Raw genomic sequence first — 144179 nt, 5'->3', positions numbered from 1 at the left:
TGTATTTTGCTCTTTCTGTCATTGCATCCCGATATATGAAACAACAAGTAACATCGTACCTAGAACAAGGCAGTACTATTGGCTTTGTCAATGGTTGTTATGCATAAGATAAATAAGCAACAACTATGGCTTGTACATGATATTGAAAAAGCTTCCAATTGAAGCCCTGGTGACGCCACGACAATGTTACTGCTCCTGAGTTTCAAACAGAGAAGAGAAATCCAGAGAGAAAATGACTCTCTTTAAAGGGTTTCCCTTCCCTTACAATGCTCACCTCAGAATGTACCCCTTCAGTCTGCTTACTAGGTATCACTAGAACACTTCCACCACCACTCCGCACATTAGTAGCAGCGGCATTGCTAATGGCAAAACGTAGAGTGTCAATATGCTGGGGCGGGAGGAAGTTACCACGTCACTCGCACTAGATGCAAAGCTCAATTGGACACAGAGGCGCAACTAGAGCCAAATTTCGGGGGGGGAGGGGCAGGAAACTACCGATAAAGCGGCGATAATGGGCTTGATAATATGCTCTATGAATTCCAATCGAAGCCCATGTTAGATGTCTTCACATATAACATGGGCTTCGATTGGAATTCATAGAGCATATATCAAGCCCATTATCGCCGCTTTATCGGCAGTTTCCTGCCGATAAAAGCGGAGTTAATGTAACGCCCTTACTTGATAATATGCCCCCATGTCCATTGGCGCGGAGGCGCGTCGCATGCAGAATACAAATGCTCCGAGGAACAGCCAAATGACATTGAGTGGGCCACGCTCTCCCCGTTAACCAACAGGGGCAGCAAGGTTTGCGCCGGCAGCTATTTTATGTCCTGTGGACCTGATGGCAACGCATTTTGTAAAACCGTCTCATCCCCCAGATGCATCAAGCACCCATTTTGGGATTCCTTATTAGCGAAAAATAAGGATTCGCTAATAAGGAATAGCAAAATGCTATGCATGAAGATCTCGCTTAAAAAAATAGCGATTTCTTAAAATTCCTTAATTGAGACTTGCATTGCGAGTCGCAATTAAGGAATACCTCCCCATTCATTCCTATGGGCCTGGAGGCCCATAGGAATGAATGGGAAGACAATCTCAATTTGCGATTCTCAATTAGAGAATCGCAAATTGAGATTGCAATTTGAAGGGTGCCAGGGTGTCAAAAGGACACCCTGTTGCACCCCTGAAATTTGTATATGGGTACATCTTGCACACACACATGCCCTAAGGGCATGTTTGTGTGTAAAATTGAACTTTGAAAAATGCACTTTAGTGCATTTTCAAAGTTTTTGCAAATTACCATGAAGTTCAACTACATGGTAATTTGCGCCCCCTATTAGCGAAATCGCTAATTTTTTAACTTTTATGCATTGCATTTAAGGAATCTCAATTTGAGATTCCTTAAATGCAATAGCAATTTAAGTAATCGCAATATTGCGATTTCTTAAATTGCGATTTTTGCATTTAGGATGATGCATCCCAAATGCAAAAATACAGGTCGCAAAGGGGCAGATTCTGAGAATCTGCCCCTTTGCGAGCGGTTTTTAGCTTGATGCATCTGGGCCATAATCCCTTATATTCTTTCGCAAATTCGAAATTCGTACATATTGTCCTGAAAATTGGTATGGAGGACATTTTTCTTAGGTAGATTTGCCATCCTGTCCATGGCAACAGGCAAAATGCACTTACTGATAACCCCAAGTAAATCAAAAACATTAGGACTAATAACAAGGTGAAATTCCATCGATGCTGAGATAAGGACAAAGCAGAAAATGACACCAATGCTACGTATCAAAGAAACATATAGGAATAACCTATTACAATCCAGTAGTTTGCACCAACAGAGTTTATAGAGCCTTCTTCCGCAATCGTTGTTAAATGAGAATAAGAGGAATTGTTCCAGGAGACAGATCATTGAAAGAAGACAGGCACAAGATGTGTGCAAAACAGCACGCAACAAGATTTTATAAGTTTGGTGCACCTACAGCAAGCTAAAAAAGAACAGGATGCATAACGGGGTGAATGGAAGACAGTATCAAAAGACAAACGTTAGTGTAACAATATTCGTAACAATCAAAAGATATATACAAAATATCATAATCAAACAGTGGAACACTGTGTACAACCACAGAGTAATAAATAATTAGTTCAGGAAAAAAAAACTATTTGCCTTTACGCGGTCGGGTCATTTTTTAGCATCTTTTTACACTTACAGCCATCACCACAGAAAGTGGAAACATGTTTATGAAAGTGAACAACCCTTCCAAGGCTTTGTCCATCATAACTAGGCATGGGCAAGGGTATACATTTTAATGAAAGCAGTGCTTACCATGGTGATGGTTTCACTTCACTGGTGGTATGGGTCACATCTTGTTTGAGGTTTCTCAATCATATCGAACTTGGGTTTCTGAGTCCCTTCAATCCCAAGAACCAGATAGCTTAACTCTCACCATCGGGTATAATCCAGGAAGCACTTTGAGGCATATTTACATGAAAATGTTGGAGCCATTTTGTTGCACCGTGCTGCATACATTTTCAAAAAGCAGGGATGAGCTGTATTAACAAGAATAGAGTGCAACCCTGTGCTCACCCCTGCACCCGCACCAAATAAGCTGCCTAGCGCCAACGCAGGGTGCTTGCATTGCAGGGATGATTACGTTTGTGCAGGAAGGGACACCTTCCTACACAGAACAGATATTTATGGCGTTTTGCTCCTTCTATGTGTGCTGCAGAGTGCAGCACACATAGAAAGAGCAAACAACGAAGAGAAATGCAAGTATTTCTTCTTGTTGCGCCAAAATAACGTCTTTTTTTGAAAGGCATTAGTTTTTGGTGCAGCCTCAGATTTAAAGATCCTTGTAAATCTGGAGCAGTGTCACAAAGACATGCATGTTGCGGGGGACGCCTACAGCAACATTTATTGCATGCCCGTTTGCTGTCGAAAACTGTGTTCCAGAGCGCCATATTTACAAGGTGTGTTAAGCCACGCAAAAGTGGCTTGGTGAGGCTTTGTAAATATGGGCTAGCATAGAGCTCCACCAGAGTGTCAAAAAAAGGGATGCTTTGGTGGCCCTAGGGGTTTGTAAATGTGCTCCTTTGTCTCTTGCTGTGGAATGAGCCCCATACCCTCATATTTATAAAACTAAAACAATGACTTGAAGCTGGCTTATAGGAGACAAGCACAGATGTTGAAAATGTATTTTTCTAAGCAACTTTTTTATTGGATTTTCAATGTTCACTATATGAACACATTCATTTGGATATTTTGAGCTTTGCCCTTTTGCCATCTTCCCTCGCTTCCCTTTGCTGCCTAAGGCCGAAGGGTAGTTGTTATATACATCACCCTTTACCGTAAAGGAATATTGTTAATCAAGAGTAAGACGGTGTATGGCCGACAGCATCCAAGCCCAGTATAACCAAATATCTTCATGGGGGAATACAGATTCCCCAGATAGTGGCAGAAGGTAATTGGCCACCAATGGGAGCTGGGTGACCCTGAGGTTTTTGTGTGGTATTGATGGGAATGGGCGTTGTACTATGGCTTCCATCCTAGTATATTGTGTTGATGGCGTGTGTATAAAAGTACACTCTGCCAATAGATAGCCTTATAGTGGTCTAAACAGTCTGCGGTGGCTTCAGCACATGGTCCTGGTATTTCCATCACAGACCAGAGTCTGAGCCATCTATGAAGATATCTTTTAGCTCTTGTTTTCTGGTTTTTCCCTCATTAGGTGGCAGTCTTATGCTCAGTTATATGTTGTGCATGTGTATAGCACACTATCACCCACAACGGGTATCCTGGAGCTGAGAGGGTGTGTGTGCCTAGTCCTGCCTAGGGTAGGTTGGTTGATTGAAAAGCCAGTCTTCAGATTCTTGAGGAATTCACGAAGAGAGGAGGAGGAGGCTCTGATGTGGAGTGGGATGCTAAGCCACGATTGGGAGTAATATAAAAGAACTCCGTCCTCTTGATCTGGTTTTGTGTATGAGTGGGATGTATGTGAATAGGAGTCCTGGGGAGCGTAAGTGGCCAGATGGTCCTTGGAACAAGATGGCACTGTTCAGGTAGATGCCACTGTTTAGACAGTAGGGCCCTAAGTTGTGTAGTGCCTTGAATGTGTGTCTGAGAATTTTGGAATGATCATGTTAGTCTCCTGGAAGCCAGTGGAGCTCTCTAAGGTGTGGTGTGATTTGAGTTCTGTGTGGGAGGTTGAGGATGACTCTGGCTGCTGAGTTTGGGGTGGGTTTGTTTGTAGTCTTATGTTGAGTTGCTTGGTGCACCCAGCATTGACGGTATTCACGTAGTTCAGAATTCTGGTGACTAGGGCATGAGTGACGTTAATTCTAGTCTTGCTTGGGAGTCATTTGGATATCTTCTTCAGCATCTTCAGAGTATGGAAGCAGGATGCAGTGATGCTGTCGACTTCTGTGATCATGTCAAGTTTGATGTTGATGATGATTCTGAGGGTCCTGCTCCAGTACTAGCAGTTCAGCCCAACCTGCCAAGCCAGGTCTAATCTGATCTGGAACAGAAGCAACGCAAGACTTGTTTTGGCCTCATTGGGCTTCATCAGTCGAGTGCAGTCGGATTTGGGCTAATAGATACTGTGGTACTGTGGTGGTATGGTGACTCAGGGCCAGATGTAGGTAGGCAAATACCGGTCAGTAACGGCCGAAAATACCGAATTTCAGCCGTTACCGACCGGTATTTGGATTTTGAGATGTAGGGGCCAAAAAAACTACCGATTCGGTAAATTACTGATTAGATACATTTACTGATTCGGTAAATTTACCGAATTAGTAAATTTACCGATTTGATAAATTTACAGAATCGGTAAAGGCAGAGGATCACGCTATTTCAACTAACTGACGCAGAGATCCTGCAAAGGTACAGGCTACACCCCCACACCATCCTGGACTTGATCAGGGACCTCCACCCACTTTTGGAGCACCCAACCCCAAGGGCGCATGCCATCCCACCCCATGTGCAGGTGCTGTGTAGCCTACACCTGCTTGCCTCTGGGAGCTACCAGAGTGTGATTGCTGCAATAGGTGGGGTGTCCCAGAGCTGCCTGTCCCGTTTCTTCAGGAAGTTCCTAGAGGCCATGATGCAGAGAATGCATCATTACATCAGCTTCCCTGTAGCTCATGCGGAACTGCTCAAGACCAAGGCTGACTTTTATCAAATTGCCCATTTCCCACACGTCATCGGCTGTATTGATGGCACCCACATCCCAATATGCCCACCTGCTGCCACAGAGTACATTTACAGCAACAGGAAGTCAACCCACACAATCAATGTACAGGTAATCTGTGATGCAAACGACATTATCACGGACATAGTGGCCAAGTTCCCAGGGAGTACACACGACTCCTACATCTTTCAGAACAGTGGGTATTACACACGCCTGACAGCGGGGGAATTTGGTGAAGGATACCTGCTAGGAAAACACTGTGTGACACTCCCTTGATAGATATTGCAGATGTATGTGTATGTATGCATGTGAGTAATGTCTTTCTCATTTTCAAATAGGGGATAGTGCATATGCAGTCCGCTCTTTCATCCTGACACCCTACCTCAACCTTTCAACCCCCAGCCAGAGGCGATACAACAAGGCACACAAATCTACTAGGAACATGTGGAGCGCACCTTTGGGCTGTTAAAAAGCAGGTTCCGCTGCCTACACAAAAGTGGAGGGGCACGCCAGTATACACCAATCACCTGCTGTAAGATGATTGCAACTTGTGCAATGTTGCACAACCTTGCCACTAAGAAGGGCACCGAGGTGGAATTGAGCGACTGTGAGGACCATGATGATGAACATGCACAGCCTGAACCCAACACAGTAGGAGTTGCGACACCAACAGATGGCAGACACAGACGGGCAGAGATCACACGCAACTACTTTTAAGTAAGTAAAGAGACACAGACAGGTGGAGTATGCACCCAAAGTAGTTTAATATTTGGCACTACGCAGGTATTCAAAAGCACAAATGTGCAATACAAATGTCATCCATTTAATAATGGTAGTCCGGGGTCACTTCCCCATTTAATGAACAAGTCATTTACGCCCACGCCTACCAGTGCCAGATGTAAGTGGCTGGCTCTCTTCACTGTGTGTTTGGGCTGTTGCCTCACCATGGCGCCTGCTGCTCCTCCGTGTCTCAACAACAAGGGGGCTTGTCATGCTGCTCCTACTGGTGCTACCCTCACTTTCTGGTACATCCACAGCAGCAGTTTGTGCTGTCTGTGCATTTATCAGTACCTCTACAGCACTGGTCATCATAGAAATGCCCCTAGACACCTCATTGCTGTTGTGTGTGAGGCCCTCTTGCATGTTAATGCATCGTCTGCATAGCAGGGAAGTGGCTGTGGCCAGGCGGTTTATTGCTTTACTTTGGTGCTGCGCACGCTGCCTCCCCTTGCGCCTTGCTAACATGTCCTGGTCCAGTTTGCTGCACAGAAGCTGCACCGATAGTGTCATGTCCCGCATCCCTGCAGCCATCTCCTTGTTCACATCAACCAGTTCTCTGATGCCCTTCCCTATATCTTCCATATTTGTGTTTAGGTTACTCATCTAGCATTGCACAGACTGGATGGCCTTCCCCTGCATCCTTTGGATTTTCACCATGCTACCCTCAAGCCCACGGAAGACACTGGGACCCTCCACATGTGCTGCTACAATGTTTTCTCTGTGCCTGCGTCGTCTGGTACCTGTACGGCCAACCTCTGCACTGGACTGCTGTGTGGCAGGGCTACCTTCCACAGCCAAGGTTTGTGTGTCATCCCCCTCCATGTCACTTGCTGACTCCATTTGGACTAGTGGGGCAACTACATGCCTCCTGCTCTTTTGTGATGCAGGTGTTGTTAGAGGCAGTGATGCAGGCAGTTCAGGTGAGGACAGTAGCAGAGGGGATGCTGATTGTTCTGGGGACGCCTGCAGATGTGGAGACATTTCTGGGTCTTGGGATGGTGGCTGTGTATTTGGTGCACCTGTGTCCTCTGTGACATTCTATGCACTTGGGCCTGGCTCCTGGCTGTCATCCCTCTCTGATGCCGTGCCTTCCGTCTCACTGGTACGCCTGCGAGATGTCTCGCCTGTGGACATATAAGCATACATTAGCTCGGTGCTACTGCCTCACAGCCACTACAATTAAATAATTCTCACTTGAACACTGTACATGTTGCCTGCGCTTGATTATGTCTGAAATGATTTGCCTAACTTGTTGCTTGCTGTGCTGTATGACATGGTCTTTCATTTACTGACTACATGTCCCATAATGCATTGCTCCTGTATAGTGCTACCTCTACTGGACTGGGGTTAAATTTGCCACATAGGGAAAAGGGAAGGCTGATGGGGGTGATTGCTGTGCATGCGTGTTACCTTTTCTGGTGGCAGCTCTGGCTGAGCTGTCTGCATCTCCCAGTCCACAGATGCTCTCTGGTTCAATGGTGGACCCCACCAGCTCCTCCAGGTCAGTTAGGGGAGGTACACGGTTCTTCCCTCCTCCAGTTTTGTTTGCCTGTTTGTGGAGCTCAGCAATTTGTTTCTTGGTATGGCTCCGGAGGTCATACCACCTCTTTTTCAGGTTGTCTATGTCCCTTGGAGTCACTCCTACAGCATTCATCTTTGCTTGAATGTCCAGCCAAATCTTCCTTTAAGAAGATTCAGCCACAGTCAGGGACAGCTTGCCAAACAATTTCTGGTGTTCCTTCACCACCTCCTCCACAAGGACCTGCAGCTCCATGGTGCTAAATGTTATTTTTCTCTTCCTCTCTGGCTGTTCCTTTTCACTGCTGCTTGCCATTTTTCACAGTTTAAAAGCGCAAAACTTTTTCTGTAGCTCAGGGACTCAGCTCAGGCCAACTGCCTCTCCAGAAGCTTCTAATTACTTGCAGCTGCCTGTGTAGCCACCTCCTGGTAGGGAGGGGGAGGTTGGTAGCACCTGATTGGCTGCCTGATTCAGTTTCACTTTTATTTGCTTTCCGATTCGGTATTTACCGATTCGGTATTTGCCATTCATTCCTATGGGCCAAAAGGCCCATAGGAATGAAAGAGAAATACCGATTCAGTAATTACCGATTCGGAAAATTCCGAATGGCAGATTCCGAATTTTTCCGAATTGGTAAAAAATACAGATTTTTTTACCTACATTGCATTTACCGATTCTAAAATACCGAATTGGTAAAATTCGGTAGTTTAGAGTCGGTAAATTTCAATTACCTACATCTAGCCCTCAGTCCCTTCTTGCTGATGTTCTATGGCTCCAAGTATAGTGCTGTTCCAGAGCAGAATCTCTGCAACAAACTGAGTTCAGGGAATCCAGAAGAAGGTATGGCTAGAAAAATGTATTTCCTCTGCAATCGTTGTGAATTATTTTTCAAAACCTTTGCAGCGATGCAACCTCTGTGAAGGGCACAAACTTTAAATAGAAAGTAAAAAATCTGGGCAAGTAAAAAAAACTTCCCTTTAAGTTAAAGATTCTTTCTACAAGGGTGTTTTTTTGGTACTTGCAAGATATTTCACTAGCAAGTGAAATGCTGCGAACTTTACAAAATGTTACGACTTTCATGAACTGCAAAATATATAACCATTCCAGATGATTCCAGAAATTTCGGCTACTTATGACATATACCAGGTTAGGTCTTTTATCTGTACTAGTAAAGGGATAGGTCTATCCCTGCAAGGAACATTTGCCAAGATGAGAGCATTCCCTGAACAGTTAGATGCCCATGCTGCCTCACGGCCCTTTAGGCGCTTTCCTATCATCTGAAACATATCATAATTTCTATGTGAGGAACTGCATGACACTGGGATTGTATTATGGTGAAATGCAGGTATTTACCACACGCAGTAAATACAAATTCTCCTGGTTTCAGTATGTTTCGGGTACAGAGGGTACATAGTTAATTATGAGTTTGTCAAGGTAAAATGAAAAATTACATGCAGTTCCACTTGCTATGTATCATTTGTTTCCAACACATTTCTCCCAATACATGTCAGCAGGTTTGACCTGACAGAATTTGTCAGAGGAAACATGCAGGGGAAAGAGTTTGTGGTTTTCATCCAGGAATAGAAATTCATCAAACCACTCGGAATCAGGGCCTTTGTGGTAGCGGCTATGAATTGTGTGTTCCTATCTTTTAGTGCACAGGGAAATACTCATCCCATTTGTGACCTCCCATACCTATATACTTTACTTCCAATACCAACTTCCACAGCTCTGGAATTAAACGCTGATTTTTTTAGACGGCAGGGAACTGAAATATCAGCACAGCCCTGTCTGCAGTTCTGCTTGCAGACGTCTAGGAAGTAATTCTGCACGGTTCTGCATTTCCTAGATCTTCTATATCCTTGTGTTGCTAGCAGAGTAAATACGATTGATCTAGATAATCTTCTAAGAATGGTCCCAGCTCTTCCCCCAGAGGGTCCATGGGACAAACGGGTCACAGCAGAGTAAACAGATTGGTAGGATCTTCACATTGACTGTAGGCGTCTTCCAGGACCCAGTTTAGGGGTGAGAGCGCCACATTCTATGATCACATTCCATCTTCTGATACTCCATCCAACTCATCCCATACAAGATTCATTAAGTATCAGATCACCTCCCTAGTGCATCGAAGGTACCAGGATTTGCGTCAATCTCAGTTAAATTGAGGGTAACAGAATCCATTTCAAGACTGATTGATTCCTATGATGTAGGAAATTCAACCAACTCAACAAAGTGTCTGCTTGTTCAGTATATTTGCCCAGAATGAGGAGTTTCCAATAGTCCTCTGCATCCTGGCAGTACGGAGGCTTAATCTTCAGCTCCATCGACACAGATACCAGCAGATTCTGCACATGCGCAAAGGTGAGAGAAACCCTTCTCATTGCCAGCTGCCTGGGTGGCTCTAACCATAGAGTTTGTGGGTTCAAAGAAGACATGTGTGAGTATTAGTCCAAGAATTTAAGCGCTACTCAAGTATTTCACCAAAGTTTAACACAGAGAACAGGGCTTGGAAGTGTCTTTGCAAGAATCTTGTGACCCTTAGCTAAGCAACCCTTCTTTAACATATATCCAAGGGTAGTATTTTGTACTAGCATTCTCAGGGGCTGCACCGAGAATTTGGAACGCCCTCCCCCTGGACTTGAAAAGAATTCCAACCATCGCAAAATTTAAAAAGGAAGCAAAATCGTTTAACATGAGGAAATATCTCCCTTAAATCCTTAAAACTGTACTTCATGTATTTCATTCTGCCTGGCTGGTAGAATTTTCACGCAAGCAGCTCACTGTACTAGGTTGGAATGTTATACTAGTTTTTATCTCATTTAAGTTCTAAAGACTTTATGGAAATCTATCTGTGAACTTTTTGGTTGTGTTAGCCCTTAGGGAATTGCTAATACCGCAATCACCAATGCCTAGTAATATGTAAAGGTAAAAATTTTGTTTATATGCTATTGTAAAGCGCTCTGATACCCTGTGCAGGGTCATGTTCGCGCTATAGAAAACACTAAAAATAAATAAATAAATAAATAAATAGTAGGGGATACTTCCTGTTTAAAATCTACGCTAGACATCAAACACACATCCTTGCACTGCAGTACCACCTTTTTAATTTTTAACCCCTTGTACGCTCATGACGGCTGGGAGCCATCACGAGCCATCTGAATCCCGCCCACTAATGAAAACTCCCGCACAGCGCGAAAATCTCGCTCGCACAGAAGGGGTTAAGCCAATCGGGAAACCTGTTGTCAAAATTATAACATTGCTTAAATATCTAATCAGCTGTGTGCATTAAAAAAACAAGAAGAAAAGGACGATCTTTGCAGACAATGTTTGGTAGTAATGTTGTTTTTTACCATCACTAGTATAGACCATACTTTACCATATGGAAAAAGTATGGGAAAAGAGAGAGAAAGGAGAAGAACATTTTTTCAGTGGATGACAGACAGCACTTACATCAGTTTGTTTTTTTGCACATCTGGTGAAACATTGTAGTTCAAAGGTCAAATTAACCCACGTTGAAGATTACAATTTCGTCGTTAGTCAGTGAAAGCAATTGGAGGGTGGGCCACTAACTGACAAATGAGCTGCCCCTCCCTGAAAGGTAAGAGTGCGGTGCAGCACCCTGATGCGCACACATTTTTCTTTTGCAGCCACCTCTCAGCGGCCCCAGGCCCGTGCATTGATGGTTGAGTGATGCGCGCTTATCTCATATCCTTGTACTCTATGCATTCGGTATTCAAGGTCAAACCTGTATCTTCTTGGCAGGCGTGCTCCATCTGAAAACATTAGATAGGGAGAAGACATAGATCAACATCAACACGGCAAACAATACGACAGTCGCTAGCTTTGCTGCAGCAAATCTAAACAACTCATTAGGACACAGACTCGCCACGTCACATGTGTGGCTTGTACTGAAATTCATGAATGCCAGCCTTTTATAGAATAAGAAAGTATATGCAATGACAAACAACAGACATCTTGAGGCATATTTACAAGGGCAGTGCACCACTGGAGCGTCACTTTTTCCGATGCTACAATGGCACAATACCCTGCTCCATATTTACAAGGCAACGCTAAGCCACTTTGCATGGCTTAAGGCTGCCTTGTAAATATGGGCCACCTCGTCACAGTTTTCTGCAGCAAAGAAAAATGCATTGGATGTAGCTTGGGATGTCCCCATGCAACATCCATTGCTTTTTGACTTTGCCCCGATTTACAAGGGTCTGTAAATTTGTAAAATTTGGGGTAGTGGAAAAAACTAACGCCTTTGAAAAGGAGGCGTTACAGTGGCACAACAAGGAGAAATACTTTTATTTTTCCTTATTTTTTGCTCTTTCCATGTGTAGAATGAGCAAAGCGCCATTAATGATTGTTTTTGTGCAGGTAGGTGTCCCTCCCTGCACTAACATAATCATCCCTGCAAAGCAGGCACCCTTGCAACATTGTGCATGGGTGCCTGCGCTGGCACTAGGGACCTTTTTTAGCACTGGAGCAAGGGAAAACACAGGGTTGCACTGTATCCTATTCAATACGGTGCATCCATGCATTTTTTTAAAACAGAGGTCCAACTAAGAAGCATTTTATGTAGGATGGGCTTTGGTAAATGCCAGCTGGCCATTTGGACTTTATTGTTACTGTTGGTTTATCATGTGTAATGTAATTCACACTTTTTGCCATTTCTGTATGTAATCAATGCCATGTTAAAACAAGTATTTACAATGCAATGGTCTCGTCTTTGTTAAAGTTAGAGCTATTGGCATTGCAAATGTCTTTTTTTTCATTTATTGTTTTTTTTTAAAACCAATAAATATATGGTATTGTCATTTACAATGGCAATAGGTAAGCATTAGAGAGTAGTACAGAGTATTAGCAGTGATTAATAGTTAGTAGAGAGTGACTAATTGATTAATAGAGAGTATACTTGTGTAGAGTAGGACAACGCCACATGTCCCAGTTCTTCCACACTGCCTCGGGTCATATGGGCGCATCCACCTCGCATATCACAATGCGCAATAAAAAAAAATGATCCATGAGGTGTACACCATCCTGGCAATAAATACTGGTTCTAAATTGTGAACCCTACTGACCGTCGTGTTTAAAAAGGTATCAATGAGGTGTACACCATCCTGCAATCAACACTGCAACTGAATTGTGAACACTGCTGCCCGTAGTGTTTGCACACTCAACAATGACAGCAGGTGAGCAGTGGGGTATGGGTGCACAGCAGCTCCAATTGAGAGCGGTGCTGCGGGAGGTGGGGGCTGCATCAACCTGAGTGCGCAGATGCGAACAAGCGAAGTTGCCCTGCATAATGATGTGATCTCTGACCTCATTCAGTCACATCTCTGTCTCATTTTAAAGACCTGCTAGACCGTACTGATGGCCTGAGCCAGCGGGCAGCGCTGCCCTACAGACACATGTTGAGCAAAGTGCTGGGTGAGGTGCATCAGCCTGAGTGCGCAGGTGCGAACAAGCGATGTTGCCGTGCGTAATGATGCGATCTCTGACCTCATTCAGTCACATGTCTGTCTCATTTTAAGGACCTGCTGGACCGTACTGTAGGCCTCAACCAGCGGGCAGCGCTGCCCTACAGACACGTGTTGTTGAGCGCAGTGCTGCGGGAGGGTTGGGGTGCATCAGCCTGGGTGCGCAGGTGCGAACAAGCGATGTTGCCGTGCGTAATGATATGATCTCTGACCTCATTCAGTCACATGTCTGTCTCATTTTAAGGACCTGCTGGACCCTACAGTAGGCCTGAGCCAGCCGGCAGCGCTGCCCTACAGACACGTGGCGTTGGCTTTTAGGGCACTGTAGTGAACTCATTACTAAGTGTACATGCACACATGCTTCTGCCACTGCATTACACGCGCACATTATGCTTCTAGCATGCGCTCTGTTCCTTTGTATGTGAACGTTGGTATAACATACTATCATTTAACCTTGTGTATTCTCGTGCACTCCAACTCCTCTTTGAACCACGATTACCACTAACAGTTGGTAGATCGTACTTCGAAAACGAAGGATGCACTTCAACTGGTGTTTTCTATTAAGCTTGAAATAAACCTTCATTTGCCTTCAGACGTTTCCACCATTAAATTATTCCTCCCTTTTCAGACACTGAATTGATTGAGCCAAATTGGGCACAGTGGGTGCTCACCCTGTGATAATGCCCCGGACTCGGAGCTTGCATCAACACGTCGTTGGACACACCGATGGTGTCAGGTGAGCAGTGAAGCCTCGGTGCGCAGGACCTACTATTGAGCACAGTGCGGGGGAAGGTGCTGGGGTGCAACACCCTGGGTGCACAGGTGCAGGCAAGTGATGTTCCTGTAGCTAATACTGTAATCTCAGGCCTCATTCATATGTTTCATTTTAAGGACTTGCTCTACCATACTCTTTTTCGCGGACCCCAGCGTCCTAGACAAACGGGTGACGGGAGGTAAACACTGAGGGCTGGGTGCAGTAGGCCGACACTGTCTCCTCCTCCCTATGTTCTTTTGACTCTCCCTCCCCTTCTCCCTTCCACCCACTCCCCCTCCCTCCCATTCTCACTATCTTCCTTTCATTCGGAATACCTTTCTTTTCCTCTTCCACATGGCCCACATACTTATGTTTAATTTTTGTCTTGCAGGTTTTGTACGCTGCTTCCAGAGGAGCCCCACCCACGTATCTCATGTTATACAGTTGTTTGTTCAAATAAAGTTGTGTTTCCATTTATTTGTGTTGTTTTAATAAAGGTCATTTTTTTCCAATAAATAAGTGAGTGTATAGGTCTTCTTTTTCTGACAACACTTGTCTGTAGTTTATTGTGAAAATTGTCTGTTTGTAGGAGGGAAAACATTTGTAATTTTGCGGTGCACCTACGAAATATAAACCAACAGACTATTACACAAATGAACCCTGGCTAATTCTACAACTGCAAGGGTTCTATGAGTGTATCACTTTATAACACCATGAGTACTGCCCCTGTGATTACAGAACCAATAAGGCACTGCCTAGGACCACCGAGGCTTCAGGGACTGCTGAGGCCCACCCTGCATATGTAAGTGACAATACCTGGGAAGGTGGCGATCTCCTAGGCTGCGAAACATCTCTGTGCCCCCCAGCGCCTAATTTACATGTGACATTAAGATCCCCAGTCCTACAGATACCCCGCAATATAATAATTGGATTGGCCACAAAACATTACCCACCACGGGCCTCATTTAAATGAACTGGTGAGACCCCGCTTCGTCTTCTTTTTCTTTTTTCCTCCATTTTTACCATCCGGATCCGCTCTATTAAAGCGATACGAGGTCTTCCTCCTTTCGCTTCAACTAGTCAAACAAGGATTTGCTATCACAGGGTGGAAGCCATGCACCCTCCCTTTAATAGCAAACATAAATGTCCCACGGACATTGTATGAGCTGCGCCTGGGAGGTCGCGCTCTCTAGGACCATGATGCATTGTTTAGTATAATCGCATACTAACACTACTTACACACGTGTAGAACAGAGGCAGAGGAAGCGCAAAATTAAAAAAAAATATATAAAAATATAAATCCTACCAGAGGTCAGATGACATAGTTCAATGAGCCGACGACCCTGGGATGAGTAGAAACAGCTACATGAAGAAAACAGGTCTTCAGCACAACGCAAGCAACTTTTAATTATTGGTGAGTGCTGCCTTCTTTTTACCTTCTCCTGCTTATCGCCAAATGTATGTAGTGAAGAGGCAGACAGCAGTGGATCCAGTAAGTAGATTTATTGCAGGAAAACAAGACACCTTAAACACCCACTAACAGGAGCAGACAGCAATGCAACCGTCTTCTCCAGCACTGTGTACAAACTCCCCAAAGTTCCCGTTCATGACAGCCTACATTCACAACATTACATACTTATATTCTAGTAGAATTTACATAGTAACATTCTACTTTGACAACAATTAGCTCATGGTTTCATCCAGGAGTCTTGAGACTGGTAGGGGTGAGTAGTTTGCTTCCCACTCCCTGTATTATATAAACGCAAAGTAACACTACTTCCACAGGTATATTACAGCGCCCAGAGCACATCACTTTACAGCAATGAGCTCACGATTTAGGCTCACGGTTTAGTCCCCGAGTTTCCAGACCAGTAGTAGGAAGTAGTTCGCTACCCACTCTCTATATACTATAATCCTTTACTAAACTACTTACACTATTATACTATAGCGACTAGTACCCTACAGGGTCAGAGCCCATCACTTTACAGCAATCAGCTCGGTTTCATCCCTGAGTCTTCACACCGTTATGAGTGAGTACTGCGCTTCCCGCTTCCGGTATAGTATAAACACACGGTATCAGTCAGTAGTTTGCTTCCCACTCCCTGTATGGTATAAATGCCTACTAACACTACTTGCACACGTATGCCAGAGCACATCACTTTACAGCAATGAGCTCACGGTTTAGGCTCTCGGTTTCATACCCAAGTGTAGCAGCATATCATCTCAGCACCATGTCACTCTGAGCAACACCGCACTTTCAGAGTTCAGAGTGACTACCGCACTTCGCACTCCCCCACAGAGGTTACAGTGCTCCTACCCTCTTTTCCTACTTTTATCGCCCTTTTTTTCCCTTACTCGATTCAACAGAATCACAAAATGGCGGCCAGCAATTCCTAGTTGCAACCGCTCACAGCGCTCGCAATCAATAAGCAGTAAGCTCGTGCTCGTAACGCCTCGGCCAATCAGATGGCAGAATTCCCAAATATCGATATCTGTAAATTTTGATATTTCTTCAAAACTACTGAAAGGATTTACACCAAATAAACAAAAGTGTGCTTCTCCCTGCCAAATTTGCGGTAATTCCGTTCACCCGTTCGACTTGTAGCCTTGTCTAAAGTTTCCTATGGAAATTAACATGGAGAAAAACGTTTTGCGACCCCCCCTTTATCTCAGCCGCCCGTAAACAATCACCCCCAAACTTTTAACATAGGGGCTGATATGAACAAAGAATTAGTTTTGAATATTTCATGAAGAGTCATCAAACATCGCCATAATTATAAGCGAAACAAAAAATGCTCTTCCTATGGAAACTTGGTCCTAACTATAACTACCTACTGGCGACCGCCAGTAGGTAATATATATAGAGAGAGAGATAGATAGATATATATCTATATAAATATATATAGATAGATATATATCTATATAACACCACGTTATATATAAATATATATAAACGCTGAATACTTACCTAAAACTTACATTAAAAATGCATATGCCTTTACAATGAAATTGTTGTAAAGGCATGCGTGGTAAATTCATATGCATTGTAAAATAATGGTAATGCGTGGTAATGGCACTCACATTGTAATGGCCGCATCGTAAAGGTAATGTGTGGTAACAGCCACGTTGTAATGGCTGTTTCCCCCTCCAAGTAGGCTATACCAGGTATGTGTCCCAGCTTTATGAGCCCTTTAAGGCACTGGCCGGCTCAGACAACTCCTGATTCACAATAGACCAGATCAATCACATTCCTGGAAGGGCTATCTTGAGTGTTGCAGCATGGATAAATGCAAAATACAGTCCAAACATTAAGAGAAACAACAGAGAGTTAGAAAATTAAAACCTTAGGACATAGTCATGGACTCGCTCATTGGACTGATCTAGAACCTCAGAGCGTGTGCCGCGTCTAGACTGTGAGGGGTTGCTGGGTCCACCTACAATAAAGTCTGGAATAGAGGACTGGGACAAGAATCTCCTGGGTCATGTGGCAATCACAAACAGCTCTTGGGAAAGATAGGGGAGGTGCACCTGAACTCAAACATGCCTTAAAAACCCACTATGTTCTGAAGATACAATTAACTTCAAATCTTTTAAATCCATGGATTCAAACTAGGGGTATAACAAGAAGGCCAACATAATATTCGCTATCAACCTGATAAGTGCTCCTTTTTTGGAGGAGTGCATCAAAATCCATTTTCCTGACTGAATAGTAAAAATGATACAGTGCCCTCTATAGTCCTTTGTTAATTGACAACAGTGGTCAAGTTAGAATGAATTAGATTATTTTTTAACCACAAACAGCTGCCCCAAAAGGTGTCCTGGCACAGGCCTTCAATTATGGATATCCTGACTAACACCCAGAACATCCAACATCTAGAAGACTACAATCTGCTGGACTCCTCCCAATCCAGATCGAGCCAACAACAGCACAGAGACAGCCCTGATCGCAGCCACCAATGACATTAGGTCTCTCTTGGATAGCCTAGAAATGGCAGCCCTCATCCTCCTTGAACTCAACACTGTCTCCCATCACATCCTGATTAACAGACTCCACCACATCAGGATCCAGGGAGATGCCCTCAAATGGATCACATCATAACTCTCCGGCGGAGCCCAGAGGACCCGTCTCCCTCCGTTCACCTCAGAGCCCAAGAAGATAATCTGCGGAGTGCCCCAAGGGTCATCCCTCTGCCCCACTCTCTTCAACACCTACATGACCCACCTGGCTAACAACGTCAGATCACACAGACTCAACATTATCTCCTACGCCGACAACACCCAGCTCATCCTCTCACTGTCCGAAGACACCTCCACCACCAGTGCCAAATACCACAGATGCATGGTGAATGTCGCTGACTGTATGGAGAACAACTGTCTCAAACGCAACACGGACAAGACGAAAGTCCTTATCCTTAGGCATAACACCTCGCCATGGAATGATGCATGGTAGCCTGAGGAACTATGCCCAGTCCCCACCCCAGAAGACCATGCACGCAACCACTGCATCATCCTGGACAACAACCTATCTACAAAGAAACAAGTCAACGCAGTTTTATCAGCCAGCTTCCACACCCTTTGCATGCTCCGCAAGATCTTCAAGTGGCTCCCAGTCAACACCAGAAGGACTGTCACAGAGGCCCTTTTCACCAGCCAACTGGACTACGGAAACACACTCTACGTAGGAACTACAGCATGCCTCCTGAAGGAACTCCAGACAATAAAAAATTCAGCAGCAGGACTCGTCCTCGACCTCCACAGGTGAACCCACATCACACCTCACCTCGAAAAACGTCAGTGAGTCCCAATCCAGAAGAGATGCCAGTTCGAGATGCTGACCCACACTTACAAGGCACTACACAACAAAGAACCAGCAGACAAATAACTGACCTTCCACCAACCAACCAGACACCTTGGATCTGCGTCCCTCGCTGACACCCCTCAGATTCGCCGAACCAATAGCTGAGGACGCTCCTTTGAAGAACCGGGTTATTTAATACCCAGCGGCGCCAGGGGCACGCCCAAAGTCTTTGGGTTCCACCTGTCTTAAAATACAGAGACACAGGACTCTTCTTGGTGGCGTCAAAGATCAAATTTATTGGCTGTAGCCAGTAACAGAAGTCCTAGAAATCATCACGGTATGAGTTCTCAGGAGACTGCTCGATTTTACACAGCAAGTCATCCCTTTTTATGCCAAACATTATTCTTCAGGCAAACATTCCTTGTTTACAGTTTAACCAATCACATGTTTCCACAACTAAAGTATCGCATGACGACAAACCCACTTTTCAGATGCCCAGCCCATGATCAATCATCGGTCAAACCCAACATTCTTCTTTAGACAGGTCAAACGAACCCATAATAAAAAAGGCCACAACCCAATAATAAATAGACCATAAAGAAAGGAGCAGAAACAGGTGAGAGTAGGATAAGGCATAATTGTGTGCAATAAAACTTTTACGATGTCCTGTGCTCTGATCCTTAATCTTGATCAGCTAAAGGGCAAGAACTGGTTTAACAAGGTCAGCTTCAGGCAACAGGGTCAGTTCACTCAGGTCAAACAGGAGTCAGCACGAACTGGAGCTAAGGTGTACATGTACTGAAAAGACTTGTTCAGCCACAGTCATCGGCCTATGTGAGGGCAACCACAAAATGGCTACCATACACAAAATGGAACCCAAGGGTTCAGAACGAAATCCCTAAATACGTAGTGAATCCATCAGTCTAACATGACGAAAACACTCATACTTGCTGCACTAACTAGTTACGGTTCGCTAATATCAAATTCATAACGAAACCATGACCTTTATGGAACGGGTTCAGAATTCACGGAACCTCAGGCCCTCCTTTTGCCCTTACATAGGCAATAACCTAAACTCAAGTCAATCTGAATCCAGGTCCATGTTCATCAGATCATCAAGATGTTGCTGGAGCATAATCCTATTACTTAGTACCTCTCTTGGGACAGGTCTCCTTGCAGACGTAGTAGCACAGAGGCCACATATAGCAGGTGCGCACTGCACACAAAGACAAAGCAGAAAAAGAATCGCTAAAGCCATCCCAATGATCATCAGAATCTTCCATCCCCAGGTCGATAACAGTTCCCAAAACCATCCAATCAACGACCAATCTCCTTTATCCACATTTATAGACTCAGAGATCTTATGTAACTTAGAAATGGCCTGATATACTGTAGGAGCATTGTCTGGTATGAAAACGCAGCAACTCGATTGGATCACTTTACATACCCCACCTCGTTCTGCAAGTATGACGTCTAAAACCATTCGATTCTGTAACGTCATAAGGCGATCCGCTTGAAGCTCAGCGGTCAGATTACTAAGGGCACCGGCAGTTTCATTTATGGTGGATTCAGAGATCACGTGTTGATTACGAAAACCCGCTATCGTCGGGTGTCCTGCACACAGAGACAAAGACAAAGATCGAAGTCAGTCGATGTGAAACTACATAATCTACTGTCACGCATTCAATCACCTCGTTGGAGTATAGAGGAATCAACACGTGATCTCTGAGGACACGGGCATACTGTTTTATTAAAAAGAAGGGGTAGCCGGTATGCGTGAAAGACGCTAACCCCAGGTGATTATGTGCAGTGTTGTCTGGTCTGAGTAACGCAACCTTGTATTACAATTTAAAATCGAATTTATTAGTAAATATGGGAGGGTCTCTAACCCTCGGCTCATTTTTATTTTATTTTACAAATCTGTTGTTTCTACCATCACAGGTGTGTGTTAAAAGACAGTGGCAATAGCAGTGGGTAACCCCCATTTGCCCTGAAGAAGTTGCAGAAAATATGAGCAACGAAACATATTGGCGACTATGACCCACCTGAGACTGTGTATGGTGTGAGTCATTTTTAAGTTAGAAGGATTCACAGCCCAGAATAAACCCAGAGTGGCCAGTGAACTCTTCTATTTTAATTGTGTGTGATTCACGTTTCTTTCTCACTGGGGGTTTCTGTTTTTGTGTTATATGTGCACACAAGTATAGCAAGTACAATACGTGGCTTGCCTTGATAGGAACAGTCAGCAGATTGTGGGGCTGATGTTGAGAAGAAGCACTGTTATACGTTGTTGGTCTTTTTCTGTTTTCATTTTCCACTGTTATGAGAGTGAGTCACCGATGATGATAATTGGGTATACTGGCAATTACTAGTCAGATAACCCGATTGGCGGTTCTTCCGTGAGGGGCTCACTCTCTGCTCCACACTTTTTCCACTAGTACTGTTTGGTGGGTGATGGTATTACGACAGATTGAATGTTTACCGTGTGTGTACCATATTAATGTTTGACACTTGGATGGATGTGAATAGCCAGAGAAAAACTGGCTTGTGGTAATAAAAAGTTGTTTGTACTACTACAATCCATGCCAGATTATAAACTAATTAAGAGTGTCTAGGGTGACAGGCCTGTTGCGGCAATTTATCATAAACCTGTTGATGTAAGACACGCAATTTAGTCGTCAAGTCATACAAGTAGTCCACTAGCATAGGGTATTCGATATCACTAAACTTCGTTGGCCTCGGCACTCCCCAAACGTTTGCCGGACGGCCAAAGACAATCTCATACGGACTAAGGCCTATCCGGGAATGTACTGTAGTTCTAGTCGACAAAAGTGCCAACGGTAAAGCATCAGGCCATTGAAGACCAGTGCTCGCTTGAATCTTAGCCAGTTTTAACTTTAACGTGCCATTATAGCACTCAACTAAACCAGATGATTGGGGATGATTCGCAGCGTGGAATTTCTGGTGAATTCCCAACCCTTCACACACTCTCTTCATCACCTTCCCCACGAATTCACTTCCGTTATCACTCCATACCATCCTTGGCAACCCAAACCTAGGGAAATATTCTTTGACCAGGACTTTAGCAGTGGACGAGGCAGTATTATCTTTTAGGGGGTATGCTTCTACCCATCTAGAAAAGGCGCAAACAACTACAAGGACATACTTTAAATTATTGCACCTTTCCATGTGGATGAAATCCAATTGCAAAACCTCGGATACGTCGGAGGAGCAAAGTGACCAGCTGGAGTTGGGGTTCCCTTGCCAGGATTATACATTAAACTCACCATGCAATTCTTGACCACATTCTCCGCACACTTGGGAATTCCAGCATTCTGCCATACTGGAGCCAACAACTTACAAATCCCTTTCACACTGATGTGAGACAAACCATGTGCCATAGTAACCACTGCAAGCACGTACGCATCTGGCAACATCCATCTTTGGTGTTCTGACAATTCAACCCAACAACCAGTCGAATCCAATCTACCCGTAGTTTCTCTCCAAACATTCTTCTCACTTTCAGTAGCTTCAGCCTGTATCGATTTCACACTCTCAATCGTATCTTCGCACATTCCAACATCACCAATCGTTCTCGCAGCGCCTGCCACATACATTCGACTCATCAGATTTCTTGCTCTATCTTTCGCAACTTCATCCGCAAACGCATTACCACGGCCAACATCATCCGTAACCTTCCGATGAGCACTACACTTCACAATCGCAACTTGCTTCGGCAAAGTAAGTGACTCGAGAAGCTCATTCACCTACTGTCCATGCTGAATCTTAGTCCCATAGGATGTGAGGAATCCCCTTTCTTTCCACAAACGTTCGAAACTATGGGCAACACCAAACGCATACTGACTATCGGTATACACATTCACTCGCTTTCCTTCAGACAAAACACACGCTCTCGTTAATGCAATCAAATTCCGCTGCTTGTGCTGAATCATAGCTCACTCGTGCAGTTTCAACAACTGTACTTAATGTCGTCACGGCATATCCTGCAGTCGTGTCACCATTCGCAAGCTTGTAGCATGAACCATCAACCCATAACGTACCATCAGGATCCAGAAGAGGAGAATCTTTTAAATCGATCCTACCCTTCGTCTCCTCTTCCGTCCTCAGAAAACAATTGTGCTGTTCCTGACCATCTGTATCCACAGACGTCGGCAACAATGTTGCTGGATTTAATACATTGCATCGCTTAATATGCACATGACTAGCCAAAAGTGTCAACTCATAACCCGACAACCTTGCACTAGTAAGGTGTTGAGTTTTTGTCCGATTTAACAAGGTATCCACTGCATGTGGAACCATCACAATCAACGTATTATCCATCACCAGTCCAGCAGACTGTCGAATAGAAACAGCCGCTGCAGCTCTCAAGCAACTCGGCAACGCTCTAGCTACCGGATATAAAGTTGACGAGAAATACGCACATGGACGCTGCTTATCACCGAATTGTTGAGTCAAAACTGACAATGCACAACCCTCTCTCTCGTGGACATAGAGTTTAAAAGGCTTACTGTAGTCGGGAGTACCCAACACAGGAGCAGAACACAATGCATCATGCAACTCAGAAAAACTTTTCTGACAATCGTCAGACCACAGAAGAGGATTCGGTGTATCTTTACAAGTCAAAGCCAACAGAGGTTTCGCTAATAGAGAGAAATTTGGAATCCACTGTCTACAATACGACGTGATACCCAAGAAAGCACGATCTTCTCTCTGTGTGCTTGGTACAGTCATTCGCGCAATCGCTTGAATTCGTTCTGGGGTCAACCTTCTTCCCTCCTTTGACAAGAGATGACCTAAGTAGGTCACTTCTTGGCGACAATACTGCAACTTAGAAGGTGACACTTTATGATGCAAGTCCGAAAGATGTCGCAACAAAGAAAGAGTAGCTTCTTTACAAGTTTTCTCATCATCAGTGGCCACTAACAGATCATCCACATACTGAATCAGAGCAGCACCAGCAGGCAACACAAAAGTATCAAGTTGAGTTTTCAAAACCTGACTATAGATAGAAGGACTTTCACAATAGCCTTGGGGAGGTCTCTTAAACCGGAAGCTTCGGCCTCCTAAAGAGAAGCCAAAAATATCTCTACTTTCCTCGGCAATTGGAATGCTGAAGAAAGCATTCTTCAGATCTATAACCGAAAACCAGGCAGCTGAAGCAGGAATCAAAGTCAACAAAGCAGTAATATCCGGAACAACTCAAAACTGTGGCACGACAATCTTATTAACCTCTCTAAGATCGATCACAAACCTGTAAACAGGTGGCTGAGAAGAGTCAGTGCGTTTGAGGACAGGCAAAACAGGACTGTTACACACATTACCTCTCGTTTCTTCAATCACATCTTTCTCAATCAAATCATAGATGATCGCTAAAAGCGCTCTTTCACCATCGCTAGAAATCCTATATTGGGGGATGCGCGGCAATTTAACATTCGCTTTAAGCGTTACAACATAGGGTGGAATCTCCAAAAGGCCCACATCATTAGAACCAGTAGCCCAAAGAGTATCAGGGAGAGAACGCAATTCCGGTGGAAGCCGATCTTTAGACAAATACATTGGAGATATCACTTTCTTACCCAATGTAAGCTGTACTCCCGCAGGAGAACAACGTAATGTTGCATGCAACCTTTTCAACAAATCCAAACCCAACAAATTCTCACCACAATCTGTCGTTAAAATGAGAGGTGCTTCCAACTCACAGTCGCTAATATCTGGGCCGACGAGGAAACAGCCCAAGAACTCTCAGAATCTTTCAACTTATTGCACAGTTCAGGAAGTAAGTTAAAGACAAACTTATCTACGAACAATCTTTGCCCACCTTCCGTACTCATATCCTGACCACTATGATCTATAAATGTTTCTTCAAATCTAGTGAAGAAATCAGATACACTTTCGTCCTTCTTCTGCTTACATGCTGCTAACTTGTCCCAATTTACTCGTAACGCTGGCATCATCGTCTTCATTAAATTAATAATTCTACCTGGCAATTCCGTAACCAAAGGTTCAGGTTTAGCACCTCCCTGTTGTCTACCATCCGCAGCAATAATATTTGCCCAAGTATCTCCTAATTCTACCGCATGATTCTCATGACGAATCTTTGCCCATAGAGGTTGAGGTACTACATTACCCAACAGCATATCTATGTCTGCCAAATTCATGATGCATGCGTCAACTGTCTGGGACAATTCTTTGTAATAGCCAGCAGGATTCTTACGGGGATCAGGTAAGGTCTGCTTAAGAGCCAAGACCTCTGCTCTCTTCCATGGCACATGTACCCATACTCGCTGAAAATGAGCCGGTGCGGCAACAATACCCTGATTTACATTAGCCTGAACAGCTTCCTTCCATACAGGAGGAACTTCTCTCATGGGATACTGTCTCGCTTTTCTTCTAACAGAGGAATCAGGTTCAAACAGTCGCTGAGAAGGGAAATCGCTCCTTAACGCAAGTACCATCGCAACTGCATTCTCAATTCCGGGACCCACTATCGTCCCTTTCGCAAACTCAGACTGGACATTTAGCAATTCTACAGGGACTGAACCCAAATCATTATCTGCCCATTCCTCACGGAGGAAAGTACACATTACATCAAACACATATCTTTGCTTGGGTGCTTCCCACTGCAGGAAAACATCCATAACTGACTCTAAATTATACCTCGAAACATTCTAAACCCATCTGCGAGCCAAGAGATCTAACACTGCCCGTTCTTCGGGACCAGGTAGCTGACTACGCATTTGTTCACGTGCAGAAACAGGGGTCATACTCAATGACCCAAAGAAAGGAGACAAAAGACCAGTAACAATATCTGTCATTCGTTGTCGAGCAGAAGGAGAAGCTGCCATAAGGACAGGAGACAAAGTATTTTGAGGTGATAGAAGCGTAAGGTTAGTAGCAAGAGAAGTTGAAGGTACAGGAGAATAAGGCAAAGTAGTTCCAGACAAAACCTATAGCAAAGTCGGCGGCCCCAGAGGAGGCCGCGCCGTAGGAGGAAGAACCAGCTGAGGAGGAGCCGGTGGCAGGACAGCAACAGGAGGTTGTGCAACTGGAGGTTGCGGAGGTGCCGTAGAACTCTGTGCATAAGGGGGTGGTAGTCTCAACAAATGTGACATCAAAGGATCCTTCTCAGGGTCCTTCGTTACTTCTACTCACTACTCTATTCACTACTCACTACTCTACTCACTACTCTGCACTCACTACTCTACTCACTACTCTACTCACTACTCTACTACTCTACTCACTACTCTACTCACTACTCTACTCACTACTCACTACTCTACTCACTACTCTACTCACTACTCACTACTCTGCACTCACTACTCTACTCACTACTCTACTCACTACTCTACTCTACTCACTACTCTACTCACTACTCTACTCACTACTCACTACTCTACTCACTACTCTACTCACTACTCACTACTCTGCACTCACTACTCTACTCACTACTCTACTCACTACTCTACTCACTACTCTACTCACTACTCTACTCACTACTCACTACTCTACTCACTACTCTACTCACTACTCACTACTCTACTCACTACTCACTACTCTACTCACTACTCACTACTACACTCACTACTCACTACTACACTCAGTACTCTACTCACTCTACTCACTACTCTACTCACTACTCACTACTCTACTCACTACTCACTACTCTGCACTCTCTACTCACTACTCTACTCACTACTCACTACTCTACTCACTACTCTACTCACTACTCTGCACTCACTACTCACCACTCTACTCACTACTCTACTCACTACTCTACTCACTACTCTGCACTCACTACTCTACTCACTACTCTACTCACTACTCTACTCACTACTCTACTCACTACTCACTACTCACTACTCTACTCACTACTCAATACTCTACTCACTCTACTCACTACTCTGCACTCACTACTCACTACTCTACTCACTACTCTACTCACTACTCACTACTCACTACTAACTACTCTACTCACTACCTTACTCACTACTCTACTCACTACTCTACTCACTACTCTACCCACTACTCACTACTCTACTCACTACTCACTATTACACTCACTACTCACTACTCTACTCACTACTCTACTCACTACTCTACTCACTGCTCACTACTCTACTCACTACTCTACTCACTACTCTGCACTCACTACTCACCACTCTACTCACTACTCTACTCACTACTCACTACTCTACTCACTACTCTACTCACTACTCTACTCACTACTCTACACTCACTACTCACTACTCTACTCACTACTCACTACTCTGCACTCACTACTCTGTCTGGGTTAAGGGAGACCCTCGAGGCCCTGGTGTCACTGCACCTGCTGCACCCCTGGACACCCACAGCCACTGGTAGTAAAATACAGCACTGTCGGGGTTAAGGGAGACCCTTGAGGCCCCGGTGTCACTGCACCTGCTGCACCCCTGGACACCCACAGCCACTGGTAGTAAAATACAGCACTGTCGGAGTTAAGGGAGACGCTTGAGGCCCCGGTGTCACTGCACCTGCTGCACCCTCACAGCCACTGGTAGTAAAATACAGCACTGTCTGGGTTAAGGGAGACCCTCGAGGCCCTGGTGTCACTGCACCTGCTGCACCCTCACAGCCACTGGTAGTAAAATACAGCACTGTCTGGGTTAAAGGAGACCCTCGAGGCCCCGGTGTCACTGCACCTGCTGCACCCTCACAGCCACTGGTAGTAAAATACAGCACTGTCAGGGTTAAGTGAGGCCCTCGAGGCCTCGGTGTCACTGCACCTACTGCACCCTGCTGGACATTTCTGTTAAACTCTAACATATTGAAGGGAGGAGAAAACAGCAACGGAAATCACTCCTCGCAGAGAAGAGGCAAATGCGCACTTTTATTTTAGAAGACACGCGGATTGGCGAGGCAAGGGTGCTTGTCTTAGCTTGAAGAATATGCGAGGTATCTTAAAAAGTACTGTGACTGCCCTTGAAGCTACAGGAAACTTCTTTCAATTATCTCCGCCGTGACTCGGCACTCTGACAGCTCCTAATTAAAATGAATGGACTGCCGTGCGCGAAAGGTACATGTTACACGCGCGCATGATACATGCAATGCAATGGTGAACGCGCTCCCACCATCTGTATTGCATTACACGGGCACTCTGACAGCTCCTAATTAAGATTAATAAGTCTGCCGTGCACGTAACCACACACAATATGCCATGAAACTGAAATAAATGACGGACGAAAAGTAAATATAGCCTATCACGTCAAGGCTACTAAATATACAGCACAGCGAAGACGAATCACTAGGCAGATGCCATAAAAAACGCGGCGCGCACTAAGGAATGTGGCAGCCCGGACCCCTAAAGAATTTTTTTTTTTTCTAATGCATAAGAGCTCGGAAGCTCCGCCCCACTTCGTGGTGACGTAGGCCCGAGCCCTAAAAAGGCCCCAACACAATCATATATAGACCATAAAGAAAGGAGCAGAAACAGGTGAGAGTAGGATAAGGCATATTTGTGTGCAATAAAACTTTTACGATGTCCTGTGCTCTGATCCTTAATCTTGATCAGCTAAAGGGCAAGAACTGGTTTAACAAGGTCAGGGTCAGTTCACTCAGGTCAAACAGGAGTCAGCACGAACTGGAGCTAAGGTGTACATGTACTTAAAAGACTTGTTCAGCCACAGTCATCGGCCTATGTGAGGGCAACCACAAAAGGGCTGCCATACACAAAATGGAACCCAAGGGTAAATCCCTAAATACGTAGTGAATCCATCAGTCTAACATGACGAAAACACTCATACTTGCCGCACTAACTAGTTACGGTTCGCTAATATCAAATTCATAACGAAACCATGACCTTTATGGAACGGGTTCAGAATTCACGGAACCTCCCCTTCTCACACCTGGCAGCCATGTTGATTGATTGATTGATTAAGAAGTGGGGAATAACCAAGGACTTCAGGTATTTCTAAAATGACTCTCATTATTTTGTGGCTCTAAGAGCAAAAAGGAGCTCCTTCCGTGCCTTTGCTGTCAAGTAAGAAAAAGATCTTCCAACCTTTCTGGCCTTCTTGATTTTTGGTAATTTAAAGATCTCAATCAATCAATCAATCATGCCATTTGTATAGCGCACTACTCACCCGGGAGGGTCTCAAGGCGCTTGGGGGAAGGGGTATGCTACTGCTCGAACAGCCAGGTCTTGAGTTGTTTCCTGAAGGCGAGATGGTCCTGGGTCAGCCGAAGGTGGATGGGGAGGGAGTTCCAAGTCTTGGCAGCCAGGTAAGAGAAGGATCTTCCTCCGGCGGTGGCTCTTCGGATGGGTGGTACGGCTGCGAAGGTGAGGCTGGTGGACTGTAGCTGGCGGGTGGGCGTGTAGAAGGTCAGGCGGTCGTTGAGGTACTTGGGGCCCAGGTCGTGGAGAGACTTGTGTGCGTGGGTGAGGAGCCGGAACGTGATCCTCTTGTCTCAAATCCGTAGTAGATTTGTAATGCCGAAATCTTTCCGAAAGATATTCAGGGCCTGTGTCTTGATGTGCTCCATATGCCAGGGTAAGCATCTTAAACTGAATAGGCGAATGTATGACGTTACAACGCATACATTTACAATGCATGCCTTTACAACACAGTTTTTACATCGCAACAACCTTTACAACGCATTCTTTTACATAGTATGCCATTGCATCGAATTTTCAGAAACTACCTTTACAACGCATTCCAACACATCGCATTATACCTTTACAACGCACACCATTACATTGCATTTCAGGTAAGTGTTGGATAGTATAGGGGTAATTATTACTATTCTAACTACAGTGAGTGCAACAGTAGGGTAAGTGTTGGATAGTGTGGGGGTACAAATTACTATTCTAACTTCAGTGAGTGCAACAGTAGGGTAAGTGTCGGATAGTGCAAGGGTACTATGCATTGAAATGGTATGCGTTGTAATGACTTGCGATTTAATGCCCGCGTTGTAGTGACATGCATTGCAATGACATGCGTTGTAGTGACGTGCAATGTAATGGCTGTGTTTATTTATTTATTTATTTTATATTTTATAAAGCGCTTGATTACACCAGCAGGTGTGTCCCCGCGCTAGTGCCTGCTGTTGTTTCCATTAGCGTGTGATTCAAGTTGAGGAGAGAGGAGCCTATTTGGAACATTGAGGTTTGGGGAACAAGGTTGTTTTAAGTTCTTTACGGAATATACGCTCCGAAATTTCCAAGCGCAGCTTTTCTGGCAGCTTGTTCCACAGCCTAGCAGTCAAAGCTCTAAAGGATTTTCCACCCATTCTTGCTCTTTTTACCTTCGGGACCTGCACCACCCCCGTGCCACGTGATCTTAATTGGCGTGTTGGCTCATACCGCTTAAGATAGTATACAGAGGGCCTTAAACGTCACCCGTTCCCTAATAGGGAGCCAGTGAAGCGTTCTCAGAGCTTTTTGTGATGATGCCATTCTGGGTAGTTGAAGGATCAGGCGGGCCGCCGCATTTTGTATACGTTGCAGTCTAGTGACGCATTTTTCACTGGCTCCTAGATATAGTACGTTTCCGTAGTGCAGCCTGGATGTTATCAGTGCATGGACTAGGGTCTGGCGCACCGGTCCAGTGTTTTCCTAAGGACCCGTAGTGTACCAAAACAAGTGCCTGCCACTTGCTTGGTCTGGTGTTCGAAGGATACGTTTTTATCCAGCCAAACTCCTAGGTTTTTCACTAGATTGCTGGGTGTGGGCAGTTCACTCAGCTCGTCCGGCCACCACGCTGAGGTCCACACTGATGGAGATTTGCCTACGATCAGAACCTCTGTCTTGTTTCCGTTAAGACGGAGGCAGTTGTCCGCCATCCACTTGGCCAGTTCCTGCATGCAGCTCTTAAAATTAGCCGCACATTGCTCTTCTGATTGCGTAAGCGTCACAATCAATTGCGTGTCGTCTGCATACGACACTGTCTCAACCCCAAATTTGTCTGTGATTGCTCCAACAGGGGCCACATACAGATTAAATAAGGTGGGGCTGAGACTGGAGCCTTGTGGGACTCCCTGGTTGAGTTTTATTTCATTGGACCTGAACTGTCCTTGTGCGACCTGGAAACTGCGGCCCGTAAGGAATGATTCCAACCACTCCCATGCCTTGCCTCTCACTCCTCCCTCTTTAAGACACTGCAGCAGTGTGTGAGCGCTACAGTGTCGAAAGCGGCACTAAGATCCAAAAGGATCAGTGCCGCTGTCTGGCCTTCACCTGCATCTACGTAAGGCTTCCGTTGAGGCCAGCAGGGCCGACTCCATAGAGTGTAGAGCGCGGAAACCCGACTGAGAGGGGTGGAGCAGTCCGTTGGTCTCAGCGAATGCTGCAAGTTGTTTATTCACTGCTTTCTCTGCGATTTTGGCAAAATAGGGGAGAAGGGAGATAGGTCGCAAGTTTTCCAGATTTGTGAGGCTAATGTTGGGCTTTTTCCTCAAATGGAGAACTATTGCTTTCTTCCATGCAACAGGTACTTGTCCTGATGCAAATGAGAGAGCAAGTAAGTGACTGATGTATGGCTCCAGAGTGGTTAAACTGCCATAAAGTTTTTTTGGGGGACTGGGTCATTTGGTGATCCTGATTTAATACTGCCTGCTATCTGGCGTATTGTTTCCCGTGAGGGCACTAGAAATGCCGAGAGGCAGTTGCTGTTCTTTGTGGTTGGGGGAGTTTCCACTCTCCCATCCCCTACTCTAGCTGCCTCCGGAAACGTCACATAGATTTTGTCTACTTTACTGGCAAAAAACTCTGCTATTTGATTACAGGCTCTGACTGATCCCGCTATCGGGGCTGTCAGTGGGGCGAGATCAGATAGTTATCTATATACTAGGAACATTTCCTTCATGGAGTTGTTTGCATTCTTAATTCTGGTGCAGTAGTAGGTTCTCTTCGCTCTCCGGATCAGGGCATGATAGTCTTTTAAGCCTCTTTTGTATTCGGCTCTGTCTGTCTCCGAATAGAACCTCCGCCATCTCCTCTCTAGATATTTACATGTGGCTTTTTGTCCTCGCAGTTCAGTATCGAACCAGGGGGCAGATTTAGATTTCCTTAGTGGCGCATTCCGAGTCCATGGCGCTGTGTGATCTAGCGCCTTTTGGATTCGTAGGTCTAGTGTTTCTCAGGCAGATTCAATTTCCTCGCCCTCAAGCGGGCCTTGGGATTCTATTATTTTGCTAAATTCCTGTGGGCAAAACTTAGCCCATTTCCTGCGTTTGTTAAAGGTGGTTGTCCCATTCTGAGGTCCACTATCCGGGACCGCTACCCAAAATGAGACAAGGAAATGGTCAGACCAAATGACAGGCGTTGGGGGTGCTACGGTCACAGTATCCCAGTTGGCATAGATAGGGTCCAAAAGATGACCCTGACAGTGAGTGGGCATATCTGATTTTAACCACATCTGTATGCCTTCTAGCTCCTGTCTGATTTCCTGAGCTTCATTGTTCAGGGGGTCATCAAAGTGATAGTTTAAGTCCCCTAGGAGCAGGAGTCTCTCATGAGTGAGAGCAGACAGCGTGAGAGTGTCCATAAGTTGCGTGAGAAAACTGGCTCCAGGTCCCGGTGGGCGATATATTAAAAATCCCTTGAGACAGTATCCAAGGGGTACTGTTAGGGAAAAGAAACCAGTCTCACTCTTTCCAATGTCCCTCACTTCTAAAGTGCATACCAGCTCTTGTTTATGTATCACCGCAATCCCCCCCTTCCCCTTCTTCCTGTCAACTCTTTTAATAGTGTTGTAATGACATGCGATGTAAAGGATGTTGCGATTTAATGACTGCTATGTAAAGGTAGTGCGATGTAAGGACTGCATTGTAAAGGTTGTTTCCCAAATCGGTGTGTGCACTGACAACCAATGAAAATGTGTGAGATGCAGCGAAACAGAGAAGCGACACGGCAATCTCAAGACGAATCATGCAGCTGCATTTTGCTCCACTGCATTAATCATTAACTTGGGGAGACCCAGATAGAGACTATTGACATAGTCAAGTCTGGCGGTCACTAATGTATATATTATAATTTTCTGAGCCTCAAATGGGAGTAAATGGAAGAGTTTTTTTTGTGTCCAGCGAAATAAAAAACAAGTGCCCATAACATTAGGAACCTGGGAATGAAAGGTCAGATCTTCATTGAATTTTTCTCCAGCGTTTCTTACTACCAATGCTGGTGGGGGAGGACTTGGCAATCCGTCAGTCCACATTTCTTTATTGGAGATTCATCGAAGGGTCCAAAAAAAAGGATCTCAGTTTTGTCTGAGTTATATTTAAGTAATTCAACTGCATCCAATCAATAACCTTAGATAACAGGTTTTTTTAAGGAAGCTTCTTGACGGTCTGATTTTTTGTTTATGGGTAAATTAGCTGAGTATTGTCAGCATAAGTGACTACCTTAATCGAAAAAGACTATTAATGTTGCCAAGGAGGGTATGTAAACATTACATACAGTAGAGCTCCAGGAGGGACCTCATTTTAAGCATCTTGCTTCCGGAACGAAGATTGGAAATTGTCACAGGTTGTTGTCTATCACAAAAAAAGACTGGAACCATCTCAATACCTTGCACAGATTCCCATCTCGGACAGAAATTCTAGGATTATGTATTACAGTATTGAACACCGCCTATTGATCAGAAAGTATTAGCACGGCGTTCTTGCCTTTAACCAGCGCTTAATTTGAACTGGTGCGTTCCAGCACTCAGCACCAATTCATCAACACTGGCGCATTTCATGAGAACTAGTTAAGGGCACATTCATTTAAGTGATTTTCCCAGAATCACAGGATGTTGAGCTGACACAAGGCTTGAACCTGGTTCCTCAGCTATGAAGCCAGCAGCTCTGGTCATCACGCCACATCCTCAACCAACTTTCATGCCATGACGGAACCGCTCCGTCACCAGCATAGCCCACCCGAGGGCCATGACGGAGCGGTTCCGTCATAAGCGTGGGAGGGGTTAATATAGTCAAAGGGTTCCAGTAGTGCTGTTTCGGTACTGTGTGTGGCCTAAAACCTGAGTGAGATGGATGTAAAAGATCTGAATGTGCTAAATAACCTGATAATTGAGTATTAACACATTTCTATAACAATTTAGCGAGTGCTGGAAGCAATGAGATGGGTCTGAAATTGAATAAAATATCTGGGTTCACAGATGTTTTTATAAGAAGGGCTTTACCCTTGTTGCTGCCAGGTTGTTGGGCCTGATGCAGTGTGCAAGGAGGTGTTAAACCGAGTGTTGCGAACTGGATTGATTCCTTCCGTTATCCTGTTCTCATATCATACTATCATGATTTCTGTTTTTAAATTCCCTTTTTAGATTTTTTTCTCAAATTCGAGAGTTCTTCTGTTGAAGGCGTAACATCAGAGAAAATGAAAGATTCCCGACAGCATTCTTAGAGGTCCGTATGAAAATGTTTAGGTGATCTTAATTGACTTTTAGTAAGATTTAAGGGAAGATTTGTATTTTTATTTCTTTTCGAATGAATATTGTTTCTGTCATTTTCTTTTCACTTTTTTTTATTGCTAATGTAGGGGAGAAGCAGGTGCTCTGCCTGTGAGAGACGAAGCTTGTAGGTGGGGCTAGTTTCCTCATTACTGAAGTTAACTAGTTGTTTACATAGTCTGTGTCTGTTTCCACATCAACAGTTAGTGTTGACAACAGCTTTGTTAAAGTGTCAACTAAATCTCGCTTTTTAATCTTACCATACTTATGAATTGTCCAATTGGTCTTTCACTCACCCGCCCATAGAATCACTAAAACAGCCACTCATAACATATGTATTTGTAAAGTGCACGCTCGCACGTAGGCATCTTGGAGCTGAATAACAGATGCTTATTGTTACCCAACTCAATGGTACTCATTTTATCAACCTCAAAAGGATGAAAGGTGGAGTGAACCCACCAGGATTTGAACCTGTGACCATGAGATCGAACACAGGCCCCTGCAATGGACGCATTAGTCCACTGAACCACTAGAATCAGCTCACACTCACCAGTGGCGTAACAAAACTTGTGGGGGCCCCCCTGCAAAGCACATGGAGGGGGCCCCCCCGGCGGCCCGGCCCACCCCCTACCACTTTGCCCCACCACCCAAAAATCTGGTATATTTTGATTTGAAACCTCCAACATTTAATGAAATGCTTCTATATTGTCTTGACTCAAAGTTCTACTGAGAAAGTGGGAAAAGTCTTAGCATATATGCTACGCTATTTGTAACAATACTTTCAAGAGCAGATAATTTAACTGAGGCAGTAATCAGAACAATGCCAATGAGTTGTCCTATTGTCTCAGGAACGGCAGCAATCACAACAATGCCAAGGAGCGATCCTATTGTCTCAGGAACTGACTCTGGCTGAAGATCAAAGAACAACTATGAAGGAGCTGAATTAGAATTGACATTGATGGACAATAACTTGAAACTTTGAAAGACAAACCCAAACCTGCAATTCCATAGACTCGACTGACAATATACATGAGAATTACACAAGATATAACTTAGTATCCTGCGAATTCCAGAAGAAATAGACTACAGAATTATCAACAGAGGCCCTGAGCAGGGAGTGTAGGTAGGGGGCCCGAGGCCGCCAAATCCCTGCCACGGGCTGCCACGCAAATATGTATCTAAGGATATATATTGGCGTGGCGGCCCCTGGGGTTTGGCGGCCCTGTGCAGGTGCAAAGCTTGCACATGCCTTAGGCCGGCCCTGTTATCAAAATGCCACACCCTTGTGACTGTCTAGGTCTGTGCATGATAATAACGTGAACTGAGGAAGCAATTTCAATTTCTAGCTTCATGTCTTTATCAGTAAGCAGGACAAAACAGGCAGGCAAACGAGGCTGAGGAGGAAAACAGATTGGATGTGTCAGAACAGTGATGCAGATGTTTGTCTGTTTGAATTTATAATTTCTGTAGTATAAACAATGCTAAATACAAGATTTAAGGCACACATATTACAGACAAGTGCAAGCAACACCATAAACTGGGATTATATATGTGAGCCTGTGTGCCTTCCTTTCAGACAAATGGTTGATAAACAAGGGTAAATCCTTATTGTGACATAATATAGTAATCCAGATATATTTGTGTCAAAAAGATGGTTGTTTTACTTTTAGTTCATTCACCGCTCAATTAGTCCATTTCACTCTTAGTTTGATTATAAATATTTATGAAGAAGAGAAGATACTATGGAGATCAAATGGGTATGGCACTGGGGGTGGCACACCTGTTCCTAATCACGGATTGGTTTTGCCCCTTGCTTCCCCAGTGGTCATCACCGACCTAAGCCTCAGATAACAAATCACGGAAGTAAGAACTAAAATTTCCTCCTTCTCCATGAATTCCCTCACTACCACCAACAATCACACCTCATATCACCATAGCACCTTTCTGACAAACACTTAATTTTTTTATAGCACTACTCACACTCTCTTCTGTGATCTGCATGATACATGTTCTTTGTAGCAGGCTCATTAACCCTCTGCGCTTTGTGGGTGGCAGGAGTGCCTATGTGAGTGCACAGTGAGCGATGCAACAGTGTGAGAGTAGGGTAAGAGGTGTGACTACAGGGGGAGTGAGGTGTCCATATGAATTTGGGTGTGGATGTAAGTGTAGAGTGGGACGAATGAATGTATGATTAGTGATGGGGTTGTTTGAGTGAGATTGCAGTGTGAGCAGTGAGGGGGACAGGTGAGTGAAGGGTGAGTAGTGTGCTTGTGTGACTGCAGGGTGAGGTACCGGGTGAACAGTGCACGTGCATTGTGAGTGCAGAGTGATCACTGTGAGTGCAGGGTGAGTGAGTGAATGGTGAGAGTGCATGGTGATCAGTGTGAGTGCATTGTGATCGCTGTGAGTGCAGGGTGAGCGTAAAAGTGAAGGGCAAGAATGAGGACTGACTCATCTGAATGCAGGGTGCATTCCCAGACACTTGAAGTAACTCGGCATGTTATTGACATCGGTGTAGGGTGTCAGATACAAGTTAAACTATTGCTATTATGACATTAATTGGGATCGAGGCTGTAGGAAATAAATAATGTGTTGATCCTGCAACAAACTTCCAGTATTATGTTTAGGGTTGCCAGCTCATTATTTTGATGTCCCAGAGTGACTTATCTGTGCATACTTCGAACAGCAAATATAAATAGAGAGCACTTTTAATTGTGTTTTAGGGATGCCTGAATGATCCATGACTGATAATTAAAGGGAACAAAGACAGAAAAGTTACATTACAAATGAATACATACTTTTCTATTTATTACTAGGGCGCAAGTCCTAAAAAAAGAAGTGGGGGGGCCTAACCTAGTTAATCAGTATGCAAGTGACATCATGGTGTGTGAGATCAGGGCACGTGACATCACGGTGTGTGACATAACGGCGCGTGACAGCACAGGAAGTGGCATCATAAGAAGTGACATCAGATCTTAAGTCCTCACATATAAGTTGAACATGTCTATCATGAGTACATTAAAGCACATTTCCAGTATGCAGAGAATCACTCCTGATTTAGGCAGAAGATTTTCACTTTTGTAAGCTACACATAAAACAGTGTTGCCTTTTGTCAGCGTAAACGTATACTACCCATAGTGCTTTACAAGAAAAAATTGTGATATTTAAATTATTACAAGGCTTCCTCAGGGGTAGTAAGCGCTATATAAATGCTATTTATTTTATGTAAATAGTGGGAAAGACCAACACATCTGATATTCTTACAGCACATGCATATCTCCTAAACAGAGCCTGAACAAAGTGAAAAGCTGCCTCTTTTAAGTATGTGTGAAGTGCTAAAAAGGTGTGAGCCTTTGTTTCCCCTCTGCTGAACTTGCATCTATGTGTGAGTCTCCTGACTGCTGCCAGCCAGGAGACTCCAACAAAAGGAGGCCTGATAACCCCTCAGATTGGAGCTTTGTTATGGGCCTACCTGGAGTCTGAATTAAGAAAGCCCCAGCACTGCATACTATGAAACCGAGCTCTGCTGTGGTGCCTTTAAGAGGCCAGCATCTATCTACAACGTGATTGGGAGGCAGAAGCCGTATCACAAAGGATGTTTTTTGCTAAACACAATTTCAGAAATGTGTTTTCACCTTTAAAGACGTTAAATAATGCATCATTCTTAGGGAAGGCCATCAAAAGAGGGCCAGGTGGTGCTTGGCTTTGACGGGCCTCTGCCACAGAAGACAACGGCCCACTTAAAGCCAAGCCCATAGAAATCACTGGAGTGAACCTGACCGAAAACCCCGGGTGACAACACTTGGTAAAGAGTTACTATGTCACAACTCCTCACTCTTCTTGCATTTATTGATAAAAACACTTCAGTCTTCAGGTGTGCATAATTGAAAAACATTAAGATTGATATGCCCCACTCCCTCTGGAAACAAGTCTGACTACATCACAGCCTTTAGATTCATTCAGAGGCTGCTTGTGTACTCTGGTGCACCAAGCCAGCAGCAGCGCACGTGTACCCGTGGGTGCAAGACCCCAGCCTCTTTCCTTCTGAATCACCTGCCTGATGGATGCCATCTGTGTACTTTTAGACTCTCCATCCACATAGTAGGCCTTTTTTACCCCAGCCAAAGGAAGCAAATGTCTGTTTTAATGGGGTAGGTTTAGTGCAGACCCTGTGGAACGCCTGCATTCCTTTTGGGAGAAGTAAAGAACCACTTTAATCGGCTGGAAGCAGTGCTTTAAATGGGCAGATACTGTCGGGAACCTCTTTAGTTCGAAATGGAGAGAACCTGCACTTCTCAGTCACTGCTAAAATATATTTAACGGAAACTACTGGCACTCTTCAGGAGCAAACGGGTACTCTTGATAGTGAGCAGTACAAGTACTTCTGCACCTCGTCAGAGGTAGTAAGCGCTAAATAAATGCTTCTATATTTCCATCTAAGGCACTGCTTGAAAGTGGCCTCAAACGAAGATGCGACAAAATATTATGAACTCTGAAGTGCAACTGAGTGAGACACATGGCGCTTCACAGCTGAACTTTCTCGCTCACATACATATCTGGACACAAACATCATTTCAATTTGGGTAAATCACAGTTGGACACGTGTTTGACTAGGCAGTAATCAAGACGCGCCACGAGAGCTACTATGTAGCGCTATAATGCTGTCTTTGGTTCATAAAAGAATGCAGTATTTACTGCCGTTTATTTGGTTATCTAGAAAACACATTTCACACACACCGAAAAACATTACATAATGTATTTGTGAGACAAAAATAACCCCCCACACACACATACATCATGCGTTTTTGCTTTGCGAAAAGTGCACAATCACTGTAACAATTATCAGGATCAAAGGGAAAAGTAGTTTGGAGCTCGCAAGGGCAGCAAGGGAGCATTGAGCCAGTGACAGGCATTCGATAGAAGCCTGGCACCCCGGGTGAGGATTACCTTTAAAAGAGTTGTTGTGGTCCACCAGGAGCACGAGACCGCGTACATCCAAGCGGCCACTCAGGGTCTAGCAATATTCAGATAATGGCCGACCCGGTCCTCTCGAGGATGTCTCACCTCCTTACGCGCTCTTTTAATAGCGCAATGCGCATGACAATGTTTAGCAGTCTCCGCGCAGACGCAGAGACGTGCGCACAGCGCACCATTTAATTGATTAAAAAGAAGCAGCAGCTAAGTGCGCAGCCACGGACGGGCCCCCTGGACCACGGGGCCCCCCCACACTGCATGGGCTGCAGGGGCCTGTGTTACGCCCCCTGACACTCACGCACTCCCCCACCCATATAGCCACTATGGCAACCCCTCAGTCACCAATAAAGCCAATCACACTCAATCACCAATTCAGTCATTCACACATCCATACAGCTACTCACACACCCTTATTTAACTATACATCACCTCACACACACACACTCACACACATACAGCATTCAGACACCAACTCTCACACTAATAAAGACAGTCACCCACCCACTCCTTGCAGCTGCCTTCTGGAACTCTCTCCCCTTTGATCTCAAACTGAATGATAACATCCTCAGTTTTAGACACTCTCTGAAAACCTGGCTCTTCTCGCAGGCGCATTACTGAGTTGTCTCACTTCTACCGGGATTGTTCTGTTACGCTCCTTCCTACAGCGCCATGAAGCCCTTGGGCGTACGAGCGCTTAATAAATTTATTTTAACATTAACATTAACATTAACTCAGATGACATATATTAGAAACAGTATCGCTCATTACAAGTTTAGAAAGAATATTAATTTAACGTATGCAGTAGCTTATTATATATCTTTGCCTCAGAAACATTTCCGAAAGACTTTAACACACTGGATGACGTCTTCAGTGATGTCATGAGTGATGTCACTGACCATGCCATGAGTGATACAATATGTGAGGTCATTAGCTGTGCATTGCGTGGGCGTAAGTTATGGTTAGCTCAGGTAACTATAATTGCTGAATTTCAAAGGATTTGTACACGTGAAATCTGAGCGTAACTATAATGTCTTTATAACCTTTGTTTTTTTCAGTGAATACATATATGTCAATATTTACTTCCGCCTCGCCGACGCCAGCTTACACTGACGAAGGCCAAGGCTGAAACGCGTCTTTCTGTTATTTTTGCGTAATAAACCTGAGGATGGTTTAAATCTAACTTGAGTGCTGGTCCGGGCTTTTGGGACAGTGGAGCGGAATATATATATATATATATATATATATATACACATATATACACATACATATATACACATACAGACATACATTCCTATATATATAGGGATGCAATTCTGAGTCTTAAAAGGGACGACTCGATCGTGATAAAGCCTTCAGATAAAGGCGGAATTGTCGTGATCCAGAGCCGCTAGAACTATTGTAATGAAGCCCTACGCCAGCTACAGGACCGTGAGAACTATCTACCAACAACAGAACAAGAATACCAAGGAAGCATACGCGAGTATCACATCTTAATTGAGCACTGGTATGGAAAAGGAATCCAATCCAGACAAGAGTACATATTTCTGCAGAATAAACAACCAAAATTACCTAGTTTTTATCATCTACCTAAAGTGCATAAGGACTCCACTAAACCACCAGGGAGACCTATCGTATCGTCCATTGGAGGACTGACCGAAAACATGTCTAAACTTATTGATTAGTTTTTGGCCCCATGGGTAACTCAATTGAGTTCATACACCAAAGATACCAAGGACTTCCTTAGACAAATACAGGACGTGGAGTGGGAAAGTGATCTGGTGATGATAACTCTGGACATCTCTAGCCTATATACAAGCATTAGGCATACTGATGGGATGAAAGCGGTGAAGACTTTCCTGGACCTGAGATCTGCCATATATCTGGAACACAGCAGGATGATCATGGAATTTATATCATTCTGCTTGAATAACAACATTTTTATTTTTCAGGACCAGCGATATATGCAGATCAGGGGGACGGCCATGGGCACCTGCTTCGCCGCCAGTTACGTGAATTTATTTGTGGGCTGGTGGGAGAAGCAGGTGGCCTGGGCGGACGACAAGGCAGAATGGGTGAACAGGGTGATCTGCTGGAGGAGGTACAGCGACGATCTCTTCCTTATTTGGAAGGGATCGGAATCCTCGGCAGAGGAATACATAGCAGCCCTAAACATAAATGATCTGAACCTGAAATTCACCCACAATATGAGCAGGAAAGAGGTCAGTTTTCTGGATCTAAGGGTCTTTGTTGACTCAGGCGTGATTCAGATTGCGCTTTACAGAAAGGAGACAGCGGGGAACTCGGTTCTACACGGACGGAGCAGTCACCCAGCAACCCTCGTAAAAAGTATCCCCTACGGGGAATTGTTGCGAATAAAACGCAACAGCTCCCTGGATAATGACTTTGAGGAAGCAGCTGAGAAAAGCATAAAACGCTTTAAATCGCGAGGCTATTCTCAGACGGTACTCCAACAAGCTAAAGGCAAAGCAACAGCTATTGACAGGCAGACACTCTTGACTGAAAGACAGAGTGGAGCAACAAAGGGTGGTAATGGCATAATAAGATTAATCACCAACTATTCGGTGGCAGCGAATAGGGTAAGAGCCGTCATGTCAAGAAATTGGGGTATCCTTAAATCCGATGCCGTTCTTGGCAAGGATTTACCGGATCATCCAATGATCACGTTCAGAAAGACTAGGTCACTGAAGGACAAGTTGGTACAAAGCCACCTGCCCAAAGAAAGATCAAAAGGAGAACTGCACGCCATGCATGGGTCATACCCATGCGGGAAATGCAAGGCCTGCTGTACTAGTCAGAGGGTGCTCTCATATCAGGTACCTCATAAGGAAGCTAGGATCAGAATCCCGAAATTTATAACATGTTCCACCATCTATGTAGTGTACTGCCTGAAGTGTGCCTGCGGACTTCGTTACGTAGGGAGCACCACGAAAGCAGTGAAGCTAAGAATATTAGAACATCAGCGGGCCATCGCTAATAAGGATGAGAACTACCCGGTGTCCCGACACTTTGCCACGCATCATAATAGCGATCGAACTTGGCTTAGCTTCTTTAGCCTAGATTGTATCCCACAGGATTTGAGAGGTGGAGACTACAAGCGTAGGCTAAGACGCTTGGAGTCAAGGTACATTATTGAACTCCAAACAAAGTCACCTGGGGGTTTGAATTCGGGGGAAGAATTGATATCACACCTGTAATTATGATTCAAAGAATGTTGGTGTGAGCTGTGTCAATGCCAGAGTACTTTAACAACATATTAAAGAAACCAGGGTGGTAAGGTGTTAGGGGATTATCGGATACACTTCAAAAAACATACCTCTATTCTAGAATGGTACAGTGAATTAGAAATGAATTATGAAGAACTTAATTCTCACTGTAAGCCCATTCAGGGCCTTATTGTTGTTACGGGTGTCAATACATTTAGATCTTCCCCAAACCAAGTACCACAAGATAAAATGACTTCAGGCGAATTTCGGAAATGTTGGACTTGTTTTAACACTGATTTAAAAGATATGGAATTAATTGTCTTGAACTGATTGCTCATTTAGGGCGGAAGACTAAAAGATAAAGGCATTCCAATTATGTATTGCAATATTTAACATCATATGCAATTTTTCCAACAGTAACCCAAACTGCCTTAATCGTATTGATGTTGTTTGATTTAGTTTAGCCATTACAAGATGGCGCTTATGATTTGGGCATTAGTCCGCTTTTTATTCTTTGTCTATTTGCCTTTATTAGCTTCCGCCTCGCCGTCGCCAGCTGACACTGACGAAGGCAAGTGCTGAAACGCGTTTGTTTAAATTTCTTTTTGTGCAATAAAACCGAAATAGGTTAAACCTACTGGGAGTGCTGGTTTTGTCAATGAATTTGACTGTGGAGCGAAAATATATATATATATATATATATATAATGATAAGTATATATTTCTTATCCTTAATTCAGCATATATGTATCATGATGATGTGTCACAACTTGTGTGGCTTTATTAATACCAAAATAGATTTTGTGTCGGGCTGCGCCAAAAAAGTGATGCAATCATAATGCAAAGTCTTAATAAGTTTTAGCCCTCACTGCTTTCCCCCAACTGCTCCTCTTCTAACTGCACAGCCCCGCTGTCCTCTAGACAGCAACAGTGTTGTTTCCATATTCAGAACCTTTGCATCTAGCAGGTATAGCGTTAGTCCCCTCAGATCCTAAGAATCTGTAGACCCCTAAGGGACCTGGGGCACTACTAAGCTCTTTGGTCTCTAGTTAAATAGCTCAAAATCTAGCCTCATGTTTTCATGAATCCTTTTCCTTCTCCAAGAGGGCATAGGTGATCTTCTTCATGCCTAGTGTGTACTGAAGTCTGTTATAGTAGTCTCTGATAATAGGCAGCAAAAAACAGATTGTTTCGCAGCCAGCTGCATATAGTTCAGATCAGATCTGGTTTCCCTGGGTTGCCCATCTCATATGTAGATACATTAGGAATACCGATTTCCTAATTGTGATCTTCTCCAAATCGCAATTTGGAAATTGGTATTCCTAATATGTGAATTTTTGTATTCCCAAATAGCAATTCCTAGCAGGTCGCAATTCTACCTACCTCATGAATTTTAATGAGGTAGGTCGCAATTTGTAACCCATTAGGGATCACCGCCATTACAGGGATGGTGGCTTGCTGGGGTCAACAGACCACCACGTCTGTGATTGCTTTTTAAAAAACCTTTTTTTTTTAAATGCAGCGCGTTTTCCTTGATGGAAAATGGGATGCATTCAAAAAAAGAAAATGAAAAGTTTATGTTTTTTCTATGTTTGGCTAAGAATGGTACATATTCTCACGTTTGCAGGAATGTGATAGTAAGTAGGTAGCATTGGTACTGGCATTTGGCAGCGCTGGCAGGGAGTGTGGGCGGTGAAAGCTGCAGTGGCCACCTGAGAAATTTCTTGGGCCATGACACAAATATTTTAACAAATTACGAACTGGCTAAAAGTGTCAGGCCATTCATCTTGTGAGAAATCTACTTCAGCTCTCTCTCTCTACCAGCCCACATGAGCCATGTTTTTGGCGCTATCTAACCCCTTCAGCAACAGCTCATATTTCTTGGAAATAAGGTGCATCTTCAGCGACAGTCGCTAACAATTTTCCAGTCTGTGATTGGGTGCATGGCTGCCTCTTTAATCTCTCTCTGTAAAAACGAGTATCTAGACCAGAGGTCTTCAAACATTTTTGCTCTGAGACCCCTTAAGGAAAATGTTTTGATGCCGGGCCCCCCTCCAAAACTTTATGGCAAGATTTGAGCAGGGAGCATGAGATAATTTCAAGGGTACTTTTCTGTAGCTCAAATTGTGCACTAAATATGAGCAGTGTAACAGACCGAAAATGTCACACAAAACAGAATTTGACTAAAAAACTGCCTCACATAATTAGGGTGTTGTGAACCCCTCTTTCTTCTGGACCCCAATGCAGATGTACCTGAGGGACTAATGATAGCTGCACCCCTGAGTAGTGGGATGCCTCTCTGTCTTTCCCTACCATGCCTGGCCATCCTTCCAGCCCTAACACACACTCTCTGATGCTTTCAGACAAAAAAATGAGCCCCCACATGTTTCCCACACTTTGCATTAACAGTTACCTCAGCTCTAATGCTAGCAGGGCCCCATGCCTCTTTAGCAGAATATGACAATCATGATTCTCGTGCAGTGGGTCCCTCAACCCCCTGGCATCCAGTGCCACTTTACCTGCTTCACTAATGATAGCTATGGCCTTGCGAAACAGACAGTCTCATTGGCACCTTGTTAAAAACCTGGGCCCCTATATGGTGTCATGCCTCGTCTGTCATCTCTCTGAGGCCCAAGCTATGCTGTCTCCTCTGCTTCAACATTCAACTTCTTTGGGCAATTGATATGAGGCCAAAAATACTGGCACAGCAAGGGTGCACTGGGGGCCTAATGTTAGTAGGATAGAAGGATAGTAAATCAGTCATTATTGGGGTTTAGTTGGCCTCTCCCCACTGGGCCTCAGTGCCATTGCACCAGCAGCACCAATGATACTTACAGCTCTAGGAAACAGGCTTCGTCCTCATCCAACTACGCAGAGATATTACTCCTAGGCATGAGGCTCAGAGTAGACTGTCTGCCCCTTCGTGTAACTCAAAAAAGGGAACAAAGTCCCACATCTCCCCCACCCAGTGCTGGGGCCCTGTTCCCTTTGCAAGAAGGGTGGGCTTGGCCCTAATACTAGCAAGGAAAATGTACCTCCACTCCTGTCTTTGCTACAGTCTTAATTGGAGTGTAGGAGCCCCCTCATACTCTTGGTCCCGATGCCCCTGCACCTGCAACATTAATGGCAGTGCTGGCCCTTTCATAAAAAAATAGCTGCCCCCGAATGTTTCCCATATGTCTATCCATTTTCAGATGGAAAAATTAGCCCCTACATAGCACCACTCCTATGGGCCTTGTCTTTGATGTTATCCATTGATCTTGCTCTTTTCCTCTTTCTCCTGGGCCATCACTCTGATGCCACAGGGGTCTGGATGATCAGGGATCTGCTTCTGAACGCGACCCTGTAGGCTGCCCTTCAACTTACTAGAAAGGATATCTGTATGTCGAAGTGGGCAGGATTTGTGTGCCTATGTTTTATTTTAATTCACAAAACCAGTCCCCATGCTTTTTGTTAAACAAAAAAGAAAGACATACCCTAAAGGTTATTTTGGAACTTTCAGTGCTTCTGGGTGAAATTGAAAAGGGAGGGCGTGGGGCTCTCAAGTGTTGAGAGGGCGGAACCGAGGTAAAGAATAAATAGACCTCCTCACCAGGGTGCCCACTACCAGAAAGAAATGTAAATTTGTGCAATTGGTTAATCACCAAATGTAAGGGCTGCTTGAGATCCAGTATAAGCTTTAATTGATGGAGTTACTGGACGTTTCCTGACGACATGTGACATAAGAGTGTTGAGTTCTGTAAACTGTCCTTTTAATGGATACTTATAAAAATGCTTGCATTAGGTACAGTCTGATTACCTATTACTAAATATATAAAGTGCTTTTCCCAAATAGTATTACCATGTGAAAAAAGTACAAAATAATTAAAACTGTAAAAAATGACACATTCCACGTATTTTGCCTTTTCTCCTTGCATAATTTTGTCAACCCGAATTCCAGTGGCCCTGACTAAACCATTGTGCAGCAGCCTATCTTATATTGGGTGTATGCAGTTTTAAAATAAGGATATACATATTGACAATCACAGTACTTTCTGTTACAGGCTTGGACCTTATAGATCAATATAGACACAAGCCCCTTTTCCCCACTGTGCCCATCAAAATTAATTTCTGTAACTTTTTGATCTCATACACAAACATTTCCAGTGATTGCATTAACCATTTGAGGATTCATAAGTATTATGTTGAAACTATTTTTCATTTACGTTACCTGCAGGTGAAAAAAATAGAGCATAGTAGTTCCAGAATATTATGCTCCTTTTAATCATGTCTTTGTTCCTGTTATGTCTTCAGCTGTTGCATGTAAATTGAATTTAGAAAAAACAAGGGAACCCGATAAATGGCTAGGGACCGCGGGAAGCAATTCTATTAAAAAGAACAGTGGTCCTTAGCAAACAGAAAATTCAGAAACCAAAATACAATATAGACCACAATGGGTTACTATATGAATCCAATGGCGTATAGTGACTATACGCCATCGCGCTACTGACGAGGTTAGCAGACCGCTGCTGATACCAGCCTTCATTCTAGAAATTTAGCCGGTAATAACAGGCGACCAGAAGGCCCGTCCCCTGGGCACTCATAATTCTTAGAAGAGCACGGGTCATAAAACCCCACGCACCCATCCAATTCCTAAAAACGGCACATGCTGCCAATTAAGTGGATACTTTACAATCAGCGCGGCAACAGTGGTCATCTCGCCCCTAAGCTTCTTGATTGCAGCAATTGCCACTAAGCCACCACTGGCTCATACTGTTTATACCAGGCAAATGTTATGATTTAGTCCTGATGATGATCCCGATAATTAGTGAGCATGGGATCGAAACGTCGACACTTGTAAATAGCGCCACAAATTTCCATTTTGTCTAACTATTGTGGTACCTATTTTTGGTTAAGCTTGCTGCAGAGCACATTATATGTGAGTTACCATAGCTCAGAGTCTTTGCCTGTATTTATGTTACCTTGTTTTGTTTAAACCTTTTGTATTGTTATTCAATTTTTCCACACTACCTTCCCAAAGTAGGGCACAGGCTTGTGCCCTATCACATAATGTGTGTTTCAAAAATTTGTTGACGCTATTCCTAACAATTGATGAATAAAACTCCATGTCTGGCTGGACATTGGATTCATATAGTAACCCATTGTGGTGTATATTGCATGTAAATTGAAGACAGCCTGGAAGCACGTTTTAGAAATAAATTCACGCTTCTAAGCGTTTTCATTTACAAGTTGTCAATGAGGCATTTGCGCCCCCCTGGGAACACGGCCACAGGCCCCCCAGGGGAGAGCCAGACAATTTGAATACCTCTGATCTTGACTGTGTATGTCTGTAACATGAGACCTCTCCTTGGACATAGTATGTCTACAGTTGTTCATTGATTTATATAAATCTGGTAAAACATATCTCCATTTTTATTAATACACTGTGCTGCCCGCCACTGTCTGAACATGAGGTGCAAAATCCAGGTTCCCAAAGAGGGGTGTGAAGGGAGTTTCCTGAGGCCCAGCCGTTCACTGACTGCATCCCAGATTTGAAGGGCGACCCTAGTTATGGGGGAGTGTGTGAGATTTATTGCCTTCTTCTTAAGTCTGTGTCCCTGGGACCTCCTAGAGAAACATCCTCCCACCAAGTGGTGGTCAAAAAAGCACCAGTTGTGGTCAGAATCAGGTTTAGACTATTCCAACACGAATCTCAAATGGGAAGGCTGTCAGTAAGCTGTAAAATTCAGGAGCCCCAGACCAATTTTTGTGATTGGATGATAGGATTGTTTATCAGTTAGTCTGAACTTTTTGCTCTTGCTTTCGAAGTCTAAGCAGGTTTGTTGCAGTTGCTTTAGCATGTAGTGGTTAACATGTATAGGAGGCGCTTGTAAAGAAAACAGATCCCTTGGTAAAGTCAACATTTTTACAGAGGCTATCCATCCATGCTTCGATACAGAGCTATGTCAACATGGGATGTATTGATGAATCTTTTTTCATTGATGGTGTGAAGTTAGCATTGTGGGTGGCTTTCATCATGGGTCCTGGATGGATCCCCAGATATCTAATAGTACCGTTAGTAGACCGAAAATAGCAAATCTTGCTCATTCATTCATGAGGCCTGAACAGATACGTGCAGCTCCTCAAATAAGGGGGAAGGGATGTTCTCATGTTCCACAGGGCTCATTAAAATAGTGGGAGAGTTTGTTTTCATTCCTACCCAGCTTTACCCATTGAGTTAACAGGTTGTTGTGAACCTTTTGGGCAGGTGGACAACAAAGATAAGTGATGAAAGTGGACACATCTGTCTCATCCCACACTCAATCTTAAAATTGAGAAAGACTGGTCCATTAGCATTGACTTGAGCATTTGGTTGTAGTACCCCTCTAGTACTGTTCCAATAAAGTTCTCCTCTGTCCCTCACCTGCTCTTTCAAAAAAGTCCATTCAACCCTGACAATAGCTTATTCTGCATTGATGGACATCAGCTGCACAAAAGCTTTACGTTTATTCGCCGTATCTATTAGGTGCAGCTTGTCTTAGTACTGACACTGACTTTTGTATTTTCTCTTGGGGATGTACCTCACCTGATCAGGATGTTATTAACCTTGTAATAAGTGTTACAATGTGTTACCTATTATTTTTGAAGATTTTTTAAAATCTGGGTTTAGTAGTGATTTTAGTCTGCATGAACTACAATGCTCAGGATCTTTCATTTTTCTTTTGTAGATTGACCGGACTCTAGCCTCATGCATCGCTGTAGTGACCACCCCTCTCACGGCTCTATCATAAAAGTCTTTGGTCATGACTGGACATATCGCCCTACAGAAATCAACGGTGTACCCCCCTGGACCCGGCACCTTGTAGAGCTTAAGGCTTTTTAGGTCTCGTCCTTTACCATTGCGAAGCAATGGGAAATGGGGTAGAATTATAGTGCTTGATCGGCTAGTGAAACCACTGGCGTTTCTTCACAGTGCATGTGAGGTCACGTGGCCACAAAGCGTGTCACGTGACCACACAAGCACGAGCATCTCCCTAATCCGCCTGCCCCCACCAGGCTCGCATTCCCGCCCCCTCACCAGGCCGCACATCTGCCTGCCACACTTCTCCTCCCCTCGCACGCATTCCGCTGCCCCTCCTTTCTCCCCCCGCCAGAAGCCTCGCAAAATCACCCCTCCTGCTCTACCTCCAAATAACGCCTCTCAGTCGTCTTCAGCGTCTTCTCTCTTGCTTCCCTCCCTCTTCCACCCTATCCCATTGCCAGGGCTCCCGCAGTCTTTTTTGTCTCCTCTCTCTCGCTGTATGTCCCCTCTCCCTCTTCTTGCCTTCTTGCCTTGTTTTTTACGCTCTCCTCCTCTCCTGTCGGACCATGCCTCCCTCCTCTCCTTCCTTACCGCAACCTCTCGTCCTTTTCAGCCCCACTCCTCCACTCTGTTTTCCTAAACCTTCCCTGCTCAGCTTTCTTCTCTCTTTCTTCCCGTCTCCGCTTCCCCCACCAGCTTCTCCTGTTCGTAAACAAGCTCGGCACACACAACTCAACTGCCCCGGACTGGCGCGAAGTAACGCACAGCATTGCTTCAAGTTACTTCATTCTCAAACTCCCATGGGCATGATGCGGCTGCCAGGCCGTGTCTCGCATTTATCCCCCTGCTTTCACTTTTTCTTTTTGCTCTCCTCCTCTCCTGTCGGACCATGCCTCCCTCCTCTCCTTCCGTACCGCAACCTCTCATCCTTTTCAGCCCCACTCCTCGACTCTGTTTTCCTAAACCCTCCCTGCTCAGCTTTCTTCTCTCTTTCTCCCCGTCTCCGCTTCCCCCACCAGCTTCTCCTGTTTGTAAACAAGCTCGGCACACACAACTCAGCTGCCCCGGACTGGCGCGAAGTAACGCACAGCATTGCTTCAAGTTACTTCCTTCTCAACCTCCCGTGGGCATGTTGGCAGCCAGGCCGTGTCTCACATTTCTCCCCCTGCTTTCACTTTTTTTTTTCGCTCTCCTCCTCTCCTGTCGGACCATACCTCCCTCCTCTCCTTCCGTACCGCAACCTCTCGTCCTTTTCAGCCCCACTCCTCCACTCTTTTTTCCTAAACCCTCCCTGCTCAGTTTTCTTCTCTCTTTATCCCCTTCTCTGCTTCCCCCACCAGCTTCACCTGTTCGTAAGCAAGCTCGGCACACACAACTCAGCTGCACCGGACTGGAGCGAAGTAACGCACAGCATTGCTTCAAGTTACTTCCTTTTCAAACTCCCGTGGGCATGATGCAAAAGTGCGCAAAGCCACCCAAGCAACCCTTAGCAATAAAACCTACACTGTCTCAGAGTGCTTTGAAGTGGCCATCAGGCACCACAACAGCACTATATACAACGAACAATATTGGCCATTGTCTCTGTCCAACGCTCCCATCATTTTCACTATGTCATTAAGATGCTACTGTACTGTTTTCACTCACGTTGTTATTTTAATACTCTTCGCATGTCTAATTTGATTAAAGATGGGCGCATCATCTCTGAAGTCATTTGCACAATTTGTTTTGCAAACTGCATTTCGTGAATGGGCCGTCTGCACTCCAGCCATCTGGTCTCTCCTTCCCTCCCTCCTTCATGCACTCCTTTTTCAACGAGTGCATGAGGTCTCGTGAACGCGCTTCAATTCGCCCGAGCTGCCTGCCTCCACATCAAAGCCATCTGTTGCTTTGCGCTCGGCCTCAGGCCGGCATTTCTCCTCCCCTAATTATTCAATGCATGGCCGGCCGGCCGGCACATCAAAGGCTGCTGCTCCCCATGCGTCTCGTCAGCCCCCCATTAAACAGCACAAGCGTCAATCCTGGTTTCCTCTATGAAGCGCTTCTTCCCCTCAACATGCCATGTTGACCAGACCACCAAAACCTTTCACCACTGCCTCCTCTCCTTATTTATTTGGGAGTGATGCCACAAATTATATTTTTAGGGCTCGTCCTTTCCTATTAAGCGCAAACTCGACCAACGTAATTGGAGTGCTTTACTTGTCCTAAAATGCCGTGTTGTCTGTCCCTCGAGCTTGCCGTTTTTTTTCTCCGGGTATCCTCCCTTGTTATAGTAGTGTAGCCACGTGTCTCTTCTTTAAGCAACTTCCGGGCCCAGGCTTTACCCCCGTCCCCATGACATGCTGGAATTCAACATGGTGCCACTTACTGGTTCAACTTTATTTATTTTCTCCCCATTTTCCCCCGTTTGTACTCATCTTTTTTGCGATTCCCACTGTCCATTCCAGTTTATCCCTTCTTCTCTGTTCGTCTCACAGTCTTTCTTCCTTTCTGCCTTATCAAGCATGCATCCTGGTTCCCTAACAACCATCAACGGGAGACTCCGTCTTTTTATACTCTTCTCTCTCCGCCGTGGGCTTGGTCTCTCGTCTCTCTGTCCCTCCTTTCATCCTATGCTCTGTCCCCTCATAGTCTTCCTCTGTCCGTGGCGGGCTCGATCTCTCCTCTCCCTGTTTCCTCCCTTCATCACATCCGTTATCTTCTCATACTCTTCCTCTCTCCATAGCGCCCTCTGTCTCTCAGCTTCCTATCCTTCCTTTCATCACATGCTCAACCATCAACGGGAGACTCCGTCTTTTTATACTCTTCTCTCTCCGACATGGGCTTGGTCTCTCGTCTCCCTGTCCCTCCTTTCATCCTATACTCTGTCCCCTCATAGTCTTCCTCTGTCCGTGGCGGGCTCGATCTCTCCTCTCCCTGTTTCCTCCCTTCATCACATGCGCTATCTTCTCGTACTCTTCCTCTCTCCAAAGCGCACTCTGTCTCTCAGCTTCCAATCCCTCCTTTCATCACATGCTCTGTCTCCTTGTACTCTTCCTCTCTCCGTCATGGGATCTGTCTCCTCTCTCCCTGTCTCCTCCTTTCATCACATGCTCTATCTTCTCATACTCTTCCTCTGTCCATAGCGCCCTCTGTCTCTCCTCCCTCATGTTCACGAGCTGTCTGTCGTGTCGCTCTCTGTCCATCCACTCCTCGCAGGATCTGTAATGCCTGGCTGTATAGCGCCTAGATAGCTCGAGCTATATTAGTGGCTCTCCACACCTACACACATTGTAGAAGGGTGAAGTGCGGGGGGTCTGCGGCTCAGTGATGAGCCTAATGCATGTAGCAGACTGCGGGAGGGGTGGGTCACGTGACAGGCAGATAGGGGTTCCAGTGTGTAATTCTGCAAGGTGCTACAGAGCCAGTCCTCATCAGATGTCCAGACTGACTGCTGCGAACCGTCAGTAGGCTGGTGGGGCTTTTGGTATTGTAAATAACAATGCCTTTTCATTTTTGTAAAGTAAACATTGATCAGCGTGAAGGGAACTATCATAGCAATTTATTTTTTGTTGCATTCTATGGGGGATTACAGGAAGTATAGAATCTTTTTGCATTTTTCTACCCGTTCACAACTTATTTTTTTCTTTGGGTTTCCGATTTTCATTAGGATGATTGTGATATATTTGGAGCAGATTACTAACTGCTTTTTGGTGTATTTAATTGTGTACTACAGATCAAAATTGTAATCTTCATGCATGCATCCATACTATCATTTCATCTGACAACACAAGACAACAAGGATGTATACGGTTTATGGGAAGTGTGATGGTATGACTTTGTATGATAAGCTATAAAATACCTTCTGCCATACATTAAAAGGGTATTAAAAGTCACCTCTGAGTTTCATGCTCTTATAAAGGAACTTGGCCTTCCGTATCGCTCATATGCACAGAATATGCCTGAAACAAATGTCTGTATAAAAATTATAAATTATGGACAATACTAATTAGATTTTAGGTAGCTTTTTCAACACACTTCTGCTGTTTCTATGCCTTGTAAGAAAGTTACTACCAAAACCAGTTTAATGGTACTAAACTCACTGACCTCAGAAGGATGAAAGGCTAAATTGGCCTTACCAGGATTCAAAAGTGTAAACTGCTTGCTATCTACAAGTCATGAATGGACATCTAGGGACACACAAGCATACGTTTCATTTTTGCACACCATAATTTCACAAGTTTTTTTGTCCCTATGGTCCAAAGTTGAAAATGCATTAAAAATGCAATAGGTCTCGCTTTTGATTAAGTTAAAGCGATTTGCTTTGCTAATGGTATTGTATAGCAAAGCAAATGGCTTTAACTTAATTAAAGGCGAGACCTATTGCATTTTCAATGCTTGTTATTACTGTTATGATTTCTTCTGCCAGGATGTGTGACTGCAATGTCTCTACTGGTGTTAGATTAATTTACCAAGCTAGCCACCTCGTATGTAGTTCTTTGACAGAGTGGTCATAAATTGACTCTGCCTTATATAAGGCTTGACAGAATTGAGCAAGTGCTTCTTGGTTGTTTCGATCACCCCTGTCTAGGGTGCCATCTAGGCTTTTAATGGTTAATTTAAGGGATAAAGCCTGCATTTAACGGGGAACAGCCGTTACAACGCGGGCATTACCACGCGCTGCCATTACTACGCTGCTTTTACAACGCAGGTCGTTTCAACGACTTGCGCTGGAGGGCGCTGTTGGACAAGGAATAGTTTAATTTTCTATTCCAACACCTTCCCTACTGTAACGTGGGCTGGAGTTTGAATAGAAAATTTAACTATTCCACTATCCAGCGCTTACAGCGCAAATCGTTGTAACGACTTGCGTTGTAAAAACAGCGTTGAAATGGCACACGTGGTAATAGCCCGCGTTGTACTGTCATACAACCCATTTAACTCATACTCACGGCCGAATGTCTGCCTGCTTTCATTCCCCATTCCTAATAATTTTACTGTATTTTCACCAGCGGATACTCTCCCTTATAGAACTCCATTAACCAGGGTTGGCCCTGTGCATGGATTACTTGATGTCATAGCTTTTGACTATGCTTGGTTTATCTGTTTACACTCGGAGGTCAATGACTTTTATTCCAAACCTCATATGATAGCTAAAGTTCACACTGTATGCTACAAGTCGGATCACTTCTGCTTTCATTGCAGTGTTTGCATTAAGGGTATTTGTGGCATAATCTCTTGGCAGTTTATTTGTGCCATACTAGCCTTCGTTACTAATGAACACCCTTTCTTTGTATTTAACCTTTCAGAATATTTAATACATATATCTCTTTATCTGCAGAGGACACCCCTTATCAAGGAGGTGGGGGGTCAATTTGCCATCACTGTCTACTTCTGTGACATTTTTTACCTTGGATTGTTTGAGCTTCCTTCTACTCTAGTGCCTCCTCTAATCAGTGACGCACTCTTTCAGCGCAAGTTACTTACCTCGGACACTGCGGCATGCTTTTACTCATTGTTATTATTGCTTTGCAATTTCCTTCCACTTACCTCCAAATGTTTTACTTTAGATTCATGTACATCTTGACTTATCTTCATATACTTTCCTTGTATTACTGGGACACCCCACTCTCTGGACTGGTCCCACACATCATACCAGCGACTTCACTTTTCAGAGACTTTTATACTATGTATGTAGTTATTTTTTTCATTTTTATTTGAGACACGTACATTTCTCTAGTGGTCGTCCAGTTGCGGGTCCAGATTATGACTTCTAACTCTTTTTTGCTTCTTATCCATTTTTTCGATTTATCATATTTATTTATGGCTCCTACATTGATACATAATCTATAGGTTAGCAAACCTTGTTGCTACACACCACTGGTCAAAACCTTCTTTTATGTTGTTCCTTATGCTTCTTTGCTGTTTCACTTATAGTGTTACTGTTTTTGGCCTATACTATGACCAAAACGACATTCTTGGTACTGTTTTACCTCACAGGAGTATTATACTTTGCACATCATCTCCCGCTCTTGTTCAGCGGCACATATACTGTGTTTTCCCCACGTTCATGACAAAACCAAAAGGAGGGGCCAGTAGGATACACATGATCTATCATCTTTCCTTTTGCTATCAGAACACACTATGGGCCCGATGTAGGTAGCCAAATACCGGTCGGTAATGGCCGATTTCGGCCGTTACCGACCGGTATTTGGCTTTTGAGATGTAGGTGGGTCGTTATTTACAGAATCGGTATATTTACCGATTCGGTAAATTTACCACTTCGGTATTTTACCGAATCGGTAAATATACCGATTCTGTAAATCCATATGTAGCTGACACTCCTAAGAGTGCCACAGGCCCTTAAGAGTCGGTATTTTACCACACAATCCTATTGTGTGGTAAAATACCGAATTCAGGTGTGCATGCACATCTGTGCATGCACACCTGTGCAATGTGACACACAGACATGCCCTTAGGGCATGTATGTGTGCCACATGTCACACAAGCCTGTACTTGGGGTGCTAGAGGGTGTCAAAGTGACACCCCCTGCACCCTTGCAGGATTCGGTATTTACCGATTCTGTAAATACCAAATCTGTATTTCCCATTGATTCCTCTGGGCTTCAAGGCCCATAGGAATCAATGTGAAATACCGATTCGGTATTTACAGAATCGGTAAATACCGAATCTTACCGAATCGGTAATTGGAAAATAAGATTTACCTACATATGCCTCCTTCCTATTTACCTACTCTTAAATAACGAATCGGTATGATTCGGTATTTAAGAGTCGGTAAATAGGATTTACCTTCATCTGGCCCTATATTCTTTTGTGTCTTTTTTTCAAGGGCACAACTTCAATGGTTTAGTTGACTATTTAAGACAAAAAAAAATTCACATGATTATACATTTTGATGTTTTCTATATCCACTGCCCTGAGAAGTATTTTCAGATGGAACACGTGTTGGCTGTGCTGTTCTCATCCAACTTTATTATCTCACACGTGTTGGCTGTGCTGTTCTCATCCAACTTTATTATCTCATCTACACTGATTTCATCTTGTGGATAAATAGCAACCTTGAAGGCCTATGTTCACTATACATTATTAAACCCCAGGCGCAATTGTGACATTGACAGATATCAATCAGTTTTTACTAACACTACAAATAAATGTATTTTGTAAGCTTTACACTATAAATGACTACCTCTCTTTTTACATGTCTCCAGGCATTAGTAATATGTTGTAGAAGTAATTTGCCTTTGCAGTTGACTCATTAGCACCTTTTAGCAGCTCGGGTGCAGTCTGTGGCAGCACTGTTCATACATCTCTTTCTTTACTGACCACAACTATAGGGAGGTTTCCATGCGGTTTTATTCTGTACCACTGCTGCCCTTCTCTGTATTAGCAATAGCTTTTGACGGTGTTTCTTTTGTGTTCTCCTCCCATACTGTGTAATTCTTGCTGAAGGATCTGCATCACCAAGTCTTACCACGTCTAGCTCATCAGCGATACTTGCCTTCCTGAATACCAGCTTCATAGAATCCCACATAATGGCTTGACTACAGTTTTGTATATCGCTATTGTTAGCAATGGGGTTTCTGTTTGGCTAGGGTATGCACCTAGGGCAGGCAGAACCCATCACCCTACTCAAGGTAAGGGAGTTACACACACAAGATAACCCCTGCTCACCCCCTTGGAGGCTTGGCAGAGCAGTCAGGCATATCCCAGAGGCAATGTGTAAAGCATTTGCGCAACACAGACACACACACACCAGTGATACACTAGGCACACCACAAAAAGAGACTCCACACAATGTTATATAAAAATATCCTTTGTATCGTTCACAAAACACATTAGACCACAATCACATAAATCACTGTGCCACTTGGCACTTGTCATGAAGTCACATAGATCATAAATCACTTTGCCAACCAGGCAATTGTAATAACATTACAAGTTAGTGCAATCCAGTAATTACCTATGAGTTGCACACGTCATAAAACATTATCACTGGGCACATTTAGGCCACTTCCCGAAATACTAATCGGTATCCTGATACTGTAAGGCATAAGCAACACATATCACATCAGGCAGGTATATGAACCAGTTAGTGTGAGGCATAACACATAAGCGTTTCTTCCAGTATATCCACCAACAATGCATTACAATAAACAACACCAAGAGCGGCACCTGCACTCTTATTATAGGTTATACAGTAACTCTATTCCCATCCTGGTAGGCTTCTGGGCCACTTGCCCGCCTACAGCAGGGAATGCCCTCATTTTCTGGGGATTCCTTCAAATTTCAGAACCGGGAGCCTCTGTTGAGGTCGCACCCTGTCCGTACTCGCAAACATATGGTGCCACTTCCACCACAGCAAACAAGTACCACCCCCCCCAAGGAATGCACCCACACGAGGGGAGGGGGAAGCACAGTGCCAAATCCTGCGGGAAGACCTCGCTGGGTCCCCCGCCTGTCAGAGAATATAAGGGACGACTGACAGGCTACTTGCCCGCTTGTGCAGTGAGCATGGAGAGGTGGGCAAAAAGTGAAAAGGGGCTGAGTTGTACCTCCGTTGAGGATTCCGACCCACTCAGCTAACTGCACAAAGAAGCACCTAATGATTCACCAGGGTAGAGGGAACAAACAAGACCTCATGCAGTCTCTCTTCATTTCGGGTCGAGACCAACTGGCAACTTGCAGCGTGGGGGACTTCCCTTACGCGGGTCTGCAGCACACTAACCCCGTGCGGCTGTGAGGCTCCAGCTCCCCTATTCATTGAGAGTGTCCCCGCTCTACCTTGCAGTTTGGCCTTCGCTGAAGAGGCCCTGGGACTCTCAATGGGCCGTTTGGCTCGAGGCAGGGCAGCATTGAGTAGTGGTTCCTTTTCTGGTACTTCTCTGACCTTGTCAGCTTGCCAGGCAACGCCTTGTGCTCCAGCGGCACTTGCTTCCTCTTCAACGTGCGCTCCTTACACAGACATGCTGTAGAGATCTGGGACGTCTACAACACCCTCTCGCCAGACGTCACCTTCACGGCAACATGGACCAACCCCACCTCTGCCCCCAGCATCGCCACCGCCATCTCCAACGGATACAAGATCCAGAGGAAGGACAGCCCCAACCGTCCAGGAGGAGGCCTTGCCAACGCACACAAGAGCTCGATCCGACTCACCTCTTCCAGCACGTGACCCCCGTCCACCACCGAACACCCCCATTTCCAAATCTATAGCAGCCCCAGAACGACCCTGTATGGCACCCTCACCAACAGACCCCCCGTACCTCAAACCGCGTTCACCACTACCATCGCTGACCTCACAGTGCCCCACGCCATTGCCTCCATGGACTACATACTCAAGCGGAGACCTTAACTTCCACCTCGTCAACCTCTGCGACCCCAACTCTGCCACCCTCCTGGACAAGCTTGCCAACCTCGGACTGAAACAATTTGTCATCACCCCTACCCACAAGGCAGGACACACCCTCGACCCGATCTTCGTAGGATGCAACAACATCCACTTCAGCCACACCATGCAACCCCCCTGGACGGACCACCACTGCGTACACTTCCATTACGACAAACACACCACCTCCAACCCTGAACAACGCCCTCCGTGAAGGAACTGGAGCAAGGTCACCGAGGAGCACCTCAACTCCACCCTCAACCACAATGCCCCCCCACCTCAACCGATGCCAACTCTGCAGACAAGCTCACCTCCTCCGCAACCCCTACAGACAGCGCCCAGGGAGGCCACCTGGTTCATACAAGAACGTCATGACAGAATACCACCAACTCATCAGATCCACCAAAAGGACCTTCACCCAAAACAAAATCCACGCCAACGCCAGCAACGCCAAGGAACTCTTCAACTTCATTCAGAAATTCATCATACCCCCAGCGAAGCCACACCATCACACCCTCCCTGGACCTCTGCGACAAACTCAACTCCTACTTCCATCTAAAAATTATATTGCTCTATGACAACTTCAACGAACAGACTCAGGACACCCACTCCACTCCTCCCCCCAGGAATGACAACCAGCCCACCATCTCCTCCTGTACCCTGGCCACCACCGAAGACACTGCGTCAACCATGAAAAGCATTCACTCAGGAGCCCCCGCTTGACCCCTGCCCTCTGTACATCTTCAACAGAGCCGCAGCCACCATTGCACCGGAGTTACGATGCACCATCAACAACACCTTCGAAGCCGGCACATTCCCGGACGCCTGTAAACACGCAGAAGTCAAGCCCCTCCTCAAGAAGCCCTTAGCAGATCCGACAGACCTCAAGAACTACCAACCCGTCTCTCTCCTCCCTTTCTCGCCAAAGTCACCAAGAGGATCGGCAATGGCCAACTAACGAAATTCATTGTAGAGAACTCCATCCTCGTCCCCTCCCAGTCCGGATTCCACAACAACCACAGCACCAAGACTGCCCTACTCGCCGTCACAGACGACATCCACAACATCCTCGACCTAGGGCACACTGCGGCCCTGATCCTACTTGACCTCTCTGCAGCCTTCAACACTGTTGCCCACCGCCAAACTCCACGATTCCAGCATACAGGGAACCACCCTCGACTGGCTCTGCTCCTTCCTCACCAGAGGAAGCCAAAGAATCAGACTTCCGCCCTTCCTCTCCGAACCCACAGAGCTCAACTGCAGAGTACCCCAAGGATGATCGGTCAGCCCACACTCTTCAACATCTACATGGTCCCCCTCGCCGCCATCGTCAGACAGCATGGACTCAGCATAGTATCCTATTCCGATGACACCCAGCTCATCCTCTCCCTCACTAAGGACCCCCTCACCACCAAACTCAGCTCCCAGGAAGGAATGAAGGTCATCACATCCTGGATGAGCAGCAGCTGTCTGAAGCTTAACTCGGAGAAGGCAGACGTCCTCATCCTCAGACCCTCCGCCTGTGCATGGGACAACACCTGGTGGCCCACAACCCTTGGCAGCCCTCCCACCTCCACGGACCATGCCCGGAACCTCTGCATCATTCTCGACTCCTCCCTTACCATGACCCGACAGATCAATGCCGTCGCCTGCTTCAACACCCTCGGCATCCTCCGCAAGACCTTCAAATGGATCCCCCCGAATCAAGAAAGACCAACCCCCACACACTCATAACCAGCAGACTAGACTATGGAAACGCCCTCTACGCTGGGATCAACAAATTTCTACTCGCAAGCCCCAGACCATGCAGAACACTGCAGCCAGCCTTGTCTTCGCCATCCCTCGGCACAAACACATCACTCAATACCTGCAAGGCCTCCACTGGCTTCTTGTCAAGGAGAGAGTAACCTTTAATATACTCAACCAAGCCTACAAATGCCTCCCCAACACCACACCCCAATATCTCAACGATAGAATCTCCTTCCAGGTACCCAAGAGAAACCTTCGATCTGCTGACCTAGCACTCGCCAAAACCCTACGCATCCGCAGAGCCAGAACGGGTGGAAGAGCCTTCTCCTACAATGCGGCAAAGACCTGGAACGAGCTCCTGATCAACATCAGATGCACCCCCACTCTTCACATCTTCAGGAAGACCCTCAAGACCTGGCTCTTCAACTGACAGGAGATGCACCCCTCCCCCAGCGCCTTGAGACCCCTACAGGTGAGTAGCACGCTTCACAATTCCCTGATTGATTGATTGCTCAGTAGATGAGCGGCTGCATTTGAATTTGGCAAACCTCTCTGGGTCTAGAAACAAAAGCGCTCACCACACGCCTACTGCCTTGCAAAGGTAACTTACGGGGAAAGCACTCTCCAGTCCCAGAACAACGCTCCACACATGCTTCAAAATAAACAGAGTGAAGAACACAGCGCTACCACGGTCTGTTTCAAATCACACAGGGCAAGCCACAAAGCCCTGGTAGATCACTTGGGCACGAATCAGGAACGGGTGCAGCAGGCCAGCATAGAAAGTCCTGGTAGGGAAGCAGGCAGTCCTTCCTGTAGCTCAGCAGGGCACAGGTCAGCACAACAGACAAGAGAGTTCAATGGCGGTTCGTCCTGACAGCACAACAATTCCTTTTGGCCAGGTGCAGTTTGTAAAGCCAGCAGCGTCTGGTTACCATTTCATGCAGTGTCTACAAATATGGTGTCACAGCCCCTGTACTTATACTGCAAAAGACTTTGTGCTGGGGGCACTTCAAAATTTTTTTAGAAGTGCACAACACCCACAATTAATCCCCAGCCCTGGCTCCAGACACACTACAGGGGGGCAAAGACAGCAGTGTGAAAGTCAGACACAGCCCTATTCAGGTGGATGTGCAGCTCCTACCACCACTCTAAATGCAGCCAAGGTCTATTCAGCCCAGTACTGAGTCACCCAGGAAAGGAAGGACACACCTCAACCCTCCTTGTGACTGTCTATAGTGAAAGAAAATCCCCTTCTCCTGTCAGTCTAAACCAGATGTTGAATACAAAACCAGGCAGGGCACAAAAAAATCATAAGCACACAGAAATGGACACTTCTAAAAGTAGCATTTCTAAAATAGTAATAACAAAGCTGCTACTACTATTCCAAACATACCAAACATGGCCACGCACCCCCTTTTATATCAGAAATTAACACTGAAGTACATATCAGGGAATTCCCAAAGCAAACCTATTTGAGAGCAGCCTCACAGAAGTGAGAAACCAAATATGCTGTTTGTCGCTACCAGGACATGCCACACAGTGAAGGCACATGTCCTACCTTTTACCTATACACCACTCTGTCCACCACTCAACACCTGCAAGGCAGTTTATGAGTAGCCATCTCCCATTCTTATCCCTTATACCTTAGGGGTGACCTATACGTAGTAAAAGGGGAGTTTCAGGCGTGCAAAACACTTTAAGTGCCACATCACTGTGGCAGTAAACTGTGCGCTCAGGTCCTGCAGTGGCAGATGCCTGAGACAGGCTTGAAAGGCTGCTCCGGTAGGTTGTGCAAGCAGCGCTGCAGGCCCACTAGTAGCATTTAATCTACAGGCCCTGGGTATATGGGATACCACTGTACAAGGGACCTACTGGTAAATTAAATATGCCAAACAGGTGAAAACAAATCATACCAAGTTTAAAAGAGAGAGCACATGCACCTTAGGGATGTATGACGTTAAAACGCATACTATTACAACGCATGGTTTTACAACGCATTTTTTACAACGCAAATACTTTTACAACGCATGTTTTTACAACGAATACTATTACAACGCGAGATAGTGGTATTAATAATAATATGCTATTACAACGAATTCATTTACAACGCATACCTTTACAACGCCAAATAACATAATATTTTTTTTTTTTGTAAAATAAAACCTGCCACGGGATGCAGGGAAACTAGGGGTTTTGGGTGGGGAAGTGTCTTAAAATGTAGAGAAAAACTGAACGTTATTTAAAATAAATCCAACTATTTTATTAAAATTATTGCTCGAGTATTAAAATTAATACCCGAGTATTAAAAATGAATACTCATCTAATCGTAACTGTTTAAAATAATTATTCGTACTTTTACAACGCCAAATTTCATATATTTTTTTTTTTGTAAAATAAAATCTGGCACAGGATGCAGGGAAACTAGGGGTTTTGGGTGGGGAAGTGTCTTAAAATGTAGAGAAAAACTGAACATTATTTAAAATAAATCCAACGATTTTATTACAATTATGACTCGAGTATTTAAATTAATACCCGAGTATTAAATATTAATACTAATGTAATCGTAACTGTTTAAAATTTTACAAAATCTACGAAAATAAAATTAATATTAAGTACAAATATATTAGTATGATTTAAAATAATTATTCGTAAACAAAAACATTAAACAAACACATAGTCGCCATTTTAAACTGTGTAGTTCCTAAATATGTCCTACAACTATTTCCATGAAAATAATACCACAACACTACTTCCAAAATGGATGCCAAAACGGAACGAATAAGCGAAAACAACTCTTTATACTAAATTTTAAATTATAACTTTCCACAGAAGTAATTCGTACTTAAAAAAGAATGCCAACGCTGTCTTCCTTCAAAAAAACAATGACACAGTGAAAAACTTATAAATACGAGCCAGACACCATTTTTAAAACAGTTGATTCTCAACTCCCAGAGAGACCAGACGCCAAAAGCTGACCCTCTGACCTGTTTGTGAAGATAATACCCGATTATATATCAGGAGCATTATTTCTCATAAAACAAGTACGTTTCTAACTAATGTCTGCAATGTTTTCGACAAACAATTAAAAGGCTGCCCCTATTAAGTTTCTTTTTCCTATTTAAAGGTAATAATAGAACACCAACATATTACTATAATTATGGATACATATATCCATAAATAAAATACCATACATATAAAAAGCATACTAAAATTTAAATAAAATTGTGTATTATTTAAATATATTTTCAATGAAATATATATATTATTTTCCAAACATCACAAAATGTTAAATTTTTTTTAATAGTCGAACTACTATAATCTACTACGAAAAAGCCCACTGCACAAAAAATTGGGGTTTGCTACAGAAGCAACACTCCGCTTCAAATTATTTTGAAGGTACTTTTGGATTTGTTTAAAAATCACTATTCTAATCAAATGAAACGGAAATACATTTTTAATTCCATATATATCTTGTTTGATTTTCACAGAGAAATTCTATTTCAATAAAATAAACATGTATTCTCTACGTTGAAAATTAAATCGTCAACTTTAAAAGAAGGTAAATATTTTATTATTTACATTACTGATTTTTTTAAATTTAGTCGTAAATAAAGAATAGATACATGGTGTAAGGGGTAATATTTTCAATTCTAACTCCAGGTAAGTGCAGCAGAATGGAAAGTGTGGGATGGTGTAGGGGGTAATATTTTCTAATCTAACTCCAGGTAAGTACAGCAGTAGGGAGATTGTTTAATGCTGTAGGGGAATAAAATAGTATTACAACGTCTGAAAAATGCTATAACCTTGTAAGGTTTGCATAATAAAAATCTCACTGTAAAAATAAATGTAAATTATACCCATTTTATTTGACATTTTTAACTTCAACATAAACATTTTGCTTTTAAATAAGATTTCCTTTTCCTTAATCATTTTTTAGAAACTCACAAAAACTTCTGATCACCAAATATCTCAAAAGGACAACAGCTCAAAAGGCCACCAAGAGAAGAAAATAAATTCAGTAACCACACCACAAAGAAAGAAACCAAACCAAAAGGTATATAAAACACATAATGCAAGGGAAATTGTACTATTGTGTAGAAGTATCAATTAGTAATCTAACTCCAGGTAAATGCAACAGTAGGTAAAGTGTTGGATGTTGTAGGGGTATTAATTACTATTCTAACTCCAGGTAAGTGTTACAGTAGGGAAAGTGTTGGATGGTGTAGGGGTACCAATTACTATTCTAACTCCAGGTAGGTGCAACAGTAGGGAAAGGTGGGGTGGTGTAGGGGTATCAATTACTAATCTAACTCCAGGTAGGTGCAGCATTAGCGAAAGTGTGGGATGGTTTAGGGGTATCAATTACTATTCTAACTCCAGGTAGGTGCAACAGTAGGGAAAATGTGGGATGGTGTAGGGGTATCAATTACTATTCTAACTACAGGTAAGTGCTACAGTAGGGAAAGTGTTGGATGGTGTAGGGGTATCAATTACTAATCTAACTCTAGGTAGGTGCAGCATTAGGGAAAGTGTGGGATGGTGTAGGGGTATTAATTACTATTCTAACTCCAGGTAGATGCAACAGTAGGGAAAGTGTTGGATGGTGTAGGGGTATCAATTACTAATCTAACTCCAGGTAGGTGCAGCATTAGGGAAAGTGTGGGATGGTGTAGGGGTATTAATTAATATTCTAACTCCAGGTAGGTGCAACAGTAGGGAAAGTGTGGGATGGTGTAGGGGTATTAATTACTATTCTAATTCCAAGTAGGTGCAACAGTAGGGAAAGTGTGGGATGGTGTAGGGGTATGAATTACTATTCTAACTCCAGTTGGTGCAACAGTAGGGAAAATGTGGGATGGTGTAGGGGGTAATATTTTCTATTCTAACTCCAGATAAGTGCAGCCGTTGGAAAAGTTTAGGATGTTAAAAGAAGAAATATTTTCTATTCTAACTCAAGGTAAGTACAGCAGTAAGGAAATTGTATAACAGTGTAGGGGAATTAAATACTATTGCAACATCTGAAAAATGCTATAACATTGTAAGGTTTGCATAATAAAAATGTCACTGTAAAAATAAATGTAAATTATACTCAATTTATTTAACTTTTTTAACTTCTTCATAAACATTTTGCTTTCAAATAACATTTCCTTTTCCTTTTTCATTTTTTTAGAATCTCACAAAAACCTCTGATCAGCAAATATCTCAAAAGGACAACAACTCTAAAGGCCACCAAGAGAAGAAAATAAAATCAGAAACCACACCACAAAGAAAGAAACCAAACCAAAAGGTATATAAAATACATAATGCAAGGGAAATTGTACTATGGTGTAGAGGTATCAATTAGTAATCTAACTCCAGGTAAATGCAACAGTAGGTAAAGTGTTGGATGGTGTAGGGGTATTAATTACTATTCTAACTCCAGGTAAGTGCTACAGTAGGGATAGTGTTGGATGGTGTAGGGGTATCAATTACTAATCTAACTCCAGGTAGGTGCAGCATTAGGGAAAGTGTGGGATGGTGAAGGGGTATTAATTAATATTCTAACTCCAGGTAGGTGCAACAGTAGGCAAAGTGCTGGATGGTGTAGGGGTATGAATTACTATTCTAACTCCAGTTGGTGCAACAGTAGGGAAAATGTGGGATGGTGTAGGGGGTAATATTTTCTATTCTAACTCCAGATAAGGGCAGCCGTTGGAAAAGTTTAGGATGTTAAAAGAAGAAATATTTTCTATTCTAACTCAAGGTAAGTACAGCAGTAAGGAAATTGTGTAACAGTGTAGGGGAATTAAATACTATTGCAACATCTGAAAAATGCTATAACATTGTAAGGTTTGCATAATAAAAATGTCACTGTAAAAATAAATGTAAATTATACCCAATTTTTTTGACATTTTTAACTTCTTCATAAACATTTTGCATTTAAATAACATTTCCTTTTCTTTTTTCATTTTTTTAGAAACTCACAAAAACTTCTGATCACCAAATATCTCAAAAGGACAACAACTCAAAAAGCCACCAAGAGAAGAAAATAAAATCAGAAACCACATCACAAAGAAAGAAACCAAACCAAAAGGTATATAAAACACATAATGCAAGGGAAATTGTACTATGGTGTAGAGGTATCAATTAGTAATCTAACTCCAGGTAAATGCAACAGTAGGTAAAGTGTTGGATGGTGTATATTTTTTTCAATCAAAACATATACTTTTTGCGACCCGACATAGGCATACACTAATAATACGATCGTCGACATGTTGTTTTACAAGTTTAACATTAAAATCACAAACGGCAACCTCTCCTTATTCTTTCTTTACAATATATGTATTTATTTTAAGTTAAACATGTATCTTTAAAGTTAGAAATGTTTCCTACCTGGACGTAGATCCGCTTCTAGCTGCTTCCTCCATCGATGCTCTTCAAAATGGCCGCTTTCGATTACGTTTACACGAATACGTCATAAAAAGCTGCAAAGATAGAAAAAAGACTATTTAATACTGTAATTTATAGATTATATTATTTTTTGTTTAAAAATCGTATATGACATGTTTAAAAATTACAAAAATGTTAATAAATCAATCAAAATAAATGCAATTTTACTATATTTTTTTAATAAAAAAATACCAAAAAATAAACCTTGTTATATTTATTTATTAATGTATTTATCTTAGCGTTTTATTTTTTTATTACTTTTATACTCTAAAATTTATGATATTTCATCCTTACCTTCATCCTTATTCCTTTTCTTTTCTACTCATCCCCTTTCTTCTTCTTTCACATCTTTCTTTTCATTTGCACGGAATGAACTGCTTCAACTATGGAAATAAATGATGGACAATTGCTTCCATTAGAATCAATGCAAAATCGTGGGAAAATAATTTCAAAAATGATTATTAAATAATGCAACAACTTAATAAATTAATAAAAAATATACTCTTTTTTTTAACCTATAACAAATTATAATAATATTAAAAATATTTATTAATATTTATATAAAATTTAAATTTTTCTAAATTCCTCAAAATTATAAAATAAATATATAACTTATATTTTTCATATACAATAATAATATTAAATAAATTAAAATGTATGAAATACTTCTTACAATATTTATAAACTTTAATAATTTAAATTAACATTAACATTATCTAATTTAAAAAAAACTACAGTATTAATTACCATTTTTATACTACATATTTAATGTACATTAACATTAACAGTAATTTTTTTTTAAAATACTAGAGTATTAATTACCATTTTCATACAAATTATATAAATTACATTAACATTAACAGTATAATTTGCAAAAATTACTAGAGTATACTTTTTTTATAGTAAATATATAAAATAATATTTAGAAATATTTTTTACTAATAAAAATTATCTGATTAAAAAAACGACAGTATTAATTACCATTTTTATACTACATATTTAATGTACATTAACATTAACAGTATATTTTTTATAAAATACTAGAGTATTAATTACCATTTTTATACTAATTATATAATTTACATTAACATTAACAATATAATGTTCAATAAATACTAGAGTATTAATTAAGTTTGTTATAGTTAATATTTAAAAAAATATTTAGAACTATTTTTAACTTATAAAAATAAATTAAACATAGGTATATTTTTTAAATATTAATACTACAGTATTATTTCTAAATACTCAAATTAATATATTTAATATAAAAATAATATTAATCTTATTACAATAAATAAAAATCATCTACAATATAAAATAATAAATGTAATTAATTTATTTATAAATATCAATAATATATATATAAACATAATAATTACGATGTAAAGGTATTTGCGTTGTAAAGGTACTTGCGTTGTAAAAACATGCGTTGTAATAACATGCGTTGTAAATACAGTTGCGTTGTAAATGTTTCGTTGTAATGGTAGTGCGTTGTAAAAGTTGCGTTGTAAAGGTTGTTTACCGCACCTTAGCAATGATCAGCACTGGTAAGGTGCCAGGAGTCATAAAACCAACAAAAACGGGTCAGACAAAATACAGGAGGAAGGCAAAACTTTGGGTGTGATCCTGCAAAAAGGGCCAGTTTAAACAGGTATGCTGGAGGAACTCTTTCAATAGGATATGGCTCACCTGCAGGCCATCTAGGTGGGCACCTCTGTTCATCATTACCTCATGTCATATTTACTGTGAGCATGGCATTATCAGATAAAGTTATCAAGCCAATATCTGCTCTGTGTGCTTCTCTTGACCTTGCGTAGTCAAATAGCAGGCTGTCTATTCTAGTGTAAAATATATTAAATACAGATTAGTGAGAATACTCTCTTTTACCATCGTAGTGTCTTCTCCAGATGTCTATTAGTCCCACTTTTACTAACCAGTTGATCTCACCCTGTGAAAGAACTACCGCTCACCACCTCTTTATCTACTGAATTATAATTTTCCCCATCTAGCACCATATTACAGTTTCTCTCATTATCAATGACCTATGATTCAGTGATCAATAATTCAGGCCTTAGATCTTGATAGAGAGATATCACCTCCCTCAGAATGCAGTTTATGAGTAGCCATCTCCCATTCTTATCCCTGTGGATACTGCTTATGGAAAAACCCATATGCTGCCTTATCAAGATACCCACTAAAAAGATAGTTTTGTTGGCAGTAGTTGAGCAGTATTGCTGAGGGAAGGCCATGGATCTCAGCTGCTCGGTGTCCATATCAAGAAAATAAATCTCTTGAAGAAAGTTGATATCCCGGAGATATTGCAAGGTGTGTAGAATCATTACCCTTTTGCAGGGGCATACTTGCCCCTGGTGTTGAAAGAGGTTAGCATTAAGTGTGTGCCCATTTTCAATGTATCTGAACCACAATTGACTGACTCCAAGGGTCCTTCTTGGCTCAAAATCAAGGCCCATCTTAATTATCATGTCAAGGATTCTAAGAAACTATGAACATGTCACTGATTGACCAACAATACTGATCCCCTCCATTGCTTTGAACTTCCCCAACATATGTCAGTAAACATGTAACCATACTATCCATTCAAGAGTATTACGATTAAACCCACAGGTACATTTAAAAACTATCTTCCAGTTTTGGGACATACTGAAGTGAAACCTACTAGACATTCACCTCTATAAAGGCTGCCTGGCATACCCTCACCAACAGTTGTTCACTCTTCCCTAGGCCCCCACTGTTGCTGCCACTCTCAAGTTCCCAAAATGTCCTTTATATTCCGCATGTTGGACTGGTTGTGTTGTTAGTCTCCACTATGCCCTGGGCTGTCCCGATCCACCGCCACCTCTGTTTCTTTGTAGTCAAGCAGAGACACTCGATTGTTACTCTCCTTTTTCTCCCGAATGGGGCTTTTAACTTTGTTTCCTTGTCACCATCGTCCATCTTTCCTGATTTGGGTTAGATGGCTACCTTCATGAGAATTCTGGCCTGTGCAGCCTTGCAGGGATTCATTATTCGGTATGCCTCGGATCCAGAATGATTCCTTGTACTTGAAAGAGTAATGTAGTTATGTGATAATGTCCGGTGAGAGGTTGCTCTGAGAAAGGGTTCATCATCCTATGGGTACGATCCAGTTTGATTGGATCATCTTCGGTGCCCACAAGAACAGAGAGCAAGAGTTTTTGCGTCCTCAATGCTAGGAGCGTCAGCCCTTCGTGGTATGCTTCCATCTGGAATCTCTTGTCAATATGATTGAGTTTGTGTTGTAGCATGATGTATTGTTCCCAGGTGTTGATCATTTAACCTATAAAGAATTACATCTCCTCCCTTACGTCTTCCTGGATATCCACCAATTACTGCTTAAGATCATCACTCAAGATATTGAAGTTGTTTTACAGTCCCGGAAAGAGGTCCTCTAAAAAAAATGCCTCGTATCTGAGCCTTCATCTGTCCCACAGTGATGATAAGTAGCCTGTTTGTCATGTCTGTTACCCCTACAGTAGTCCGGATAAGCATGCTCAAGAGGTCCTTCAATGACTGGTCCATTTGGTTTTGGAGGAGGGCATGACTGAGCTATTCTGATTGAGAGGAAGGAGGCTCATATTTAAAAAAATTCAGTAGTTTGGGCAAGAGGTTAGGACACAAGATCTTGTACTTGCTTCAATGCTTTACCTCGGCGCCCCAGGTACAATCGCAGAAGGGCAGGCAGCACTGGAGAACACCACAGTAAGACTTTACTAGTTCTGGAAGTTCTTCTTGTGAGGGTGAGGGGCCGCCTATTACCAAACCACCTGGTTCAGCTCCTTGAGGCACTCTCCCTTCCTGGAAAAACAGTCTTTGCATGTGGCACTAGGCACAGGGAAGGCAGTGTGTCATAGTGAGCTCACCCGGTTGCTCCACCCACGCCTGGCTGGTGAGTCCTGCCACTACTTCTGCAAACACCTGTTAGCCCCTGTTCCTTTCTCTTTTTTGCGTCTGCCAGGTTTCACCTCACATGCTCCCTGATAAGGTGCAACTTACCACCCACATTGCCATTGTGCATAATCCTGACCATAGTGTTACATATTTATCCACAGGAGCCGCTGTTCTTTTCTTAAACTTTATACCCAGGCTCCCAGTGAGTAGGGTTCCCTTGTTCTCCTTTATGACACATTCAGTAGGGTCCGGCCTTCGGTCAATTCATGTTATCCTCTGTTAACTCACAGCTCCATGCATGTCTTAGAGGCTTCTTGATGCATCCTCCATAGTACACCAGTGCTCTATATACTCCAGCTTCGCACTCACCAGAACTGGGCGGTATTGGGGGACACTATTGCATTTTGTTGGTGGATAATTGCTGCTTAGGCTCTGTGGAGAGTGGAATTCTGTGTCTCAATGCTCTGCCATCTTGGCCAATCCCCAACATTTCTTTTATATTGGCGATGGCCCAGCAGCTTCTCCAACAAACTTAAGACAAAACAAGCATTCACAAAGTAAAAAGGCCGTCTGCCAACTCCAGGCCTATTTGCTCTTTTTATATTGCTGATTGAGTAACAGCTCCCCCAACAACAAAGTTCTGCAAAAACTAAGACAAAAGAATACAAGTACTGACAATATAAAAAGGCCGGAAACACCCGTCAGATCTATTGGCTTTACTAGTGCTTGAAAGAAGTTGGCTGTGATATAAAATGGCTTCTGTAGTAACTGTAGTTATGGTACTCGGGGTTCAATCATTGTCTTTTAAAACCAGTTGGGTGACTTCTTACATCTGCAGGACAATGCCGTCTTTCAGACACTCTGATTGGAGAGGACTGGTGCCGGCAACTGTTGGCTCGTGTTTGTATTCAGTGAAGAATGTTATATCTGCCTCAGTGTCTGGATCCGTTGAAACCTAATTGGCTGGGGCTTTAAAGCAACATTTTCATTGGCTCAGAAAAAATATCCAAAATCAGAGGAAAGTTGAAGTCAGAATTTCTGTTTTCTTTAGACTTTGTAACTATGTGAATAGGCTGTCACCTTTAGGCAACGTAACGCTACTGCCGCAGGTGACTTTGTATCGTATTTCGAATTGCTTCACAAGCCCCAACATGTCCCCACTCCCTTTTCACCCACACCGTCGTATCATCACCGAAACGTGTTATAAATAGCACAGCTATGCTTTGGTGCCCGTGATACCAAACCGACATTTGCACAGACTCACAAGTTCAGAGACACTATTGAACCCCCGGAGTGCAAAAACTGCACCCTGCATCTGTCCATCACCTGTGCGAATTATCTCATTCAGTAATTATTGGTGCAAAGCTGCGCCAGAGCGCGGTATGCAATCTGCAATAAAATGAAAATAAATTAAACATGTTTTAAAACACTCACTTGATTTGTAATCAGGCAAGTAGCCATGCTCAAAACAGAGGGTTCTCATTTGGATAAGGGGTGAGTAAGGTGTTTGATGGAAGCTGCAGACTGTTTGGGCTACCCCTTGTTTCAGAACAGTCGCCTAAAATTTTGTTTTTCATCGAAGGACCTCGATGCATAGCTTTTATTTAGGATTTTCTTAACCGAAAATCAATTGACTTTTCACACCGCTTCGAAACCAAGGGGCCCATCACGATGTCGGGTGGATTGCCTCCACCAGGCTGGCGGTAGCCACCGCTGGCCTGGCGGAGGCAATCCCCCCCGACACCGTTCCCCGAATTCCCCCGCGCCATATTAGTATGGCGGGGGGGACCGTGGCGGATGGAAAGACTGTCCGCCGCTTTTCCGCCCCGGTCGCCTTGCATCCAGGGCGGAAAAAGTTTAATATGGTGGCGGTGTCTCATAGACATCGCCAGCCATATTAGTATGGGCTGTCAGTCATGCCTTTCCATGGCGGCAATGCCGCCACGGTAAGGCATGCGGTCTTCACTCTGGGGGCCCCCTGCGGGCTCCCAGATTGAAGGAGGGGTGGGGGCTGCACACGGGGGTACCTGTGGTACCCCCCCCCACATTTGCATAAACAAAGCGGCAGGCACCGCACGGTGCCTACCGCTTTGTTTATGCAATGCTGAAATGCATATCTAGCATTGTGGCGGGGGGTGCTGAGAGCACCGCTCGCCACAATGCTAGAAATGCAGCATTTGCCTGCCACTGTAGCGGGCACATCATAATGCCCCCCACGGGACCCCCACTCTTATTGCTGGCGCTCCCATTCCCCGCTAAGATGACGGGCGGACGATGTCCGCCCGTCATCCTAATGGACCCCATAATGTTTCTAACTAACGAGTTTTTATGCAGCCTCAAAGGCATTTCACGTTCTTCCTTCATAAACATGCTGAGGTTGTTTTAGGACTAGAGCAGTGTTTCCCAAATTATGGGTATCGAGAGTCACAGCAATAAATAAAGAGGCCTCTAGGCTCTATGTTTAGCTTGTCATTTGCTTCAAAGACAGGTCAAAGGTCAGGTTATGTCTCCTGACAAATTGCTGCTTATGTATTTTTAACATGGGGGATTAGTGCTCACAAACTCCTCTCACTTTAGAGTCGATGAAATAAAAACAAAGTAAATATTGAGACAGTGTTGCTGGGGTACAGTGAGCATGAAAGGGACGGATGTACAATGTTATTTTTGCAACACAACAAAGTGTAAATACATGTATATGAACTGTACACATTCAAAAGTCAGGACAGCAAAAATGAAGCAAATTTTTTTTAATTCTTCAGTGTGATGGCAAGAAAGATTTTAGTAGAATCAAACCAGATGTAGACACTTTAGTTGATGATGCACAAATAAATAAATCAACACATCTTTTGTGTCCAAAATAGTTCAATCAGTAAAACTCTGTCCATATTTAGTGTCCATTTCAGTGCAAAATGTGCTATCTGTAAATGACAATGCCTTACCACACGATGCTTTAGTTACAATAATTCATCGCGTGCCTCATGTCCTTTGAAGATAGGTTGGTCGTAAACGTTTGCTGTTTTGAAAATTAGACATTGGTTCTAAAAAGTATGGGAAGCACCCCTCCAGAGTAAAGCCAAATAATGTGTCCATAAAGTCACTATTTTTCAGATTTGATCAAGAAATAATTATTCGAGTTTTACAAATCTAAAAAAGAGATAAAAAACATCTGACTTTTTTACATTATTTGTCAATAATGTTGCTGCACTGTTTTAATTACATTTTCATATATTCCTTCTCTTCTTTCTTAGACATTTTTTTGTTTTCCTTTAAGTGCATTTTGACATTGATCCAATTTGCCCAGGGGGTCCCAAAGCAGAAAAAGAGTCTGATATTCCTTTCTGGCCTCCATGACTGCATTTGCATCCCTTACAAGGAGTGACAAAAGAAATCATGCCTCAGGGAAGGATTTCAGCATCAGCCCCCTTGTGCTGTGCTTACAAGTCCATTTCTCTGAGTTGTAAAGGGGAAACATCCTTTACAACGCAACTTTTACTCCGCACTACCATTACGACGCAGCTATTACAACGCAAGTCGTTACAATGACTTGCGCTGGAGGGCGCTGTAGGATAGGGAATAGTTTAATTTTCTATCCAATATCTTCCCTACTATCCACGGGGACTGGAGTTGGAATAGAAAATTAAACTATTCCACTATCCAGCGCCCCCCAACGCAAGTCGTTGTAACGACTTGAATTGTAAAAACTGCGTTGTAATGGCATGCGGAGTAAAAGCATGCGTTGTGATGACATACATCCGTTGTAAAGGGAAGAGGTGTGGCGCAGCGGCCAGAGCGGCAGATCAGCCCAGCACCATGTGACTCTGGGCAATAACTCACTTAATCTTCCCGACGGCCCCCAGCGCCTTGACACCCTTGGGTTTGCGCTTTACAAATACTGGACATTCACATTAATCAGGCCGGGGAATACATGTACCGGTTTGCCTATAGATTTAAAGTTTTAAATGAATGAATTAATTTTAACTCCTTGCTTCGTTTATTAAAAATGCTAATTATTTAAAAACTATTTTTGAGAAAATGTTATGAGTGTTGGTTGTTTTGTGAAATTGCTAAATATATATTATATTATTTGACGCATTTATTAGTTGTAATTCTATTTTGTGTTCATTATGTCTGATAAGTTATAATTATTTACATTTTTTTACTTTGCTGTATTGCTTGGTTTTGTAGAGAAGTAGGGTGAAAGGGTTTCTAAATATATTTTTACTAATTTTAAATTGTATTTATAATTTACTAAGTATGTAAACGAAGTAGATAATTATTTTTGACTTTATACATTTGTGTTTATATGTGTATAGCCTTTAAATAAGTTCAGTTATGCATTATTATGTTTATTTTTGTTTGTCCATTCATTTTTAAATTATTTTATTGATGTTTTTATTATAACATTTAATGTTATAGTTAAAACGTATGTTATTTACATGTTTTTGTATTTATTTTAATATCATTATGTATTGTGCTTGTTGTATTTCTGCAGCTAATAAGATTTACTTTTTAATAAAATTCAGTTACATATTTCTTTTACTTTTTATGTTATTTAATTTATGTTTTGTATTTTGCAAAGTAAATATGAATGGTAATTTTATTTTAGCTTCAATTTTTTTTATTGCAATCTATTTAAAACCTCCATATTTTGCCATAGAAGCAGTGCAGGTAGATTAATATTAAGTGTATTTCTAAAGAAAAGAATGAGTGCATTTTAGGGATAGGTTAAGGAAAAACAGTGAGTGAATAGGAGAGCCCCACCTCTGTAAAGTAAAACATTTTAAGGGAAAAAGTGGATGTTAAAAAGAAAAGCTACAAATTAAGGAAAGAGATAAATATGGAAAGTCAAATTTGGAGAAAAGAAAGAGCAATCTGAGATTTAACAGACCTAAGTTTAAATATTACTTTGTCACGGAAAAAATATTATTTTTTTTCTCTTACACGTATATCAAACTATGTGCCTTATGACTGTCTACTGGTGACTTCGTTCTCACCTGTCTACACCAACAATCAATCTATTTAATTTGCTATTGAATGGGATCACAGTGGCAACATATTTAGGGGAACAAAGTGAAGACACAAGCAATCACATTCGCTTTTTTTTAACCCCTTCCGTGCGCGCAAAATTTCTGTGCTGTGTGGCAGCTTTCATAAGTGGGCGGGATTCTGACGGCCCGGGGCCGTCTTCCGCACACGCCCACCGTGATGCATGACGGCTCCCAGTCGTCACGAGCATACAAGGGGTGAACGCAAAACACAGAGGACTGCATTTACAAATTGTAGACTGTTTCTACATCTTCCCGATAATTCTGCAAGTCTTGTTTGTGCCACTGGCCTGGCACATACATGCCATATACGAATAAGGCAGGTGTGGTTGCTGCCTAGTCCTGACCGTAGCCAGGTATAGAGACTGGTGCAGGAGTGGTAGTGAGACAGAATATTGTAGAAGGTGGAAGAAGGGGGCCCCATAAAAGGGATGGGAAATGTAGGTGGTGGTGTGGCATAATTTTGCACACAATAGTCGTGTCTCAAGAGACATATCCTATTATGTGCTCCTTTTGGTTCCAATTTGTTATGAGGATTAGTTCCAGTAGAGGTAGTACGGTAAAAGATGAATACATTTATTGTTCTTAGAAGTTAAGAAGGTCTACCAGTAAGGTCTACCAGTAAGTACAGTAAGTACAGTAGTACAGATGTATTCAGCCCCACCAGGAGGAGCCTCCCTGCTGCTCAGTCCATCATCCAGCTAACACTCAACCTCACAGCAATCCACACATTGCAATGCATCACCATCCACACCAACATTCTACCCAACACCTTTACACTGACTGAGCAGCAGAGGCAGAGAAACAGGGAAGATGCATGATTTCAAAACCCAAGATATAACACAATGTTGTGTTTGATGATGTCATTTGTCAGCTGATACTTCTGCACCCAATCCCGGTCAGTGAAGATGGACAGTGTTTTTCTGTTATAGGTCTATCATATTGTTCTTTCCTCCTTATTCTGAATTTCGTGAAGAGGACCTGAGGCTGCTCAGCTCCTTAATCCATATTGCCTTAATCCATATTTTACATTGCTCAGTTTGTACTTGTGCAGGGTGAATTTAAGTGGTTTTTATAATGTTGTTCTTGATTAAATGAGGTAGGTGGTGTTGATGTATGTTCATGCATTTGGTCTGTGGCTTGTTCTATAATATGTGTTTAGGTGTTTTGGCTCTGGAAACATAACTGTTATTTCTTCATTTGACTTTTTATAACAGTTATTGATCTCGTCCGTTGATGTTTGTCCTTCCTTTGTTATCAGTGATATCTTTTTTTCTGTGGTCTTGTGTTTGTTGTCTTGGTGTTTCTTTCACTGTCAGTTGTGTTGCAAGCCAAATTTCTGCACGAATGGGGTATTACTTTTTTTGAGTTCCATGTGTCACTTAGCGATAGCCTAATCGGAATGATATTAATCTTACTTAATTAGCAAAAATTCAGTACCCTCTAATCTTAGGAACTCATCAATTCCGTCCTGAAAGAGGTCAGTGTAGGAAAAAACTTTAATTTGGCTCTCTATCAGCATAACAGACACTTTAGAATGTTCCTTGGTTTCATGATGTCTGTTTGGGTTTGTGACCTTTTGTGACATCATTCATCAGATGGCCCTTTTAAACGAACTGACAGAGGCTGTAAGTCCAAGACTCAAGCACCAAGCACTGGACAATGCAAATGCCAAGTGCGTATGCGCCATCCTGCTCATGAAAATTGAGATAACACATCCGGGAATACCTCCCAGCGTCTCTTTGATAAATGATTGGAATTGAATGAAAGATTATGGATTCATTTTGCAATCAACCTTTTAGCTTAATTAGGTTCCACAAGTCTTTTGTACTGAGCCACAGGCGACTGTTTATCAGTAATGGGAAAGTCATTCGTCATGTTATCAGGCTTAGATCCATTTATTGATGCTATACTTGGAAATGTTTACTTTTCTACAGAAAGTCCAAGGGACCACTGCCTGCGCCTAAAAAATGAAGCTTAAACCTTTATTTTTCTTGTTCGAAATTTATCCCATTTCCTTTAAGGAAAACTGGCTACATTAAAAAAAAAAAAAAATTGTTTTGTTGAAAAGCAATCAAAGACTTGTGGTCGGCTGACCCCAGAAGGCCACCATTCTTCTGATGACCATCATTCCTAATGCAACCTACTTCATTAATATTCAAGAAGTAGGCGGATTTGAGACCCGCTTGGAATTGCTAGTCTCAATCAGTAATTGTGACTTGTCTTACATTAGGAATTTCAATTTGCTAATTGTGACTCAGTAAGAATGTCAATTAGGTAATGGTACTTCTGAAAGTGTTAGTACATCAGGCTCCATAGTCTTTTATCAATTTCCTACGTTGTCAATGAATCAAGAAAAAGGGGGGATATAGAAACAAAATATAGATGACTCCTGAAAGATGATGTTGACGGTATGAGCTACTGCAGCAAATTAGAATCCAGAAACAGTGTTTTAGGGGGTCGTTAATACTCCGATGTTTTATGTCTTTATGCTGTGAATTTGCTATTTTTAGCTACATGATAAGCAATGCCCCTTTTCTATAAAGTGTACAATAACATTATTAGCAAACTCACACTCACACATACAACAGCTATGTAGTGCCATCACACTGAAAACACTACAGATTGTCTACCCCAGGTGTTGAGGTGGCTGCAGACAGGACACCCTAGATGTTGTTACCTGCAGCAGAATAGAGGCAGGATGTGTATTTCACATGCTGCAGAGGGATGCCATGCAGATTGTTTACACACAGGGCTTATGTCAGGATAAGCTCAGTGCCAAATGAGTCTTATTTCCATGAACCTGTGCCTCTGAACAATGTAAGATGAAAACATCTTTAAAGGCCATTAGAATGAGACAGCAGCTCCTGTTTTATCCCAGTGGTAATCAGCACCAGCACGTTGTATGCTTTCAATGGGTAGTAGGGTTCTCACTCTGAACCAGGCATTTTATGGAAGGAAGTCTAGATATGATACAGCTGTGACGTTTAACTCTCTCTTAGGCACATAGAGAAATCAGACACTTGTCTACCATAGAAGAAAATTGCAGCTGTGAGCTTCTTGCACAAATACACAAAATGAGGTGTGAAAATCCACTAGAAACCTTTAATTCTAGGTTATCAAGTCACAAAATAACTCCATCATGACCAGGATGCCTATACATATGGTAGTTTTTACATTTATGTCTGTATTTATAGGTACTTCTTTTGTCTAACCTTATTGCTGATCATCCATATTTTTGTAAGGGGGAACCATTCAGTTTCAAGTAGTATGTTTTCACTTCCCTTTCTGTATGATTTTAGTGTGCTGCGTGCCACGTGAACCAAAACAATACATTCACGTGAACACATAGGTATCGTTGCACTAGCACTCCTGCAATCTGTAACTAGTTAAGCTTCGATGCGAAATCCTTTCTCTTTTTGACTCGCATTGCTGTACAAAGGAAATAAACAGCAGGAAAGAAGGAACTGGAAAACTCAGACACAAGAGTTTAAGTGGTGAAAAGAAGAGAGAGGGGAAAGCAGTCAGGCGAGAGGTGATTAGACTGTCTTTCATCTGTTTAAAGGGAGATAAGGCTTCTAAGCGCTCAGATGAGTGCCACCTCGCGTTTCGAGTTTTGTTCTGAAACGAAACACTGCTTTCCTGGCAGTGGCATCTCGGTTTTCCTAAAGCTGGAGTTGCTCCACAGAAAAACTTAGACAACACTCAGTTAGACTTGAAGCTTTAGGTTTCAAATCGAAACAATTTTTCTTCGGTTGCTTTGGCCCCTCTGTAAATATTTATTAATGAATGGAGATGGGTTGCTAGGGCTTTGAGAGTGAGGCAGGCAAGCTTGTACTTGAATCTACCTTCTGGTACAGTCCACCACACTGTTACCACTTTACACCGCTACATTGCCCTCCACATCACTGCATACCTGGAAAGAAAAACCAAGCAACTCAACTCAACATCACACAAGAACAACAAGCCTAATAGCATGCACACTCTCCAACACTGCCACAGCACGCCTCCTTCATCACAGCACATTCACTAGGATTGGCCGTGAATCACAAGACTAGCCCCCTTGCACAGATTTCCATGACGACATACACAAGCAACCAAGTGACTGGGAGCACAAGAGAGCATGAACACCCACTAAAGAACCTTTGGCAGGAGGTACATGAAACATACCAACAGGGACCTGCACTCTCAGTTCACAACAGTATACCTAGAGATACGAACACACAGAGAGGGGATGAGGCTAAGGTCACAGCCTAATCCTTCATCAGAGTAACCTCTGCCATCACCAAGCTAATTTCATTGAAACTGTGCTATTTTACCATTGAAAATGTCTGACATGTTCGAGCTTGAGCAGCCGCGGTCGGTAGTGGGAGTACCTGCCGGGCGGTGATGTGGGGAGGGGCATGAGCAGGGTGGGGGGGTAGTAATATATGGATTACGGTTAGTCAGAGTCAGTTAACACCAGTACCAGACTAACCAGGCTGGAGTCAGTGCTATGCTGAAAGACACTAAAAATACAATAAAAACACCTGCATACACTAGGGTACACTATGGGTTGGGGTACCCCTGTGATTGCCTTGACCTTCCCTGTACATAATAGAGCAGGGGGATTAAAACTACCTCTAAGTCAGAGGTGCAGAAAGAGGTAAGAGAAGTGCAGAAAGAAGCAACAGAGGTGCTGAAAGAGGCAAGAGTGACGCAGAAAGAAGCAAGTGAAATACAGAAAGAGGCAAGAGAGGTGCACAAAGAGGCAAGAGAGGTACCGAAAGAGGCAGGAGGGGCGAAGAAAGAAGGAAGAGAAGTGCAAAAGAGGCAAGAGAATTGCTGAAGCAACAGAGGTATAGAAAGAAGCAAGAGAAGTGCAGAAAGAGGCAAATGAGATGCAGAAAGCAAGAGCAGTGCAGTGCAGAAAGAACCAACTGAGGTGCAAAAAGAGGTAAGAGGGGTGCAGAAAAAGGTAGGAGTGGTGCAGAAAGAGGGAACAGGGGTGCAGAAAGAGGCAAGAGAGGTACAGTAAGAGGCAGGATGGGTGCAGAAAGAAGGAAGAGAAGTACAAAAAAGCAACAGAGGTGCTGATAGATACGCAAAGGGTATAGAAAGAGCAAAAGAAATGCAGAAAAACTAACAGAGGTACAGAAAGAGGCAAGAGAGGTGCAGAAACAGGCAGGAAGGGTGCTGAATGAGGGAACAGGGGTTCAGAAAGAGGCAAGAGAGGTGCAGAAAGAGAAAAGAGGGGTGCAGAAAGAGGCAAGAGGGTGTCAGCAACAACAATGCACTCTTGCCTGTAGGTTGCTTGCTTTGGAGTTTCGCTTTGGAGTTTCGCAGAGACGCTATGAGCCAACTTCCCAGTACCTTAGCTTATGACCTGTGTGCTAGTATACCCTCTAAGGCTACGCGATAGAGTTCAGGGAGGAGTGCTGGATCCTGGATGCTGACAAGTTCTTGTTGTCGACCTGTGAGGCAACAAGACATGGTTAACTATAGTGTTGTGAATTCAAAGGAGTCATATCAGCTTAACAATCCTATCCCTAAGTTTGTGGATATCTGTCTATTTCGTGAGTTATTCTACCTGCCAACTAGAGGGTTGAGGCGTAGCATCCTAGTTGTCTTGTGATGGCTTCAAGTGGCTTTTTTCAAGGGGCGTGGTTGTTGGTAGACGTGGGTGCTGTAAGGTGTCTTAGCTAGGATATTCAGTAGTCCTCTCTGTGATTAAAGAATACAGAATAAGTTACTAAAATTCCCATAACCATTAATATGTACATTGCATTACCTTATAACACAGTAACACAGTAGTGTTTACTAGATTGACACTCACTTGCAATTTTCCCCATGAATGTGTTCCATCACGACCTGCTGTTAAAACAAGAATAATATACAACAAACTACAATGCAACCACACTCTAATGTCCTTAGAATATCATAATGTTGTTACAATGTGACCAAACTCTAATGTCCTTCAAATATCGTAATTTGTTACAAACTCTCAAAAGTCTTTCAAAGTTCAATGTTTTTCTTTCAGGAGAAATAACTTTCCAAAAATTGTCTTTAACCGTCTGAAATTAACGTAGCAATGTTCGTTGCTTTCTTGCGATGGGCGCCTCTGTTAAAAGGAAAATGTTCACTTAGCTTTCTATTGTTTTCTCTTTCCAGGATCAGCGACTTCCGAAAATCCCACTCCGATGACTGCCAGGAGAACCAGAGCCAACAAGAAGCCAGATGGCGTCGGAGATCAGGTGAGAGTGTTGTCTCCTTGACAACAAACGGAAGGCTAAGCACCTTGTAGAATTTGGGTGTGGCAATATATAGTATTGTCACACCCAAGATGGCCACTGCACGTAGCACTCAACGTAACATACAGCGTCACTCGATTCTCCTACCGTTTTGGCAGTCTAACGGCGATCTCCTGAACACTGCACTTTCCTCACAAACGTGAGACCGTGCATGATTGTTTCTTTCTTCTAGTAGCATTTAAGCACAAAACTAAGCACATTACAAAAGTCTTCTTGTACAACAAACTTAGTTGAATTCAGCGCTCAACTTTGTACATCGCAATACCAATATTACAAAGTAACAACAATCAATAATTAGCACACTGTTTCAGGCTGCATGTGTGCTGGGGCTAACACGGTGGCATGTAACGGTGTCATGACAGTGGGGTGCAGAAAGTAGCAAGTGAGGTGCAGAAAGAGGCAACAGAGGTACAGAAAGATGCAAGAAAGGTAAAAAAACAAGCAAAAGAAGTGCAGAAAGAGGCAAGAAAATTGCTGAAAGAAGCAACAGAGGTGTGGAAAGAAGCAAGAGAAGTACAGAAAGAGGTAAAGGAGGTGCAGAAAGAAGCAAGAGCAGTGCAGAATGAACAAACATGTTCAAAAAGAGGCAAGAGGGGTGCAGAAAAAGGTAGGAGAGGTGCACAAAGAGACAAGAGAGGTGCAGAAAGAGGCAGGAGGGGTGCAGACAGAAGGAAGAGAAGTACAGAAAGAAGCAACAGAGGTGCTGACAGGTTTCCTGCTCTTGCTTTCAAGAAGCAAAGCAGTGTTTGCTAAGGCAGGGTGGGAGCCGTGCTCCTGCCCTGCCATAGCAAACAACAATGTCCCGTGGTGGGCACCCCAGGATATTGCAGGAGCCGGCCCTGGGGGGTGGCGGTCCCCAGGGCCATCTAGGGATCCAGGAGGGGGACTAAGAGCCCGCCCTCCCAACTGTTGTGAAGCCCCGGGGAGGTGGTGCTCCCTGGGGCTTGTGAGGGCCCACAAGGCCCCCTCACCCTAAAATAACAATGCCCCTGGGAGGTGGCTGTCCCTGAGGCTGTGGGGAGGTCACATGCCCCTTGCATATGATTATCTATGCCATGCCCTGGGAGGTGGCGGTCCCTGGGGCTGCGGGCCCCCACTACATATTTGGACATTGCTCCCGGGACCTGGCCCACCCGGGGGCTTATAGAATACATAGCCCGGGATCCCACACATTTTCTTGTTTGCCCAAATTTGCACACCTATCGCAAAATGAGCCGATTTGCTTTTTCTTAATGGTTGTTTTGGCCCTGGGGGTCCTTGTGGGACCCCTGGCAGGCCTGGGGGTGGGGGGGGTCAGGATATTCCTACCCTGCCCCCTTTTCGTGTTTTTATCTTTTTACAACTGTTTTCTTGTGACTCGGTTACTGAGTCACAAAATGGCTGCCAACACTTCCTGGTTTGGAGTGTTGGCAGCCAAGAGATGTGCAGAAAAAGGGAACAGGGGTGCAGAAAGAGGCAAGAGGGGTGCAGAAAGAGGCAAGAGAGGTACAGAAAGAAGAAAGAAGTATACAGAAAGCAGCAAGAGCAGTGCAGAAAGAAGCGACAGATGAGCAGAAATAAGAAACAGAGGTGCAGAAAGAGGCAAGAGGGGTGCAGACAGAGGCAAGAGAAGTGCAGAAAGAAGTAACAGAGGTGCAGGAAGAGGAAAGAAGAGTGCAGAAAGAGGGAAGGATGCAGAAAGAGGCATGAGGGGTACATAAAAAAGCAAGAGAGGTACAGAAAGAAGCAAGAGAAGTTCATAAAGAAGCAACAGAGATGCAGAAAGGGGGAAGAGGGGTAGAGAAAGAGGCAAGGGGGTACAGAAAGAAGCAAGAGAGGTGCAGAAAGAATGAAGGAACAGAGGTGCAAAAAGAGGCAAGTGGAGTACAGAAAGAGGGAAGAGGGGTGCATAAAGAAGCAAGAAAGGTTCAGAAACAAAAGAAGTGCAGAAAGAAGCAACAGAGGTGCAGAAATAGATAAGAGGGGAGCAGAAAGAGGGAAGAGGAGTGCAGAAAGGGGGAAGAGGAGTGCAGAAAGAGGCTCAAGGGTTACAGAAAGAAGGGACAGAGGGGTAGAAAGAGGCAAGAGAAGTGCATAAAGACGCAACAGAGATGCAGAAAGGGGGAGGGAGGGCGGAGAAAGAGGCAAGAGAGGTGCAGAAAGAAAGAAACAAAAGAAGTGCAGAAAGAAGCAACAGAGGTACAGAAAGAGGCAAGAGTGGTACATAAAGAGGGAAGAAAGTTGAACAAAGAGGGAAGATGGGTACAGATAAAGGCAAGTGAGATGCAGAAAGAGGCAAGAGAGGTACAGAAAGAGGAAAGACGAGTACAAAAAGCGACAACAGGGATGCAGAAAGAAGCAAGACAGGTGCAGAAAGAAGCATGGGAAGCGCAGAATGAAGCAACAGGGGTGCAGAAAGAGGCAAGAGAAGTGCAGTAAGAAGCAACAGAGGTTCAGAAGGAGGCAAGGGAACTGCATAAAGAGGCAAGAGAGTTGTAGAAACATGCAAGAGGGGTGCAGAAAAAGGGAACAGGGTTCAGAAAGAGACAAGAGAGGTACAGAATGAAGGAAGAAGGGTGCAGAAAGAGGCACGTGGAGTGCAGAAAGAAGCAACAAAAGAGCAGAAAGAAGCAAGAGAAGTGCACAAAGAAGCAACAGAGGTGCAGAAAGAGGCAAGAGGGGTGCAGAAAGAGGCAAGAGAAGTGCACAAAGGAGTAACAGAGGTGTAGAAATAGGCAAGAGGAGTGCAGAAAGAGGTATGAGGGGTGCAGAAAGAAGCAACAGAGATGCAGAAAGGGGAAAGTGGAGTAGAGAAAGAGCGATACAGAAAGAAACGAGAGGAGCAGAAAGTAACAAAAGAAGTGCAGAAAGAAGCAACAGAGGTACAGAAAGAAGCAAGAGGAGTGCAGAAAGAAGAAAGAGGGGTGCAGAAAGAGGCCTGTGGGGTGCACAAAGAAGCAATATAGGTGCAGAAAGAAGCAACAGAGATGCAGGAAGAGGGGTGGAGAAAGAGAAATACCAGCATGTGTAAAGCACACGTCTACCTCTGGAGAGGTGTCCCGGTGCTGGGGGCCGTCAGGAAGATGAAGTGAGCTTTTCCCAGAGTCACATGGTGCTGGTTTAACCTGCTGCTGGCACCAGGGATCGAACCGTGAACCCCGTGGTCCAGAGTCAGGCACTCTAGCCACTGCGCCATACTTCTTCCACAAGAGAAGAGCAGAAAGAAGCAACAAACATGCAGAAAGGGAGAAGAGGGGTAGAGAAAGAAGCAAGAGGGGTGCAGAAAGAAGCAAGAGAGGTGCAGAAATAAATAAAAGAAGTGCAGAAAGAAGGAACAGAGGTGCAGAAAGAGGAAGGAGGGTGCAGAAAAAGTCAAGAGAGGTGTAGAAAGAGCCAAGAGGGGTGCACACAGAAGTAAGTGAGGTACAGAAAGAGGCAACAGAGGAGCAGAAAGCGTTAAAAGAGGTGCATAAAGTAGAAGAGATGTGCAGAAAGAGGCAAAAGAAGTGCAGAAAAAGAAAGAAAGGTGCAGAAAGAAGGAACAGTAATGCAGAAAGAGGCAAGAGAGGCGCAGAAAGAAGCTAGAGCGGCTTGCACACCATTAGTACCAATTTAACATCCACATTTAGCAGTAAGTAACAGGTGACCATTCTAGGTTTACAAAGAACCTTCCACAATGCTGTAACACTTATTGCTGCATTTTTGGTACTGTTTGAGCCGTTTGAGCTAGAAACAAGGTTTTTTTTGTTCAAATCTGCAGATTAGGCAACAGATGATGAATTATGTGGCTAATGCGGAAAATGTAAAATTGTGCAAAAGTTGGCGCAGCCAATCCGTCGCATAATTCCAGTGGCCCTGCTCATACCTCTGACTAGGTCCAGAAGTGTTCGTTAGTGATTCATTCTTTTTTTTGTCTCATTGAGTTCATAGTTTAGCTTCTATGGAAACGAGGAAGACTAAACCTGAGGTTATCGCTCCACAACACAGACTACCATACCACATAATTACTCTCCATAATACATAATCCCACTCTACTTAATTCCTATAGACTAAATATCACATACTTTCTATCCACATAATTTTACTGCACAACATACCACATAATTCCACTACAGACAACCTAGATCCACTCCACTCTAAGAAACATTAATAAAACACTTTTAGATTTACAACGCTAATAGCTCTAACTCTTGCAAATGCTAGACCTATTACGTTACAAATGCTTCTTTAACTGGTAATCAGGTTTGCAGAGTGATGGAGAAAGGGGGCTGGGCCTCCAACCAGCGCTCAGGAATTCCGCTGCATAGGACTTACAGAAGGTGCCAGGAGGGTGAGTAGGCCGCCAAAGTACCTCAGGAGTAAAGTGGACTTCATCCCCCAACCAGTACTGTGCCAGGAGGCGCATTCGCAGAATGTTGGAGAAAGGTGAGCATGGTCTCCGAAGACCTCTTAATATCCCACAGTGTGGGATTTACTTGAGGTAACACAAGGGGTAGTTAGCCCCTAAGGTTAACCTTGGGGGCCAACTACCCCTCCTATAACCTCCAGTAAGTCCCACACAGCAAGATTGCTAATTTCTCATAGCAGGCCACGCCCCCTTTCCCCATCACTCTGCAATCGCACTTCCTGGTACACTCTTGGATGGGGATTAAAGTCCCCTTTGCTGCTGGGGGTCCTTAGAGGCCAACTACCCTACCTGATACCTCCAGTATGCCCCAGATAGTGGGATAACTGACAGGTGGAGACAGGCCAAGCCCCCTTTCTCCACCACTCTGCAAATAGACCTCCTGGCACGTTCTGAGTTGGGGAATTAAGTCGCCTTGAAACCTGAGGGTCTCTGGGAGCCTCCAGTAAGCCCCACACAGCTGGATTGCTGAGAGTGGTCTGAGGCCACGTCCCCTTTTTACACCACTCTGCAAACGCACCTCCTGCTTCACTGCTGCTCGGGGGATGAAGTCCACTTTAGCAATGAGGTCCTCAGGACACAAGAGGACCTCAGGACACAAGAGGACCTCATGTCTCCACCAGCAATGCGACAAGAGGCGAGTTTGCAGGGTGGTGTAAAAAGGGGTGTGGCCTTGGACCACCTCTCACCAATCCCGCTGTGTGGGGCTTACTGGAGCTACTAGATGCTACTGCTAACATGCAGCTCCCCTTGCCCAAAAGCAATTCTGCTTTGCTTCTTGAAAGCAGAAAGAGGCAAGAGAGGTACAGAAAGAAGAAAGAAGTATACAGAAAGCAGCAAGAGGAGTGCAGAAAGAAGCGAAAGAAGAGCAGAAATAAGAAACAGAGGTGCAGAAAGAGGCAAGAGGGGTGCAGACAGAGGCAAGAGAAGTGCAGAAAGAAGTAACAGAGGTGCAGAAAGAGGAAAGAAGAGTGCAGAAAGAGGGAAGGATGCAGACAGAGGCATGAGGGGTACATAAAAAAGAAAGAGAGGTACAGAAAGAAGCAAGAGAAGTGCATAAAGAAGCAACAGAGATGCAGAAAGGGGGAAGAGGGATAGAGAAAGAGGCAAGGGGGTACAGAAAGAAGCAAGAGAGGTGCAGAAAGAATGAAGGAATAGGTGCAAAAAGAGGCAAGTGGAGTGCAGAAAGAGGGAAGAGGGGTGCAGAAAGAAGCAAGAAAGGTGCAGAAACAAAAGACGTGCAGAAAGAAGCAACAGAGGTGCAGAAATAGATAAGAGGGGAGCAGAAAGAGGGAAGAGGAGTGCAGAAAGGGGGAAGAGGAGTGCAGAAAGAGGCTCAAGGGTTACAGAAAGAAGGGACAGAGGTGTAGAAAGAGGCAAGAGAAGTGCATAAAGACGCAACAGAGATGCAGAAAGGGGGAGGGAGGGCGGGGAAAGAGGCAAGAGAGGTGCAGAAACAAGTAAGAGAGGTATAGAAAGAAACAAAAGAAGTGCAGAAAGAAGCAACAGAGGTACAGAAAGAGGCAAATGTGGTACATAAAGAGGGAAGAAAGTTGAACAAAGAGGGAAGATGGGTGCAGGTAAAGGCAAGTGCGATGCAGAAAGAGGCAAGAGAGGTACAGAAAGAGGAAAGACGAGTACAAAAAGCGACAACAGGGATGCAGAAAGAAGCAAGACAGGTGCAGAAAGAAGCATGGGAAGTGCAGAATGAAGCAACAGGGGTGCAGAAAGAGGCAAGAGAAGTGCAGTAAGAAGCAACAGAAGGAGGCAAGGGAACTGCATAAAGAGGCAAGAGAGTTGCAGAAACATGCAAGAGGGGTGCAGAAAAAGGGAACAGGGTTCAGAAAGAGACAAGAGAGGTACAGAATGAAGGAAGAAGGGTGCAGAAAGAGGCAAGTGGAGTGCAGAAAGAAGCAACAAAAGAGCAGAAAGAAGCAAGAGAAGTGCACAAAGAAGCAACAGAGGTTCAGAAAGAGGCAAGAGGGGTGCAGAAAGAGGCAAGAGAAGTGCACAAAGGAGTAACAGAGGTGTAGAAATAGGCAAGAGGAGTGCGGAAAGAGGCATGAGGGGTGCAGAAAGAAGCAACAGAGATGCAGAAAGGGGAAAGTGGAGTAGAGAAAGAGGGATACAGAAAGAAACGAAACGGTACGGGCCGGCACCACCTCGCCAATGTCAGCACTGTGTCACCTGGAGGATTGGAGGTGACTTGTGCTACTGCAGATTCTACTGCATAGAGGGCCCATGTATATCTAATTATAAATAAATTTAAAAAACGAGAGTAGAAAGCAGAAAGTGAGGGCAGCGGATGGGGATGTATGAAGGAACAAGCGTATGGGCAATTAATAAGAAAAGATATGCACTCCATTGAGTGTTGAAGGAGAAAGAATTATTTTTCCTCACGTCAGCAGTGGAAGGATACAATTAATTGGACCAAACGCACTGCAAAAAATCAATGCTTCAGGGACGGGACAAACAAAAGAATGGGTACGAAAACCATTGAATAAGGAACAGAAGCTGAGAAAGACAAGAGAACCATCCAATCATGAGTAAGGGGCAGACCCAAAACCGTCTGTATGGATTGTATCCCCCAAATGGTCTTTGAAAACAGACAGCTAAAGCTGCCTGTGAGCAATACCTAATCATGTCCTCTCATCTCCAGTTGGCAATACTATGGGACTTTTACCATACTAACTCTTTAGACACTGTCACCATAACCAGATGAATGGACTCAATGGGCTTATATCAAAATACTTTGGTAGCTGTCCGAGCATTCTGTGCATTGAGCACTCTCCCCATCACATTAAACAGACCAAGATTACCTCCACACTATGAGTGTGTCACTTTAAAATTCAACCCTTCCAAAGGGGCATTTAAAAAAAAATCAAACTATTCAATACTTCGATATAGTTCAATTTAAAAAGCACTTAAGAATAAAAAAAATAGTGATCGGAAAATGAAGCAATTACAGGCACGCAACAGACTGCAGAGAAGATGCACTGGGAAGGAAAGAGAGAGAGACATGAGGGTGCAGCAGCAGTCATATGCAAAACCGCCATCTTCGTCCACAAAAGATGAATATGCCCACATGCATACAAAAGCAACTAAGTAGGACATCATGCCACACAATTATTCATGTTTTTATTCATTCATTTATTTATTGTATTTGGTTTAGTGCGTACCTAGCCACATGGCAGCAAAACACTTTACAAGTAACAGTTGACATAGAAAGTTACAAAAGAATTGGAAGGGAATTTGCATTGCATCTGGAGCTCAGAGAATGGCATTCAGCCTGGTGAATAAGGAGTAAAACATAGGGGGCCGATTAGGATGTCGAAATGCTTGGTTTAAACTCCAACCGCCTTGTTACAAAGAAGGCGGTCGGAATTTAAACCAGTTGGTCATTCCGGCTGGCTTCCGACAGGCTCGAAGAGCACGTTGTCCAGTCAGAGCCCGCTCATAATCCCTTTAGGATGGCGTCTACACTGTCAAGATTATGATGTCAGTTTCAGACAGGCCATCCATGTCGGGCTTTCCAACATGGAAAGCCTGTCGGAAAGCAACTTAGGGAGCCCCTAGCTGGGTCACCGTCCCTCAGCGGCCTCCGGTTGTGGGCGTGGGGTGCACCTATGGTGCCCCCTGTAAATCTCTGCACAGCAGTGCCCAGATTCACAGAAACTTCCATAACTCTATGGGAGCTTGTTCTGCGGCCGGTTTCTGACTTCCGCACAAGCCCCCATAGAGAAATGGGAATTAGCGACCGCACCATGTGCAGTCGCATGTAATAGAGGATGTGGAACCGACGACCTATGGTCGGTCGGTTCTCACACCGAGACGGCGTTCTCCCGACATCGTAATAGGCCCCATAGTGTTTTAGAGTAAACCATGAATTATGATATTCCAGAAGAATATTGGGAGGAGCTAGTCTAGCCCTAGGATTATTGCAACTCCCTGTATCTGAGAGCACCGGAGTACATCTTTCAGGGGTTGCAGAGAGTCCAGTCTGCAGCAGCAAAATTGGTGCTAAATAGGCAACCCATATCCTCCACTACCCTGGCTCTGAGAGATCTCCATTGGTTACCTATTAAGGAAAGGGTCCACTTTAAAGCGCTCTGTATGGTGTACAGAGCGGTAAACGACTTGGGCCCAGCCCCATTGCAGGAAAAATTCACCTGGTACCACCCCAAGAGGCAGCTCCGCTCCTCTAGTGCAAGTTTGATGGCGATTCCTAGATTCAAGCGTTCTAGGATGGGGGGAGGGCCTTTAATGTGGCTGCTGTCCATCTTTGGAATGAGCTACCTCAGAGTATCAGGCTAATCAATTCTCTGATTGAGTTCAGAAAGAGTCTGAAAACTTGGCTATTTCCCAAGGACTGATCCCTCTTCTTCCGGATACCTTGGCCCGTTCGCATGCTGGTTGTTTTTTAGTCTAAGCGCCAGGATACCCGCAGGGTGGCAGTTTGCGCTATATAAGAACTTATTACAATTACAAACAAGGAAGTATTGTCTGCAGAAAGGATTTTTAGATTTTTTCAAGAATGTTAGTGTTTTTGTCTTATGTAGTCCGAAATAGAGTTCCACAGTGGAGGAACTAAACATGAGCACGCCTGTTTTTGTAGTTTTGTTTTTCTTGATGTTGGGCATGTCAGGAATTAGATGGCCTTGCCTCTCATAATTCTTTTACTAACTGAGATTTTTTATGTAGGGACACAGAGCAGCGTGGGTGGCTGTATATACAATAGATTCTAACTTGAAGTCAACTCTTGCTTGAAAAGATAATCAGTGAAGGCCTGTGAGATGGGATGATGTAATCAGCCCTAAAACCAGCTGAGCCACTGTGAAAATGATTCCTTGTATGTGAGGGATGGTACATTTTGGAAGGGCTGCTAGAATGGCATTTCTCCCATCCAGATTGGTTTTTTTAACACTTATTTTTATTGACATCTGTCAAATATTCCTAACAATCATTACTTTGAATTACATTGGTGTTTCTCACCCTGCCCACATGGATTGCAGTTTTATTGATTCGTCCCCATACACAGACCCCTGTAGTATTGCTACAGTGTTTGCGGGTATGCCCCAAGTCCTCCCATCAACCGTGGGGCAAGTATGTATGTTCAGCCTGTACAGTAAAGGCCTTCCTCACGCCTACTCTCCAGTTAACTGGATCGTGCTATTTCCCCATGCGCTCAATTCCACTGGGGGGTTGCATCTCCTCACTGTGATTGCACACTGATAAGCCATGCATTGGCAACTAACCAAATCCATAGTTTTCTAAATTCCATCTCGGGACATACGTGTCTCCTATGTTGTTGTTATTGTGGGTCAATGGGCGAGGGGGGCAAGGCCACTCGGGTCTATCCAACTCCACAGTGCCCAGCAACCCGGCATCCAACCCATCGCCAAGTAGGATAGGGCTACCCCCATTTGACATCACCCAACCCCCAGAAGCCGTCGGACCAGGCTTCACATTCCACCAAGTCCATCCAATGAGACATCCTAATCATTCAGTCGGGCAGGGTCATCACTCCCACCCACGTTTTGAGTTCCTTCTGTCCATGTCCCAGCATCCGAGGGCTGCTCCCATTCGTCCGCCACCTTGGACGCTAGGTCTGCTACATGTCTCCTGGTTACAACCCAGGCCTCCTTCCTCTGTAGAGCTCTCTCCTCTGCTCGGGCCCACAGCATCACATCTCTAATCTAGGTCTCCACCTTACACCCCACTATCGACCTCCAAGCTGTAGCTATTCATCTCTTTGGGATGTATGACGTTACAACGCATACTTTACAACGCATACCTTTACAACACATTTTTTACAACGCAACATCCTTTACAGAGCATTCCATTACAACGCATGCCATTACAACTAATTTTTAAAAACTACCTTTACAACGCATTCCATTATAATGCATACTACCTTTACAACGCATACCATTACATTGCATGTATGGTACGTATTGGATAGTGTAGGGGTAAAAATTACTATTCTAACTCCAGGGGTGTGCAAGAGTAGGGTAAGTGTTAGATAGTGTAGGGGTAAAAATTACTATTCTAACTCTAGGGGGTGCAACAGTAGGGTAAGTGTTGGATAGTGTAGGGGTAAAAATAACTATTCTAACTCCAGGGGGTGCAACAGTAGGGTAAGTGTTGGATAGTGTAAGGGTACTATGCGTTGTAATGGTATGCATTGTAATGACTGCGTTGTAATGACATGAGTTGTAATTGTATGCGTTGTAGTGTCATGCATGGTAATGGTTGCGTTGCAATGGCATGCGTTGTAAGGGTTGTTGCATTGTAATGACTGCGTTGTAATGGTAGTGCATTGTAAAAGTTGCATTGTAAAGGTTATTTCCCATCCCTTTGCTAATATTAGTTCGATGTCAAGGAATCTGTTCCTGGCTTTCTTCGGTTTGGGTCTCGGGAAGGCACCTAAAAGGCATACCCCTATGACATTCTCCAGTGTGCAGTTCAGTGGTTTGTTAGGCTTTGAGAGGACCATCCCTCAATATACCTGCTGTTAGGTGCACCACCATGTCATATGCCTGAAGTCCCATTTTTAACATTGCTATGTGCTGCGTGTACAGCAGCTGCATTCATCTGACCCACCCTGACCCAGCCCCATACAGAGAATGGCCGCCTCGAGGAAGCCCCACCGCACAGTGTCAAAGGCCTTCCCTAGGTACACCGACATGATCATGGCTTGGGGGAAGGCTGACAAATTGTGGCTGTGGATGATGTTATACAGCCTCAGCGACTGAGGGAAGTATTGCATGCAGGGATGAACCCATTCTGATCAAAGCTTATCAGCTTTTGTGTATATGGGCAGCCTGGAGGATAGCACCTTACTTAGGACCTTAAAGTCGGAGTTGAGCAAGAATAGGGGTCAGAAGTCCGAGATCCCAGCCTCTGGGGAGCTCTATTTAGGCAACAGGAGTGGTGTGGCTCACTGGTTAGAGGCAGCAGGCCCGGGAGCAGAGGCCGGCCCGGGACCAGGGTTCAATTCCCGACGCGGCAGGGTCGTGGACCAGGGTCAGCAGACTTGACAATTCTCGCCTCAGTGCCTACTCTAACCTGGGGTCCCACTCGGCAACTCTGGGCATTAGCTTGCCTAATCTCCACAACGGCCCCATCAACGTCGGGGATGCCTGGTTCCACCTTGGGGATTCCCAGTAGGGGCCATCCCACAGGGAAAGCCAGGACGGGTTCCACAGCGGTATACAGCGCCGGGACGCCCCTTTGCTGGGGCAGCTGTGCGCTTTACAAGTATACGACATTTAACATTTAACAGTACAACCCCAGTACCTCCTAGGTTGTGTCCGGCAAGGTCCCCGTGCGCAAGCGCCTCCATGTACAGTGATCCCAGTCTCAGAGCCAACACTCCAACATATGTCACATAAAACTCAAAAGGGAGCCTGTTCAGTCCTAGAGACCTACCTCTAGCCATGTTTTTGATGGTGTTTTTTATTTTCCAGATGGCAATGGGCCCCCCAGTTCCTCCGCAGTCTCTGCCCGGAGGCTCCAGAGCTCATGTCAGCCCAGGAGGGTGTCAGGCACCCTCAGTAAGTCAGCTTCCAGTGGCAGATAGAGAGAGACATAATAGTCATGGAACACTGAGTTTATTTCCTCTAGAGAATAGAGAGTGTCTCCCCCTGGGGACAACAATCAGGTGACCGGGGTGCCTCTGCCCTCGGGCGGATTAGCCAGGCCAGGAGTCTGCCTGGCCTCCCCTCCTCTTCATTAACACGGTTAACGAACTCTTTGTATCTATGGCTTCTAAGGCGCTTCAGGGTCATGTTGTATTGCTCCCTGACTTGCAACAAGCAACAGAGAGCATCTGGGCCAGGGCCTAGTTCATTATCCAACCTATGGAGTGTGTCATCAAGGTGTGTGAGCTCAAGGTCTAGTTCTCAGCGGATCCCTACCGTCTGACTTATATATTACCCATACACCACTGCCTTGATGGCCTCCCGTTCCATAAGACCATGCGACGTGGTCCCCGGATTTGTGGTGAAGTATTGCTCTATCTGATCTTGTAGTGTATCCCGAAAGGTGACTTATGTAAGGGCCGCCATATGCAGTCACGATGTTGGGATCATGGGGTGCTCATCTACTGGTTGGATTGACAGTATGAGTCGCTTATGGGCCGAAATCATACAGGCGAGGTACTCAGTTTGTGTCATGTAAAAGCACAGTCCCCTCGAGCAGATGTATCGATCCAGTCTATTTGTGTACCTTATACATGCTAGAGTAGTATAAGTAGTCCCTCTCCTAGTTGTGTGCGTGCGCCAGATATCTTTCATGTACCAGTGCCCCATTCAATCGCTCATGCCCTCGGCTGCCCTATGAGCGGGTGCCCCAGCCAGTTGCGGGATCAATCAGTCCAGTATTATTTCAAGTACACAGTTAAAGTTGCCCCTTAGGAGAGGGGATCCCCGTCAAGTGGCTCAGATACATGGAGAGGGAGCACAAGAAAGGCACGTGATACTGGTTCGGTGCATACACGCTCCCCAAACCCATCTGCTTTCCGCACAACCAGCCCTCGACTAGGACGTACCTACCCTCTTTGTCTAGTTTGACTGTAGAGACCTCATTGGGGACACCTGCCCTCACCCATACAGGTGTCCTTGTGCAAAAGTCAAGTAGGTGCTAGCGGTTCTGCCTCCGCTCTTGTGAGATGTTCCTCTCGTAGCAAGGCTATGTCAACTCCTCGCCTCTTAAGGTAAATGGAGATTTTGTGGCACGTGGCCGCCGCCCCCATCTCTCTACTATTCCATGTCATGAATTTAAAAGTGGTTGGAATGACTGTCATGGTGGCTGTTTTGTCCCATCCCTGGCCATCCCCCCCACAACCCTCCCCCCCCCCCACAGCGACCCCCCCTGAATCCTTGCTGCAAAGACAGTAAACCATAAGAAAAGAAAACATTTAACCCAACTCCCCCGCCCCAGAGCAGCACAGAAACGGCTGGCAACCCAAACAATGTTGATCAAAAGTACATTCAAAACTTTTGTTCTCTATTCCAGCTCCTTTGGAATGGTAGTTAGGGTAGATTCAAAGTCAAACCAAATTCACAACCTCTGACTGCTGCACCGGCCCCCGTGTTTACCTCATTGCAACCACTGGAGCCCCCAATCCACAGAATCAAACCCTCATGACCCCTCCAGCAGGGAGCCCTGCATGTGGTTCCTGGGCTGCGTCTGCAGACCCCCTATATAAGCTAGTCCAATGTCTGATGGGTGACGCGCAGGAGGATATCATCAACTTGTTCCAGGTCATCGGAATCTGAGTCCCCAGTTCGGTGTCCCGAGGTGGAACCTTGCTCCGTATCGGTTGCCCTGGCATCAGTGATCTGTGCTGTCGCCTGCAAGGCCACTGCCTTATTCTTGTATGTTTGCAATCTGGAGGGCTTCACCAGTATCCCTTGATAGGAGGCTCCCAAAAAGTAGCATCTGTGCCTTAACAAAGCTGCTGAGTCCGGTCATGGTGCCAGCACCACTCTCCTACCCAGTGCGCCTCCAGCCATGACCAGGATTCCTCCTTAACCTGGCAAAAGTGGGAGTTGCATCAACAATGTTCTTCAGGCTTTGCTGGGAAAAGGAGGGAGTAACATAGTCCCCCCTCATGTAGCTCCCTTTTGTCCTTCAGGATTGAGGCTCTTTTTGCCATGGACAGCTGCTGTAAAGTCTGGAAACAGGGTTACCTGTCCATTGCCCACCTTAAACGGGCAACCCTCTATTGCACGTTGTAATAGGGTGTCTCTGTATTTATAGTACAACAACTTAGCATCCCCTGGTCTAGGTGGGCACACCTGTGTCAGTGACCGAGCCGTGACTCTGTGTGCCCTTCCGAGCGCAAAGAAGGGTGCCAGCTGATTCAGTTCACCTCCGATCACATGCATGTGTCCAGGTAGGGCACCATATCAAAGCCCTCTGAGCCGTCAGGATGGCCCGGCACCACACGCATTGTTGCACTGACTGCGCCTTCTGTGTCTTTCACTCTGTGCTCCAGTTTGACACCGAGCCATTCTCTCACAGGAGCCTGGTCTTCGTGTCTGCAATAATGTTGAGTATTTTATCCAGGGTAAGTGGAGAGGTTTGGGGCAGTGGGTCCATGACCATCTCCGCCTCTATGGGGCATGTTTGTGCCCCTGTGCTTTGTGGTTGGGCCCCTGAGACCTGGCTCTCAGTTTGGCCAACTCTGCTCCCAGCCACACCTGCAGAGCCAGTGCTGAATTGTCCAGTGAGGCTCCATCAAGGGGGGCTGCCCCAGCTGCTACAGCCTGCTGTTGGCTCACCCAGTGACCCCTGCTTCCAGGAGCTTCCTCCACCGGGCCTGCCCCTTGCTAGTCCTGTTTATGCTGTGGCCAGTGGGGATCTAGCTCTCTCTGGGAATTAGACTGCACTCCGTCCCCGGCATGGTCCTCCAGGGCACCTCTGCCATCCGTCAGCAGTCTTCACTGGGCTCTCATGTCAGCCCCAAGACAGAAAAACTGGCAGTCTCGGTGAGTTACTGCCCTAGTCCTCTGGACTCTTCAGGCAGCTCAAGCAGGGGTCCTAGTCTCTCCTAGCGAGCCTGCCTGGTGTACCCAGGCTGTCCGAATTTCTGCCGGCCCCTAAAGGGAGGGGGATACCACTCCTCACACCTACCAGCTGTCCCCCGTCCCTAAGTCCTAAATGCTATGGTGTGGAGGAAGAAATCACCCTACTTGTTTGCCCCCCCCATCGTACCTCTGGGCCTACTTCTGCATCCTCCCCCACCCCGGCAATTTCCGCTCTTCTCCCACTGCAGAGCGCTGTTCCCAGCACAGGCCTGTAATGTTGTAGACTGTTGGGAGAGACCATACCCTCCTGCTCTGGAGGGAAGACAACTGTTGTGACTCTTTTCGTCCCCCGTGCGTAAGTGTAATGGGCTGGACTGGTATATGCCAGTCCAGTGTGTATTGAGTTAATAAACAGCCCGGGGCTACGGACGTGGTTAGTTCGCTTGCCACCACCATACCACAAGTGTGCGGGCCGACCGACATGTCCCTGCAGGGGACCCTCATAAGAGGGCGGCCCCCTTAGTGCCACAAGATGGCACACGGGGCAGCCCAGTGTTCCGTGACCCCTGTACGGGTCCCGCTCGTCACTTCCGGCTGGGTGGGGGGGGGAGAGGTATAAATTCCTCCCCCGCCCACCTGGCGGCCTCTTTGCACCCTCACACTGTCGCTGTTTGGGTGCCCTCTGGTAGCTCCGTCCAGAGGCCTGGTCTGGCGTCGGTGTGTTGTGTTTTCCGCCGTTCGCCGGCTTGCTTTCTTTTGCGGTGAGTCGGGGTGAATAGGTTGTGTGTCGCCATATTCATGGCGATGGGATAGTGGGGGTGCAGAGGCCTATGCCGTGTCCAGTGCCCGGTCTCGGTATTTTGGGGGGCATGTGTGGTCGCGTGTGTGGGCCAGTGTTTGATTTGCGTGGGCGCTGGGGCGGGATCCCACGGAGAGGCCTTGGATGGCGAGAAGCAGCTTGCCGCCATGCTTGAATGGGAGAGGTTTTCGATTCCTTGTGTAGATGCAGTCAGTGACCTGCACCCCGGGAGGTACACGTGTGCACGGCATCGGCAATGTTCGGGGGCATGTGGGGTCACTTGTGCGGGCCCACGCTTTTGTATTGAGTGTGCTTTTGAGCCTGATTCCACGGTGAGGCCATGTTTGGCGGGAGGCGACGTGCCGCTCATCTTTGAGCGCAGGCATTAAGGGTCGCGTGGGCTTTGATCCTCCCCTCCCCCTTGAGGTCCCTTGGTCAGCGGTCACGGGAGGTTTGTAGGCTTGCCAAACTATTCTTAGCCTCCTGCATAGCTCGGGGAGGGAGTGATCGCGGGACTGCTGCCCTTAACTCCGCTTCACGGATACAGATCGGCTGTTGCAGACTTTTGGTTATGAGCTGTTTGTTACTTTGGCTAGTAAGATCTTGACCGCCGGTAGGAACGCTTCTGAGGGTAAGCCTGCGGTGCCCGACTAGTGCTAGGAGGCAGGGTTTGTCTCAGCCTTGCGGGCAGAGGTGCAGCGTTATCAAGGACTCGACGGTGAGCGGAGCATTGGAGTCTCGGGCCATCAGAGCATCAGCATTTGTCGCACTCTAATTGGGGAATCGACTGAATTGATGGTTTTTACAAATGTGCCTTCTAAAAGGGAGTACTGGCCCCTCACAGGGTGAGGAAGATGTAAAATGGCGTTATGAGGGTGTCCAAGAAACCGATTGTTCGGCCGTGTACATACTCTGTGTGCGGTAAGGTGATTACGCCACAGGGTGACACCGTCCTTCTGTTACGATTGTCGTACCCGCCAAATGTGTCATTCATATTTTATTGGGTTTCTCCAGCATCTCATCATTAGTACGGTATTGAGTAACCGCTCTGAGTAAATCCTGCTTGTAAGGCCTGGCAGAAGAGGTGCTGGTTTAGTCAGACACCTTTACATGTTGTGTTACTCAGGGGAACCATCTCTCGTTTTGTCCTTCGGGTGGTGCGGCTTGTGACGAGTTGGTGTGCTGGTCAGGATGTATTATTGGGACACGAGGAGGAGCACAGTTTAAGGCGGTATGCTCGGATAGTGCAGCGAGGTGCCGGTTATTGTTGGGAGGAAGGGCGAGGGGTGGGAGAAACGTAGACCAGAATTGTTTTGAGTGTGAAAAAGGCCGCTTTATTAGGAAACAGGTGCACATTACAATTATAAACCTTGGCAACGCCTTACAAAACTATCTCTCACTAAATAAATAATTAACTACAAACCCCGCCCCCCACCCCCTCCCCTAAAATTCTTTGACCCCTCCCCCACCCAACAATACAGCATTACAACATTACAACAACATTATAAACATAACATCATCAATAAACATTACGTCATTAATTCAATCATTACGTCATCATTTAACCCCTTCTTCATCAAAACCCCAATCACATATTGAAAGCCAGGCCCTCTTTAACCATAAACCCTGCCTGACCCTTCACTCCTGCCAATACCCCCCAAAACCTGAACGGTCAAACAATGACCAACTTCCCCTGAACCTGTCAATCAAAGAATCAATCCAATACTCATCAAACAATCTACCATAAACAGCACCGGGGCAACCAAAAACCCCACCAGCACCTGTTCCTAGCGACAATACAAATCACAAGAAAAACCCCCTGCACACCTATATCTTAAGAAAACAGCCTTTAAAATCATCAATAAAGGAGAGAAAAAATTCTAACGAAACAAACTTCGGAGGAAGAAAAAACCCAGGAGATGAAAGATAAAAATAAGGAATGGGAGGGAGGGAGGGACAAAAAACGCTAAAAGCCCTCCTAGCCACCAGGTCACCAAACCTAAAATGGTGGCTAGGGGGCGGGGACAGGGAAATTTATAATTGGGCTGGCCGGTCCTACTAGGCCAGCCCAAATCCAGAACATTCTGGCAACTACTATTTGTAGAACCCCTCGTGACCCTCCCAAACAGCCCGGGGGAGGAGACCTCCCTTCGGTCAGCTCCCTCCCCCAAGCCCCCCTTGGGAGGGAGGGCGAGGGGTGGGAGAAACGTAGACCAGAATTGTTTTGAGTGTGAAAAAGGCCGCTTTATTAGGAAACAGGTGCACATTACAATTATAAACCTTGGCAACGCCTTACAAAACTATCTCTCACTAAATAAATAATTAACTACAAACCCCGCCCCCCACCCCCTCCCCTAAAATTCTTTGACCCCTCCCCCACCCAACAATACAGCATTACAACATTACAACAACATTATAAACATAACATCATCAATAAACATTACGTCATTAATTCAATCATTACGTCATCATTTAACCCCTTCTTCATCAAAACCCCAATCACATATTGAAAGCCAGGCCCTCTTTAACCATAAACCCTGCCTGACCCTTCACTCCTGCCAATACCCCCCAAAACCTGAACGGTCAAACAATGACCAACTTCCCCTGAACCTGTCAATCAAAGAATCAATCCAATACTCATCAAACAATCTACCATAAACAGCACCGGGGCAACCAAAAACCCCGCCACCCAGAAAGGTAGGAGGGGGAGAGAAACTACACCACCTCCCTTTCTGCCCCCCCCCACCGGAAAACGAAAAACAGAACCGAACCAACCTTAACGGTGCATAGCTAGCGAACGCGCCAAAACCTCACGCAATTCCAACAAGTATAGGTCCATACCCACTCTGGACAGGTGAACACCATCATCTCTGAAGAATTCCACAGTCTCAAACTTAATTTCCCTATGGGAAATCCTGCTAAAACCAAGACCACGGCAACAGCGCGAAACCTCTGAGTTTACTTTCTTCCTAGCCCTGTCAACCGCCTTGGGGTTGACCGCTCCTCTCCAGATCCTACGCGGTATTAACTCAGTCCAATAGACATGGCACCCAGCCCAAAGCTCTTTGATAAGGCCCAAATCCTTCTTAATCGCTCGAAGTAACACCACACCTTTGGTAGCACACAGATCATTTTCCCCCAGATGGATGACCAGAATATCAGGACACAGCCCACCCACCATATTGTTGTTAAGACAAGGGATTAACTCTCTCCAGAGCATCTCACCTTTCCCCTTCCAAACCACATTGAACATACTAGCATTAAAACCCAGAAGTTCTCCAAAGTAACTCTGTGCTGCCTGGACTCGGGCCCACTTCACAAAGGAATGCCCAACTATCCAGACCGTCACCACCGGAGAACGAGGCCCAGCAACAGAACCTATAAAAGAAAACAGAGTTAGAGCTCATGGGAAGGAAGATGACGCATGCGCCTTCTCCGCTTGACTTCTCACGTAGCGCTGAAAGCAGTTTGAAGACCAACGCCCCAGCCTCATGATATCCCTTTGAGTCCAACCTCTGTTAAAAGCTTCAGTTGCAGCCCCAATCCGGAAGGAATGTGTCCCATATAAGCTCCCATCTAACCCCAGGTGTTCCAAAGCTTTGCGCAGAACCATGCGTAATTGGTATGCTGTAACCAGGGTGCCATCAATATGCTGAAAGACGAAAGCATCATCACCACCCCCGCACAAAGAACGCCAGCGCCGCGCCAGCAGCAAAGGGCAAGTAATCCTAGGAGCACGCGCTTGCAACCACACACCCTTTCCCTTCTTAGTCTGATCAGTTTTAGAGCTGGCTAACCAGATGTGCACCCCCTCATCAGAACAGAAAACATCCCGCCAAAATAGGCCACATTTGCCTTTCGAACCCAACAGCTCAGAAACCCTAAAAGCTCCAAAAAACATGAAGGCCATTAACATGGAAAATAAGCATGACTCAAAGTCATCTGAACAAACCTCAGGGAGAACAGTTATCAATCGAGCCAGGATCTGCCAAGATAAAGGAGCCCGAAGTCTACTGGTGTGCCCCTGTTCTCTGGCCCAACCCTCAAGCATTCTCCTGCCGATCTCCCCTGCCGACGGAGGATAACCCCATAACAACTTGCCCATAAATGCTATCCCTGCTAATTTACCGGCGATAGTCACCTTAGTAAGCCCTTTGTCCATGAGATCCAAAATGAAATTCACAACATCCTCTGAACGACGCGAAACCTCCTCACGCCTACAAGCGCCAGACTCCAGAAATTCCCTCCAGGCCAGAGAATAAGCAGAACGTGTAGACACAGACAGAGAACCTACCACCAGTTGTAAGACCCGACGTTGCCTGCGTGCCACAGATGAATCGGCATCGGGGTCGGTGCTGGGTCTGCCTCCCTCGCCAGTCCACGGAATCTGCCCCACTGTGAACGAGACAGAGCATCCGCAATGTCATTGTCCACCCCAGGAATGTGCAAAGCACGAAAGTGAATGTCGTGTTTCAAACAACCCAGCACAAACACCCTCATGAGCTTCAAGACTTGTTCGTCCCTGGCAGACTGACGATTAACAATTTCCACCACAGCCATGTTGTCCACACGAAAGAGCACTGTCTTATGTGCCAAGACCTCCCCCCACAGTGTCAAAGCCACCAGCAAAGGAAAAAGCTCCAAAAAGGTAATGCTGCGACCACCATTCAACCACTCATCCGGCCAACGTTCCGCACACCATCTTCCATTCCAGTACAGACCAAAACCATCACTGCCAGCTGCATCCGAAAACATTTGCACATCCCATTGGAAGTCAACGTCCCTAAGCAAAGGAACACCATTAAAGGAAGATAGAAAAAATTTCCACATTCTCAAATCCTCCTTGACTCCAGCAGACAATCGAACCCTATGGTGAGGCAAATGTTGACCAGCAAGAGCCCTGCCTAATCTACGACAAAAGGTCCTTCCCGCTCTCACAACCCTACAAGCAAAGTTGAGATGGCCTAGTAACACCTGAACATCTTTCACCAACACTTTCCGTTTTGCTAACATAGTGTCCAGCAAATCCAGCATCTTCACTTTCTTATCCTCAGGCAAGCGAGCCCGCATTGCCACAGAATCAAGTTCAATCCCCAAAAAGGACAAGACTGTGTCAGGACCTATAGTTTTTTCGGGAGCCAAAGGGACTCCCAGATCCTCCATGAGCCCTTGGAAAGTGTCCAGAGCAGACTGGCACTCCGCAGAGCCCGGGGATCCGACAAAGAAAAAGTCATCCAGGTAGTGCGTTACCAGTGAGTGACCAGACTGGTGAGTAAAGTACCATTGTAGAAAAGTACTGAAGCACTCGAAAAGAGAACAAGATATAGAGCAGCCCATCGGCAAAGCCTTGTCCACATACCATCTTCCTGAAAATTGGATACCCAGAAGACACCAGTCTTCCGGATGGACAGGCAGCAGCCGGAAAGCAGACTTTATATCACACTTGGCCATCTCAGCAGCTGCGCCCGCGGTCACAACAAGTGACATGGCCACGTCAACTGAAGAATAAGAGACCGAAACAGCATCTGGGTCAATAAAATCATTGACCAACGAACCTTCCGGCCATGATAAGTGTTGTATAAGCCTGAACTGTCCCGGATCTTTCTTCGGGACCACTCCAATAGGTGATATTATTAAATTAAGGATCGGCCAATCGTGAAAAGGGCCAGCCATCCTCCCCTCCTGCACTTCCTTATTCAACTTGTCTTGTACCACTGTGCCATGCTCAGATGCAGATTTCAGATTAGCAGACCATCTTCTTTGTCTAGGACCCGTGTAACCTAACTTGAAACCAAATTCAAAACCATCCAACAAGGTTTGTTTCGCAGCTGCATTATCATAGTCATGAAGTGCAAGGCGCAATTTCTCCAACCTAACCGGTGTATGAGCCCTTGGACCCAGAACCCCGATTACCTCTGAATCCCCTACCTCCTGCAGAATGTTGGGACGTCCCCGAACCCCCTGCACCTGACTGAGTCCCCTGATGATCCCCTGCTGGCTTGTTCTCCCAGCATCTAGACAAGGGGTGTCGCTTACCACAACCTGAGCACTCGTTCCTGAATTTACAATATTCCCTAGTACAGAATCCTTTATTAAACTCCCAGCACGTGCCGACTGCAGGCTGTGTGGTTGAACTACTGCCCACCCCTCCCCTGGTGGGCTTGCCCTGAAAGGGCCGATATATTATGGGGAGACCACTGGCCGTAAAAATCGTCTTACCCCCCGAAGCCGACCCCATAGTGTGCTGCCATAAATCTGTGTCCAGTTCCCCCCACTTGGCCTCCGGATCCCAAGCCATCCTGGCCCTGAACTCCTCATCATATTGGGACCAAGCAAACCCCCCCCCAGTAAGCTGCGCCTTGCGAATAACATCCATGTATTTAAAAAGGGACACGCTGCGCTCTGGGAATTTCTCACAATACACGCTTGCATATATAAGGAAAGCAGCTGTCCAATTCTCAATGGTCAGGGGAACTCTAGGCCGTTTTGCCAACTCAAATTCTTCCTCCTTGGACCCTTCCTTGGATCGTACTTCTCTGTGTAGTAACTTAAGTATTTCCACATATTCACCCTTCCAAATTCTTTCCTTTGTACTCAACATTAAATGTGCCCCCAAAGGCTTCGTGACTCCCATATAGGGCAATTTTTTGATTTTCAATTCTTTGCTGGCCACAGGCTCTTTAGCAATACCTGAGGCCTCTGTACCAGTACCAGTTTCAACTTTACCTGCAGTGTCCAGCACTTCATCCGTGCCCACAGCAGTGTCTTTCACATAACGTCCCTTTACCAACCGCCCCTCCCCCACCCCAACAGCCTCAGTCCCACCTGTGCCCACAGACACCATAATTGGTTTGGCCTGTGTAGCTATCTGCTCACCTGGCAACAAAGAGACCACTCTCCCCGGCTCCGCCTGTGATGCCGAAACCACTGTGTCACGTCTTGGAGGCGCCCTGACTGACGGGCCGCGTTGTCGTCTCTCCTTGACTTGCGATTGCACCACTGGAGCCTGAAAAACACTTTCAACAACATGAGAGGGCACCCCCCTTTCCACGTCCCTCAACTCTCCCTCTTCGGGACTATCTTCATCGTAATCCAGAACCACTGAATCAGGTTCATCTGGAAACATCACACCACGGGTCTTACCGAACCCAACATCAGCCATATTACATGTTAAATTTTGTGTAGAAATTCCATGAGGAGGAGCAGACTGTACACGCCCGTACCTCCCCTGGCGCTGACTCTGCGGCTCCATAGCCGCCGGTAAGGTAGGACACCTATACCTGCTACTCGATGGGGCCAGCGGGGTCACGCCGGACCCTCGTGTGCTGGCCGCGGCGGGCTCCCTCGGTGGAACAGAGAGGGCCGCGCTAGGCATTCTCCTCGCTTCACCTTGGCGAAAGTGGACTGGACCGCGCCCTGCCAAGTCTGGACCGCCGCACCTATTCCTATCCTGAAAAGAAAAAGTTTGGACTGGTGTACTAGGATCCCTGGCTACAACACCTGATGCAGACCTCACCCCTCGCCTATTAGCACCCACAACCTCACCTTGCAACCTATCCAAAGAACGCCCTCTAATACTCCTCGCAGGCACCTCCCTGACCAGAGAATCGGCTATCACTTCATCATCCTCACTGCAATCTAAATTACCAACCGCCACCGCTGAAGAAGAAACCCGAAGAGGAACTCCCGCAGCCAAACCTTGACCCTCACCCTCCTTCTGTAAAACACGCTGAGCCACAGATACAGTACCAAAATGCTCCCAACCAGGTGAGCCACACATAAAAGAGGGGCCTCCTGCACCCCCCGACCCATATGGAACAGAATCCATATGCCGCCTCACCTGCCCACCACCTACCTGTACCAAGCCCACATCATATTGGGATGTGGAGGTGGGAACCCCAGCCCCCAACATACCCCCTGAACCCCCCCCCCACCCACACCCGCACCCACACCTTGCTCTGCAAAAATCCTGAATTGCCCTGCACCACTATGATAGCCAGGAAAAGCTCCATGACCCACATGTAACACACTCCTCTCATCCCCTTGCAAACGCTCATCCACCGACAAAAAACCCAAAGACCCAGCAGCCTCTGACCGAGACGCATCCAAACCAAAGGCAATTCCAGAACCTGGACCCCCTTCCCCCATTTCAGCCCACTCACCCTCACCCCTGGAACTCCCCACCACAGACAATGCAGCACCCACAGAAGAACCAGGGGTAGAAAATAACAAGGGACTACCAACATTACCCTCCACATCATGATAAACCAAACTTACATTGTCACCAGAAAAAACCTGACCCACTTGAGGTCCCAAACCTCCTTTATTTGTAAAGATATGTGCCGAGAACCTGCCAGTATCCGGTCCTACAACAAATTGAGTCCCTGCTACTGCGTCTCTAGAAGGGGTCATGGAAACTCCAGTGTTTGCTTCCTGTGCAAACTGTGTCTCCGTCACCACGTGCCCCCGAGGGGTTAATAAGGCCTCCCCCGGTTTCCCAGGCGCCTGCCCCACCCCCTGGAAGACATTAAACTGAAGAGAGCCTCTGCGCGCACCTCGCGCTGCTACCGCGCTCCCTGTCTCAGGCCGACGCTCTGACACCGGGTCAGAGGCGGAGCGCTTCTCAGCCGCTCTCCGCCCCCCCCCCCCTTGCCGGCAGCCTTCCCGCGTGATGCCTCACTCGAGGTGAGACCTCGCATAAGAGGTGCCCCGCCAGCCTGCTCTACCGGCGCTCCAGCTAGCGCGCCCCCAGTCACCACCCCAGAAACCGGAGGGACGCGGGACACAGAAACAGCCTCCCCGCCCCCAGACGGCAAACGTGTTGCTACCGAAGGGGCCGGTTTCTTCGTGCGAGACCGGCCCCTTTCACTGTTTCGCAGCTGCATTATCATAGTCATGAAGTGCAAGGCGCAATTTCTCCAACCTAACCGGTGTATGAGCCCTTGGACCCAGAACCCCGATTACCTCTGAATCCCCTACCTCCTGCAGAATGTTGGGACGTCCCCGAAACCCCTGCACCTGACTGAGTCCCCTGATGATCCCCTGCTGGCTTGTTCTCCCAGCATCTAGACAAGGGGTGTCGCTTACCACAACCTGAGCACTCGTTCCTGAATTTACAATATTCCCTAGTACAGAATCCTTTATTAAACTCCCAGCACGTGCCGACTGCAGGCTGTGTGGTTGAACTACTGCCCACCCCTCCCCTGGTGGGCTTGCCCTGAAAGGGCCGATATATTATGGGGAGACCACTGGCCGTAAAAATCGTCTTACCCCCCGAAGCCGACCCCATAGTGTGCTGCCATAAATCTGTGTCCAGTTCCCCCCACTTGGCCTCCGGATCCCAAGCCATCCTGGCCCTGAACTCCTCATCATATTGGGACCAAGCAAACCCCCCCCCCCAGTAAGCTGCGCCTTGCGAATAACATCCATGTATTTAAAAAGGGACACGCTGCGCTCTGGGAATTTCTCACAATACACGCTTGCATATATAAGGAAAGCAGCTGTCCAATTCTCAATGGTCAGGGGAACTCTAGGCCGTTTTGCCAACTCAAATTCTTCCTCCTTGGACCCTTCCTTGGATCGTACTTCTCTGTGTAGTAACTTAAGTATTTCCACATATTCACCCTTCCAAATTCTTTCCTTTGTACTCAACATTAAATGTGCCCCCAAAGGCTTCGTGACTCCCATATAGGGCAATTTTTTGATTTTCAATTCTTTGCTGGCCACAGGCTCTTTAGCAATACCTGAGGCCTCTGTACCAGTACCAGTTTCAACTTTACCTGCAGTGTCCAGCACTTCATCCGTGCCCACAGCAGTGTCTTTCACATAACGTCCCTTTACCAACCGCCCCTCCCCCACCCCAACAGCCTCAGTCCCACCTGTGCCCACAGACACCATAATTGGTTTGGCCTGTGTAGCTATCTGCTCACCTGGCAACAAAGAGACCACTCTCCCCGGCTCCGCCTGTGATGCCGAAACCACTGTGTCACGTCTTGGAGGCGCCCTGACTGACGGGCCGCGTTGTCGTCTCTCCTTGACTTGCGATTGCACCACTGGAGCCTGAAAAACACTTTCAACAACATGAGAGGGCACCCCCCTTTCCACGTCCCTCAACTCTCCCTCTTCGGGACTATCTTCATCGTAATCCAGAACCACTGAATCAGGTTCATCTGGAAACATCACACCACGGGTCTTACCGAACCCAACATCAGCCATATTACATGTTAAATTTTGTGTAGAAATTCCATGAGGAGGAGCAGACTGTACACGCCCGTACCTCCCCTGGCGCTGACTCTGCGGCTCCATAGCCGCCGGTAAGGTAGGACACCTATACCTGCTACTCGATGGGGCCAGCGGGGTCACGCCGGACCCTTGTGTGCTGGCCGCGGCGGGCTCCCTCGGTGGAACAGAGAGGGCCGCGCTAGGCATTCTCCTCGCTTCACCTTGGCGAAAGTGGACTGGACCGCGCCCTGCCAAGTCTGGACCGCCGCACCTATTCCTATCCTGAAAAGAAAAAGTTTGGACTGGTGTACTAGGATCCCTGGCTACAACACCTGATGCAGACCTCACCCCTCGCCTATTAGCACCCACAACCTCACCTTGCAACCTATCCAAAGAACGCCCTCTAATACTCCTCGCAGGCACCTCCCTGACCGGAGAATCGGCTATCACTTCATCATCCTCACTGCAATCTAAATTACCAACCGCCACCGCTGAAGAAGAAACCCGAAGAGGAACTCCCGCAGCCAAACCTTGACCCTCACCCTCCTTCTGTAAAACACGCTGAGCCACAGATACAGTACCAAAATGCTCCCAACCAGGTGAGCCACACATAAAAGAGGGGCCTCCTGCACCCCCCGACCCATATGGAACAGAATCCATATGCCGCCTCACCTGCCCACCACCTACCTGTACCAAGCCCACATCATATTGGGATGTGGAGGCGGGAACCCCAGCCCCCAACATACCCCCTGAACCCCCCCCCACCCACACCCGCACCCACACCTTGCTCTGCAAAAATCCTGAATTGCCCTGCACCACTATGATAGCCAGGAAAAGCTCCATGACCCACATGTAACACACTCCTCTCATCCCCTTGCAAACGCTCATCCACCGACAAAAAACCCAAAGACCCAGCAGCCTCTGACCGAGACGCATCCAAACCAAAGGCAATTCCAGAACCTGGACCCCCTTCCCCCATTTCAGCCCACTCACCCTCACCCCTGGAACTCCCCACCACAGACAATGCAGCACCCACAGAAGAACCAGGGGTAGAAAATAACAAGGGACTACCAACATTACCCTCCACATCATGATAAACCAAACTTACATTGTCACCAGAAAAAACCTGACCCACTTGAGGTCCCAAACCTCCTTTATTTGTAAAGATATGTGCCGAGAACCTGCCAGTATCCGGTCCTACAACAAATTGAGTCCCTGCTACTGCGTCTCTAGAAGGGGTCATGGAAACTCCAGTGTTTGCTTCCTGTGCAAACTGTGTCTCCGTCACCACGTGCCCCCGAGGGGTTAATAAGGCCTCCCCCGGTTTCCCAGGCGCCTGCCCCACCCCCTGGAAGACATTAAACTGAAGAGAGCCTCTGCGCGCACCTCGTGCTGCTACCGCGCTCCCTGTCTCAGGCCGACGCTCTGACACCGGGTCAGAGGCGGAGCGCTTCTCAGCCGCTCTCCGCCCCCCCCCCGCTTGCCGGCAGCCTTCCCGCGTGATGCCTCACTCGAGGTGAGACCTCGCATAAGAGGTGCCCCGCCAGCCTGCTCTACCGGCGCTCCAGCTAGCGCGCCCCCAGTCACCACCCCAGAAACCGGAGGGACGCGGGACACAGAAACAGCCTCCCCGCCCCCAGACGGCAAACGTGTTGCTACCGAAGGGGCCGGTTTCTTCGTGCGAGACCGGCCCCTTTCACTGTTTCGCAGCTGCATTATCATAGTCATGAAGTGCAAGGCGCAATTTCTCCAACCTAACCGGTGTATGAGCCCTTGGACCCAGAACCCCGATTACCTCTGAATCCCCTACCTCCTGCAGAATGTTGGGACGTCCCCGAACCCCCTGCACCTGACTGAGTCCCCTGATGATCCCCTGCTGGCTTGTTCTCCCAGCATCTAGACAAGGGGTGTCGCTTACCACAACCTGAGCACTCGTTCCTGAATTTACAATATTCCCTAGTACAGAATCCTTTATTAAACTCCCAGCACGTGCCGACTGCAGGCTGTGTGGTTGAACTACTGCCCACCCCTCCCCTGGTGGGCTTGCCCTGAAAGGGCCGATATATTATGGGGAGACCACTGGCCGTAAAAATCGTCTTACCCCCCGAAGCCGACCCCATAGTGTGCTGCCATAAATCTGTGTCCAGTTCCCCCCACTTGGCCTCCGGATCCCAAGCCATCCTGGCCCTGAACTCCTCATCATATTGGGACCAAGCAAACCCCCCCCCAGTAAGCTGCGCCTTGCGAATAACATCCATGTATTTAAAAAGGGACACGCTGCGCTCTGGGAATTTCTCACAATACACGCTTGCATATATAAGGAAAGCAGCTGTCCAATTCTCAATGGTCAGGGGAACTCTAGGCCGTTTTGCCAACTCAAATTCTTCCTCCTTGGACCCTTCCTTGGATCGTACTTCTCTGTGTAGTAACTTAAGTATTTCCACATATTCACCCTTCCAAATTCTTTCCTTTGTACTCAACATTAAATGTGCCCCCAAAGGCTTCGTGACTCCCATATAGGGCAATTTTTTGATTTTCAATTCTTTGCTGGCCACAGGCTCTTTAGCAATACCTGAGGCCTCTGTACCAGTACCAGTTTCAACTTTACCTGCAGTGTCCAGCACTTCATCCGTGCCCACAGCAGTGTCTTTCACATAACGTCCCTTTACCAACCGCCCCTCCCCCACCCCAACAGCCTCAGTCCCACCTGTGCCCACAGACACCATAATTGGTTTGGCCTGTGTAGCTATCTGCTCACCTGGCAACAAAGAGACCACTCTCCCCGGCTCCGCCTGTGATGCCGAAACCACTGTGTCACGTCTTGGAGGCGCCCTGACTGACGGGCCGCGTTGTCGTCTCTCCTTGACTTGCGATTGCACCACTGGAGCCTGAAAAACACTTTCAACAACATGAGAGGGCACCCCCCTTTCCACGTCCCTCAACTCTCCCTCTTCGGGACTATCTTCATCGTAATCCAGAACCACTGAATCAGGTTCATCTGGAAACATCACACCACGGGTCTTACCGAACCCAACATCAGCCATATTACATGTTAAATTTTGTGTAGAAATTCCATGAGGGGGAGCAGACTGTACACGCCCGTACCTCCCCTGGCGCTGACTCTGCGGCTCCATAGCCGCCGGTAAGGTAGGACACCTATACCTGCTACTCGATGGGGCCAGCGGGGTCACGCCGGACCCTCGTGTGCTGGCCGCGGCGGGCTCCCTCGGTGGAACAGAGAGGGCCGCGCTAGGCATTCTCCTCGCTTCACCTTGGCGAAAGTGGACTGGACCGCGCCCTGCCAAGTCTGGACCGCCGCACCTATTCCTATCCTGAAAAGAAAAAGTTTGGACTGGTGTACTAGGATCCCTGGCTACAACACCTGACGCAGACCTCACCCCTCGCCTATTAGCACCCACAACCTCACCTTGCAACCTATCCAAAGAACGCCCTCTAATACTCCTCGCAGGCACCTCCCTGACCGGAGAATCGGCTATCACTTCATCATCCTCACTGCAATCTAAATTACCAACCGCCACCGCTGAAGAAGAAACCCGAAGAGGAACTCCCTCAGCCAAACCTTGACCCTCACCCTCCTTCTGTAAAACACGCTGAGCCACAGATACAGTACCAAAATGCTCCCAACCAGGTGAGCCATACATAAAAGAGGGGCCTCCTGCACCCCCCGACCCATATGGAACAGAATCCATATGCCGCCTCACCTGCCCACCACCTACCTGTACCAAGCCCACATCATATTGGGATGTGGAGGCGGGAACCCCAGCCCCCAACATACCCCCTGAACCCCCCCACCCACACCCGCACCCACACCTTGCTCTGCAAAAATCCTGAATTGCCCTGCACCACTACGATAGCCAGGAAAAGCTCCATGACCCACATGTAACACACTCCTCTCATCCCCTTGCAAACGCTCATCCACCGACAAAAACCCCAAAGACCCAGCAGCCTCTGACCGAGACGCATCCAAACCAAAGGCAATTCCAGAACCTGGACCCCCTTCCCCCATTTCAGCCCACTCACCCTCACCCCTGGAACTCCCCACCACAGACAATGCAGCACCCACAGAAGAACCAGGGGTAGAAAATAACAAGGGACTACCAACATTACCCTCCACATCATGATAAACCAAACTTACATTGTCACCAGAAAAAACCTGACCCACTTGAGGTCCCAAACCTCCTTTATTTGTAAAGATATGTGCCGAGAACCTGCCAGTATCCGGTCCTACAACAAATTGAGTCCCTGCTACTGCGTCTCTAGAAGGGGTCATGGAAACTCCAGTGTTTGCTTCCTGTGCAAACTGTGTCTCCGTCACCACGTGCCCCCGAGGGGTTAATAAGGCCTCCCCCGGTTTCCCAGGCGCCTGCCCCACCCCCTGGAAGACATTAAACTGAAGAGAGCCTCTGCGCGCACCTCGCGCTGCTACCGCGCTCCCTGTCTCAGGCCGACGCTCTGACACCGGGTCAGAGGCGGAGCGCTTCTCAGCCGCTCTCCGCCCCCCCCGCTTGCCGGCAGCCTTCCCGCGTGATGCCTCACTCGAGGTGAGACCTCGCATAAGAGGTGCCCCGCCAGCCTGCTCTACCGGCGCTCCAGCTAGCGCGCCCCCAGTCACCACCCCAGAAACCGGAGGGACGCGGGACACAGAAACAGCCTCCCCGCCCCCAGACGGCAAACGTGTTGCTACCGAAGGGGCCGGTTTCTTCGTGCGAGACCGGCCCCTTTCACTCACCTGGCCAGAGCGCCTCTTCTTAGGGGAGGAGCACGCCACCACCGCGGCAGCCACCCCAGACGAGGCCTGGCGCTGGGGACGCGCCGGGCCACCTCCGACCAGCAAGTCCATCCTACCGGCCTCGGACAGAAGCCTCATTGCTTCTAGAACACGGTAATCTTCCATTGCCGCTAAGCTAACAAAGGGGGAAATTATTAACACTAAGAGGTGCTACCTGAACCTTAATACAAATACCACACAAAAAACGCTAAAAGCCCTCCTAGCCACCAGGTCACCAAACCTAAAATGGTGGCTAGGGGGCGGGGACAGGGAAATTTATAATTGGGCTGGCCGGTCCTACTAGGCCAGCCCAAATCCAGAACATTCTGGCAACTACTATTTGTAGAACCCCTCGTGACCCTCCCAAACAGCCCGGGGGAGGAGACCTCCCTTCGGTCAGCTCCCTCCCCCAAGCCCCCCTTGTTATGTATAGGTCTAAGGGGTTGACGACAGGCGGCTCGAGTATGGCTTGGCTGTGCCGTCGACCGGGGGTGGTACTAGGCTTTTCTGGAATTGGCTTCGGGGATCTGGCCACTTCTACGGATTCTCCTATAGCACGGCACATGGGGGCCCGACTATTTTAAAATGGCGCCCACGCGCGGAGGTCGCACAGCCCCTCACCCCCAGGGTCACGAGGCGGAGGAGGGAGCAGCACATCCCGTTCCCATCAGGCCCATATTAGGGTTTGATGGCCAGTGTGCTATTTCGGGTTGATTATCTGTCATCAGTCATTGTTTTACAGTTTTAGTGGCTGCCGTGTCCGGGTAGCTCTGTGGCTTTGTGCCCTGCTATTTCATGTGAAAAGAGTTTTTATTCTAAGGCACTTTCATGCATCAGGTTGTCTAGTTTTCCGTCGATGCTCCTGTGGGCTGAGCAGTCGAGAAAATAGGCACGTTATCTGTGCCTGCTGCATGCGCTGGTTCATTGAGGGTAATTTGTATTTGTAATACCCCGATGCAACGGGAGGTTTGGTTGGTCTGTCTCTGTGTGCTAGGTAGCAGGACTCTCAGACCAGTTTGCCACCTGCCAGGAGCACTGTCTTTAATCTCCATCTGGTGTAGTAAGTAGCGGAGCGCAGAGCTCATAAGCGTCTCTGGTCCCAGGGTGTCCTCTTTTAGGGTCTTGGTCTAGTGCAGCGGAGTTCAGTTTAGTCAAGCAAGGGGGCAACGCATGCGAGCATGCGGCCTTCAGAAGATGGCGTGTGGTAGTGCTGGCGGCACTGCGGCTGCTGCCAGACCGGTTGCCCATCCTCTCCGTTAGTCTTATGAGGGCTAGAAGTGCTTTTCACTTAGGTGCGTGCACAAGAGTGCCGCAGTTAGCTTGTTTGTCAGGTTTTAAAGACTGCTGCACGGTGGGGCAGGATGCATTTGTGAAGCGGGTACCTTGTAAGACAATTATCAGGCCATGGTCAGTCATATTACAGCACTCACACTGACCTGCCAGTTGGCTTAACGGCTAGGGCGCTCAACCCGGGGAGCTGGGTTCGAGTCTCGGTTACGACGCCGAATGTCCTGTGATTCTCAGCAAAGCACTTTGTCGCCCCATGCCTTATATGTTTGTGTCCCATGTTACTTATCTGGTGCTATGTTGTAGGACTCTGTTTCACTATTCGGCTCTGGCCTAAGATAACCTTAATCTTTTCTTAGGTGTTACCAGTCGGTGCATGGTAGGTTGTTATGTTACTATCCTTAGCAGGCGGCTTTTGTGCCATCCATTATTCAACATAACGTTGCGTCTTGCAGTGTGTAGTTCTTTTACTCGAACATGCTACGATGGGCAGGAGGCTAGTCATTTCGGCATGAGGCCTTGCCTCCTCAGCGCTAGATGGCTTTCACCCGTTCCGGTTTCAATTGGCTGTTTCTCGAAGTAGAGCCATGGCAAGGCCAGGGAGCATGTGTTAGACCTGGGTACAATGTGATACTTGTCGACTTTCCTTTCATGTGGCTACAGAATTTTTCCTTGCGGCATTATGAAACGGAGGGCAGTGGGGAGAGATTCCTTCATCTTCTACCCTACCCTATAAGTTTCTGCGAGTTTCATTTCTTTCTCAAACACAAGAGCAAACGTTACGTAGGCAATGGTGGCATTTGTGCAAGTACCGGAACCTAAAACAATGTAAGAGGTAGCAAAAAGTGTGGTACCAAACACAGGTAGAAGGATATTCTTCGGAAAGGGCAGACCCTAACCATATGAACACACTGGGAGGACACTTCCATAGTCCAGGAGAATAGATTTCTCTATAAGAAAAGGTCTTCCCGCAGATAATAGAGAGGGCATGACATGTTGGAAGTGTCTTGGCAGGAGGAGTACGTTGAGGTCAGTTTTGAAGGCCTGGGAGGCAGAGGTGGTTAAGGGATGACAAGTAGTCAAGTGCAACGGTCATTTTGACGTAGCATTTGGATAATTATCTTGGTATTGCCACAACCAACAGCTAATGAGAAGAGAGGTGGTAACCTGGTTCTGGTAGCTGTCAACCAGGCTTTGGCCTTGTTAAGGTGGCGGCATGGATGGCCCCTGTCCCATTACAGTGAATTCATACTGGTATATGAGGGGGGCAGGGCTTTTAATGAATGTGTTGTCTCAAATGCAGTAACAGCGATGGAGAACCACCCTATTCACATGGGGGGCCACCTGAAGTTTCAACAGGTATAAGGGCCATAGCACACTGGGCCTGTGTGGGGCTGTGGGCACAGCTGGGCTGCGCGTAGGTCAACTATTAGGGGGTGTGTTGCATGTCCTCCACAGTCTCAAAACAAGGGGCAGGTACTTGGGCATGCTCCTTGCTGTATTCAGCGCGCGTATCACAGCTGGGCTGCGTGTAGGTCAACTATTAAGGAGTGTGTTGCATGTCCTCCTCAAGCTCAAAACATGGGGCAGGTACTTGGGCATGCTCCTGGCTGTATCAGTGCGCGTATCTCAGGCATGTGTATGTAAGGGCATGGTATATCATAAGAACTGCATATTACATACATCTGCCAGTCCTCCAGGGCACAGGCATGCCCATTCCGCACTCTTCGGTGGAGGGCTAGCAATTCTGGCGGCTACAAGCGATCCAGGGCTTGGTTGGTTCAACACCAAGGGTCACTTTTGGGCAGCAGGTAGGGTTACCTGGGAGAGGACTACAACAATTAAGCTGGAAGGGATTTGGATGGGTCACCCCATGGGGGATGCAGTGACTGCCCTGACTTTGGCAACACTGGTACATTGTGACTACAGGACGACTATTCATTCATGTAGCACATTAGTCCTTCATTGCAACTTGAATTTGTATACTGCAGGGGATAGACTCAAACACACGTTCACCTGCCTTAATAAGACCCAGCATTACACAATTTGTTATGCGTTACATGCATGTTAGTTACTGCCTCCGGGATAGCAATTTACTTCATTGCCTTGGCCCAGATGCACCTGGGAGCATCGCAACGAGGGCAGGATAATAGATTATCGCACTATAGTATTATGGGGCCTGTCCTTTTGACATGTACTACAGGTTAGTACATGTAGACAGTTGGCTACTTTTCCCAAGCATATGTTACTAGCAGGCGATGCTTTGCATCCACTTGATAGAGCTCGTAGGAGTGCATTACGCTACGAAGTGCAGCTAGTAGAATTGTGTTAACGAGCTTTGGATTGCTCTAATCAGCTATCGTTGAACCCCTTTCGGTTGCTGTGCGAAAATATACCTGGACACAATAAAATACAAAAGTACATCTTTCCTGTCATAGCAATCCACCTGTGTCGCACAACGGGGAGGGACCCTTACCATTTTCCCCTTTTGTGTTGCGGGGTACACACTTGTCACCTCGTAACTTGTAACCCCACAAGGTGAAAGAGTCTGCCTGGACTTCTGTAAGTGCGGCTAGGGCCCGCCACTGCTATTTTCAGCAGCAAGTTCACCGGCGCTCTATTTTACAGGGTGGTTGGTTCTGGTGCATGGCACCGTCCCTCAATTGTCACTACATAGCACTGTCTGGCTTTTAGAGAAAACCGCTACTACAGCCACGGGGTAAGTCAAGATCATTGGTGACTATTGCCTTGGTTTCATTGGTTTGTTGTAAATTCTGGTACCCAGAATATTTAGACACTTATTGGAACTTTTCGGCCGGAGAGGGTTGTGCCTTAGCAGGAGGGCCTGCGATTGATTTGGCTAGGTTTCACTTGTAGGGTCCAGATGTGGGCAGGTAATAACCACAGTATTAAAAACAATCTGCTGGGGTTTACATGCAGTGGAGGGCCCTGGGCTAGGTGCATTAGTAATCTTTCGGCCTGAGTCACATTTGTTGAGTCGTTTTTTCAGGATTTAAGGTGGGGAGATCGTAGGCAGTATCTCCACGCCGGGAAGTACACAGTGAGAAAGTAGTAGTGTCCCAGTTGCCAAACTGGTATATATACATTTGTTAATAGCCACCTTGGATCCAACGAGAGCCTAAACGGGGCGACTGGTCAAGAGACGGACATTATTAGTTACTCGGCTCGGTGTACTAAAAGGGAGTTTGCATAAGAAGGTCCCAACTAGCCTTATACGCATGATGGAGACAATTAGTGACATGCCTAAGAGGTAAGCCAGGGGTGTTGGGACGGGATGCCTAGAGAGGTAGCTGTCGGCCTACACACGCAGGTGATTTCCGCAGAGGCTTACCTAAGCTTGCGGCCAGGCAGGGGATTGCACAACCAAGGTGATTACATTATGGGCAAGCACGCACCAAGTGATGGATTTTCAAGTCCATTCAGGACAGACAATAACACCTGCGCAAGTGCCAGGGAGCTAGACAGTGGTGGTAGCTGCCATTCAAATTGTGGGTTTCGGTGCAAACCTGAGGAGAATGTGGGGTCAACATGATAGGGCTTCAATGATTGAAGAAGGTTGTTTTGGCGGTCTGACTGCCCAAAAGGGTCAAGTGTTTGCGTTCATGTGTTTCCCCTTCTTACACGACAAAGACAAACGGACACTCGTTTCTAGGTCACTTTTCCCAGGGCAGGTTAGTCCCTAAGGTGGGAAATGGCCTTGATATGCCTCGCCAGGACAGGGAGAGCCGCTCATACGAGCTGGAGCCTGCAAGGGAAAGAAACTTTAGAAACTTAGACGGGGAGCGCTGGGCTCAAAACCCCCTCACAAAGTTAGCGGGGGTATCAGACGGTAGGTGTCTTTGAGGGACGGGCTAGGGCATTATAGGGCTGAAGTGGGTGACACAGCATTGGCAGGGACCGAGATGGGTCCCAGCGAATCCACCAAATAGGATTATAGCTAAACATGTGACTCACTATCTTGTAGTTTGTCACCATTACTGGTATAAGTATCAAGGGTCACAGGTGGATAACCGGGTCCGGGCACCTGTGGGTTGGCACTTCACGATTTGGTGCAGTGTCTAATGATGGACACCACACACTTATTCCCTCAAACCTGTGGGACTCCATTGATGTGGGCACAAAGGTTAATTTCAAAATAACTGTAGTTAGAGTAGGAACCAGGGATGAAGACCACAGGGGCAAATTAGCAACCAGTGGGGACAGGTAAACGTCAGTGGTTGAAAATCCCCCTGGCTCCTTGGGAGGGAGCTTGGCAGGGGAGGCGTTGGAGCCTGCGCGCAGGAAATCTGCGCTATGCGTAAATTCACTGGGCAGAGGAGTCTTGGCCCATTAGACCTGGGTGCTACACGCCAAATTCACAGGGTGTGTTGTGACGGAGGGGTACTTCTGCCCAGTATAAGCATGGACCGATTCTTGCTGGTTAGGGAAGAGGCCCTAGAAATAGCAGGATGTAAGTAGGAATGCCGGCCTTGGTGGGTGCCCAGGCTGCGACAGTAGCCACACCCAGGGCTGTGGCGGAGTTACAGGGCGATCCAGAGGCGGAAAGGTACTCAGGGGTACCCTCTTCAGGAGCACAAAGGGTGCTGAGGCCTAATACCCCCAGGAAGTCTGTGCGGTGGACCCTGGCGAGCGACGGCGCCCCACTGTCCTACGGGCGGTTGGAAACCTGTACAACCGGGGTCGATTGAACACTCCGCCCCTCGTAGGGGGGGCGTGAGCAAGAGGGTGGACCAATGGTTCACCGGAAGTGGGAGTGGCTATCCCTCACCACAACCGCTAAGCAACGATTGGCTAAGGCCACGATGCAAGTTGGCCCTTCAGGTGGTAGGCCGCGATGGGCGGCTTGCCTTTGGATCACCTGTAAGATAACCCACCATATTGGCATATGTGTATGCTAATAAACCTGCAGCATTTTTTCTCCAACAAAAAGTTGTCTTGTCTGCTTATCTATGCTTCATGTATGTTGCTGCAAGAGGGCTGGTGTGTGGGCCGATATTGGCACTATGCGGGCCGACCGACGCGTCCTCGCAGGGGACCCTCATAAGAGGGCGGCCCCCTTAGTGCCACAAGATGGCACACGGGGCAGCCCAGTGTTCCGCGACCCCTGTACGGGTCCTGCTCGTCACTTCCGGCCGGGTGGGGGGCGGTGAGAGGTATAAATTCCTCCCCCGCCCACCTGGCGGTCTCTTTGTCCCCTCACCCTGTCGCCGTTTCCCACCCTACCGCCTACCCGGCGCTTTCAGGGTGGGGGGGAAATGTCTTCTAATCTTTTTATTTGTGTTGCAGGTGGAGTTACAGAGCGATCCAGAGGCGGAAAGGTACTCAGGGGTACCCTCTTCAGGAGCACAAAGGGTGCTTAGGCCTAATATCCCCAGGAAGTCTGTGTGGTGGACCCTGGGGTGTGACGGCGCCCCGCTATCCTACGGGTGGTTGGAAACCTGTACAACCGGAGGTCGCTTGAACACTCCGCCCCTCGTAGGGGGGGGCGTGAGCAAGAGGGTGACCAATGGTTCACCGGAAGTGGGTGTGGCTATCCCTCACCACAACCACGAAGCAATGATTGGCTAAGGCCACGATGCAAGTTGGCCCTTCAGGTGGTAGGCCGCGAGGGGCGCTTGCCTTTGGATCGCCTGTAAGATAACCCACCATGTTGGCATATGTGTATGCTAATAAACCTGCAGCAATTTTTCTCCAACAAAAAAGTTGTCTTGTCTGCTTATTTATGCTTCATGTATGTTGCTGCAAGAGGGCTGGTGTGTGGGCCGATATTGGCACTATGTGCCCTGTGTGTGTGTCCCGAGCTGGTCTGAGGCCTTCCAACACATGGCCTGATACCTCCATGGCCAACACTACACTGTTGTAGAGCGTGGCTACGTCTCACGATCTTCCCTGTGCACCCCTCACTGGCGTCCCAGGATCCACCCAGCCATCTCCCCTGCAGTGCCACGATTGTCAGGAGCTATGCACCCACCTTGCAGGGCAACCGCCGCGCACGCTGCTGCATGGCTACCGGACTCGTCCCACTCACCTTCTGCCCCTGTCAGTGGCTGCCCGCTCTGTGACCGCAGGATCCAGCCAGTCATCTTCTCTGCAGCGCCACGATCGTCAGGAGCTACGCCCCCACCTCGCAGGGCATCCGCCGTACCCGCTGCTGCACGGCTACCAGACTCGTCCCGCTCACCTGCTGCCAATCTCGGATTCGTAACGCGGGCATTCGGGCAATGCCCGAAGGGCCGGTGCCCGAGTTCTGCTGTGGGCAGCTTTTTTTAGCAGACTGGGGGGCTATTTGGGCGCTGTCTCTGTTGTTTTGATACAGTCAGCGGCCCAGTGGGTGTCTGAGTGGCCTTTCTAGAGGTGGGTGGGTGCTCATTACCTCCGTTTAGCAGAGATATCACTCCCTTTGTCTCATGGGCCGGCCCATTAATGTGTGCACATACTGAGCGGGGACAGGGGGCCTGAGTAGAAGTGGCCTCACTTGTTTCACCAGAGTAAACTAACGTGTGCATTTTTTTACCCCCCTAAAGTTTTTTTATAAGATTACACCAAAACAGTGATATGAGGAGTGTTTATGCAAATGCAAATTTTTTTGGGGGGCGTGCCCGGGCCAATTTTCATTCCAATCCAACCCTGCCTGCTGCCCCTGTCAGTGGCTGCCCGCTCTGTGACCGTAGGTGGACTCCATGCAGTGAGTGCTCGCTTCAGCTGCTACTCCTGCTCGGTGTGTGCGCAGCCTGTCTACAGCTCCACGCGCTACCGGCATCCCGCCGCTATGTGCCTACCGTAGCTTCCAGGTACTGCATGCTGCGTTAGCAGTCCCCCACGGAGGCCGTCAAGTGCCCGCCTCGTGCTCTGCATCACATGGCCTACAGCCTCCGTGGCCATTCGGGCTCCACTCCACCTGCTGTATTTTGGGCCAGGGACAGAATTTGGCAACCTCTCCTCCTGGCCACACAGCAACACAGCTCCACACCCCCATCACACAGCCTGGGAACTCAGTGTGCTCCAACCCAAGCCACTACCAGCGGACTCACATCCCGCGGCTCCCCGCCAGTGCTTTCACATGTTACCGGACAGGAGCTCCATCAGGTGCTGCACACCCCAGACAGTGCCATGCACCCCCCTCAAGCGATACGCGCACAGAGTCGATTCCGCATAGCACACAGTCCATTGCTTGCCACTGCATCCATACACTATGGTACAAAAGGGGGTGGTGATGGACGGAGCATCTGAGCCAATCAAACACTCACACCCAGTCAACATATCTGGGTTTAATCCATCACCGTTCTTTAGCCCACTCTGCCTCCCCAGTTCAGACATGGCCATATGCAAATCAGTCAGACCCTGTGCCTCATGGGTACAGTCCAGCGTGAACTGCCAAGCCATGCCTTCCCTGGACCCGAAACAAGCTTCGTAGGACCGGTTTCTGGCATTACAGCCGTCTTCAGCCAGGCTTGCTTGAATCCAGTGGCAAAGTGAGCAAGGGACTCACGTCTGAGCATACCCTGCCAACTTATGGCGAACAAAGCGGTACAAAAGGGGGTGGTGATGGACGGAGCATCTGAACCAATCAAACACTCGCACCCAGTCAACAGATCTGGGTTTAATCCATCACCGTTCTTTAGCCCACTCTGCCACCCCAGTTCAGACATGGCCATATGCAAATCAGTCTGACCCTGGGCCTCATGGGAACAGTCCAGCCCGAACTGACAAGCCATGCCTCCCCTGGACCGGAAACAAGCTTCCTAGCACCGGTTTCTGGCATTACAGCCGTCTTCAGCCAGGTTTGCTTGAATCCAGTGGCAAACTGAGCAAGGGTCTCACGGCTGAGCATACCCTGCCAACTTATGGCGAACAAAGCGGTACAAAAGGGGGTGGCGATGGACGGAGCATCTGAACCAATCAAACACTCACACCCAGTCAACAGATCTGGGTTTAATCCATCACCATTCTTTAGCCCACTCTGCCACCCCAGTTCAGACATGGGCATATGCAAATCAGTCTGACCCTGTGCCTCATGGGAACAGTCCAGCGCGAACTGCCAAGCCATGCCTTCCCTGGACCGGAAACAAGCTTCCTAGGACCGGTTTCTGGCATTACAGCCGTCTTCAGCCAGGCTTGCTTAAATTCAGTGGCAAATAGAGCAAGGGACTCACGTCTGAGCATACCCTGCCAACTTATGGCGAACAAAGCGGTACAAAAGGGGGTGATGATGGACGGAGCATCTGAACCAATCAAGCACTCGCACCCAGTCAACAGATCTGGGTTTAATCCATCACCGTTCTTTAGCCCACTCTGCCTCCCCAGTTCAGACATGGCCATATGCAAATCAGTCAGACCCTGTGACTCATGGGAACAGTCCAGTGCGAACTGCCAAGCCATGCCTTCCCTGGACCGGAAACAAGCTTCGTAGGACCGGTTTCTGACATTACAGCTGTCTTCAGCCAGGCTTGCTTGAATCCAGTGGCAAAGTGAGCAAGGGACTCACGTCTGAGCATACCCTGCCAACTTATGGCGAACAAAGCAGCACAAAAGGGGGTGGTGATGGACGGAGCATTAGAACCAATCAAGCACTCACACGCAGTCAACTGATCTGGGTTTAATCCATCACCGTTCTTTAGCAATCCTCTGCCTCCCCAGTTCAGACATGGTCATATGCAAATCAGTCTGACCCTGTGCCTCATGGGAACAGTCCAGCACGAACTGCCAAGCCATGCCTTCCCTGGACCGGAAACAAGCTTCCTAGGACCGGTTTCTGGCATTACAGCCGTCTTCAGCCAGGCTTGCTTGAATCCAGTGGCAAAGTGAGCAAGGGACTCACGTCTGAGCATACCCTGCCAACTTATGGCGAACAAAGCGGTGCAAAAGGGGGTGGTGATGGACGGAGCATCTGAACCAATCAAACACTCACACCCAGTCAACAGATCTGGGTTTAATCCATCACTGTTCTTTAGCCCACTCTGCCACCCCAGTTCAGACATGGCCATATGCAAATCAGTCTGACCCTGTGCCTCATGGAAACAGTCCAGCCCGAACTGCCAAGCCATGCCTTCCATGGACCGGAAACAAGTTTCCTAGGACCGGTTTCTGGCATTACAGCCGTCTTCAGCCAGGCTTGCTTGAATCCAGTGGCAAAGTGAGCAAGGGACTCACGTCTGAGCATACCCTGCCAACTTATGGTGAACAAAGCAGTACAAAAGTGGGTGGTGATGGACGGAGCATCTGAACCAATCAGTCCCGCCCCTGGAACGTTTCACCGTCACAGGCCCTCCACCGTCACAAGCTGCATGCTGGAAAGCTTGGGTAGAGCTCCTAGAAACCTATTTCGTGGCGGCTGACATCCTGACGCTGCGGAGACGGTCCAAAACTGTGCAGGAAGCTGGATCCCCACGAAATTACACCTCCATGTGTGATGGCGTCACTGCGCACTAGAACCGTACGCCAACCCAGACTACGAACGGTTCCTCCTTTGCCAAGCTTGTCAGCTGCCAGAAGAAACTGTCGACGTATTCTACAGGTGGTTAAGAGAACTGGCGAGCACATGCACCCTTCCAGATGAAGACGACGAGGTCCGGGCACAGTTCATCCAGGCATGCGCCTCATCCAAGCTTCGTGAGCGCGTCCTGCAGGAGCACAACATGCCCATTAAAGACATCCTGATGCACAGGCACACCAAGGAACTGTCCAAGGCAAGGGCTGCCCACACGGACCCCACTTCGTCAACAACGGTCAAAGAACCGGTGAACGCACTGCACACAGACGTGCGTGAGACCCGACCAAAGCTCTGCAACCCTGCACCTCATCCAACCAGACAAAGCCCGCAGAGTTGCCCATGTAGGTCGTGCGGAGGTCTGTACCCTCATGATGGGGCTTGCCCAGCCAATGGCAAAACCTGCAGCGCATGTGGGAAACAGAATCATTTTTCTAAGGTCTGCCGCTCGTCACAAAGAAGGGGGCCCAGGGGCCCGCAGAAGCAAGTCCGGGCAGTCGAGCCGCACCCGAGTGACACCCCTGACAGCGACATGGACGAAGACGATGTGGCCACAGTCCACGTGGTAAGGATGCTGAACACGCTGAACCATGGCACACTGGTCCACCGGCTCAGAGACCTGGGCATTTCTGGACTGGCCCTCTCTTGGCTGACATCTTTTCTACACGGCTGCTCATTTCAGGTGGCCAAGGGCAATTTCATCTCCAATATCACCCCGGTACACTGCGGCGTCCCGCAGGGCTCATCCTTGAGCCCTACGCTTTTTAATGTGTACATGTCTCCTCTCGAAAAAATTATCACTTTATATGGCATTAAACTCTTGACCTATGCCGATGATACCCAGCTCGTTGTATCCCTAAGTCAGCAGGACCACCCTTCCATCGATCTCTTCTCCTGCCTTGGGTATATAGCCGGCTGGATGGACAGGTCCCACCTCAGGCTTAACGGTGACAAGACGGAGATTTTGGTCATAGGTAACCAGTCACATTTTCGCCCTGAAACATTGTGGCCCCCATGCACGGGACCGCCCCCTACCCCGAAGGCTGATATTAAAAGCCTGGGGATCTGGTTGGATCAAGGCCTTACGCTTAACACCCAAGCAAGGAAAACCGCTGGAACTTGTTATGGCCTTCTTCTTACTTCCCGCAAAATTCTACCTCTGCTCCCAATTCAGTCCAGAAAGCTTTTGATCCATGGCCTCATATTGTCCAGATTGGACTATGGGAAGGCCCTATACCTAGGTGTTCCAAATAAAATGACGGCTAAACTTCAGGTTGTACAAAACACCGCTGCCCGGCTCCTTACTGGCGCCAACAACCGAAGCTCAGCAAAACTGGCTCTCAGGTCACTTCATTGGCTTCCCATTTTTGAAAGAGTTCATTTTAAAGCCCTTTCCACGACTCACAAAATCCTTCATGGCAAGGCCCCCCCTATTATAAAAGATCTCATCGTCCCTTATAAAACCAATAGAACCCTGCGGTCTACCCATCTTCATCTGACTCTGACACCCAGGATCAAGAGGGCTCGATCAGGAGGCCGCCTTTTTTCGTATAATGCCTCTAAACTGTGGAATTCTCTTCCACTGGATATCCGTGCTCAGCCTAATCTTCTTTCTTTTCGTAAACTTCTGAAGACCTCGCTTTTCCCCTAATCCCCCTCTCTTGGCCTCACAGGCTCTATTACTAGCGCTGGGACGCTCACGGGCAGCCATGCGCTCTAGAAATCAACAAACATAAACATAAACACGCTCACAGCTGCCCGACAGTCTGCACCAATTTGCAACTTCGGAGTGCAAGACCATTCTGTCGCCGCGCTCATCGACACCGGGGCCACCATAAACCTCATGGCTCAAAACGTCTACTGTGGTTTGATGAATCCTCCAGCGCTCTGCATCACCAGCGTACAGGTGTATGTATTTGGCAACTGGTGACCGCTGAGGATGTGCAGTGTTTTTCCAGGCGGATCTCTCTCACGACGACACCCGTCAAAGTGCAAAAGTCTACGTGTCGCAAGAAGGGTCGGGATTCCTCGTCAGCTGCCGCACAGCTCAAGATCGCAACTTAATCCAGTTCGCCTTTGATGTGCATGCCCAAGACCTAGACTGGCTGCTCCAAGATTTCGCAGCAGTGTTCGAAGGGATCGGATGTTTGAAAGGCAAGCCGTCCAGGTACACGTTAACAAGTCAGTAGCCACCATCACCCTAAGTCACAGAAGGGTTGCCTTTCATCGTCGGCCAAAGGTGGAGGCCGAGATTCGGCTTCTGGAAAAGACAGGCATCATAGAGCGAATGAGCGGACCAACACCGTGGGTGTCACCCATTGTCGTGCCGAAAAAACACAAACAATCTGATTCAGTGCGCATCTGCATGGATATGAGGGTTACAAACTTGGCAATAAAGCGTGAGCACCACCTCACACCAACTGTGAATGACATCATAGGTGAGCTGGCAGGATCCAGGTGGGTCTCTAAGATCGACTTACGGTCTGGCCATCACCAGATACCTCTGCACCCAGACTCCCGCCCCATCACCACGTTTTCAACTCATGCAGGGCTCTGGAGGTACACCTGGCTTAACTTTGGCATCTCCTGTGTGGCCGAAGTGTTCCAGAACATAATCAAGAATTTTGTTCAAGGATTAAAAGGAGTGCTCAACGTGAGCGATGATATCCTGGTGCACGCCCCCACACTGGAAGAAGTAAAGTAAGTAAAAGTAAAGTCCACATTTGTAAAGCGCACAATCACCCGTAAGGGTCTCTAGGCGCTGGGGGGCCGTCGGGAAGATTAAGCGAGCTATTGCCCAGAGTCACATGGTGCTGGGCTGACCTGCCGCCGGAGCCGGGAATCGAACCGTGGTCCCCAGATTCCAGCGTCAGTCGCCCTGGCCGCGGCGCCACACCTCTTCCACCTCATCTACCTCCAGGCCGTCTTGTCAAGCCTCCGAGACTGTGGACTCAAGCTACACTGTGAGAAATGTGACTTCCTGCGTAGGTACATCAATTTCTTTGGCTACACATTTTCAGACAAAGGCATCGGCCCAGACCCAGACAAGGTAAAGGACATCCAAGAGGCGCCTGTCCCAACCTCTGTGTCCGGGGTCCGCAGTTTTCTAGGTATGGTAACATACTGCAGACGATTCATCTAGAATCTATCAGACCTAACGAGCCCACTCAGAGACCTGACGCAAGCCACTAACCCGTGGACATAGGAGTCGGAGCAAGAAGGGTCGTTCAAGCGGACGAAGGCAGCCCTATCCGAGAGCACCACACTGATGTACTTTGACCCAAATAAGAGTCACAGCTCGTCGTAGATGCCAGCACCACAGGTCTTTGCGCAGTCCTAGCTCAGCGTCAAGAAAAGATCGAAAAAGAAGTGATTGCCATTTTGAGGGGCTGCCGTCATTTTGACATATACTTGTACGGCCACCCGTTCACAGTCATCACTAACCACAAACCCCTCATTACGCTTTTTCAAGGCTCATCATTTCGCCCTCCCCAGAGGATTGAAAAGTTAGCTACAAGAATTCCAATCACCGTTGAGTACCAACCGGGCTCCAAGAACCCGGCAGACTTTCTGTCGAGGCATGCTCGGCCTACCACACTCCCAGAAGCGGCAGAAGCTGCTGCAACGGTGGATTACGTGAGGATGGTCGTTGAGCAATCCCTAACTCTCCCAATCTCCCACGCAGACGTCGTGGAGGCCACCAAGAAAGACGACTGCCTCCAGATCGCAATCCAAGCAATTGCGTCAGGTGACTGGAGACGGCTGCAAATTCTGACACCGCACCGCACGGAGACCGCTCAGTCAGTGCTAAAGGTCCTATACATAGTCTGCCAGGAACTCTCAGTAACCACAGATGGTTGCCTCGTAAGACCTGAGAGTCTGACCCACAAAGCTGCCCTCCTTGCACACGGAGCCCACCAAGGAATAGTCAAATCGAAAAGCCGGATCCGGAGCAAAGTCTCGTTCCTCGTCCTTGTCCAGAAGCGAGCAGCGGTCGTGAGGCAGTGCCCCGTCTGTCTGGTGACCAGCCTGCCAGACAGGCTAGCACCGGTCCCAGCACTCCGTGGGAAAGGGTGAGTGCAGATTTCGACAGTCTCTCGGGTAGACGACTTCTCCAGGTACCCAGAAGTGAAAATTGTGCCCACAACATCCGCTGTGGAAGTGATCCCAAAGGGATCACTGAAATAATATCGACTACCAAAATATCGACTATCCAAAATATCGACGAGAAAATATCTACAACCAAAATATCGAGTTTGTATGTACAAACAGGTAAGTACAAAAATTTCGAGTACAAAATATCGTGTACAAAAATATAGTTGTAAAAAATATCGACTTTAATAAAAACAATGTTTAATTACATTAATATAAAAAATTAATTACTAAAATATAATTAACAATGCTTAAAATAACTTTTAATAATTAAATAATTAATGAAAGTAAAAAAATAATATTTTTTTAATCATATTTCTTAAAACATATATATATATAGTAACAAAATTTAATTAAATAATAGCCAATATTATTAACGTACAAATACAAAAGAGTAAAAATTACTATTCCCACTGCAAAGAGTGCAACAGTGGATATATGACGTTACAACGCAACTTTTACAACGCACTACCATTACAACGTAAGTATTGGTAAGTATATAATCATTTTTTTAAATTTAAATTATTTAAAATTATTTAAATATAATTTAATTTAATTTCATAAAATTAAATTAATGTAAATTTAATTTTACTTTATTTTTACACTGTACCCCTGTACCCCAAAACTGACCCTGAACCCTAAAAAAACCCTTTACCCAAAAACCCAAAACTGACCCTGAACCCTAAAAAAACCCTTTACCCAAAAACCCAAAACTGACCCTGAACCCTAAAAATACCCCTTTACCCAAAAACTAAAAACTGACCCTGAACCCTAAAAATACCCCTTTACCCAAAAACTAAAAACTGACCCTGAACCCTTAAAATACCCCTTTACCCAAAAACTAAAAACTGACCCTGAACCCTAAAAATACCCCTTTACCCAAAAACTAAAAACTGACCCGAACCCTAAAAATACCCCTTTACCCAAAAACTAAAAACTGACCCTGAACCCTTAAAATACCCCTTTACCCAAAAACTAAAAACTGACCCTGAACCCTTAAAATACCCCTTTACCCAAAAACTAAAAACTGACCCTGAACCCTAAAAATACCCCTTTACCCAAAAACTAAAAACTGACCCTAAACCCTAAAAATACCCCTTTACCCAAAAACTAAAAACTGACCCTGAACCCTAAAAATACCCCTTTACCCAAAAACTAAAAACTGACCCTGAACCCTAAAAATACCCCTTTAATTTAACATAATTAGCAATTAATCAATTAAATTAAATTAATTACCAATTACATTTTAATTAATTAACAAATATTATTTAATTACCAATTAATTAAATATTACTACCAATTAATACATTTACATATTTAATAAATAATAATTAAATTACTTTCCACCCTATTCCCCTATAAACCCACAACCCGCTACAGGAAATACATTATTTTAATTTACATAATTAGCAATTAATCAATTAAATTAAATTAATTACCAATTAAATTTTAAATAATTAACATATAATATTTAATTACCAATTAATTAATTATTACTACCAATTAATAAATTTACATATTTAATTAATTATAATTAAATTACTTCCCACCCTATTCCCCTATAAACCCACAACCCGCTACAGAATAAAATTACACAATAATTTAAAAAAAATCATTAATTAAAAATAATTATAACATAAAATGACACTTTTCACACATATTATAACATAAAAACACTATAAATAATTACATATTATATAAAAAAAGATATTTTTTACTTTCGATATTATTTACAGTCGATATTACTTCACTTACCTTAAAAACGATATTTTGGCTGTCGATATTCTGTCCTGTCGATATTTTCTCCAAACGATATTTAAAACTCAATATTTTGTCCATTCGATATTGTGGAGTCGATATTATGTCTGTGCACCATCCCAAAGCTGGAAAGATCATGGCGACACACGGACTTTTCAAGGAGATTCACACAGACAATGGTCTCCCATATACCAGCATAGAACTGACTAACTATCTGGCGTTGCACAACATCAAACACCACAGGATAACTACTCTCTGGCCTCAAACAAACGGTGAAGTGGCACGCCTAATGAGGACCCTAAACAAAACCATCCAGTTCGCCCTAGCGGAAAGCCGCAACCTGGAACAAGCCTGTACCAGTTTTTTGTGAGTTTCGGCTCACACCACACAGCACCACTGGCATCTCTCCGAGCAAACTGTGCCTGGGCCGAACTGTAACAGACACAATTCCACATCACCCTGTGTGAGAGGACGCACCAAACCCACCAAATCAGTCTGACTCTAGAAGAGCCCGTACAAATGATAAAGCCTCCCAGAAGAGGCACGCACAAGAATCCTTGCTCTTAGTAGGCGACCAAGTGCTGGTACAAGACCGCCACCCTGGAGGAAAGTTCTGTCTACCCTTCGAGCTGGACCGTGGTTAGTGGTGAACATCAAAGGCACGCAGATAAGGACTCAAAGAGGACAAGAGACTGACACGCAACGTGTCACAATCCAAGAAAGTACCCACTGACAGCATGGAAGACTTGCGAAGAGTGGATCACCGAGAGACATTGTCCAGGTATACCCTCCCAGTGCCAGCATAGAACAGCCAAGTGCTACAGCAGAAATATCAAGCATGACGCTTCCATTTACAGCTCCCCTGAGTTGAGTCCTGAACTCTCGACGGTTGGAGATGAAGACACTGGATCAAACACAGACAGCCGTCCACTGATGCCGTCACCTGCACCATCCCTGAGAAGCAGCCAGAGCCAGTATGAACTGAGACCGCATTCGAAGCCTTCCCAAAGGTACAAAGACTTTGTGCCCGAGTGACCTGATAAGACTGGAGGAGTGCTGTGGGCGAGTACCTCGGTCAGCAAGTTGCGAGAAAGCACCTGTCTCCCGCGACCAAGTAAGAACTTATTGTGTTAATTCGGACATTGGCAAGTGCACTGTGAATGCCCAAGTATTGTCTAATGTTTCAACTGTTTGCTTGTTTTGCATTTGTCCTTTCCTGGTATGAGAGGAATGTAATGTTGTAGACCGTCGGGCAAGACCATACCCTCCTGCTCTGGAGGGAAGACAACTGTTGTGACTCTTTTCTTCACCCCACCCCTTGTGCGTAAGCGTCATGGGTTGGACAGGCGTACGCCAGTCCAGTGTGTATTGAGTTAATAAAGAGCCCGGGGCTCAGGACGTGGTTAGTTCGCTTACCATACCACAAACGTGTGCCCTTTGTGTGTGTCCGAAGCCGGCCAGAGGCCTTCCAACAATTGGCCTGATACCTCCATGGCCAACACTACAGGGCCTTCACACTGCGTCACCAGTGTCAGGTGCCCTCCTGAGTTGGGAGCAGCGCTGCCCCGAATCTATATTTACAGGTCAGGACCGGGCCCCGCCCATGTTCTCAGGAGGTAGCCGCAGGGGCCTCTGGGCTCTTTGTAGCCTGCCTCCAGCTCGTGTCCGCTCTCTGGGGCCCAGCCGTCTCGGAGTGTGGCACACCCCTCAAACCGTCACACACTTCCTTCCTGACTGGGAGGGAACAAAGAGTCAAGATGGGTGAGTTTCTATCTCCATCCCGGCCTGTGCTTTGTGGGGTCCCACAAGGGTCGGCTCTTAGCCCGACCCTATTTAACATCTATGTGACCCCACTGGCCAGACTAATAAGAACTTTCGGGATGGAGGTAGTATCCTACGCTGACGACACCCAAATACTCGTCTCTCTCTCCCATTCAGATGTGCAGACCGTCTCCAAATTTAGATCTTGTATGGAGGCGGTCGGACACTGGATGATTCAGAACTCCCTCAAACTGAATGGGGAGAAGACTGAGGTGATGGTGTTTGGTGGGAACGAAAATATCTGGTCCTCCAGTTGGTGGCCTGACTCGCTAGGTGTATGTCCCTCCCCCACTACATCTGCAAAAAATCTCGGGGTGATGATAGATCCTGCCCTGGATATGGGCAGACAGGTGAGTAGGACCATCTCCACCTGTTGGGGCCTTATCCATACCCTGCGAAGGATCAGGAAATATCTTTCTGTGCAGTCCAGAAAGCAAATAGCGGTTGCGCTCATCGGTTCACGCCTGGACTACTGCAATGCGCTGTATGCGGGGCTAAATAAGACCCTCCTACAGCGCTTGCAGGTTGTCCAGAATGCTGCGGCCAGATTTGTTCTGGATGTTCCCAGATGTTCCTCGGCCACTTTAGCCATAAAAATGTTGCACTGGCTTCCTGTGGAGTACCGAGTACGGTTTAAGGTCCTGTGCATGACATATAGAGCCATCGCAAGGAACAGTGACTCTGGAGTGGGTTCTATCATCTCCCACTACATCCCCGGAAGGAATTTGCGTTCCTCCGGGAAATTGCTTCTCTCAGCCCCTCGTGTGCGAAAGGCTAAATGGGGTGGCAGGGCTTTCTCCACGTTAGCCCCCAAGTGGTGGAATGATCTTCCTTTGGATCTTAGGTCCCTGCCTTCCCTGCAGACCTTTCGCGGTGCTTTAAAAACCCGCCTTTTCTTACAGGCCTATGTGTAATGATGATTGACTCAGACTTCTGATGTTATTGTTAGGCGCCTTGATACCTTCGGGTTATTGTCCTGCGCAATATAAATTTTTATCAATCAATCAATCAATCACAGTGGCAGCCCGCACCGCTCTGGGTCTTGGGGATGTCAAGTAGGTATGCTGGTGTCAGGATGCACTTTGGCCAGCGTGGAACTCTCTGTTCAAGTGTCCACTATGCTGGTAGGCCAAGCCACACCCCCTGTCATCCTGTCATCCAGTTGTTAAAAAATAGGTTTAGTAGCTACCAGAGAAAAGAAGAACCAAGCAGTGTGTGCTGACACTTCAGTTCAGGCTTAAGGTAGCCTGAAACAAAGCTAAGTCTGGCATGTGAAGAGGGATCTTGGAGCCTATGATAGTTTAAAGCACCAAAGAATATCCAAATGAGGAAATAAAATACCCTTCAAGCAGAGTAGGTAGGTTGACAAACAAGGAAATAGGGCAACCATCCACTCTGACATGACATGACCACTGCTAACTGTCAGACTAAAACAGTACAAAGTAAAAAGCAGAGGACCATGCAAAGCGGGTTCAATGACAAAATATGCTGCAGGGGTGCAAAAAGGCTATAGGATGCAAGCTCAGTAAAGCAGCCAACTGTACCTTGAGAATAGTAAACTCCTAGTAGATGTTGAAGCTTCTCCAGCTTCTCCCAAATAAAAAAATCACAGTGTGTCTCCAAATGAAGGCACTCTCAGAGTAAAGAAGCACCAAGCACTGTGAGGTGGAATTTCAGTTTATTGTAATCAAGAGGAGCTTCATTCACCATCTGGTAGGTTTCACAGCTCAATCCAACCACCTAAGAATAATACAGGATCCCAAAGGGGATTGAATGAATGAATGAATGAAAATATTTGTAAAGCGCGCGATGGCCAAAACGGCTTCCTGGCGCTGGGAGCTCTAAAGAACCGGACAGACAGGGCCAGGAGGATTAACGGGGGTAGGCCAGGGCAAACAGAAAAGTTTTTAGCGCTTTACGGAAGTGTGAAAAGATAGGGATCGAGCGCATAGAAAGAGGAAGAGAGTTCCAGAACCGGGGGGCAAGAACAGAGAAACGGGTTCCACCAGTGCGAGATTTGTGAAAACGGGGAACAGTGAGGAGGGCAGAAGATGATGAACGGAGAGTACGGGCAGGGGTGTGACGGGAAATCAGAGAGTTGATGAAAGCAGGTGCAGAATGATCAAGGGCCCGGTAAACAAGGCACCCTAATTTAAACAAAGATCTCTGAAAAATGGGCAACCAATGAAGGGATTTAAGGACGGGAGTGATGTGATGGGTTTTGGGCAGATGAAAGATAAGACCGGCAGCCTGATTTTGGATAGCTTGTAAGCGGCGGGACTCATAGGCAGGAATGCCAGCGAACAAGCTATTGCCATAATCGAGGCGGGAGGTAATAAGGGCAGAAATAATGATTTTAAGGGAGTCAAAAGAAAAGAAACGAGAGATTTTCCGGATCATCCGGAGGGAAAGAAAACAGGAGGACACCACGGCACTGACCTGGCCATGCATGGACAGGTCCTGTCTGACCTTGATGCCCAGAGTTTTAACGGAGGGAACGGGGGTGGGAGGAGGGCCAAGAATGGAAGGCCAGAAAGCAGGGGACCAGGGGCTGGATGAGCCGCCAATCAGGACAAGCTCAGTCTTATCTGGATTGAGCCTGAGGTGGTTGGCGCTCATCCACCCAGAAATAAAGACCATGGTGGAGTGAAAAAAGGATAGCGAGTGAGAAGAAGAGGAAAGATTCTATGACATATGATGATAAAGCTGACCACAGATCCCACACTAGGGTACTATGGGTCTGAAGTATGTACAGGGATGGTTGTTTTTAATTTTCCGACATGGTTTGCCTGGAGATGTGGTAATTTCAGGAGAGGCTTTTGTCTAAGATGTAGCCAAGTGATTTTGCATCTGCAACCGAGGCTTAAAGGATGAACAGCGGTCAGCCATTTTTGGAAAGGGATAGTACTTTTGAACAAGTATCAAAGAAGGTATTCCATCTTTTGAGGATTCAGTTTCAATGAGAGTGATTGCATTCTGTTTACTAGATTAAAGGGAAAGGTCTTCAGAGTTGGAATGTTTGATAGCTTAGAGCATAGGGGTATAGCAGGGTATCATCAGCATATGGATGGATGAAAATGGACTTATCACCTGACATGAAACAAATGGCATGCCAGCAAACAACAAGATTATATTCATTCACAATGCCAATACCAATCGATCCCATTGCCAGGATCAGATGGAGATGTTGAGAAGAAGACAGGAAATCTGACTAAATCATTTAGCAAAGTGCCAGGATTTCAGTGCCTTGCGAAAATTGAGATGATGATCAGTCTGGCGGAAAGATACTGGTGGAAAGTTCCAATGTTTAGCAGCACAGTAAGAAAAGCATGGTAAGCAACCCTCTGACAATGGATACAGGGAAGTGTCCAGACTAGAGGAGGGTGACCTCAGTGGCTGGTTTGGGGTACATAGAATAAACTTGGACTTTAATTACTTAGGAGCAGATAGATGAAATGCCAGATGAACTAAGTATAGTGATTTGAAAATGACACTTCCGAAATTGGCAGCCAATGCAATGAATTCAGATAAGGAGAGATGTGAGAGGAACATGCAAGAGAAAGGAATAAGCAGGCACTTTTTTTAATACACCAAAGGCACATAATGAGATGTGATGTGTTAGAAATTGGGGTCTCTAGTTGGCAATGGTATGCACCTTGTCCAAGTAGGGACCGTTCCTTCTAGTCAGGAAAAGGGAGTTACACACTTTAGATAACCCCTGCTCACCCCATTAGTACCTTTAACTTGGCATGAGCAGACAGTCTTATCCCAAAGGCAATGTGAAAAGTATGTGCACCCAAACACACAGTAACACAGTGAAAACACTACAAATAAACAGTACACCAGTTTAGAAAATTAAGTATCTTTATGTAACCACAAAAGACCAAAACAACAAACATCCAACATACACACTTCAAAACATGACTTTTAAAAGGTTTCAAGCAATTCTGTCCATAGAAAACTATGGCTGCTTGACATTTACATAAAGTACCTCAAATGCTTCAACATCCACAAGGCGAAACAGCCACAGAGAGGAGATGCATCAAAAAACACAGCAATGTGTCAGTTCCTGAGTCCTTGGGGAAGCGATGCGACAGTTCTGCTTCACACAGGAGAGGGATGCGTTGAATCCAGACTGGAAGGGGAAGTGATGCGTCGATTCAAAGATGGTTCTGGTCTGTGGGTTAAGCGGCGGAAGATTTGGCGCACAAGTGCGATGCCTGGAAATCTGTGATGAGCTGGAGGTCGATGCGGTGGTGGCAAACATGCACTGCGTCAATTTCTCCAGCTGCGGTCCCACGATGCATCAATTCTTTCAGCCGCACAGCAGGGCCTGCATTGGAGTGGGTGCGGTGATCTCAGACTTTGGAGATCGGTGCACAGAACTTGGCGTGTGGCCGATATTTCAGCCAATGACAGGCGCTGCGTCAATTCTTCAGCCGCATGGCGCAGTGTGTGAAATGTCTCCATTTTGGCGGTGCTGTGTCGGAAAAACAGGCACTGGAAAGGCTAGGCGTTGATTTTCTTGGTTTCTTCAAGCTTTTTCAGCTCCCAGCAACAGGAACAACCACCAGAGGCCCATATTTGGAACAGGCACCTCCTGGAACGTCAGAACTCCCAGCAGAGGAGGTCAGGAAAACTGGTGGTGAAGTCTTTGTCTACCTGAGACTTCAGAATTGGAGGCAAGCACACACAAGCCCATGGAAATTCTTCACAAGCAGGTTCACAGCAAAGTTCTAGTCTTTGTCCTCTCCATGGCAGAAGCAGCAATTGCAGGCCAACCCAGCAAGGCAACACACAGCAAAGGGGCAGTACTTCTCAACACACCTGTTCCGATCTTTTCTTCTTTGGCAGAGATTCCTCTTGATTGCAGAAGTAATCTAAAGTTCTGGGATTGATTTTAGTTCTAATATTTATAGCCCAGTTTTCTCTTTGTAGTCTTTGTTGCAAGAGTCTCTGTGCTCAGTAAAAACCATTTCTGTCCTCTGGTCCAGCTTCACTACAGGAGCTAGAGACAGCATTGTGCAGAGCAGAAACAGCCTATTCAGATGCTAGTGAAAACTCCTCCCATCACTCTAAATCCAGAAAGGTCTATTCAGCCTGGCTATGAGTCACCCAGGAAAGGCAGGACACACCTCATTCCCCCTTGTGCCTATCTAGGGTGCATACACAGACATGAGTCCCTTGCTCACTGCTCCATCAGGATTCAAGCAAGCCGGGCCGACGACGCCTGAAATGGCAGAAACCGGTCCCCGGAAGCTTGTCTCCTTTCTGGTGAAGAATTGGCTTGGTAGTTTGGTCTGCCCTGTTCCCATGATGCACTGGGCCAGGGACAGACTAATTTGCATATAGCCAGGTTCTGAGCTGGGATGGGGCAGTGAGCTAAATAACGGTGATGGATCAAGCCCTGATCTTTGGACTGGGTAAGAGTGGTCTGCTTAATTCAGATACTCTGTTCATCACCACCCCCTTTTCTGAATCATTTTGTCCACCATAAGCGTGGAAGGGTATACTCAGACATGAGTCCCTTGCTCACTGCTCCATCAGGATTCAAGCAAGCCGGGCCGACGACGCCTGAAATGGCAGAAACCGGTCCCCGGAAGCTTGTCTCCTTTCTGGTGAAGAATTGGCTTGGTAGTTTGGTCTGCCCTGTTCCCATGATGCACTGGGCCAGGGACAGACTAATTTGCATATAGCCAGGTTCTGAGCTGGGATGGGGCAGTGAGCTAAATAACGGTGATGGATCAAGCCCTGATCTTTGGACTGGGTAAGAGTGGTCTGCTTAATTCAGACACTCTGTTCATCACCACCCCCTTTTCTGAATCATTTTGTCCACCATAAGCGTGGAAGGGTATACTCAGACATGAGTCCCTTGCTCACTGCTCCATCAGGATTCAAGCAAGCCGGGCCGACGACGCCTGAAATGGCAGAAACCGGTCCCCGGAAGCTTGTCTCCTTTCTGGTGAAGAATTGGCTTGGTAGTTTGGTCTGCCCTGTTCCCATGATGCACTGGGCCAGGGACAGACTAATTTGCATATAGCCAGGTTTTGAGCTGGGATGGGGCAGTGAGCTAAATAACGGTGATGGATCAAGCCCTGATCTTTGGACTGGGTAAGAGTGGTCTGCTTAATTCAGACACTCTGTTCATCACCACCCCCTTTTCTGAATCATTTTGTCCACCATAAGCGTGGAAGGGTATACTCAGACATGAGTCCCTTGCTCACTGCTCCAGTATACTTCTCTCCTCCTCCCCCCTCCTTTTCTTCTCTCTCTACCATGCCCCCATTCACTCTTCCATCATCAATCTCTTCCCCACATATCTCCAAATTTGGCCCAAACTCCTGGTCCATCATCTACCCACCCCATCTCTCTAAACATGGTAAAAAAAAATTTAAACACAAACTTATATGTCTCCACCCTGAAACCTTATTCGCTGACCACCACAACAGCCTTAACTCGTCACTTGTCACCAATCTCATTTTCTTCACCAAACGCCCGTCTAAATGGAAAAGCATATTCCTGGGGCACTTCCTGATCTCCAACTCACGCAACATCCCCTACGGTTTTAAACTCTCCACCAAACCATCTTCTTCCTTTCCCGGTGAAATTGATATCTCCATCTTCAAATCGGGATCCATACTCATCCAAGCATCTGAAAAACACCTTGACATCTTTGAACAACACTTCAATGCCTTACCACAGACAACGCCCCCCCTCTCACCCCTGCTCCTAATATCTTGTCTCTCTGACCAACCCCAAATTTTAGTATGTACATCCCCCCCATTTCTTTCCACCCCCTATCGCTTCCTCTGGATTCCCCACATCTTCTCCCACGAATAATGATCTACACACTAGCATTCTATCCCTAACCACCACACAATCCCCACGCCCTGCTCTCTCACCACACCTCACCCTAGATTCATCACACCCCATCCCACCCATTTCCCTTTCACCTCACCTATCTGACCCAACTCAACCTTCAATATCCACATCTCCCTTAATTTCTTTCTCCACTCCATCGCTCCCAACTGATTCTACACCTCCCTCTCCTACCTCTAACGATCAACCCTACCTCCTACCTTGTTCCTCATCGCACCTTCCCACTTTGATATACTCTGCTACACAATTCCCTCCTTCCAACCTCCCCCCTATCATCCCCCCTTCTTACAACACTTCTTTCACCCAAACAACGCTACCCCCTTCATCCCCCTCTTCATCTACCCTCACATCTCCCTCCCCACTAGCACCTCCACCTAAAACACCTTACACCGCTACACTCACCTCCCCCACCAACATCCCCAACAACATCTCCCCGCCTTACAACACTCCATACATCCAAACAACCTTTCCCCCCACATCCCCCATGTCATCTACCCTCACCTCTCCCTCCCCCCTAGCACCTCTACCTAAGTCACCTTGCACCGCTACACTCACTTCTCCAGCCAGTGTCCCCTCCAACATCTCCCCGCCTTGCAACACTTCATACATCCAAACAACCTTTCCCCCCACATCCCCCACGTCATCTACCCCCACCTCTCCCTCCCCCCTAGCACCTATTCCCAAGTCACCCTGCACCGCTACACTCACCTCACCTCCCTACCTCCCCACCAACATCCCCTCTCCTTGCAATACTACACTCATCCAAACAACGCTTCCCCCTACACCCCCCTCCCCCCTGATCCCCCCTGACTCCATTAACTCATGCCACTCCCTCCCCCCCCACCAGGCCTTACACCTTTTCCACCACACTTTATCCCCCCACATATCAACCCTTACTCGACAAACAGACAAATAAACACTATCCCCCCACACCCATCAACTGACACTCTAGCCTCCCCGAACATTGAACCTGCCCTTTGGTCCCTCATCTTAGTACTCTCCTCTCTCAGAAGCGACATCTCACTCCTCTCAAAAAACATCTCCTCACACACTGACAACCTCCTCAACACTCTTACACAATGCCAACATAACTGTATCACCTGCAAAAAGCCCCTCATTCCTACAACCACTTAACCAACACAGTACCCACTCAACCCTCACTAATTGTGACTCAACACAACTCCTCTCATCCACAACCTAGTACTCAACCAATAACCTATGAAGCTAAAACCTCCTCCACTCTAACCATTTCTCCATCTCCACCCTGTACAGCTAACACTCCATTGTATTCATCTATCTCTCCACTCCCACCGTCGTACCTTTTACCCCTCAGTAATAAATCTTCTATCCCAGTTCTCTTAGGAAACAGAAGTCTCCCCCTCCCTCCCTCCTCACCCAGACCTCCTCAATAACTTAGAGCTATCCCCCCTTTCCCCCCCTCTCAATCACCTGAGCCCACTCCCCCACGATGCATGAGGACAAACTGCCGATCCACCTCCTACCTGACTCCTCTGTCGTCTATTCCAGTTGTTTTAGGAACAAGCAATCGCCCCCTTCCTCCCTCCTCCCCCAGACCTCCTCAACTACTTAAACAGATCCCCAGATGTCCACCATCTCCAACACCAGTCCCCACCCCCCTTTGCTGCATGTTGATTAACTGCAGATCTGCCTCCTGTCACGCTACGGAGATTGCTGAAACTATTCTCAATGACGACATTGATGTTGCTGTCCTAACTGAAACATGGCTCACCCCCCACTCCACCCCCATCCTTGATATGCTTATCCCCCCTGGTTATAATATCATCAGAAAAGACAGAATCGAACAAACAGGCGGTGGACTTGCCTTAATTTTCAAAGCCGAACTTAACATCTCACTAATCAATCTTCAAGACCCTTCATCCTTTGAATACCTCTGCGCCGATCTCACCATACCTGACTCCCCCACTACCCGGCTACACCTCATCTACCAACCCCCTGGCAACAACATCCCCTTTACGGAAGAACTGACCGATCTTATCATACAATCGTCACTCTCTCATTCTAATAACCTCTTCCTCGGTGATTACAACATCCACTGGAACAACAAGGATGATCCTGCTGTCATCCTACTTAAAAATACCATGGACATCACCAATATGTCCCAACTCTGCCTTTCTCCCACTCATAACAAAGGTGCAACCCTTGATGCTATTATAACGAACAACGATCTAGCCTCCCTCACAAATATTATTCCGGTTGACTGGTCAGACCACTACCTCATCCTTTTCACTCTGACTAAAACTACCTCTCGCCCAGCCCCCACCAATTTACTATCCAAAAAATTCACACGCAACCTTCACCGTATTCCTCATGGCGAACTCGAAACAACAATTAAAGCTCACTTAGATTTACCACCTCTCTCTGACAGCACAAATGACCTTACCGACCATTATAACAACTCTATTCTTCAAGCCCTAGACAAAATTGCTCCTATCAAACTTAAACAACAAAAAAACATACCCCCTAAGACCTGGTTCAACTCCGAACTAAATAATGAAAGACGGTCTCTAAGACATTCTGAAAGGGTCTGGAGATCCCACCCAAACGCTGACAATCTGACTATCCTTAGAACTACCCGAGCCCAGTACAAAAAACACATATTTATTGAAAAAGCCTCCTTTCTACGATCTCAACTTGATCAAGCCAGAAACCGCCCCAGAGAACTCTTCAATATTGTACAAAAACAAACATCCACTGGCCCTCCTAAAATATTAGCCTCCACCGACAAATGCGAAGAAATTGCTAGCTTCTTTACGAACAAAATCAACATGATCGAACTATCCTTCTCTTCCCTCCCTCTGTCACCCCATCCTACCACTACCCTACACACTCTTCCTAACACTCATAATTCTATGTCGATCAGTTCCTCCACTTCGACCGATACCTCGGATTCCCCACATGATCTACCCCTGCCTAACACCTTTCATATAACAAACTCCCCCGCTAAAAACAATGCCTCTTGGAACGATTTCAGTCCAGTATCCGAATCTTTGATCACTAATATCATGGGCAAACTCAAACCGTCTGCACACTCCAAAGATCCTCTCCCCGCCTTACTAGCGCAAGAACTTAAATCTACCATTGCCCCTATATGGACTAAAATTATCAACTCCTCTCTCTCCACAGGCTGTGTTCCTGCTTCCCTTCAACTTGGCCAAATCGCGCCTATTCCCAAAAACACCACAGCTGACCCCAATGATCCAAACAACCTTCGTCCCATCTCTAACCTTCCCTTCCTCTCCAAAGCCCTAGAAAAATGTGTCCTAATGCAACTAGAGAAACATATTGTCTCATTCAACCTCCTTGATGTCTTCCAGTCCGGCTTTAGAAAGGGATGCAGTACAGAAACTGCTATGCTTAATATCATAGACGATATTCACCGTTCCCTTGACAAAGGAGAATCCTCAATACTTATCCTTCTCGACCTCTCAGCTGCATTTGATACCGTCCACCACCCCACCCTTCTCAGCACTCTCAAAGATAGATTCGGCTTGAATGGCACTGTATTCAAATGGTTCTCCTCATTCCTGCAAAACAGATCTCAACAAATCAAACTTAGCCACTTCCTCTCCAAACCCCAACCTGTTTCTCTTGGTGTTCCTCAAGGTTCCATCCTCTCCCCAACCCTATTCAACCTGTTCATGGAACCACTCACCCTCATCCTCAAACACTCTAACATCAGTTACAATCTCTATGCTGATGACACCCAATTATACTACAAGATCAAATCTCACAAAGACGTCCTTCACCTAAATGAGACACTGACCAAAATTCAAACCTGGTTCCATCTGAACCATCTCAAACTTAACCCCAAAAAAACAGAAATCATAATTTTCTCACCCAAAAACAATCCCCAGCCCATCCAACTCTGGTTAAATGACATCAAAGCACTAAACTGCCCTCTCTCCACCTCTAATACTGTTAAGTCCCTTGGCATCAGTATTGACCAAAATCTCAAACTCATACCCCACATTAAAAATGCATCCAAAAGCGCCCTTTTCACCCTTCTCCGCCTCAAAAAACTTAAACCTTTTATTCCAGCAGAAGATTTCAAGCTTGTTGTCCAATCACTGGTCCTCTCCAGGATCGACTATGGCAACGCCACTTTGGCTGGCACCCCTAAAGTCCATCTTGCTCCAATTAAATCCGTCCTTAACCTTGCTGCGAGACTCATCTCAGATTGCAGAAAATTTGATCACATCTCCCCCATCCTCAAAAATCTCAAGTGGCTACCAATAGAAGGATGATCCACTTACAAAATTGCCTGCATCACTCATAAAGCTCTCCACCAAAACACCCCTCCCTATCTTACAACAAAACTTCAGAATGCAGGTTGTTCCAGACCCCTGAGAAGCACAAACTCACTTGTCCTGATCCCGCCTAGACTTAAATATCAGAAGACCCAATCCTGCGCGTTCTCGGGTAACGCTCCCACAATCTGGAACTCACTCCCAAAGGATATCCGCTGCAACCCCTCCTACCATCTCTTCAAAAAAGAACTTAAAATACTGCTTCTCAACAAATACTGGGGTATCTAATGTCACTGACACTATGCATGTTCATAGCATCATGATACCCAGCACTACGATAACATCCCTGGTCACTCCTCCCTCTCTCCCCTATTATACTCTCCCTTTCCTCCTCCATTATACTCCTTCCTACTCTTTCTCACCCTCGCTCCTCTTCCCTCTCTCCCCTTTCCTTCTTTATTTATACACATTTTAAATTTCGATTTCCATGCTTCTCCACATTAGCCATGTCTGAACTCTCTGCCACAATGAAACGTTTTCTTGCTTGTTTTTATTCTACCTCATTGTTTTTGTTTTGCACCTTCACTGTTAAGCGCTCTGATACTCTTGGGTCCAGCAGCGCTATATAAAACCTTTGAAATAAACTGCTCCATCAGGATTCAAGCAAGCCGGGCCAACGACGCCTGAAATGGCAGAAACTGGTCCCCGGAAGCTTGTCTCCTTTCTGGTGAAGAATTGGCTTGGTAGTTTGGTCTGCCCTGTTCCCATGATGCACTGGGCCAGGGACAGACTAATTTGCATATAGCCAGGTTCTGAGCTGGGATGGGGCAGTGAGCTAAATAACGGTGATGGATCAAGCCCTGATCTTTGGACTGGGTAAGAGTGGTCTGCTTAATTCAGACACTCTGTTCATCACCACCCCCTTTTCTGAATCATTTTGTCCACCATAAGCGTGGAAGGGTATACTCAGACATGAGTCCCTTGCTCACTGCTCCATCAGGATTCAAGCAAGCTGGGCCGACGATGCCTGAAATGGCAGAAACCGGTCCCTGGAAGCTTGTCTCCTTTCTGGTGAAGAATTGGCTTGGTAGTTTGGTCTGCCCTGTTCCCATGATGCACTGGGCCAGGGACAGACTAATTTGCATATAGCCAGGTTCTGAGCTGGGATGGGGCAGTGAGCTAAATAACGGTGATGGATCAAGCCCTGATCTTTGGACTGGGTAAGAGTGGTCTGCTTAATTCAGACACTCTGTTCATCACCACCCCCTTTTCTGAATCACTTTCTAAAAGAGGCATGTTTAGCCAAATCCAATTTAAAAACCACCTTCACTAAAAGGTGTGTTATTAAATTCTGAGTTCACAGAGCCTAAACTCCAAATCAAAAAGCTTTTCCCAATTGAAAGTTACACATGTAAAATGTTACTGTGCAGCCCCAATGATAGTAAAGCACACCAGTACATGTCCAACCTTTAACATACACTGCACCCTGCCCATGGGGGTATAAAGGGCCTACCTTAGCGGTGACTTGCATGTAAGAAAAGGTAAGGTTAGGGCCTGGAAAGTGGGTGCACTTTCCAAGTCGACATGCAGCAGAAACTGCGCATGCAGACACTGCAGTGGCAGGTCTGAGACACATTTGAAAGGCTACTGGTGTGGGTGGCACAATCAGTGCTGCATGCCCACTAGCAGCATTTGAGTTACAGGCCCTGGGCACATACAGTGCGCTTTGCTAGGGACTTACCAGTAAATCAAATATGCCAATCATGGATAACTAATCATAATCACAATTTGCACAGGGAGCACTTGCACTGTGATACTGATCAGCAGTGGGAAAGTCCCCAAAGCATCTAAGCCAGCAAAATCAAAATCCAGCACACAGTCACAAATGTGGGAGGTAAAGGCAAAAAGTCAGGGGAGACCACGCCAAGGATGCCAAGTCTAACATGATGGAAGACCAATATGAAGAGAGTTATAGAAGTCCACATGTGA

The sequence above is a fragment of the Lissotriton helveticus genome, chromosome 3_1, assembly GCF_964261635.1.
Source record: "Lissotriton helveticus chromosome 3_1, aLisHel1.1, whole genome shotgun sequence".
In the NCBI taxonomy this organism is placed as follows: domain Eukaryota; kingdom Metazoa; phylum Chordata; class Amphibia; order Caudata; family Salamandridae; genus Lissotriton; species Lissotriton helveticus.
Note: the sequence above shows the minus strand (reverse complement) of the source record.